Source organism: Microtus oregoni, unplaced genomic scaffold (genome assembly GCF_018167655.1).
Source record: "Microtus oregoni isolate MIOR12 unplaced genomic scaffold, Mior012 000032F_ref0000030, whole genome shotgun sequence".
In the NCBI taxonomy this organism is placed as follows: domain Eukaryota; kingdom Metazoa; phylum Chordata; class Mammalia; order Rodentia; family Cricetidae; genus Microtus; species Microtus oregoni.
In genome coordinates this window covers 9,419,440-9,563,618 of record NW_024543091.1, presented here as the reverse complement: position 1 = coordinate 9,563,618, position 144,179 = coordinate 9,419,440, and the positions used below count along the sequence as shown (strand labels likewise).

The window sequence follows — 144,179 nt, the reverse complement described above, 5'->3', positions numbered from 1 at the left end:
CAGAATGGCTACTGAGCCCATTATCTATGATTAAAAGGTTTTATTTTGATTCTAGAACAGCTTCAATACAAAATCATTAATTAAGGCTAAACCCAACAGGAATGGGATGTAAAGTCCTAGTCTTATGAAAGCTGCTAGCATATTGAAGACTGTTAGGGAGCAGAAGCTAACAGTCAGTCATCCTTAGAAATGGTCAAATTCTTTCACTGTGTTCACACTAAGTACTGATATAACTAATTACAGGGATAAGCCTCACTTAGTCCCCTGTACATGTTTTCAAAGTTAAGCTTAAAACAAGTAACTGGAAACCAAGTTTGTCTACTCAGATATACCTAATAGATAGTCCTCAAATGCTCAGAGATCTGCAGAATATGGAATTTAAAATGTTAAATTAAAAGGTTTTCTGTGGGGCTGGAGAGATGGCTCAGTGGTTAAGAGCACTGACTGCTCTTCCAAAGGTCCCGAATTCAATTCCAAGCAATCACATGGTGGCTCACAACCATCTGTAATGAGATCTGGTGCCCTCTTCTGGCCTGCACGCATACATGCAGGCTGAACATTGTATACACAATAAATAAATCTTTTATTTTTTAAAAAAAGTTTTCTGTGATAGAGAAATGCCAGTTCCTAGCAGCATCCTTGTTTCTTCCAAACAAGATGAATGGGCACAGGAACCTCAACCTGGAACTTGCTTCAAATATGGCAATGCCAGCCATTGAACCAAAACTGCCTTTCACCTCAGACCATAGACATTAGGATGCCAGGGAATCAATTGCCTCAAGTTGCCTAGACAAAGGTAGCCTGGTCCTCCCACAAGTTCCTACTCCACAGGAAACGCTATCGGATCATGCTATTGGATCTTCTGGGCCTAGAAGCAGCAGACTAATGTTGGTCTGAGACCTCTGCCCTCAATGACCAGGAAGAACCCCGAGGTAGCTAGCTGTCTAGGTAACCAGGAAGTAAGTGTTTGCCATTTTTAACAGCTGACTTGGGTAAAATGTATCCTTCTCGGAACTCTGGCGCTCTTTGACGACTGGGCTATTGATAGCTTTGTCAGTTTCACAGCAGCAACCAAGTCTTCAGCTGCCTTTTCGGTTCTCTGTGTAAAATTCAGATCCCAGGACTCACTCTCCTAGAGCTAATACTAAGTCTAGACCCAATTTACCTCCTTATCAGACTAAAAATAAGAGAAACTTTCAAAGCAGACTTCAGTGTAACTTCTACCGTTCCTTTATTTAAAGGAAGTTGCTTTGCAGTGACCGCTCTCAGTGGTTGGCCCCCTGCGGCCTCCTGGCAAATCACAGACAGCCGGTGCTTTAAGGCTGGCTTATGTGAACCTGGGAAAACGTGAGTGGGAGGAGGAGAGAGTGATCTGAGATGTATAAAAGGATGAGACATGTTCCGAATTCCTCTCTCTCGCCATGTTACTGCCCATAACTTTAACATAACCGATAGGATTCTGATAAGCTATTGATCTAGCTCTAGCAGAGTACTGAACAGAATACTCCACCATTATATTATCATAGCCGCAAGCTCAGGATTTTCAACTCCCTTGAGTTGCTTCTTAATGTGTCTAAAATTTATATCTTTTTATAGACTCAAAAACCTCTTGTGAGCGCCAGAGAATTGACTTGGAGCCTGAACAGGATATACGCTCCAGATAAGTACTGATGATCAACAGCCTAAGCCTTCCCCACCTTTCTCTGGTCTTGGAACTCCCCTCCTTCAAGTACCAGGACCTAAGAAAAAAAAAAAATCCCCGAAACTTAACTTTATCTTCTACTCTGCTGACATCTTGCCTGGTCCAAGTGGCACCGGATGGTCTCACAGAGCCTGGACAGCAAACTGAAACAGTCAGCTACTCCTGGACTTGGCTAGCACCCCAGCTTTCTCAGATCCCCCAAAGATTCTGACGCTCCAAGGTCAGCAGGAAGCAGTTTTGAGAACACAATGCCCACATTCCTACCTCACCTGCTATCTCCTTTTAACTTCTCACCTTTTTATGCTCAACGAAAGGGAGGAATGTTAGCATTCAGGCATTACGCTGGCCTGCCCCTTGAGGACCTGGTAGGATGTGTCATCCCTGTGCGAATGCGCTGGTCAGTCCTCAGACAGTTACACTGGCCTGCTCAGAGTCCCGACAATGTCATCTGCTATGTTTAAGTAGAGTCCCTGGACACATGCGCTAAGTCCCCTCATAAAAGGTCAGCCTGGCCTCCTGCCTCCCCTCTCTCTTCTCTCCTCAACTCTTGTCTCCAGAGGCCACACTCTGCGTCTCTACCTCCCTCTCCGTCTCTACCTCCCTCTCCCCCAATAAACTCTCCATGTGAGCTCTATAGCCTGGCATGGGTCTCTCTCTCTCCCGCCATTTTTAAATTATAACACCGACTGCCTTATGAATAGAGTTAAGCTATAGTAGCCAAGTTCCCGTGAAGGTGGAGACTAACACTCTGAGCGGCAGTCTGTAACCAAAGTGGAATGTGTGTGGAAGGCTGAGCTTGGAGAAGGAGGAAGTCTCCGGGATAACATCCAAGCCAGAACAACAAATTACTTTCCTGATTTGTGAATTTATTTACATGAAATAATTCGAAAGACATGAGTTTCTCCCCACTTACTTGAGATTACGGTTGTCACAGAAACACTCTTCTGTTAGATCACTATGCTGATAACATCTGAGCATTTTTCTTTTGAATGTATTTCTCTAGGAGGGGGAGGAGGTTTCAGCTTAACACATGTATTCTGCTGTAGACAGAGAAAAAAGTATTTGACATTCTGCCCCTGATTAAGCATCTTGCTTTTGTTTCAAGTCGCAAACACAGGAATAAAAAAGAACACTTAGCCAGAAACCGAGTCCTGCTGGACTAGTGGGAGTGTGAGCACACAAGCGTCAAGCGGCTGACTCTCTACCCAGTCTCCACCCTTCCCACAGCATTCCTTTGTAGGGAGACACAGGGTTCAGTGGAAACCAAAGCACAGTCTACCCTTGGTCTACTTAGGGGACAGCATTGTTGACACACACTCCCACTGTGTGAGTCAGCGGAGGGGCAGGGGAGCCTGAGGGAGCAGCAGGTCAGTGTTTGTGAGAACTCAGAATAGCTGAGCACCGCTCAATATTTTTAGATGGGTGTAGTTAATACTGAGAGTACAAATTCCTCAAAAAACAAACTAAAACACAAAGAAACAAACAAACAAAAAAAGAGTACAAATTCAGGTAAAATATAGAATTCAGACTCTGTCGAGAAGGAGACAGATGGGGACAACAGAAGGTAGAGACCTAAGTCAAAGTAGGTGACAGACTTAAAAGGAAGACATGAAATTTCTGAAGCCGCTAAATACATCTATTTTATCCAAATGACTTGTTTTGCGGCACTGCAGGTGGTAGTGTGTGTGTGTGTGTGTGTGTGTGTGTGTGTGTGTTGTGCGTGTGCCACAGCACACGTGTAGACGTCAGAGAACAACTTTTGGAAGTTGTTTCTCACCTTCCAGGTCTGCTTCTGCTGCTGTGCGTATTCCCTGCTAGCGTCCCTGGCTCCCAGCTCTCTGTAGGAGTGCTGGAACTGCAGGCATTTGCCACTGAGTTGGCTTTTGTTGCTATTATTATTTTAATGTGTGTCTGTGTATGTCTGTTTGTCTTCACCCACATGTGAATGTCAGAGACAACTTACAGAAATCAGCTTGATTCTCTCCTTCCTTCTACCACGTGGGATCCTGGGATCAAACTCAAGTTGGCATGCTTGCCTGGAAAGTGAGTCATCCTGCCAGCCCCATAAACTAGATTCGGGATCTTCAAAGCTCTACTAGGCTTTCACGTGTGTACACACACACACACACACACACACACACACACACACACAGGCTTTCACGTGCATGTGTATAGACACACACATACACACTAAATAATATTTTTTAACCCCCCCCCCAATACAGTGTTCTATAGGACAGGTAGATGGCAGGGGTCAATACATAAAATGCTTGCCCAGAGTGAGGGCTGGAGTTTGGGAGCCCAGCAGCCACACAGGAACCAGGTTGGCATGACAGCCACCAGTGATCCCAGAGTTCAGGAGGCAGAGACAGAGGGTGATCTGGGCCAGCTAGCCAAATAGGTAGCTCTTGGTTCACTAGCAAACCCTGACTCTACAAAGTAAGGTGGAGAACAATTAAGGAAGGCATCCACCTCTGGTCTTCATGCACACACCCTCACATATGAACACGCACCCGCCCGCCCCGGACCCCCCACATACCATGCACAAATGCACACACTAGGAAAGAGAGTGTTCCACAAGCAATGCTGAAGGAGTAGGGGCAGAGCACACTGGCGAAATGGGTTCCTGATCAAGTGAACTGAAACATCACATGAACTGTTGCTACTCAATGTGAAGAAAGCAACTCAATTAAAAGTGGGCAAAGGGTTAAGCAGACCCCTCAGCAACGCTTTGCTGGTGGGAAATGAGAGGATGAAAAGGGTGTTTTGAATCTTAGTTATTAGAGAACTGCACAGTAGAAGAGCGAGAAGACACCTCCCCCCCACTCTCTCTCTCAGCAGTTTAAAGCCAAAACATCGACAACAACCACCACTGGCAAGAATGGAGAGCGAGAACTCTGACTCACTGTCTTGGGAAGGCAAAAATGATACAGGCCCTTTGGAAGGCATCTCGGCTGTTTCTTACAAAGCTAAAGATAACCTGGCCATATGATTCCACAACTACATTTCTTGGTATTTATCCAAATGGATCGAAAACTTATTTCTACTCCCCCACACACGCGCGCGCACACACAAATTGTCCAAAGGTATTTACAGCAGTTTTGCTGACAAAACTTGGCAGCGAAGGAAATGTCCTTCAGCCTGTGAGGGAACAGACAATGCTACATCCAGATGCTAAAAAGAAACAAGTTATCAAGCCATGAGAAGATGAAAAGGGGACTTGGATCTGCATGTAGAAGAAGGAAATCTGACAACCTGGGCTGGCGAGGATGTGGAAAAAAAGGAAACGTATTTGGTGCTGGAGGGAGTAAGAATCAGGGCAACCACTGTGCAAATCAGTGTGAAGGTTCCTCAGAAAACTAAAAATAGAAATATCACCTGGCCCAGCCATACTGCTCTTGAACACACCGCATTAGAACATTATACAACATTACACAAACTTTTACAACTCAGGATACTTACAAAACTGTCACATGACCAGCTTTACCAGTTACTCCTTGAGTCATCATGGCACAGAAATGCTTGTTCATCCATTTTTACAGCTGCACAGCTCACAGGAGACTGAAAATGAAGCCAGCCTGGAGATCCAGCCACAGAAGACTAGAAAATGTGACCCACATACACAGTGACGCTTCCTGCAGCCACAAAAAAAACCAAAATAATGACATTTGCAGGACAAAGGGTTGCAACTGGAAATAATTTTGTTAAACGAACTAAACCAGACTCAAGAGACACAAACGCGGCATGTTTTCTGTCACACGCAGAACCTAGTTTTAAAATTGTGCCCGAGCTCATGTATGTGGGACACATAGAGGTAGAATGGGATTGTGAGGCTGAAGGGAGCGATCCTAAAGGAGGCATGACATAGAGAGCGCCATGGAACACATGTGACAAAGTAGAATGTAGACTCTGAAGGAAGGGAACTAGCCAGAGTGAAGATGGGGTTGAAGAGAGGACGGTGAAGGAGGGGAGTGAGGGAAACAAGCGGAATGTCACGTGTATATGAGGACACTGTGATAAAATGCATTGCTTCATCTTCAACCCCAAAAAGTTAATAAGAAAAAAGAGAGCGAGAAAGAAAATGGAGTGGGGGGGCAAAAATGGTAGTAAGAGTGGTGGCTGCCAAGAGTTCAAAGGAATAGGAGGGAGAAGTAGGAAGAAGCCATATATTAACGACGTTATCTGTATTTTGAAGTGTGTGTAAGTACATTGCTGTCAGAGGCCAGAAGAGGACATCAGATCCCCTGGAACTAGAGTTACTCATAGTTTTGAGCTGCCCAGTGAGTGCTGGGAGCTGACCTCTGAGCCTCCGAAAGAGCAGTAAACTCTTAACCCCAGAACGATCTCTCCAGCACATGCTCCTATTAAGACAGAAAAACTCTATAACAAGGTAGTGCTAGACATTGACACCGTGATTGTGAAAACTCACAGAGATGGGCAGTAGAAAGAAGTGAACCCTAGTATAAACAATGAACTTTTTATCAATAGTAATCAATATTGCCTCAGTGATTGTGAAATAGGTACCATGCTATTTGTAAGATGTTAATTATAGGAGGAACTGTAAAGCGGTGAGGGTGGGGGATACATATCTCTGTGTGTTTACCAACTTCTCTGTACATGTAAAACTCCTGTAGAAAAATTAAGTCAATTAAAAAGAGAGAGAGGGAATGTCAAAACGGTTATATTCAGGATGCAGGAGCACACAGCAAATGAACTGAGCTGGGCAATCTTCAAGTCAGGGAAGACTTCCAGGAGGATGTGAGCTCTAGTCTCAGTCTGGAGGATGAGGAGAAAGGGAAAGAAGGTTGGGGAGAGGCTGAGGAAAGAGAAGGGGGAGAAAGATAAAGTAGGAGGGAGGAGAAAGAGAAAGAGGAGGGGGGAGGAAGAGAACGGAGTCCTATAGGAAGATAGGATGATATGCGGTAGTAGATTGGAAAATGCTTCCCAAGAATGATGAGTCTTAATTCCCAGACCTGCAAAAGTCTTCATATAAAGAAAAGAGATCTTTGCAAATGTAATAAAGCTCAGGCTCTTGACATGAGGAGTTTATCCTGGACCATGCAGCTGAGCCCTAAACCCAGCCCCAAGTATCTCACAAAAGAGAAACAGAGGGAGTTAGGACATACTATACTGATAATTTTTTTATTACAATAATAAAACATTTGAATTAGGTTAACTTTATAAGGAAAGCACATTTTTTTGGACTTTCAGATCCAAAGGGCCTGAGGGCCTGAAATTGGAGACAGATTTCTTGCTGGAAGAATCCAAAGGCATCAGAGGATGTCACTAGGCAAGAGGTGGGATGCTCGCCAGTCTTCGTGACTGATCTCTTCTTCCCCTCTCTCCGGAAAGCTACCAGGACTCAACCTGGTTCCAGGGTTCCTCCTTGGTGACTTTCTTCCTAATCACTTCTCAAAGGCCCCACCAACAATCACCAGAGTTGGGATGTGCTGATTAGTTTTCTCTGGGAAAGGGAACCTCAGTTAAGGAAATGCCTCCATCAGATTGGCCTGTAAACAAATCTGAGGGACCCTTTTCTTAATTAATGATTGACATTGGAAGGTCCAGCCCACTATGAGTGGTGTTATCAAGGAAATGTAGTACTGGGATATCTATATCGATATCGATATAGATATATATATCAAACAGAAGCGATGCATGGTGGCACATCCCTTTAATGCTAATGCTTAGGAGACAGAGGCAGGTGAATCTCTATGAGTTCAAGGCCAGTCTGGTCTACATAAAGAGTTCCAGGTCAGACAGTCTAAGACTAAATAGTGAGACCTTGTCTCCAAAACAAACAACAACAACAAAAACCAACTGAGCAAGCCATGGAGAACAAGTCAGAAAACAGTGTATCTTCCATGGCCTCTGCTTCAGTTCTTGCTTCCAGGATCCTGCCTTAAGTTCCTGCCTTGGTTTCCCTAAATTATGGACTGTAACCTGTAAGTTAAATAAACCTGTTCCTCCCCAAGTAGCTTTTGCTCGTGTTTTTTTTCCCCCCACCAAAAGAAGACCTAACTGAGATATGGTCTAAGTTGCCCCTATCTTAGCTCTATCAGCATATGGCATAGGAATTAAATGCCTTGTGAGTCCAGGAGAACAAATCACACCGAAACCATATCACACACAGAGAAGAAGAAGGTAAAGGTGAAATGGAGACAGGTCAGCATGATGCCATTCCAAACCAAGGAGTGCTGGCTGCTTCCAGAAGCTGCTGAAGTGGTGAAGCCCTGCTGGCACATTTACTTCTTTTGGCCTAATGATACTGACATGGACACTCTAGCTTCCAGGATGATCACAGTTAAATCCCTGTTGTCTGTAAACTACCAAGTTTGTGGTAATTTGTTGTGGAAGTCCCTGGAAATGAATACAAAAAAGGACACTAATGTACTCCTTCAGGACGCCATCGTGCATGCTTATCCATGATTCACTTAACCCTTATGAATTCTTATACTGCTTACGCTCTTCCTATTGCTTCACATAGACCTTTGTATTTGTTTAGCGTCATAACAACAAATTAAGCAGAACTGACCTTCATCCTGAACAGAGGTCACAATTGCTAATTAAAAACAGAAGTGGTATCCAAGGCCTGGTAGTCTGTCCCGAGAATCTTTGTCTTTGGACAGAAGTGACTTTGGTCTCTACTGGACACACACATGTGGCTCAATGAACAGAGCTGTGAGCAGTCACACAGGACTCTGGGTAAACAGGAGGTAGACGGTGGGTCTCTAAGGTCATCTGATGTCCAGTGTGCAGCATCAGGACCACTGTCTATGCCAGTATTGTTCCCTTTTTAAAATAGAAAAATTCTGAGCATGAAATTGTGAGGACCTGACTTTGCAAACCCCATTTTAAAGAAGGGGCTTCATGTTAAGCCATATAATGAGTTGGGGGGTGGGTGATCTCTGCTCCAGAAATATGCTGTCATGGCAGAAATTTGAGCAAATACCCTAAAAATGCTCAATTAAGGTAGGGAGCAGGGCCATAAAATTTAGTGAGGTCCAGATGTTCTTGGGAGGCGTCCTGTCCTTGGAGATATCTTGTCAGTTATTAATGGCTCTTTGTTAGGTTTTCACACCCAAAAACAGATCAATGAGTTCAGAAACTACCTTATCCTATGTACTCCTTACCCAGTCCCAAGACAACAGGACAGGAACTCCTCTGATTATGGCGTTTCCCCTTTAAAAGTTCTACCCTCCCAGGGCTCCCGGCCATACTTTCCTCACCCACTGTGCTGGGGTGTTGGAAAGGTGTTGGTCCACACTTAAGTTTGAATATTATTAGAACCCTCATGTAATTTGCATTATAAATCTGGCTCTGTGAATCTATTTGGGGGACCAGAAACTTGGGCATAACAAAATAAGCTAAGTCACGACACCTCCTGTGCAGTAACCAAACACAAAGAAGACCTTTCTTATGTCCCATAATCAGGAAGGGCAGAGCAGAGCAGAGCAGGGCAGTATCCTCATCAAGGACTCTGGCATGTTCACAGGGTCCGCTTGCCTCCTTCACATTTTCTTTTGCTTTTAAACTATTTTTGCTTAAGTGAGTATCCTAGCATTGGTTAGTACAGTGAAATTTAACAATTCAACTTATTCAACACAATTTAGACCAAAAAGTTGTGAACAGTATAAATTTTGAGAAGAAAAAAGATTGAGACTTGAAATGCATATTGTTTTTGGCTTACATTAGAAGACAATATGTGTTAGAGTATAAAGATGGAATATACACAGAGAGCCTGGACTAAGTATAATATTATGTTTACTGTGTATTTTTTGACTGTGAAGGAGCTAAGTTCAGAGAGACATTTCATTATATGGGCTGCCAAGTTAAACTAACATATATATTTTGAAGGTAACTTGACTTTAAAATTTGGGTCTAAGGATTTGTTGCTTTGGAAAGGGGGTTCTTCTTTTATTTCCACAGAGGATGAGAACCTGTGAATTCCTTCCAGACTAATGTGGTTTAATGGACCAAGACCCCCTAAAAGGTTGCCATGAATACCCTAAAATTACTTTGTCCAACAAAAAGTAGAAAGCAATTTGGAGAGAACTAGACCCAAATTCCCAAATACTGTTTATAAATGTTTGTTTACATTTAAAGGAAAATATATTATAGATATGAATACTTTGCATTGGTGTGGATCTTGGTATATTTCAAAAATTTTAGGTCAATTTTGTTATATATATTTCTACTCTTGATTAAGGTATTGTGTTTGTTCGTCTCATTTAAAAATGTAATGTATAATTAAAAAATACAGGTTAATAGTCAAGCTTGTAATCATGTTAGTTAGGTTTTCTGGATATATTTCAGTTAGATAGATATTCTTCAAATCTTTCAGACCTTCAGAATATTTAAAATATTTTAAGAATTTAAAACTTATGGCAATGAGACTCATCTGCTCCTAGCAGCACCAATCTACTTCAAGAGGATGATAGGTATTAAAGAGGCTCCTATGGAGTTTGTTAGCCATTTGGGCAAGATACTGCTCTTGCCTGAACTGCTTGGTTGGACTTGTAGGACCCACAGAAAAGTGACTGCTAAAGCTGCCCATAGAAGGTGAGACAGTCCTTCAGGGTTCCTGTTTCATGAAAGAGTCTGCCAGACATTCTGAAGGACACAGAAGAAAGTAACTGATAAACTACCAATATAGGTGAAACAGCCTTTCAAATTTCCTACTTCATGGAAAAGCCTGCCAGATATTTTGGGCCTGTAGGCTGAAGATGGATGCCCCAATGATACAGAAGAACTTTGGGTGACTGTCCAGGCAGTGAGATGTCTCTGTCAATTATAGAGTTTTGGAAGTTGCTTACAATGCATTTCCTGTTAACTTAGGTAATATTATATCCTTCTGCGGTCTTTGATGGAGTTAAAGAATAGTTATAATTATAATTTTCCTTAGTTATGATAAAAGATAAAGTACATATAAATATTGTAACTGTAATTATAATAATTATTTTCTTATATGTAATTTTACTATGTTAAAGTTAAAACCTTCCTTTTTATTTAGACAGAAAAGGGTAGATGATGTGGGAAGTCCTCATGTATATGTATTGCTTTTATTGATTAATGAATAAAGCTGCTGTTTCCACCAATGACTTAGCAGAATAAGCCAAGGCAGGAATTCCAAGCAGATAGAGGAGGAGAGAGTAGGCAGAGTCAAAGGGAAACCATGGAGCCACCAGAAGAGAAAGATGTGAGTCACCAGTTAGAACCTTGCTATACTGTGGAGTAAAGAGTAGACGCATATGGCAGACAAAGGGAAAGAAAAGGAAAGAAGGAAGGAAGAACTGAAGGGAGGGAGGGAGACAGGAAGGAAGGAGAGAGGGAGAGAGAGAGGACGGAGGGAGGAATGGAGGAAAGAAAGAAAAGGAAGGGAGAGAGAGAGAGAGAGAGAGAGAGAGAGAGAGAGAAAGAAAGAAAGAAAGAAAGAAAGAAAGAAAGAAAACAAACATAACTTAGAAAACTGATCCTGGCCAGGCAATGGTGTCGCATACCTTTAATCCTAACATTTGGAAGGCAGAGGCAGGTGGATCTCTGTGAGTTCGAAGCCAGCCTAATTTACAGAGTGAGTTCCAAGACAGCCAGAGAAACCCTGTCTCACCAAAAAAAAAAAAAAAAAAAAAAAAAAAAAGTGAGAAAACCGATCGAGGCATTACCAGCAATGGCATACTAAACCGATTACAGATCCCAAAAGGAATTTATAAACAGGTCAAGGGCATTGTTCTACCAAGGACAGTCCCAGACAAACAGGAAGAGGAAATAGAGGAAGTTCATTGGATAGTTTGGGAGTAACATGAGAAAAGACATGTCAACAGTGTGGAATTCACTCTGAAGGAAGCAACCGTTCACAGGGAAGGCTATTAGTCCTCTTTTCTATTGTTTTTCAATATTTGTTGGGTTTTTGGTTTTGTTTTCCTTATTGAAGAACATTAGTACATACTCCTTGTCAATTAATTTAACAACAGAGATTGTTATAAGAAGCAAAATTATTGCTTCCTCAGTGATTCTTTGAGCACTTGGGAAAGTGGACCTTCTTGAGATCATCAGTGCCTTCTGCCTAGGGAAAGATGCCCGGTGTCTGGTTGTACCTGGGAGTGCGGCCTGGCAGGGAGGCAGTTTCTTCCCAGCTCCGAGTCTGCTGCTGTGGGCAAGTTCATAGTACAACACCTTGGTGGCTCCCGTGTCTTTGTAACAGTAGAGTTCCTTCGTGTCTTCCAGGAGCAAGAGGAGTAATTAAGGGGCCCAAATCCTTCTTCTCTTACCCCAAAGTGAAACAGTTAGGTGTTGAGCACTTAGGGATCCCAAACTGCCCTCATGTGGTGAGATCAAGTACACCTAGAGGATTGCTCATGAGCATGTGGCTCAATAGACTGAAGACCTTAGCTCAGATAAAACCAATCACCACTGTTTCCAGTAACTGTTTCCATATGGTAAGACGTGGGGTATTTTTCTTCCACCTATTAGCCACTGCATATTCACTGTTGCGCTTTCATAAGCAAGTATCATAATTATAAATATAACACTGTTGCTTGCCTTTTTTAAATTGGCATATCAAGTAATGGGTATAATTACTATACTTTCATATATACTTTGTTTTTGCTACTTCTTCCCCATCTCCACCCCCAGCCCCGTCTTCTCTTCCCAGGTGCCACCATCACCACCCATCTTCCTTTTGCTTTTAACATAATAGTTTTTAAGAGCATAAATCATTTTGCGTTGCAATATTTCTAATTTGTCAGCATTCTGTGATTTTTGTCTAGTCAGGAAATATCAATAAACAGTATGTTATTGATGCTTTGTCAACATGTAGGTCATCATTATGTGTAAAAATAAATCCATATATACTGTATATATTAATATATATGCCATTTTTGAGTGGAACTTTTATCAAATACATTAACTTTGTCTTGGGCATTGACAAACTGCTTTCCTCAGATTTCAGCTTCAGAAGCACCACGCAATAATCGCCTATTCACAAAGAACACCAGTCCTTTTCTTTAAGATAGGCTTTTGCTCGGAGCCTTGAGGGCAGAGCACTATTTATAGCTGTCCATGCAAACTGGTCATGAAAGAATGGTATTGTTGGTTAGTTTGATCAGCTCCCTGCAGAATTCAGTCATGAACTTACACCTGAACTTTGAAATATTACTTTATCACTTACGTGGAATGGTCTTTTTTCCACTTAAGGTATATCTGTGGATTCTAATGTAGACTTTGTTCAAGAGTAAAACCTAAATGAAAAATACAGAGTCGAAACAAAACACTCCGATAAAGTTTCTACCAAGTTTTGGATCCAGAGGAATTAAGAAATAGACCTCTTATAACTCATAATGGACTGATGAAGAAGTCATATGGAAAAGATCAATTACAACAATAGCTTCATTAAACTCTGAAAGGCCACTTTTGGTGGAGACAAGGAGATGCTTAGCCATTGGTATCGATAACTAAGTCAAAAGACATCATCTGTTAACACAGGTTTCCACACTCTATGTCATAACGAAGAAAAACGCAGATAGCATGTAAAGCCCAGGATGAAAAGGATAGTGGTGAGTGACGTTGTACATGTGAAGTCATGAGTGCACTTTGCCCTCAGCCTGGATCCTGAAGTTTCTTTCACATTCTTCTTGAGGACCTAAAATTCTCTGAAGCCCAAGGCACTCACCATATACATCATGCAGCCTGTTCCCTCCTGCTGCCCAATGGGGACAAGACTAAGAAAATACCCTCTATCCTCCATGCCTTCCCTCAGCCCTCACTTCTGCGGACCAGAGACAAAATTCTGGGTAACTTCCTGGGAGAGTCCTCCTCTTGTCTTCAGCACTGTCAGTGTGGTCCCGTTTAAGAATTTCTACCATCACTTTGAGAAAAGGAAGACAAACCCCACATGAGCGTTTCAACACTCCAGGCGAAACTTGATTCTGTCTTGCCTACATGCGTTTACATCTGCCCTGCCGTCCTCACCACTCTGGCGTGCTCTGTCACACGTCTCTTCGTGGACAGACCCAACATGTTCAGTAGTCATGGGATCCAGTCACTGTGCCAACTTCTTGAACGTTGAGGAGCTCTAGAAAGCAACCCCAGTAAGGTTTTCTGGAACTTCCAGCAGTAAGAGGGGGGAGATAAATTAAAAAAAGAAAAAGAAAATCACCCAGTGCTAAATTTTACATTGTGGTAAACATTGTGTCTAAAATGTTGAAAACCAAATGTATAATAAAGATACTCGTTAATCTCTGGCCAAACAGGGACTGTGTTCCAGGGAAGTCAAAGCCTATAGGCAAGAGGAAGAAAAAAGAACATTCTAGATAAAAGGAAGTGCATGCATTGGTTTCATGACAACACACTCAGTGAATGACCTAGAAGCCCGGGCACAGCAGCCCAGCACTATGCCTGACTCCCAGGTGATGCACTCAGGCCTGGAGCCAACAGCCATGACATGTTCCAGTTTTCTCTCTTCCAAGAAGCCTGGGAGCCTTTACTATGCAGAAACTCCAGGCCGCAGCCAGTCAGGATTAGGAGCACACACCATACCTTGTACTGACCCAACATGTCCTTCATACAGTTCCAGGGACTCAAGTGTGGGCTCAGCAAGGGTCCTGGATGTACACTGTGGTGCAGTATCCCAGGCAGACTGGGGGGGGGGGGTCGATTTTTACTCATAAGCAAAAGGAGAGAGAATAACAAACACTGTTTCTAGAGCTGCAATGGATTAACTCTCTGAAGATGATACAGGACAAGACCTTTGATAAAGAAGAGTATCTGACCTGTTGCGACTCCTTAGGGAACAATAGTCTTGTGTACCACACTTACATTGTCCATTCATCAGCTCATGGGCAGTGTCTGTTTCCTGGTTACTGTGAACAGGGTGGCAATGAGCATGGATGAGCGAGGAGAAAGAGAGAGCCCTTTTGATATATCCTTAAGTGTGGTTCGCTGGGTCTTAGGTTTATTTTCAGCTTTTTGAAGAACCTCCACACTGGACAGAGTGGGTAATGGGGGAGGGAGAGACTGGTTCTAGAGCTCTCTCTCTAACCAGGGTTCTCCCTTGATAGGTCTTTCTACCAGCTTAGCAACTATTGCTTCAGTAGCCAGTTACCTCTTCTCCAAACCAAAGATAAAATCATCTTTGATGCAGTTAGGATGCATTCATTAAATAATCACGTCAGAAATGTCCTTCATAGCAGCTTATGTACAATACCACAGCCTTAAAAGGAACAAGTTGGTATTATTTTAAGTTCACATATAAAATGAGGCTTAAATGGTTTAAATACCATGATAAATGTACAAGCAAATATGCTGGTAAGGAACATCAGTAGTGGCGCAGTGGCTCATTCCTCATGTTAAAACCTGGGATAAACAAATCATGTTGGCAAGAATTCTGGTCTACCTGGTCATGGAGAACCCCAGGACCCTTGCCATCTCATAGAATACTGCCCTCATTTGCAGGGTCAAAACTGTCTTTTGTGGAAGAGAAAGAGCAGAAAGAGCCTGGAGAAAGCAGGCTTACCACTGTTGGAAGGTTTTAGCACGATGGGAATATCTAACTTCTCTGATTCCACATTCCTGTTACGAAGGGATTCTGCAAAAGGGAGCACCTGTATGTGAACCCATTACTATGGAAAAGGCAGAGAAAAGACTGGACAGTCTGATACAAGTAATATTAGAATGCTGTTCCTATGGTCTAAGATACCAGCAGCTCTCATCTGAGCTATTCACCTAACCCTGTGGGTCTCCAAGCAAATCTCAGTAGAGCATCCCTAGTGTAACATTCAAAGTAAATCTGTATAATGAGAGCCCAGCTGTTTATGCTTTGGCTCAAATCCCTGCCACGGCCTCTCTCCTCATCCAGACCCAAGCTGAAATCTTGCCATTGCTGAAGAGCCCCACCTGGTCCTGTTTTAATGGCTTCCAAGATCCCATTTTTCTCTTCTCCCTGCTGCCTACCCTTCTCCAGCCACACTGAGCATTCTGCTCTTTCTTTGGGAGCCTAAGCAAGTCTCCCACCTGCAGCTTTTGTATTTGATTTGACATAAAGAAAGCAGCTAAAAGAACCTCAAAAAAGTATTGCAGGCAGAGCAACAGCTTACCTCCGGCCCACACACATTTCAGCCCAGCGTGTTTGCAGATGACAACATCAGATCCCAGTGTGAGAAGGTTGAACATTCATGGCTTAGCATAAAAGGGAGGAGAACAAGTAAATGACCAAAAGATACTGGTGGGGGCAGAATAAGTGGAGCACAGTGAGCGAGGCAGTGGGTGATGAGGATTTAGAGATAAGCAGGGACCATTCTTTTACTACAAGGCATTGTAAGACAATGCAAGGACCCTGGATTGCAGAGTTCAATGCCCAGAAGCCACTGGAACTTTGAGAGTTTTGTCTTATTTCCATTGTAAAGGTTATATAGACAGTGAACTATAGACCACTAGCCCAGAGGCAAGAAAATAAATTAAGATGTCTGGCTCTATCCCACTCAAACATCCCCACTTGCTCCAATGCCTTTCACTTGTCTTCTCGTCGTTCTCAGATGTCACCTAGTCCACGAATAAATTCTTCAGCGAATGCAATATGTTTTATCATATTTTAATATGTTCAGCAAGCATTTAGTGAACACTCGAAGTAGTATTTTCAAGGTACTAGGCTATATTTGACACAAATGTTACTGAGGCATTTTCCTTATATTGAAGAAGTGTTAGTAGTTTATTGAAGATGTTCCACCTATAAAGAAGACCCAACAAAGAAGTGCTAAGCTAAGTGAGTTACCATAAAATTCTGTGAGAAGTTCAAAGGAATGAATAACTCCCACATGTAAAAAATCAAGTATGTATATTTTGTGATGATCTGTCTTGATTGTTAACTTGATTAGGCCAGGGTTTAACTATGAGACGTGCCCCTGGATGGGTTTATGAGGACATTTCTAGGAAAAACCTCCCTAGAATGGCTGGCACCTTCTCTCAAAAGCCCAGCCATAAGGAGATCTGATAATGACTGCCAGCACTTTAGAAATGCTGAGAACCATAACCAGCCATTCCTAACACAAGACTTAATGCCTCCACAGTCTCATTCTGATATAAGGGTGCTGTCGTGATGTTTTACTCTTCTGGCTTTTTGGGGTGCCAACCACCAGCTCCCAAATAAATCACATACGGAGGCTTATTCTTAGTTATGAACGCCCAGCCTTAGCTTGGCTTGTTTTTTGCCAGGTTCTCTTAACTTAGATTATTCTTAATGACCTTTTGCCTCTGGGCTTTTTCCTCTTCTGTAAATCTTCCTTTCACTCTTGCTCTGTGATTGGCTGTGTAGCTGCATGGCTGGCCCCTGACACCCTCCTTCCCTCATTCTCTTGTTGTGCCTTCTCATCGTTGTTCCTTCTTCTATTTATCCTCTCTGCCTGCCAGCCCCTCCTATCCTTGCTCCTGCCTCACTACTGGCCATTCAGTTCTTTATTAGGACCATTAGGTGTTTTAGACAGGCAAAGAATCACAGCTTCACAGAGTTAAACAAATGCAACATAAACAAAAGTCACACACCTTAAAATAATATTCCCCAACTCAAGGACCTGGAGGATTCATGGAGATCCTTCCGTGTTCAGAAGTCTTCCCAAAAAGTCCTTTACACCCCTATTGCTTTATAACTCTCAGTAATACTAAGCACCTTCTTGCTAGGGTCTGACCTAGCTCAGCACCCTGAGATAGTGGGATGGAGCTTTAGCATCTCAAGAGTGAATTGCATATCTGAATCAGGGAGAACAGATGCCAGTACTGGGACTGAGACAGGTGGAAGAGCACTAGAGGGTTCTAGAATATATAGCAGATAAAACTTAACCAGGTAATCCAAGCTGAGATAAAAGGCAGATAGGAGAGTAACAGACAATCCACTTTTCATTCCAAGTCTCCATTGTTCTATATTTTACTTCTAGGCTGATCACAGTCTAGAGCTGTGTGCAGGATGGTGTGACTCCTCCAGTCCAGAGCTGTGTGCAGGATGGTGTGACTCCTCCAGTCTAGAGCTGTGTGCTGGGATGGTGTGACTCCTCCAGTCCAGAGCTGTGGGCCAGGATGGTGTGAATCACTCTTCAGGGATTCGGTCTTACTATGAATTTACATTTAAGATTTAGAAGCAAAGTGTGAAGTTGAAATGAAACTTGTTCAGCCATAAGAAAAGCTGTTTCATCCATGGAGATTTTGTATTAAGAGACTTCTAATAGTTTTTCTTTCTTCTCTAGCAATCTGTTTGTTTTTATCAATCTAAATTCCCTTCCTGACTATTTTTTGCATTGACATCTGTGATAGTCAGCATCCTCTGGGAACAGAATGAATAGGAAGATTATTGTAAAGGGGATTTATTAGATTGGCTTGCATGACTCAGTAAGTACGGGCATCCATCTTTCCTGATTCAGATATGCTGCAATTCACCCTTACGATAGTGGATAGAGAGAAAGATAATAAAGCCGATTCCACTTACCTCAGAAAACTGAGTCAGGTCAGTGGTGAATATATAATGTGGAACTTTGCTGTTGACGTTTGTTTGTTTTTTCAAAACAGGATTTCTCTGTGTAACTGCCCTGACTGGCCTGGAACTCACTTTGTAGACCAGGCTGGCCTCAAACTCACATAGGTCCACCTGCCTCTGCCTCCCAAGTGCTTCTGAGATGAGCTAAAGGATGAAATCATGTTCTCTAACCTTCATGGGACTGGCTCAAGATGAAGTTCTGGCTGATAACCTAGGACCTACTGTTGATGAGCTTTTATTGACTCTGCGTAAGGTTCACAGACCTTTCACAACACACAGTCTGTTATTAGCATCTTCTATCTCGCTCATCTACATTGTTTCATAATTAATAGGACTGATTTCTTTGGCTGCTCTCACAGATCTGAGCCCTCAGCAAATGAGACGTTCACCAGGACAGCCACCAGAGCCCTAGCCAAGACCTGTGCGTTGATGAGTGACCTCTAGACAGGGCCACCTAAGGGCAGGTTAAAGGGTGATCTTGGTTCGAACAAATACCACTTTCATCTGGCATCTGGGACACTAAGTCCTGAGGGGAAAGAGGAACAATGACCTGTTTCACCTCTGGCAATTGAAGCCAAGTAAGCAAGGCAAATAGAATTGTACTCCTCTCTCTGCCCCTTCTGCCAGTTTTGGGTTTGTGTCGGTTCTCTGTGTTCAATGTCCATCACACTTTTATTGCTGCTGCTGCTGTTCTTACCTTCCCTAGCTTTCTGACTTTGGTGTTGACCTCTTAACTTCTACCAGAGCACTACATACGTAGCAGCATGGGGAACAGAAATATATGCTTCACAGTTCTGGAAGCTGGAAGATCAAGATGAAGATGCAGAAACCTGCTGAGGACTACTTCCATTCCAAGAGGGTGCGTTAGACTGCATTTTTTGGAGAGAGCGCTGCAGTGGTCTCACTTGTCAGAAAGTGGAGGAGTAAGAGGACAACCCTTTCTCTGTCGGACTCTCACAAACAACGACCTTGAGCCCAGTAGCCTTACTACCTTTCCCAAGGTTCCAGCTTCCAGCTCTGTTGCACTTGGAACTTGGTCTCTGTTCATGGATTTGAACACGCTTTTTAGGTCACAGCAGACACCGACGACGTCCTACCAGTTTGACACCAAATTCTAATTCAGAGTGTAGATGTAGATAGCAGCGTAATTTTGAGAAGACAGATCTGAGTTTCAGTTTCAAGACTAAGATGAGAGGAAGTTCAGAACCTAAGTCACTGAGTTGTCATGAGACGGTAAAAGAAGGTTAGTGGCCATTATAGCGATTACTAAAGGAAGTGTGTGAAAGAGACCCCTGGGAAGGAAAGTTCCTGGAGTTCTATGTGTAGTAAAGAGGTGTGGGGTGGGTCTCTGTGAGCATGCTAAGGGAGTACAAAGATTTGGGGGAGGGCAAGCAGGTCCACAGACATGTCCCACTAGACAAGAAAGAATCTTCACGTAGTTCAGTGAGTGTCCAGTTTCCACACAGCAATTTCTGCTTTCAGCTGGTTGGAACCAGTTAACTAAAGCACGGCCTGGGCTTTCAGTGTTCCTACCCAGGTGCTAACTGAAGCAGGGAAGGATTCCTTTCAGAGGATGGAATTATTCATTCCTGACTGGCATCTAGAATATTGGTACCTGATACACCCCTAGCAAATATTAGTTTTTAATGCTTGTTAATAAATATTCCTCATCCTGTGCTCTCACACCATCTCAGAGATTTTGTTCTTAAATTCTTCTCTCTCTATCTCTCTCCCCTCCCACCTCCCTTCCCCCTAGATAGTTCTTTTCAGAATTCTAGAAGTTCCATATACAAAGGCTTGTCTTTGATTTAGTAAAGTCAAAGATGGAACATAGATGCATAATTATTATTATTTTTTTTTTAGAATTTGCAGCAGAAGACATAGCTTGCCAACTTAATTGAACTCTGGTTATACATGACAGTAACACTTCTCTGTGTATGAAGATAAGAAGCCATTCTTACATTTGCTACATTTCTTCTGAGCAATAATACACTAACAATAGTCCCATATTTAGTGCATATAGATTATGCATATAGATTATTTCTCACACAAATTCCAGAAGTTATGCTCTATTACTAATCAAGGCTATTCTTTGTTGAGTCAATACTTATCTATTGTATCAACCTTTTTTTTTTCTTTTTTTTAATTAAAAATTTCCGCCTCCTCCCCGCCTCCCTTTTCCCTCTCCCTCCCCCCTCCCCACATCCCACTCCCCTCTCTGTCCCTCTCCAGTCCAAAGAGCAGTCAGGGTTCCCTGCCCTATGGGCAGTCCAAGGTCCTCCCCCCTCCATCCAGGTCTAGTAAGGTGAGCATCCAAACAGGCTAGGCTCCCCCAAAGCCAGTACATGCAGTAGGATCAAAACCCAGTGCCATTGTCCTTGGCTTCTCAGCAGCCCTCATTGTCCACCATATTCAGAGAGTCTGGTTTTATCCCATGCTTTTTCAGTCCCAGTTCAGCTGGCCTTGGTGAGGTCCCAATAGATCAGCCCCACCGTCTCAGTGGGTGGGTGCCCCAGTCAGCTATCTAAAATATGACATTAAAGCTGTATCAACATCCCCTACCCACAAAATCTCAAGGTGATAAAAATGTCAGTAAAAATAGTGCATCTATGCTGTGGGACAATGGTCTTGAACCCTGTAAAGACTTGTCACATGTACTGGTTTAATAGAATGCTGATTAGTCAGTAGCCAGGCAGGAAATATAGGCAGGGAGACAAGAACAGGAGAATTCTGGGAAGAGGAAAGGCTCAGTCTGTAGTTGTTACCCAGACTCAGAGGACACAAGATGAGAATGCTTCATTGATAAAAGGGACCAAGCCACGTGGCTAACACAGATAAGAATTATGGGTTAATGTAAGATGTAAGACTTTGTTATCTTTGGGACTGAATGGCTATGGGACCGGGTGGTACAGAAACCTCTGTCGACACATCTACAGCCATGTTTCAATGGTTTGAGTGAGGCTTAGATATGAGGACTGGAAATGTGGTCCTCAGGGTGACCATGTGAGAGGTGGCAGAACCTTCTTAACAGGCAGGGCGGGTGTATGAGAGGTGGTCACACACTGAAGGTGTGACTGTCAGAGAACATCAATGTTGGTGTCATGTAATGAGTTCTCGTGAATGTGAGTTATCATAAAAATACCCAGACAGGTCTTCTCCTATGTACTGACTTGCATGGCTTACTGTCTTACTGTGTCACCTTTTCCTCCCATATGACCTGTACGGCATTGCTGATACCATGTAATATGGCTCATCAGCCCCACTAAAAGCCAAACAAGCATGGCTATCTGATCCAGGACTTGAAGGCTCTAAATCTGTGTACTAAAGAAAAGTCTTTTCATCATAAAGTGTAACGGCGTAAATGAATGCAGACAGATTGTAAAAATATATACAGCTTTAATGGGGAAATAGACTTACAGAACCACCATTCCACCCAAAGTCTCGTTTGCAATGTTGAGTCAACCAACTTTGACTAAGGCCTAACATAACTGACATACCATTATCAAATGCAAGGAACTTTCTTAGAATTATCCTACCCTGTCTTGGCAAGATAAGACAATCCTGTTTCATATCTTTGTCAGTAGTTGAGGTATGGGCTTTTCTTAACCCAAAGGCCAGTTCTGCCAAGAAGACAAGCTCCCAGTGGAGTGTCTTTGGTGCTCAACGATCTCTCGGGAGTAGAGTGGTGTTGCCAGGAGTAATTGTGTCTTGTTGGCACAGAATTCTAGGTTAGATTAAAGGCCATTTTCTACAGCTCTTCGAAGAGGCTGAAGATTATACTATCTATACTAAATATAATCTCTATGAATCTAAAAGACCTGATTAACCTAAAAATAAATATGACAAACATATAATTCTCAATACCTATCTACTTGGAGACTAAGAGAATAAACAACTGTGCAATATATGAAGACAATGATCTTCACCTGTAAACAATGTCATTAGATATCAAATGTAAACAATGTTATTACATAAATAGTATCAGAGGTAGAAATGTACATTGTGATATGGTAGATGTATCAATACAATATAGACAAAGTTATAAGCATACTCTTATACAAAAATAGAGGTAGGAACACTCACATTCAATATTCAATATATCAATATACAGGAAACAGTACCAATACAATTTTCTAAAAACAGTAATTCACAAATAACAATCATCCCATCAAACCAGTTAATCCCCCTTTATTTTTTTTAAATACCCCTAATTCCATAAAATATCTCCCCATCCCCTCAACCCTAAACCAACCACTAAAAGATGTCCCTAACCCTGAGGGCAAACTCTGTTGGGAGAGGGGACGTCGTCCTCTAAGATTGCTTCTAGCTGACGTGGGGGCGATGTTCCTCTTAGGGGCCCCTGTGAAAGCAAATGATGGTAAAATTTCCAAATCAACCTTTGACCTAAGAAAATTGTAACTAGTCTCTGAGCATTTTGAGAAGGTCCGGCCAGAGTGTTGTCAAAAAATGTGCACCATTCGAAATTGTCTTATGCAGTTGGTACCAAAAAACAGGTCTAATATTAGTGCTTAAAAAAATATTCATGATGTCATAAAAACCAGATTGAGCTGATGTTGTGGGGCCCCATCTTCATCCTGGAAACTTCAAAGATTACTGTAGGAAAATTTGTTGCTTGTTATGGGAAGTTTAAACATTAACAACAAAGACATATATTGACATATAAAGAAAGACACAGATATGAGGAAAGGCAAAGAAAGTTTATCAAGTATATAATTATTCTTATTCTGTCCCATTTCATGGCTCCTGACCTGAGACAGAAACTCTGAGATATCTCTTATAAACAGGCTTGGAATTGAAGAGGGACTGAGCCATAGTCCAACTCCAAAACCAGCTCTACATATTTATAAAGAAGTGTTTAATAAGACATATATAAAAAATCAATACTTACAGAATGTATAGAGTTTTATTGTTGATCCTTAGTGGGTCGTAACTAGTTTCCATCCATCAATAATTAAATATTCAGGGTCCCTTAAATTCTTTGAAGATGAGTATTTTCCTGTGGAGATAAGAAAAGAATCCTGCCCCCAACCTATCTGTATTCCTTACCATCAGTATGCTCACCATCCTTGTGAATGAATTGTTATTTATCTTTTCCAACCTTCTCTTCTTCAAACCGAACCTTTATTAATTTTGACGGTATCCACAATTTTTCCTCACCTGTGGAGATAAGAGCAAAACCCCTTCCCCAACGCAGCACATCTCCTGGCTTCCATTGTGAGGTCAGCACATCCTTGAAATAAACTGGTTGATTTAGTTCAGTAGACTTTTCCATTATCCAATGTCTTTCTGCAGCCATTGTTCCCTTCTCATTAGCGTTGAGAAAATTCAAGGCTTACAAAGCATTTTGTAACGTGGGGCTATTTTGCCCCTGCCTCAGCACGGCACCCAGGAGCATGCTGTGTTAGCTAGCCGGCTATGCACTTGAGTCCAATCGTGCTTCCTGAGCTCTGGTAGCTAATCTTGCTCGCAAAGGCTGGGAAAGATCGAGCTTGCTCCCCCCCCCCCCCCCCCCCCCCCGTGCTGAGGCAGGGGCAAAATAGCCCCACGTTGGGTGCCAAAATGTAATGGCGTAAATGAATGCAGACAGATTGTAAAAATATATACAGCTTTAATGGGGAAATAGACTTACAGAACCACCATTCCCGCGGAGACCAGGAAAGCAGAAGGGGCACGTGGGCTCCCGCTCGCCCGATTTATAAGTAAACATTCGCCCAAGGTGAACACGCCCTCTAAGGGGCTGGGCTTATTCCTACAATAAAGTACCCAGATTTGTCCAACTTGTTATAACAACAGGAAACAAACTTTTACACGCTCTGTAAGATATCATGAGAGAATTCCTTAAAAAAATACAGCTTTTCTTACAGGTACTAAATAGAGATCTGTTGACAGAGGTTTCTGTCCCACTTGATCCTGCAGTCATTCAGACCCAAGGAAACACACAGAGGCCTACATTAATTATAGCCTGATTGACCTATTAGCTCAGGCTTCTTATTAACTCTTTTTTTAAAATTGATATTTATTGAGCTCTACATTTTTCTCTGCTTCCCTCCCGCCTCTCCCCTTCAACCCTCCCCCAAGGTACCCATGCTCCCAATTAACTCAGGAGATCTTGTCTTTTTCTACTTTCTACTTCCCGTGTAAATTAGATCTATGTAAGTCTCTTTTAGTGTCCTCATTGTTGTCTAAGTTCTCTGGGATTGTGGTTTGTAGGCTGGCTTTCTTTGCTTTATGTTTAAAAACCACCTACGAGTGAATACATGTGATAATTGCCTTTATGTGTCTGGGTTACCTCACTCAAACAATGTTTTCTAGCTCCATCCATTTTCCTGCAAAATTTAAGCTGTTGTTATTTTTTTCTGCTGTGTAGTACTCCATTGTGTAAATGTACCACATTTTTCTTATCCATTCTTTGGTCGAGAGGCATTGAGGTTGTTTCCAGGTTCTGGCTATGACAAACAAAGCTGCTATGAAATAGTTGAGCACATGACTTTGTGGCACGATTGAGAATCCTTAGGAGATATACCCAAAAGTGGTATTACTGGGTCTTGAGGAAGGTTGTTTCCTAATTTTCTGAGAAATTGCCACACTGACATCCAAAGGGGTTGTACCAGCTTGCATTCCCACCAGCAATGCAAACGTGTTCCCTTTACCCCACAACCTCTCCAGCATAAGTTGTCATCAGTGTTTTTTATCTTGGCCATTGTTACAGGTGTAAGATGGAATTCAGAGTTGTTTTGATTTGCATTTCTCTGACGATTAAAGATGTTGAACATTTCCCTAAGTGTCTTTCATCCATTTTAGATTCCTCTCTTGAGAGTTTGTAGTGATGAGGTGAGCAGGCCTGCTTTTTGTCCTGCCCAGCTTCCAGCCACCTGGCTAGCTTATGCCCCGAAATAATAACATGGAAACTGTATTCTTTTAAACACTGCTTGGCCCATTAGCTCTAGCCTTTTACTAGGTAACTCTCACATCTTGATTAACCCATTTCTATTAATGTGTGTAGCACCACAAGGTGATGGCTTACCAGGAAGATTCTAACCTGTGTCCATCTTGGAGAGGAGAGCTATGGCGTCTGCCTCACTGCCTTCTACCCAGTATCCTGTTCTGTTTTCTCTGCCTACCTAATTTTCTGTCCTATCAAAAAGCCAAGGCAGTTTCTTTATTAACCAATGAAAGTAACACATAGACAGATGACCTTCTTCCATCAAGAATTCTCTGTTTAGGTCTGTACTCCATTTTTTTTTATTGGATTATGTGATCGTTTGCTGTCCAATTTCTTGAGTTCTTTGTATATTTTGGAGATCAGACTTCTGATTGATGTGGGGTTAATGAAAAATCTTTTCCCATTCTATAGGCTATCGTTTTGTCTTGTTGAATGTGTCCTTTGCTTTACAGAAGCTTTTCAGATTCAGGAGGTCCCATTTATTAATTGTTTTTCTCAGTGTCTGTGCTGCTGGGGTTATATTTAGGAAGTGGTTCCCTGTGCCAATGTGTTCAAGTGTACTTCCTACTTTCTCTTTTATAAGGTTCAGTGTGGCTGACTTTATGTTGAGGTCTTTGATCCATTTGGACTTGAGTTTTGTGCATGGTGATAGATATGGGTCTATTTTCATTTTTCTACATGTTGATATCCAGTTATGCCAGTGTCATTTGTTAAATATGCTTTCTTTTTCCATTTGATATTTTTTACTTCTTTATCAAAGATCAGGTGTTAGAAGATGTGTCAATTGATATCCAGGTCTTCTATTTGGTTCCATTGGTCCTCCACTCTGTTCTTATGCCAATACCAGGTTGTTTTCTGTACTGTAGCTCTGTAGTAGAGTTTGAAGTCAGGGATTGTGATGCCTCCAGAAGTTCTTTTATTGTACAGGATTGTTTTGGCTATCCTGGGTTTTTTGCTTTTGCAAATGAAGTTGAGTACCATTCTTTCGAGGTCTTTGAAGAATTTTCTGGGATTTTGATGGGCATTGCGCTGAATCTGTAGATTGCTTCAGTAAGATCATCATTTTTTCTATATTAATTCTGCCTACCCAAGAGCATGGGATGTCTTTCCACTTTCTGGTGTCTTTTTCAATTTCTTTCTTCAAAGATTTAAAGTTTTTGTCATACAAGTCTTCCACATGTTTGGTTAGAATTATTCCTAGATATTTTATGCTATTTGTGGCTATTGTGAAGGGTGTTGATTCTCTTATTTCTTCCCCAGCCCTTTTTATCATCTGTGTACAGGAGAGCTACTGATTTTTTTTAGTTAATCTTGTATCCTGCTATATTGCCGAAAGTGTTTATGAGTTGTAGAAGTTTCTTTGTAGAATTTTTGGGATCATTTACATAAACTATCATATCATCAGCAAACAGTGAGAGTTTGACTTCTTCTATTCCAATTTGTATCCCATTGATCTCCTTTTTGTTGTCTTATTGCTCTAGCTAGGACCTCAAGAACTATATTGAATAGATATGGAGAGAGTAGACAACCTTGTCTCGTTTCTGATTTCAGTGTAATTGCTGGGAGTTTCTCTCCATTTAGTTTGATGTTGGCTGTTGGCTTGCTGTATATTGCCTTAATTTTGTTTAGGTATGTTCTTTGTATCCCTGTTATCTCCAAGACCTTTATCATGAAGGAATGTTGTATTTTGTCAAGGCCTTTTCAGTATCTAATGAGATGATCATGTGGTTTTTATTTTTCAGCTTGTTTATATGGTGAATTACATTAAAGGATTTTCATATATTGAACCATCACTGCACCTCTGAATTAAAACCAACTTGATCATGGTGGATGATGGTTCTGATGTGTTCTTGGATTAGATTTGCCAGTATTTAATTTAATATTTTTGTATTTATGTTCATGAGTGAGATTGGTCTGTAATTCTCTTTCTTAGTATTGTCTTTCTGTGGTTTGGGTATCAGGGTAGTTGTAGCCTCATTAAAAGTGTTTGGCAATGTTTCTCTCTTTCTATTGTGTGGAATAATTTGAAGAGTATTGGTATTGGTTCTTCTTTGAAAGTCTTGTAGAATTCTGAGCTGAAACCATCTGGTCCTGGGCTTTTTTTGGTTGGAAGACTTTTGATGACTGTTTCTATTTCTTTGGCAGTTATAGGTCTGTTTAATTTGCTTATCTGGTCTTGATTTAATTTTGGTAAGTGATATTTATCCAGAAAGTTGTCCGTTTCCTTTAAGTTTTCCAATTTTGTGGAGGTTTTTGAAATATGACCTGATGATTCTCTGTATTTCCTCCATGTTTGATGTTATGTCCCCCTTTTCATTTCAGGTTTTGTTAATTTGAATATTCTCTCTCTCTCTCTCTGCCTTTTGGTTAGTTTGGATAAAGGTTTGTCTATTTTGTTGATTTTCTCGAAGAGCCAGCTTTTTGTCTCATTGATTCTTTGTATTGTTTTCTTTGTTCCTATTTTGTTGAGTTCAGCTTTCACTTTGATTATTTCCTGCTGTCTAGTTCTCTTAGGTGAGTTTGCTTCTTTTTGTTCTAAGGTTTTCAAATGTTCTGTTAATTCACTAGTGTGGGATTTCCCCAGCTTCTTTATGTAGGCATTTAGTGCTATGAACTTTCCTCTTAATACTGTTTTCATTGTGTTCCATAATTTGGGTCTGCTGTGTGGTCATTTTCATTGTATTTTAGGAAGTCTTTAATTTCTCCCGTTATTTTGTCCTTGACCCATTGATGATTCAGGTGAGCATTGTTTAATTTCCATGTGTTTGTGGGTTTTCTGGAATTAGTATTGCTGTTGACTTCTAGTTTTAAACCATGGTGATCTGATAAGATACATTGGGTTGTTGCAATTTTTTTTGTATTTGTTGAGGTTTGTTTTGTTACTGAATATGTGGTCAATTTTTGAGATGGTTCCATGAGGTGCTGGGAAGAAGGTATATTCTTTTCTATATGGGTGGAATATTCTATAGATGTCTGTTAAGTTCATTTGAGTTATAACATCTGTTAGTTCTCTTATGTCTCTGTTCATTTTTTTTTTGTCTGATTGACCTGACCAGTGGTGAGAGGGGAGTGTTGAAGTTTCACACTATTAGAGTGTGGGTTTTAATGTATGATTTAAGCTTTATAAGTGTTGCTTTTACTTATGAGGGTGCCCTTGTATTTGGGGGATAGATATTCAGTATTGATATTTCCTCTTGATGGATTTTTCCTGTGACTAATATGAAATGACCTTTTTGTATCTTTCGACTGATTTTAGCGTGAAGTCTATTGTTAGATATTAGGATAGTTACACCACTTATTTCTTAGGTCCATTTGATTGGTATATTTTTTTCCTAATCCTTTACTCTGAGATGATGTCTGTCTTTAAGGTTGAGATGTGTTTCTTGTATGCAGAAGAAAGGAGGATTCTGTTTTCATATCCTAACCTGTGCCTTTTTATAGGTGAGTTGAGTCCATTTACATTAAGGTATATTAATAACCAGTGATTGCTATCTCCTGTTATTTTAGTTTTCATTGTTGGTGATGTTAATTTGTGCATTTTTTTTCTTCTTTGGGATTTGCTGTTATGAGTTCATCAATTGTCTGTGTTTTTGTTGGTGTAGCCATCTTCCTTGGGTTGGAGTTTTCCTTCTAGTATTTTGTGTAGGGCTGGGTTTGTGGCTAGGTATTGGTGAAATCTAGATTTGTCATGGAATATCTTGTTTTGTCCTTCTATGGTGATTGACAATTTTGCTGGGTTTAGTAGTCTAGGTTGGCATCTGTGATCTCTTAATGTCTGCATAATGCTTGACCAGAACCTTCTGGCTTTCATTGTCTTCAATGAGAAGTCAAGTGTAATTCTGATAGGTCTACCTTTATATGTTACTTGGCCTTTTTCCTTTGCAGCTCTTAATATTTTTTCTTTACTCTGTATGTTTAGTGTTTTGATTATTATGTGATGAGAGGACTTTTTTATCCAGTTTATTTGGTGTTCTGTAAGCTTCTTGTATCTTTATAGGCATATCCTATATATATAATCCTTCTATGATTTTGTTTAATAAATTTTCTGTGCCTTTGAGTTAAACTTCTTATACTTCTTCGATACCTATTATTCTAAGATGTGGCCTTTTCATGGTGTCCCATATTTCCTGGATATTTGGGGTTATGCTTTTGTTAGATTTAATGATCTTTAACTGGTGAGTATATTTCCTCTATTGTATCTTCAGCACTTGAGATTCTCTCTTCCATCTCTTGTATTCTGCTGTTCATGCTTGCATTTATGGTTCCTGATCTTTTTCTCATAATTTCTGTTTCTATAATACCTTCGGCTTGTGTTTTCTTTATTGTTTCTATTTCAGTGTTCAAGTCCTGTGATGTGGGAGTGTCATATATCAATCTGTTGATTTCATTGGTTAAGCAATAAAGAAGCTGCTTGGCCCTGATAGGTTAAAACATAGGTGGGAGGAGTAAACAGAACAGAATGCTGGGAGGAAGAGGAAGTGAGCTCAGAGACGCCATGCTCCCCTCTCCTGGGCACACGCGATGCAGCTCTGACCCAGGATGGACGTAGGCTAGAATCTTTCCCGGTAAGTGCACAGATTATTAGAAATGGGCTAGTCCAGGTGCGAGAGTTAGCCGAGAAGAGGCTAGATATAATGGGCCAAACAGTGTTTAAAAGAATACAGTGTCCATGTAATTATTTCGGGGTATAAGCTAGCCAGGCGGCCGGGGTGCTGGGGACGCAGCCCCACCGCTTCTATTACAACAGTCCTGAATAGTTTTTTTATATGTTTGATTTCTTTTTCTTGGTTTTCTTTAAGTGACTTGCTGATATCTTTCAATTTTTGTTTGTCTTTTTGTCAATTTCTTTAAGGGAATTTCTTATTTCATCTTTAAGAATTTCAAACATTCTCTTGAAGTTATTTTTTAGGTCATTTTCTTCTGGTTCATCCATATTTGGTTGTTCAGGTCTTGTTGTTGTAGAGTCTTTAGGTTTTACTAGTTTTGTGTTGCTCTTTGTGGTGTAGCATGTGATCTTACCTTTTCTACTCACCTTCTCCTCTAATAGATGTGGTTGGGACTGTCTGATATTCTGTTGAATAATCTTCTAGGTAGGTGCCAGTAAATCCAAAGTTCAGATGGTTGTTCCTCTTGGTTCAGTCACTGTCACAGTTCTAGTTACCCCATTGGTTACTTGGTGTTCTTGGAGATAGCTCAGTGCTCCTGTGCTTTGCTCTGCTCCCTTGAAGTTTGCTGTCTCAGGCCTACTTTGGCTTAGGTTGCTGGCTTTGCTCTGTTTCTGTAAATCTTGGTCTGGATCCCTTCCTGCAGAAGTTCCTAGCTTGGAGTTGTTCCTGTTGTGGTGGAGATCACTGATTCTGGATCTGGTCACTGGCTCAATCTTGGTCTGCCAGTTTTCTAGGACTGGGTTGTCTTCCAGGACTCCTTATTAACTCTTATAACTTATATTAGCCCATAATTCTTATCTGTGTTAGCCACGTGGCTTGGTACCTTTTTCAGCAAGGCAGTCACACCTTGCTTGCTCTGTGTCTGGCTTCCTCTGTTTCTGGGTGATGACTGCAGACTGAATTTTTTCTCTTCCCATAATTCTCCTGTTCTCATTGCCCTTCCTCTACTTCTTGCCTGGTTGCCTTGCCTATATTTCCTACATGGCTAGTGGCCAAGCAGCATTTTGTTAAACAAGTACAATAAACAAATCTTGACAGGGTAAAACCATTGTCCCACAGCAGAGAACAGCCTCTCCAACTATATTACAAAATTCAGGACTCGGGCTGGAGAGATGGCTCAGAGGTTAAGAGCATTGCTTGCTCTTCCAAAGGTCCTAAGTTCAATTCCCAGCAACCACATGGTGGCTCACAACCATCTGTAATGGGGTCTGGTGCCCTCTTCTGGCCTTTGAGCATAGACACAGACAGAATATTGTATGCATAATAAATAAATAAATAAATAAATAAATATTTAAAAAAAATTCAGGACTCACAGATAAAAAGATTAATAAGTTTGATGATACAAAAGTCAAATATTTCCGCAAATAATAAGTCTTAGGATCCTGCATCAATGAGGTATTTCCATATTGTTAACAAGAATGTAATAGATATGGACTTGGTGGGGAGTTATTACCAACATCTTAGCTGCCCTCACCCTCTCAGCCAGCAAAAACTACTTCTAGAAATTTATCCTGAATAGTACATAAATACAACTCCAAAATGATACAGATATAAGATCATGCATTTGCTGATAAATAAAACAAACAAGAGGCATAAATATGACCTCCATCAGTAGGAGTTAAATCAATGTAGCACATCTATGATTCCTGTGGTTTTGCGGTGTCTTTTGGCCGTTCTCCAATGATCTCATGTTTTTTCATCATTACTGTACCTGTAACAGTGTTTGGAGCATTACAAACTGTCTGTATTAGATGCCAGCTCAGTTGATAAATGTGATTCTGATGTGTCCACCCACGAGCCATTCCTCTCATCTTGTGTGTGGGGGTGGGGTGAGGTGGGTGGGTGAGCCTGCCTAGCCCTTGAGACACCAAAAAGTACTAAAATTAGATGGTGCTGGTTAGTTTCTTTGCCATGTTGACATGAACTAAAGACACCAGGGAAAAAGAGAACCTCAGTGAAGGAATTGTTTTTTTCAGACTGGCCTGTGGGTGTGTCTGAGGTGCATTTTTTTTTTTTTGATTACTAGTTGATGGAGGAAGGTGTAGCTTACTGTAGGCAGTGGCACCCTTGGACAGATGGCCCTAGGTTATATAGAAAAGCAAGCTGACCATGACCCAGGAATAAGCCAATCAGCAGTGTTCCTCTGCGGTCGGCTTCAGTTTCTGATCCCAGGTACATGGCATTAGTACTTGTCCTGGCTTCCCTTGATGATGGACCATGACGTGGAAGTGGAAGTCAAATATACCCTTTTGTCCCCAGGTTGCTCTGGGTCATGATGTTTATCACAGCAACAGAAAGCCAACTAGGGCACAAGACAATCAATAAGCCTTCAGCAGCCTGTGCGGGTTCAAATGAAAGACAGAGCTATATGTATCCCTCTGTAAAAGAAAAAGCTAGACATGATCACAGTGAATGAGGCAAGGGTATCAAAAGCCAAGGGAGCCTGAAAGCGAGACACGCCCACCAGTTAGCCAAGGAGTGAATGGGCAATGAGACTATCAAAGGAAGTTAAAACTTCTCTTGCAGTGGACACATAAATGGAAAAGGACAAATAGCTCCTGTATGTGGAGGAAGTTGCAGTACTCAAACAAGCCATGAGAATCCTGAAAGCCAATGTCCAGACCAGAGTAAGCCAATAACTATTGTCGTCTCTATGAAGCCGGCAGAGCAGAGGCTGCTACAGAAGTGAGGTTACATCAGAAGGCTGAAGAATGAAGTTGTCTGTGTAACATGAAGGCTACAATGGGTGAAACAGCACCTATTTCTGTGGGAGCTGCAGTAAGCTGCCTGAGGTGACTGCATGACATCAATGGTCTTTCGTGAAGACGAAACAGTGTCATGTTGGAAGATGATGCCTTCTGGAACTTTCCTAGCTGCTGCGAAACCCATGCCTAACTTCAAAGATCGTTAAAAGGCAGGTTGGCTTCCTCATCAATGGCTGGTGCAGTCAGGGACTTTAAGTTGATACCAAGGCTCATTCAGAAAATCCTAAGGCTGTGGGAATTACTCTAAATCTACTTGGCCAATGCCCTGCTAGCAGAACAACAAAGTCTGGAGGGCAGCTCATCTGTTCACAACATGGCTCACTGGGTATTTTAAGCTAGGTATTTTAAGCCTCCTGCTGAGTCATATTCAGAGAAAAAGATTGTTACTGTCATTGATAGTACACTTGCTCGGCCATGATCTGGGGTACATGTACCATGAGGTCAGTGCTGTTTTCACGACTGCTCACCACCATCCATTCTGCAGCATGTAGAGCGGGGAATGATCTGACTATTTACTAGCTCCTTAAGACTACTCCTGCCACAGATGTTGATACACAAAGCAGCCCTGGAGAAAGAAACGGAAAAGCTATAGGAAAGGGCTCCCAATTCTGGATGCCAGCAAGAATATGAGTTAGGACAGGAGCCAACATTAATTACCATATTCATGAGAAACTGGGAGAAGATAATTTCAGCCTCTGAGTGGTTGAAGATGTCAGTGGAGGAGAAAACAGCAGAAATAGTATGAGAATGGGAATTAGAGATAAAGCATGACCACATGGCTGAACGGAGGTCACCTGTGTGGAAGTCACCTGGGCAGAGGTCACCTGAGTGGGAGGTCACTTGAATGGAGATCACCTGAACAACAGGTCACCTAAACACAGGTCACCTGAACGAAGGTCACCTGAGCAGAGGTCACCTGAGCAGAGGTCACCTGAACGGAAGTCACCTGAGCAGAGGTCATCTGAGCGGAGGTCACCTGAGTGGAGGTCACCTGAGTGGAGGTCACCTGAGTGGAGGTCACCTAAGCAGAGGTCACCTGAACGGAAGTCACCTGAGCAGAGGTCATCTGAGTGGAGGTCACCTGAGTGGAGGTCACCTGAGTGGAGGTCACCTAAGCAGAGGTCACCTGAGCAGAGGTCATCTGAATGGAGGTCACCTGAGCAGAGGTCACCTGAACAACAGGTCACCTGAGCGGAGGTCACCTGAATGGAGGTCACTTGAACAACAGATCACCTGAACAAAGGTCACCTGAGCAGAGGTCACTTGAATGGAGGTCACTTGAACAACAGATCACCTGAACAAAGGTCACCTGAGCAGAGGTCACTTGAATGGAGGTCACCTAAACACAGGTCACCTGAGCAGAGGTCATCTGAATGGAGGTCACCTGAGTAGAGGTCACCTGAACGGAGGTCATCAGATACTAAAATTTTAGGAAGGGTGATAATGCTTCATGCAGAGGAACAAATTCTAGATAGAAAGTTCCACTCATCGTGGTGATGCAGGCTTGAAACAAGGTTGAAATGGCCGTATCAACTTACAGCACCATATCATTTTAGTGGACAAAGCAATGGTGGGAAATAAGATACTGTTAAATAATATTTTAAATGAGTCTTTTACGAAGGAAGAGACCAGTTTTGGTGCCACACACTTGGCTGTTACAGAAACTTGCCACACAGCCCTTACAACCTGCAGCCACCACACTGCTCAGGCAGCTGCCACAGGTAGAGAGGCAAGACCCTTCACCAGCACAGACAGAAAAACTACCTGAGAGCGAAGATGCTCACAGACATTTTTTAGGAGTATTTTAAATAAAATATGAACTTTTAGACATATTATAGCATATTTAATAAGCAACAGTAGTCTATAAAAATGACTGAGGAACCAAAGCGTCTCCCTCACTTTATTGGGAAGTTTGCATTTATTGTTGCTATGGTCTGGAACTGAGCTTACATTATCTTTGATGTATGCTGTGCTTCTAAAATCAGGTTCCCGGCTTCTGAGCAATTGTATTGTAAGACATGGCTGAAGAGAAAAGATTACTCAGAATACCCACGAGCAAATGTTCACTTACCCAAGGTAAGATTTTTTAAATAGTCTCTATAAATGAAGACATGCAGCCTGTCCAGGATTAAACACTTAAAATATAAATAATTTCTTTCGAAAATGTCTATCTGAGGAAACAAGGCTCCCATGTTCTTTTGCACTTTGATACACTATTTAGAATGAGTAAACTCTGAGGTTGGCCAGTGAGATGGCTCACTGGGTCAAGATGCCTGTCCTGGAGCCTGAAAACTTGAATTCAGTCCATGGAGGAAAGAAATGGACTCCCATAAGACATGGCCCACAAGGTGCCCTCTGCAGGAGCACTGCGGTGTGCAATTGTGAGCACATTCACATGCAACGAAATAAATGTAAATAGTATCTTGAAAAGGAAGAGAGAACAAGACTGGAGAGATGGCCCAGTTGTTAAAAGCAATTGCTGCCCTTCCAGAGGACCTGGGTTCAATTCCTAGCAGCAACATTTGACTGCTCAAAACCTCCTGTAACTGCAGTTCCAGGGTATCCAACACCCTCTCCTGGATCCCATGGACACACACCCAAATAAATCTCCTTTTTAGAAAAGAAGTATTGATTTAGCACACTGGGAAGGACATGGTCCACAGGAGAGTCACCATGGTGACCAGATGTCGGTAAGGAAAGTGACTTCCTGTCCTGATGTTGGTTCTCCAGCTCAGCCATGATGAGATCACCTCCCTTTTTCTGGGACAGTCTCAGTTTGCTCTACTTTCTACTAAGCCAACTTGTACCTGCCAAATTATGCATGAATTTGGGATTGAAGATTATAGATCTCTTGATCCTCGGTTGTTCTCTTGATCTGCAGCAATAGTTCTCAACCTTCCTAGTGCTGCGATACATACCTTTAATACATACAGCTCCTCATGCTGTGGTGGCCCCCAACCAGGAAATTATTTAGTTTTTACTTCATAACTGTACTTTTGCTGTTTGCTATGAACCATGATAGAAATATCTGTTGTGCAGAATATCTGATATGTGACCGCCCCCCCCCCCCAGGTGTCATGGCCCACAGGTTGAGAACTACTGCTCTAGCGTTTATTTTATGTTATAAAGACACCTATACATACCATCTTAAAACTGCTCACGGAGGCCCCCTTCTAGCATCAGCATCTTGCTATGGCAGGTGCTAAGGCAAGTTCTTATAGAGCTTTTCCATGGTGGAGGAGTCTCAGGACGCGGGTGTGGCAGGAAAGATCAATGAATGACAGACTGCTGCAAGAGATGATTTTGTGGGGGAGAACACGAAGAGATCCTCGGCCACCAAAACTGTGAGATTCTGCGGAGGAAGAGAATTGAGGTGGGAGGGAGGAAGAGTCGTCTTTAGTTTTACCGGGCAGAGAGAGGAGAAAATACGTGCAAAGCCGAGGAGATTCAAGGTGTTTGCCGTAGAAAAAAAGCACAAAATGGCTTCAGCAACCAGATTGCCTTAAAAGAAAAAAAAAAAAAAGTCATGTACCCAAGCAGACACCAATGCAGGGTGAGCATAAAGCTCTGAATCCAGGGTGAGGTATCTGACAATGCCAGTTACTCAGGGACACCTGTTGTACAAGCCACACCCATTGCACAAGCACCGCACTAAGGATGTGCGCTTACACACTCTGTGAACCCTTCTGGCTGGGACCAGACTATTGGAGCTCCGTGAAGTCACCAATACCATGGGTTACCTTGAAGGTGACTTTTTACCTATAAAGTCTACGTGCAGTATTTGTTTTGCATGAAAGATTCTTACTTTTAATGACTGCACACACACAAAACCCTTCTGAAGCAACAGTAAGTTGCATAAACTTAGGACATCCTTTCCTGAAGGTGCTTCTCCTACCACCTACTAAATGTGCGTTTGCAAACGCGGTTTGGTAGATTGCTTTAGAACATGGCGTCATTAGCGGTTGCTTCATGCCTGCTACCGAGCCTCCAAGAAAATCCTAAGTGCAGCTTTGAAGGCAGAAAGTCACAGAGACGGGTGAGTGATCAGAAACTGGGACAAGGCCTGTTTTTATTGTCCCCAGTCTTAGTTCCAAGGCATACTTGGTAGGACTCTAAACACTTCTGTGTAAAGAAAATATTTCTCACTCTCCTCAGATACTTCAACATTCTTCTGATCCATGGAAAACAAAATATTTCCATTGTTTATATACTATATTTTGATTGGCTAGGCATATTTTCATACTAGGGTATTGATGGTTTTGCTTCGTTTTTCCCTCATTGGCTTACTGAACTCAGCTTCACATAATCTTCCGCACAAGGGCCTCCAAATTGCGGTGCTGGGTTTGACCTATGTGTACAATACAAGTCTTCCTCCCAACTCTGAGTGAACATCTCTTTTTGCTGTTCTCATTCACTGTGTTTATTTCTGGGGAACATGAAGCAAGATAACATCAAAGCCTTTCCACAGATCACTGTCTAGCTTTTCTTTTGTTTTGTTTGTGAGACAGGATTTCTCTGTGCAACACTGGCTGTCCCGGAACTTGCTCTGTAGACCCAGATGGCCGTGAATTCACAGAGATCCGCCAGCCTCTGCCTCCCAAGTGCTGGGATTAAAGGTGTGCGCCACCACTACCTGGCTTCATCCTACAGTTTCTAAGACTCAGGAAAGGACCCTGAGTTTTTACTCTTTTCCTCAACTGAGCTCTTATTACATTATTGTATTAGAGGAACTGGGCGCTTAGAGAAATGTTGAAGAGACGATTAACTCAGACACTGAAGGGTTAATGAGCTTACCCTGTTTGCCTGCTAACAAATGAGCCTGCCTTGCACACCGACAGACTAAGAGCCTGGGTGCAGAGACAAAGTCTTTGTTAATGAGAAGATAAATAGAGACATCAGTCTGAGCAATGACTGGCGACACAATGAACCAGAGGTTATCTGGGCAGACACCATAGAGAAGATTCCAAGATTAGCAAAGACTGGCTCACATAGGGGCTGCTGGGGCTTTCCCATCCTTCCCTCCAAGGGGAGATTCCTCCAGAGAGAGAAGAGGGTCATATCCTGGGGAGGGAGCTCTTTCTAAGCGCCATTATCTCTGGCTTTCATAGCCATTAGCTCTCCAAATATCCTTGACCAGAGCATCTGAAAACTGTAGAAAGGCTGCGGAGAGCTGCTTCTACCAGCCATTACTAGGGACATAAAGCAGCTGCCTTCTGAAGCAATTGCCAGGAATAAACCCCAGGAACCAAAGTCCTCCCTCCTAGCCCTAGCTATTTCTAGATACGCTGAATACCTGTGAGGCCTCTTTCGTCCCACTGTCTTAGGGAGCCATTAAGCTCCCAAGCCTGGTGGGCCAGACATGGCCTGGTAAAGAGGAAGAAACCTGTGGAAAGACAGAATCAAGAGGTCAGAGTTAGATATACACGTCAAGCAGTGATTGAGAGTGGTTTAGAACCCCTGAGACTGGCACAAGTGACTCCATGTTTTCTTAGAGAATATACATAGTGTTGGGCACAAGCAGAGAGGAATCCTATCAAGGTGCATCTCAGCTCCTTTCCCCAGAGTCTGGAAATTGCTCAGAGTCCTTAGATTCAGTCACGGGAATGGGTTTACTGTGTACTGATCCTGAATTATTCAGGCTATCCAACTGATCCTGAATCAATGCAAATTTTCACAGATCACACAGTCTCGTTCTGGATTCTGCAGGCAGACTGCTCCCAAAGAAGTGCAAGTTCCCATGACGGTTCCCAGGTAAGACATTTTGCTGGTGGATTTCCCCTTTCCGGTGGGAAAGGACGGGTTTGACACGAGAAAGGCTTTAATTCACAACCGGGGTGCAGACCAGAGGCTGGAAAGCACTGATGGGGTTAGAGCCTTGAAACTGGCGATCGGCAACAAATCACCAAATGTTCCGAAAACTCTAAACCATCTTGTCTGGAAAGGGAGCATTACCTCTCTCTGCAGCTCAGGGTCTCCCCTCATGTCCACAGCTAGGCAGACAAACAGCCAAGACGGTCTCCTCAGACTTCCATTTGCAGAGGAAAAGGACTCTTCCAACTCTTTGTAGTATTTTGGGAACATTAAGCTGAGTGAACTGGAGGTCGTCTAAGAGGTTAATATCCAAATTCTTAAGCGAACTGCACTAATCTATTCTACAAGAGCAGTGACTGTCATCTAATGTCTGAAAATGAGGACAGTCGGAAAGAGCTGTTGGGATGAGAACCCCTCACTTGGAAGCCGAGGCTCTGGCTGCTTAAGGGGAAGAAAGTGGAGAAGGGTCTTTACACATCAGGCACTCAAGTTCGTGACACATGTACACACATGGTAGGATCGTTCCCCTACTTTTAGAATGCAGTATTCTGTAGATTAAGTTTTAAGTTCTAGGCTATCATCTACCTTTCTCTCAGCTAAAGTGGGCTCTCTGCATTCGCTAACTTGCCTCTGCAGACTGTGTTAATGGCTACAGTTGGGCCCATCTGCTTCCTGAAAGTCCATTCATAATCCTGGCAAGTTCATACTTAACTCTTTAAGACTCATTCCTAAGACATGACATCATTCACGTTCAGAGTTTCCCATGGGTGGGAATCTTTCACTGAGCAAACAATCTCCAAGACAGGCTTTGGTGATCATCTCAGGCAGAGCTCCCATAGACAGCTCAATCTGAAGCAATTTAAAAAAAAAAAAACCCACAAATGAGACGTCATTGCATTCCGGAAAATAAGTTTCCACCAATAGAAGCTGTATTCAGGCATCACTGAGTATCATAAATGAAGGAAACCCTGTCTTATAAACACGGTAGATTCAGGCCTCCTGAGGTTGTGCAGAGACCTGAATGTCGAGAGAAATGTCCCTGAAAAAAACAGCTTATTTTAGCCCTGCTGTGTGGGAGGCAGAATACTGAAATGGCATTCTAGTGGCCATCGCTCTTGAGCAATCCTTTGACCTTGGAGTGCATATAAAACCCAAGAACTTTGTAAGATACTAATAATTCAATTAGGTTACCTTATTGACACAGCTGAGTATGTTTTGTAACTGTGGTTGAAAATAATATGAAATTATCTGAACCATGTTATAGCCCAGTATTGTCGGGTACCTAAAGATTATTGTGCAATGCAGTGTTGCAACTTGGGTACCTATCGATTGTTGTGCAATACAGTGCTGCAACTTGGGTACCTATAGATAGTTGTGCAATGCAGCATTGCAACTTGGGTACCTATAGATGCTCGCGCAATGCAGTGTTATGACTTGGGTATCTATAGATTGATGTGAAATTCAGTGTTGCAACTTGGGTACCCATAGATGCTCACACAATGCAGTGTTATGACTTGAGTATCTATAGATTGGTGTGAAATTCAGTGTTGTGACTTGGATACCTATAGATGCTCGCGCAATGCAGTGTTATGACTTGAGTATCTATAGATTGATGTGAAATTCAGTGTTGTGACTTGGGTACCTATAGATGACTGTGCAATGCAGTGTTACAACTCTTTCATCTTGCAGCTCCAGTCTAACTGGAGCTTCCCCCTCTGCAGCAGGTTGCAACCGTCATTCTGCTTTTCATCTTTACGGATCTGAGAGTTCTGGATAACCTGTGAAAGAGGAAGCAGTAACCGTGACTTATTGGTGTTAATTTAACCTGGTAAGTTTGCAATACTTGTTACACACAGACAGGGAAGTAACACACCCATTATGCTGTGTTTGGGCCAGGTCATAGGTCATCCTAATTGTTAGCGCTAGTCTACTGGGTTCCATGGCTCCTTTGTTCTCACCACACTCAAGACTAACTGTAACATTTTCTTTCTTTTACTTACTTATTTTTGGAGGGCAAACTCTCACTTTATATTTATAAGTAGGTAATATGAATACACAAGTCACAATTGTAGGCCCATATTTCTATATGATATGGCAGCCAGGTTATCCAGCCATAGGACCCACCTGAGGTAGTCACATAACCTTTCAGACAGGCTGTCACTACCTAACAAAAGGTCAGGATGTTGTTTTGCTCCTTTCTTTGAAATTTGGAGGATGCCTGATAGAGATGTTAATTCAAGCCTATGTGACAGCTAGCATACAGAGCAGACAGGTAGGTGACTAAAAGCCATTCACCGGTTACCTAGGAAACGGAATGCTAATGTATTTCCCCTCAGTTAAGTTTTAATATAAAGGCCGCTTGGGGGATAAATAAGAGGAATTTTTCAGGATGTGAACTCAGGACTTCATGAAGGATCACTGAGAATCTCTCTCCTGATAAAGTCATGTGAGGTATGTCTTTATTCCCATGCATCCATGCCAATCCAGAGAGAGAGAGTTTATTTTGGGTTCTGGTAGAGAGAAATAATTTATGATCCGGGCTAGTACCAGACCCCAACACACAATAAAATATACAGCAAGATATATAGTCAAAGTCCTCCTACTTGTGGTGTTTTCCTCTATCCTTGTTCTTGTCTCTCTTCCCTGCCACCGCTCAACCTCTGCTGTCAACATCTCCACACTCTTCCTAGAGCCTTTAAAATGCATGAAGAAGACAGCTAATGACTCTCACTACCCATTATGCTCTTCCTAAATCGTTTCAAAATGCTTAGTTGGGGGAATTGGATACTAGGAATTAAAACTATATTCCCCTGGCTCCTTTAGGCTGTGTGCAAGTAGGTACAATATACATAGGTGTGTGTGTGTGTGTGTGTGTGTGTGTGTGTGTGTGATGCTGGAGTCAAATCTGGGAACCACCGAATCACACCCCAAGCTCATCATATGGGCTATAAATAAGGGTTATGCGGTAACTCCCAGAAACTTCCTTTGATACTTGCCCTTTGACCCTTCTTCTCATTCTGCACCATACTGACTAGGCTGTAGATGCTTCATCATATTCTCAAGGACAGTGCTGTGCTCAAACTGGACGGCCAATGACCTAAAGGACAGGGAGGAGAATGCACACCAGAAACGGGAATGTTTATAAAGATTTGGGCAGGATTTGGAGAAACTGATGGAAGATTGTAATGAGCTCCAGCAACTAAGAGAGCCACCCACAGCCTCTGAACCAATCACATAAACAGATGGACTGACCACCAGCACCCAGGGGTGCACAGAGCAGCAGGAACACTGTACAATAAAACACAGAGCCGCTTCTTCCTTCCTACTCTCTGGTCTTCTGATGATGCCCCATCCTGGCTGACTCTAGTCAGGAGCCAGACAGTGAAGGATCTTGTGTGCTGAGATCCACAAAGTTGATCTCTAGGGGCTCAGAGCAGGATGGAGGAAAGTGAAGAATATTTCTGAAGTGAAAAACAGACACCATCTTCTACACCAACACCACTGTTGCCCTTAGTCAGAATGAGAACTCATGTCCCCAGTATAGAGAGTGTACAAAGTCTCACAGGCTACCTCTGTACCATGATGACATTCCATCTTATTCCAAACATTCATTATAGCACTGTTCATTTAACATAAAAGGGAGACCCAAGAATGTGATGAACTCATATCAAAATTCAAACTGCCTTTTTTGGGGGAGGTTAATGAGCAATTGAATTCTTAAATTCATATATAAATACAAAAGACTCCAAGTAGCACCCCTCTGAAAATCAAAAGTTCTGAGAAAAAGAGCAAAAAATGAGCACTCAGATTTCCCAGTATTAAAATGTTCTGCAAAACAATAGTAATCAAGACCCCTGTGGTCCTGGTATAGAGTAAGTATGTAATACAATAGAAGGAAGAGGGCAGAAATCAACTTCAGTCATGTTCATTTGATTTTTGATAAGGGTTCATTTGATTTTGATAAGACCACTGAATGAGAGAATTGTTCTTCAGCATATGGTTTTCTGAATAAAAAAAAAGAAAGAAAGAAAAGAATCAATATCTTTACTCGCGCCATATGCAAAAATTAATTCAGAAAGGATCAAAAGCCCGAATAAAGAACAAAAGCTATGAAATCCATAGAAGGGAACAGAGTTGTGAGGCTTTGTGTGTGTGTTTCTGTCAAGCAAAAGTTTTTTACCTATAACACAAAAATGCACAATGACCAAACGACAGTCCTGTCCACACCAGAGAGCAATCCTGGCAAATCCTATCTCTAATAAGGATGTAGCCTCAGAATATATAAAGAGTTTTCACAACACAACAATAAAAAGACCAACTACAAGGTGGAAAAAGGATTTGAGCAGCCATGTCTCCAAAGAAGATAAACAAATGGTCAGAAGCAAATGAAAAGATGGCTCTATAGCCATCAGGCAATGCAAAGCAGGGCACCAGAGACCTGATGTTTAGTGACGTCTAGAACAGCTCTAATAAACCTAACAGTCAGTGCTGGTGAGGAGGTGAGGAAACCAGAGCCATCCTACGATTGCCCATCCTGTAGCTGCTAGAAATGCAAACTCTATCCTCCTGTGGGAGAGGCTAGGAGCATCCTCAAGACCCCGAACACGGAATACTATATTAAGCCAGCGGCGTTATCTCTAGTTTTTAAAAGAAAGAAAGCAAATATTCACTCAAAAACATGTACATGGGTATTCATAGTCAAATTATTCATAGCGGTCAGAAGGAAAAATAATCCCAGTGAAAAACTTTAATCAATTGACCAACAAAACATGTTTTATTTGAAACAGGATATTAGTTAACAAAAAAAAAAAAAACCACGATGGATATGGACACCTGCTTGCATCGTGGATGAACCTTGAAAACATTATTCTACATAAGATGTATATGACAACTCTTTGCATGATGGGATCTATATTAAATGTCTAGAAAGAGAAAATAGTGACGGCAAGTGAAAGGAAGAGGAACTGGAAACAGTTGCTAACAGAAACTTCTTTGTGAGGTGATGAACAATGCACCGAGTTGCGCAACGTCAAATACTGAGTTTTGTATTGCGTGAGGGTGGTGCTTTAGATGAGGATATGAACCTCCAAAGGCTCTTATTTTTGAATACTCAGTGACAAAAGAGTAAGATTATTTGAAGATTAGAGGGATCAGGAAGTGTGCCCTTGTTGGAGGAAGTGTGTCCTTGGGGGTGGACAGCCCGTGCCCCGTTCTCCACAGATTCAAATGAAAAAGCTGTCAGCTCCTTCTTCAGCACCATGCCTGCCTGCCTGCCTGCCTGCCAGCACACTTCCCACCATGATAATGGGCTAGCCTTCTGAAACTGCAAGTAAGGCCCCAATTTATTTTAGGAGTTACCTTGGTCAAGGTCTCTTTTCACAGCAGTAGAACAGTAGTTAAGACGGTGAGTTATATTTTATCAAAATCTTTTGAAAAATGATCAGAGAAGGAAATGGGGAGACACTCAAATTAACTGCTGCGTCTCTCAGTTCCACCGTCTCCGTGTCTCTCAGTTCTAACCTGTCTCTGTGTCTCTCAGTTCCACTGTCTCTGTGTCTCTCAGTTCCACCGTCTCCGTGTCTCTCAGTTCCACTGTCTCTGTGTCTCTCAGTTCCACTGTCTCTGTGTCTCTCAGTTCCACCGTCTCTGTGTCTCTCAGTTCCACTGTCTCTGTGTCTCTCAGTTCCACCCTGTCTCTGCCCTCTGGGTTCCACCCTGTCTCTGTGTCTCTCAGTTCCACCGTCTCTGTGTCTCTCAGTTCCACTGTCTCTGTGTCTCTCAGTTCCACCCTGTCTCTGCCCTCTGGGTTCCACCCTGTCTCTGTGTCTCTCAGTTCCACTGTCTCTGTGTCTCTCAGTTCCACCCTGTCTCTGCCCTCTGGGTTCCACCCTGTCTCCGTGTCTCTCAGTTCCACCGTCTCTGTGTCTCTCAGTTCCACCGTATCTGTGTCTCTCAGTTCCACCCTGTCTCTGCCCTCTGGGTTCCACCCTGTCTCTGTGTCTCTCAGTTCCACCGTCTCTGTGTCTCTCAGTTCCACTGTCTCTGTGTCTCTCAGTTCCACCGTATCTGTGTCTCTCAGTTCCACCCTGTCTCTGCCCTCTGGGTTCCACCCTGTCTCTGTGTCTCTCAGTTCCACTGTCTCTGTGTCTCTCAGTTCCACCGTGTCTCTGCCCTCTGGGTTCCACCCTGTCTCCGTGTCTCTCAGTTCTAACCTGTCTCTGTGTCTCTCAGTTCCACCGTCTCTGTGTCTCTCAGTTCCACTGTCTCTGTGTCTCTCAGTTCTAACCTGTCTCTGTGTCTCTCAGTTCCACTGTCTCTGTGTCTCTCAGTTCCACCGTCTCTGTGTCTCTCAGTTCCACTGTCTCTGTGTCTCTCAGTTCCACCCTGTCTCTGCCCTCTGGGTTCCACCCTGTCTCTGTGTCTCTCAGTTCCACTGTCTCTGTGTCTCTCAGTTCCACCGTCTCTGTGTCTCTCAGTTCCACTGTCTCTGTGTCTCTCAGTTCCACCCTGTCTCTGCCCTCTGGGTTCCACCCTGTCTCTGTGTCTCTCAGTTCCACTGTCTCTGTGTCTCTCAGTTCCACCCTGTCTCTGCCCTCTGGGTTCCACCCTGTCTCCGTGTCTCTCAGTTCTAACCTGTCTCTGCATCTCTCCTTTCTCTAAACCTAACTTTAGATCACTCTTCTCTCTGCCACTGCCCGTTCCACATTCCCCTGACCTGATGGCTACCTTCTTCCCCTGAGAAGGTGGCTCAAACTTTACTCGAGTGGTAGATCAGCCCTTGAGTGTATTGATTGGTCATCATAGTGGATCACCCAGGCCTTACAAGTCATCTGTGTTGTACAGTAGAACTGACTTTCTCAATACTAATAAATACAAATTCCGATCATGGAATCACTTTCCATTCTTGGTGCTTTGTCTGTCAGGACCGACTTTCTCGACACTGGCATCCGTTGCTCCTCTGCAGTCACTCCTTAACCCTCCTCCAGTTTCAGTAGGCATGAGAAGTAAAATTGATCAGGGAAGAGGTTTAACTTTCATATTAACAAGATGGTCAGACTATACTAAATGGAAAATCATTCCTCTCTCGTGCCCCTGAGCCTCCAAACCCAAAGGCATAAATCTATGGGTATGGGGGTAGAAAGGGAAAATTCTGGAAATGAATATAAGGAATAACAATGATGAGAGGTGAAATCCCAACTTCTGTCTTCGGTTCTTGGACCCTCAGGTGGCATAAAAACAGACACTGCTGATGGGTGTCCCTGTCACCGTGCGCACACTGTATGTAGGGGAGTGTGAGTGTTACTTCTCTGGCGATGCAAAGATAACCTGACTTATCGGCAAGTCAGGCTGTACTTAGAGCTGCAATAGGACAGCTCTGGAGGCTGGAGCCACAATAGGAAAACTCAACCCTGGAGGAAAAGGTTTCCTGAATTGTCAGGAAGCCAGGCTACCTAGAATTGCAATAGGACAGACCTGGAGGCTGGAGCCACAAGAGAACAGCTCAGCCCTGAAGGAAAGATGTCCTGACTGATCAGGAAGCTAGGTTACCTAGAGCTGCAATAGGACAGCTCTGGAGGTTGGAGCCACAATAGGACAACTCAGCCCTGGAGAAAAAGGTGTCCTGAATTGACAGGAAATCAGGCTTCCTGAAGCTGGAGTGGAGTGGGGGAAAGGTCTCCCCACAGGATATAGCAATCCTTCTCCTCTCCTGGAGAGCAGCTACTGCTGAGCTCTGCCCTGTTCCCCTAAGTGAATGTCCCAGCAAAGCAATCAGCTTCTCCAGCCCAAGATGTTACTTGTTTTGCTAACACTAGGCTAAAGGAGAGAAGCTGGCTGCAGAAATATAGCAGTTTCTTCAGGCTCGTTGAAAAGCTTTTACTTTTTCTGTTCAGCCTGTGAATGAAGATCATCACTCAAGACCCTTGAGAAACAGATTTATTTTGAAGGAGGGGTGGAGTCCAGGAGAGTGGCAGAGGCAGCCTCCAACTGTACAGGCAGAGAGGCTTATATAAGACTTCTTAGGGGAGGAGCTTTCCCAGGGAGAAGAGGGATTGGTCAGTTTTCCTTGCTCAGGCATTGGTTAGTTTAGTTGGTCAGGGGTAGAGATGGCTCTGATTTCAGGGTCAAACTGTGTTTCTCTCACTGGTCCTTTTTAGCCTTTTGTCTCTAATCTTAGGACCAGCGCATATTTCTTTCACTGGCTGATTCTAGGGACAGGGTGTGTTTCTTTGACACTGGTTTCAGAGTCAGGATATGTTTCTTTAGTCCTGGGTTCAGGGATAAAGATGTTTCTTTCCCTGCCTCTGGGTTCAGAGTCAGAGTGCTCAGTGATTGGCTGGTTTCCTGCTCCAGTTGGCCCTTTAACCTACCTTGTGTCCTCTGGAGCAGTACCCTCTCTTGCTGCAGGTCTTCACATGTCTTTTCATGTGGCTTCTGGGTGATGGGGGCACCTGCCAAGACATGAAAATTATCCTGGTACAAGCCACTGTTACATATCTTTGCTGCCAAATGCACTCAAAAAAGCTCACCATCCAGGAAAGGCCTGCTCTGCACTGAGACAAAGGGAAGGGGCCCTCTGCAAGACATCATCCAGCTTCCAATCTGTGAAAGGAAATAGCCTCAAGAGTTTTCCTCCTAGAAAACAACAAACAAAAACCGCTACTAAAGAGGTTCAGGGAGGCTGACTCCATCCCAAGCTGGCAGCCAGCGTTGGCAGTGACAGCCACATGGTGCTTCAGAGCAATAGTGACCGCTTTGGGATTGAATGACCCTTTCAGAGTGGTCGCCTAAGATCTTGGGAAAACCCATTACTATTCGTAACAGTAGTAAATTTCCAGTTACAAAGTAGCAATGACAATAATTTTATGGCTGGGGTCACCACAACATGAGTAGGTATATTAAAGGGTCACAGCCTAGGAACATTGAGAACCACTGCTCATGAGGCATGAAGGATGTATGAGGGAAAGGACTGTGAAAAGCTCCTCTGCAGTTTTAGGGAACCACTGAAGCTAGGCTTCATGTGTGCCACGGAGTCCCCACAAGAAGACCCTAAGAGGACAAGAAGTTAGGAAAGACTGTTTTATGAAACTATGAAGGTAGGGCCTGAGTTGCAGGGGAGACCCCATTATTTGAAGATGTCAGACCCCTAAGACATCTGCCAAGGAGAGTTACATACAAGGAATGGAACTAGCCTAAAAAAGACATGTATGTTATAGACAGCAAGGCTGGCGGGACAGAGCCATTTAAGCCTTTTGTTATTGGAATCGGAGCTATGGGATTTGATGTGTTTGCTTTGCCGGGTTTTGGTGTTATTTTGGCCACGTATTTCCTCACCCTGGCCCCATTCCTTCCTTCCGAATGGTAATGCATATTCTGTGCCATGTGTGTCTGATGTATGTAATTTGCCTTTTGATTTAACAGAGGATTATTACATCTAAGAGATTATTTTTTAAGACTCAAAAGGAACTTGGGACTTGGGATCTCTAAATAATGTTGAGAGACTCAGAAAGACTAGAGACTTTTGAGGTTGTTGTAAATTCATTTTATATTGTGATACAACCATGAACCTCTAGGAGTCAAGAGAGTGGAATGTGGTTTGAATGAGGAATGCCCCTCAGAAGCTCACTTGGTCCCAGTTGGTGGCACTATTGAAGAGGTTTAGTGAGGACGTATGTCATTGGTGTAGGACAAGGAAGCTTTGAGAATATATATCAGTCCCTACTTTTAGTTTGCTTCATCAGTTTTATGCTTGCGTTTGAAGATGTGAGCCCTCAACTTTCTGCTCCTTCCTCCACACCTTCCCGCCATGACAGACTTTTGCTCCTCCAAAACTGTGAGCCCAAATAAACTCTTCCTTGGCTAAGTTGTCTTGGTGATGGTGTTTTATCACAGCAACACAACAATAACTATCACACCCTCTCCCTCTCTCTTCCGCTGAGCCCACCATGAGATAGTCTTCTTTGCTCTACCACAATCCCCCTGCCCTAATAGTCTGCCTCTTACTGGCTCAGAAATAATGGATCCAAGGAATCATGGACTGAAAAGATTAGTCAAAATAATTCTAGCACACTTTGTAAAGATGTGAGCTCCAGAGCCTGGTTGTAATATAACCCGTTACAGAGGGATTCTGGCTTTGTTTTCTTATTGTTTGTTGCCTTTGGATCCAGGATAAATTTGAATTCACGATGGAGGCAGTTCTAAAGGTCTTTCTTGAGTCCCTGACTTTCTTCTTGAAATCTTGTCAACAACAGGCCAGTGATCGCTCAGGAGCTACCTCTGGGATCCGACTTTCAAAAGGCCAACGTCTCTAGAGACTTTCTGTTTATCTTTTGCTACTGCCATAAACCTCGATTGCAGTTTCTCACTCAAGGAACACAAGGCCTAGGTACTTGATATTGACATTGGCATAGGCCTTCAGGAGAGGAAAGAGAGAACTGGCAGCAGCGTTTGTCACCCACTGGCTTTATGGTTGGCACTGCTAATCTGGTTGGAGGGTGTTATCATCTTTCCTCTCCCAGCTTGGTGCCCTTTTCAGAGTTGTGATTTATGTGCTTTGCGAGAAAGGGTGTTGGCTAGGATGCAGCAACAGGGTAACTACATCTTTACAGCAGATAATATGAGTGGAGCCGCACTTTCTTATCTCCTGCTGCCGAGCCTGCTTGATAAAAGGAATCCCTTGTGGGGTTTCCCAGACTCTGGTTTGCTGCCCTGCTGCTGCAGCGAGTCACAAAAAGTGCATGACTTGCTTTGTATGTTTACTTGGTGAGTGCAGAGCCAGGGCTCTGTGCCTCCCAAACTCTTGCTTACACCACTAAGGAACAATGTGCGTTTGAGCAAACTGCTAAGAAAGGATAACTGCCATCTGCAAAGGGATTCGCAATGTAAAGGACAGTTTCACAGGCAGTTCTCATTCTTATAGCACGTCTCCCACTTTACAGAGGCTCAGAAAAGTAAAGTGGTTTGCCCACGACAGTGTCTACATGTCACCTATGAGTGACAGGCAGTTCCATCTATCCTTTTAAATCCTTGATTAATTTGTTCATCTACTTACCATTGAGCAGTCACTTGTACGGTAGTTAGAATGAAAATGACCCCCACGGGCTCATAAAAGAATTAGGACATGTGGCCTTATTGGAGTAGGTGTGGCCTTGTTGGAAAAAGTGTGTGTGTCACAGGGAATGGGGGGCAGCTTTAAGGTTTCAGAAGCTCAAACCAGGCCCCGTGGCTCACTCTTTCTTCCTGCTGCCTGTGGATCCAGATGTAGAATCCTCAGCTACTCTCCAGCACCGTGTCTGTCTGGATGTTGTCATGCTTCCTGCCATGATGATAGTGGACTAAACCTCTGAATCTTAAGCAATTCCAAGTAAATGCTTTCCTTTAGAAAAGTTGCTATGGTCATGTTGTCTCTTCAGGGAACAGAAAATCTAAGACAACTGTCTGAAAAGTAAATTGTATACAGAGGCCTCCTTGAGCCATATTAGCAGGAAGCTTTGTTTGCCATTGCTTTCTAGGAGAAACTTTCTGGGCCATTTCCTTTCACTGTCTGGAAGCTTAACTGAGTGGGGTATCCCTGAGGGTACCCTTCCCTTTGTTGTCATGCAGATCAGACCTCTTCTTGATGGTTACTAACCCTCCTAACAATTACAACTTCTCAGAGCTGAAGAGATGGTTCAACAGTTAAGAGCACTGACTGTTCTTCTAGAGGACCCATGTTCAATTCCTAGCACCCACATGGCAGGCCACAACTATCTATAACTCAAGTTCCAGGGGATCTGACACCCTCGAACATAGACATACATGCAGACATACATGCAGGCAAAACATCAATCAATATGCATTAAATAAAAATAAATGTTAACATACACACAGACAGAATATTGTATACATAATAAATAAATAAATATTTTTCAAAAAAAATAAATAAATAAATGTTAAGTTGGGAGCATAGACTCCAGCACCATGCATCTATCCCAGCCTCCAGGCCTGAGAGTTTGTATTGGTCTGGACTCCATATCCCAGCAGGCCAGGTTCTGACCCCTTTCTGGTGGAGAGGTCAGGACCACTCCCAAGAATATTTAAGTGAACTCCTAAAAGAGGAACACATGGTCTCCTTTTCTTCCTTCCGGTGGTCGGCAGTTGCTTTCGCAGCGTACAGGTTTCCCCTGGGGTCACCCAAGAGTGCAGAACTCCCATTAAACCTGGATATCTCTTGATTTGACTTGTTTTGTTTTGGCTTGATTGGGATTTTGCGTTGGTGGAGAGCTCACGTTAGGAAAATATTCCTAACAATAAACAAATCATTAAAAAAAATTACAACTTCTTAGCCGGGCAGTAGTGGCACACACCTTTATTCTCAACCCTCAGGAGGCAGAGACATATGGATCTCTATGAGTTCAAGGTCAACCTGGTCTACAGAGTGAGTTCCAGGACAGGCTCCAAAGGTACAGAAAAACCCTATCTCAAAAAACAAAACAAAAAATACAACTTTTCTTTCTGCATGTGACTTTACTATAACATTAAGTTTTTAGAGTTCTTTTTTTCTCCCTAACCCAGACACTTTATATTTCTTTCTGTCCTACTTGCTATTTTTCACTGTAGACATGCATAAATCTTATCAGTAACAACCAGCCTCAATGTTATGCTGTCTTGAGATTTCCTCTGCCAAAAAAATTAATATACTACTTTTTGATTCAGCCTCAGGAACGTTCTCAGGACATGGACACAAAGCAGCTACAGTCTTTGCTAAAATACGTCAATAATTTTGTCATTAATGCCCAATAGTCCAGTTGCTAAACTTGGTTCCCCCTGAAGCCTCTTCAGCTGGGTCTCCATCACCTGCATTACTCTCCCACTGCTGTCTTCCAGCCTCCTACTTAATGGCCCACTAAGCTTTGTTATAGCATCCACCTACTTCTCTAGTCAAAAGTTTAATAGTCTTCTACATTCCTCCAAAATCAATAGTTAAGTTAACACCCCACTCCTGGTACCAACTTCTGAATGTGTTGCTTTCTGTTGCTGTAATGAAACACACCATCACCAGGACAACTTACAGAAAAGTTTGTTTGGGCTTACGGTTCCAGAGGAATGAGAGGCAGTCACGGCGAGGAAGCCTAACAGCAAGCAACACGCATAAGGTCCAGAGCATGAAGCTGAGAGCTCACGTCTTCCAAAGGAGACACAAAGAAGAGCTAACTACAAGTGGCACAAGATTTTTAATGTAAAAGTACAACCCAAGTGATAAACTTCTTCTCACAGGTCTATACCACCTAAATGTCCCCAAAGAGTGCCACCAACTAGGAATCAAGCACGCCGATTAGTTTTATTGTCACCTTGATATAAGCTCTAGTTATCTGGGAAGAAAAAGACCTCAACTGAGGGATTGCTTCTTGCGTATTTTCCTGTAGAGAAACCTGCGGGATATTTTCCTGGTTAATGTTTGATAAAGGAGAGCGCAGCCCAGTAGGAGCAGCACCACCCCAGGCAGGTGGTCCTGGGTGAAAGTCATGGGAGTAAAGTCAGTCAGCGTTTCCCATTGGTCTCTGCTTTAGTTCTTCCAGGTTCCTGTCCATCTTGGATGTCTGCCTTGGCTTCCTTCAGTGATTGACTGTTTCAAGACATATAAACCAAATCATTCCTTTTCTTTTCAAGTTGCTCTCGGCTGTGGTCCTTAGCAGCACAATAGAAAGTAAACTATGACACCAAGTGTTTAAATGCTGGAGCCTCTTGGATACATTTCTCATTTAAACCATCACAATGGAAATCCTTAACGGGAAATAATGTATTGCTATTCATTACTGCACTGTTCCCAGCAGCATAAACCCACCACCATCCTAGATATCCTGGGATGGAAGAATAATTTTCCCAATACTGACATCCTCCAGGCTATTCCTCCAGAGAAGGAGTGGGCCCTCTGTGTGGCTGCCTAGGAAATAATATAGCCTTGTGCTTAACACAGCATTAAGAGAAGTTAGAGTACAACGTTCCCGGTGCTGAGCGCTGACACAGGAAACTCTGCCACTACATGCCACCTCCCAGCTCTAAACTCCAGGCTTGGATCTCAGCCCACTAATCACACAATGAGAGGGGCTGGCCATACTCCCAACCTGGGAACTGATCTGACAAGAGAGTGTGGGAGATTAGGAGATACCACACATCAACACTGGGCTATCCAGCCCCCTCCAATTAAAAGGACAGGCTGCTACCTCCTCCATTTAGCTTAAATGTTCTTGCCACTTGTGGAGGAGGGAGTAGGATATTTAGTGTCACCTCGGATGAACAATGACAGGCTAATCCTAACTTGTGGGTTTTCTAATAAATTTCACGCCAGCAGGCTGGATTCCCCCACTCTCCCTCGTTTACACCTGACTAGTGCAACTGGGTGTGCATCTGGACAGATAGGCATCATATCTCTCCAGAAGGTAATCGGCACATCAAAGGTTACCGTTAAAAATAGGACAAATGGCATCTGTCAGGACAGCTCATTACTAATTGTTCCTGGGAACCACAAGACAGCATTAGCGAGCTCAGCAAGCACTCTACCACTGAGCTACAGCCCTGGCCCTAGGGTAGCACTTTTGGACTTTATAGGGGTCCTGAAGATTAAGAAAATGTGACCTCCAAATGAAGACTGATTTGAACAAAGACTACGCAGCTCGCCTGGGAGTCTCCTGCACAGACTTCCTTAAACTCCTCTGTTCCAAGGGAAAGTTCTTGTCCTAGATCCACTCCATTCCTCTTCCAAGCAGGCTGGAGAAATGGCAATCACCAAATCTGCAGGCGAGAGTCAGCATCAGAAACAGGTTGGTCATGTAAAATGAGATCTTAAAATTATCAGCCCATGGTCGACTTAAAAAAACGAAAAAGAACTCTTTCAAAAGATTGACTTACTCATAGCCAGGCATAGTGGCACCTGCTGGTAATCCCAACACTTAGGTGACAGAGACAGGTGGATCTCTGGGAATTTGAAGCCAGGCTGGTCTACATAGTGAGTTCTAGGACATTTACAGCTACATAGTGAGACATTGTTTCCAAAATGACAAACAAACAAAAAGATTTTATTTATTTTTATTTCATGTGTGTGGGTGTCTTAGGGTTTCTATTGCTGTGGAGAGACACCATGACCATGGCAACTCTTATGAAAGTGGTCGAAAGCATGGTAGCATGCAGGCCACTCTAGACAAGGGCTCCATCACTGCTAGTTTTCCTTCATTTCTCCATTTAAAATTGTTTTATTTCCAAGTAAATTGTGTGTGCATGTACGGTGTGTATTGTTTGGTATGTGTGCATATATGTGTGTATTATTTGGTATGTGTGCATATATGGTGTGTATTGTTTAGTATGTGTGCATATGTGGTGTGTATTGTTTGGTATGTGTGCATATATGGTGTGTATTGTTTGGTATATGTGCATATATGGTGTGTATTGTTTAGTATGTGTTCATATATGTGTGTATTGTTTGGTATGTGTGCATATATGTGTGTATTGTTTGGTATGTGTACATATATGTGTGTATTGTTTGGTATGTGTGCATATATGGTGTGTATTGTTTGATATGTGTGCATATATGGTGTGTGTGTTGTTTGGTATGTGTGCATATATGGTCTGTATTGTTTGGTATGTGTGTATACGGTGTATATTGTTTGGTATGTGTTCATATATGGTGTGTGTTGTTTGGTATGTGTGCATATATGGTGTGTATTGTTTGGTATGTGTGCATATATGGTGTGTGTTGTTTGGTATGTGTGCATATATGGTGTGTATTGTTTGGTATGTGTGCATATATGGTGTGTGTTGTTTGGTATGTGTGTATACTGTGTATATTGTTTGGTATGTGTGCATATATGGTGTGTGTTGTTTGGTATGTGTGTATACTGTGTATATTGTTTGGTATGTGTTCATATATGGTGTGTGTTGTTTGGTATGTGTGTATACTGTGTATATTGTTTGGTATGTGTTCATATATGGTGTGTGTTGTTTGGTATGTGTGCATATATGGTGTGTATTGTTTGGTATATGTGCATATATGGTGTGTATTGTTTGGTATGTGTGTATATGGTGTGTATTGTTTGGTATGGTTATGTGTACATGTGGGGTAAATGAATGTTCATGGGTGAATACTTTCCTGTAGAGACCACAGGTTGACACTGGGTGGCTTTCTTCAATTATTCTCCATCTTTTTTTTTTTTTTAACTTTTTGAGACAGGGTCTCTCTCTGAACCTGAGGTTCTTCTCTTCAGCAGAACTGGAGAGCCCAAGATCTTCAGGGTTGCACCCCTCTCCACTGCTCACCCCCAGCGCTGTAGTCACAGGTAGGTGTCACCCCCACACCCACTGCTTTTGATGTGCGTTCTAGGGTTGAGAGCGCAGGTCTTCATACTTGCGCAGCAAGCACCTCACCAGCTAAGCCGTCTCCCCAAGTGAGCATAACTCAGAGCTACGTGGGCATCAGTGTTTATCCCAGCACCAATCACAGTGGCTGGGACCAACCTAAGTGTCCAAGAACAGAGGGCTGGATAAAGAAAATGGGCTGGATTCACAGTGGAGGATTGTTCCGTCACAAAGAATAAAGTTATGTCATGAATGCAACCAGGGATTACTCATAGGAAGCAAACTGAGCCAGTCAGTCTTAGAAGCCCAAATGTCTTTCTTTCACATGGAGTTTTCAATGAAATTTTATGTAAATACATAAAACCATGAAAGCACCAGTGAAATGAAAGTAGAATAAAAACTGTCTAAGGGACCAAAAGAGACTAAGGGCAGCGATAACAAAGGGAAGGCAGGGGTGGGCGTGGACAGAATATGTCCAATTTATAGGCTTGTATCAATGCGTCCTTATGCAAAACAGTACCATGAACCATGGTACACAGTGAAAAAGATTTTAAAGAAGTAATTGTTCCTCTCTCTGTTTTGCTCTTCTTTTAAAAGTACGTCTTTAATTATTTATATGCATAATCTTGAACAATTTTCCATTCCTTACTCACTATCATAAAACAAGAAAAACATGTAATCACTTTTATGAAGGGCTGTGCGAGACGCTAAAGTACTAGGTTTGAATAGAATAGTCTCTGTCCCCAACCTGGCCCAGACACAATAAAAACTTATGAGGTGTGATTTAAATTCCAAGAGATAATGTAGGGAAGAAATAGAGGTTTGTCTCTGTTTACTCGGAACCTATTGCTTGTCCAGCCCTTGCCACATACTGGTCATACAGCCATGGCTAGCTCCATCACAAATGCATAGTCAAGTGGGGGGGGGGGCAATGTGGTATGGAGGACAGAAACTGCAGGAATGAGAAGCCAAGCAGTAGAAGGAACACAATTAATGGTGGCAGACTTTGTAGCTCTAGGTCTTAGAATTTCTGTCCCCAGAAGAGGAGTGGAGAGCAAGGAAGAACCACAGTGCGGCTGGAAGCTAGAAAGTAACCGTGGTATCAACAGCAGTAGGACAGGCCTGCAGACTCTCGAACTTCAAGTGGACTTCTGGATGTTCATGTGTCCACTGTGGAGGACGTAGGGAGCCTAAACTAATTAAAGAGGTTTAGACAAGACATTTGCATTCCACAAAGATCTGTTTATCTAGAAATAACTTTTTCTCTTTTCTGTTTTTTTTTTCTTGTTCTTTCCCAATCCATGTTTCAAAGATTACTCTTGTTTCAAGGTTCACCTTTACAGTTTAGTTTTAAAATATTTATCTACCTATATTTTGTAGACTATCTGCAGAGACTGAACATACAATTACATTATCCATATTCAACTGTAACAAAATCTTTGCTAGAGGCAGAGGAGAGATAGCTCAGCAGTCAAGAGCACTGGTTGCTCTCCCAGAAGTCCTGAGTCAAGTTCCCTGCACCTCCATAGTGGCACACAGCTGTCTGGAACTCCAATCCCAGGGTGTCCGACGCCATCTTCTGAACTCTATGGGTACTCCATGCATGGGGCACACAGATGTGCACGGTCAAAACACTCACACACATAAAAACTTTAATTAAATTAAAATAAAATAATAAAAGAACAAAATTTCTGCTGAATCCTCAAGGAACTTAAGCAGATCAACATGGCCTAGATCTTAATCATTTTAACATGAAATATTCAATGTGTTAAGAAAAATGTGTGAAGCAGGTGATTCACAAAATGGCCAATGGTGCTTCCGTTTTAACAAATAAAATTGTGATCGTAAGTATGAAAAATTATTGTTAAAGAGAATCCTTGAGATAAGAGAAACAATCGTCCTAAATGAATATTATCCTGGTGTGACCAAGGAGTATTCTGGAGGTATACAATTTGTGTTAAGGGAGCAATAGCAAATTGAGAGGGAGAAAGAGAGAGAGATTATTGGCCTCTTTTTCTTTGATTATTATTGTTCCATATATACAACACATAAATATATGAACACAACCTGCTGAGACCATTTGGTGTTGCTTGCAGGTGTATGTTTTTAGGGATGACCACACAACCGATCAGGGGGCTCATCCCTGGGGCAGACTTTTTCCCTTCTCAGCAGTCATGAGTTACCTATATCTCTTGAGCTAGGTGTGGGGATCAATGAGGTATCTGTCTTCCATGCTAACATGTCTGTTGGTATTATCACTGTTCCAGTATTGTTTAGGCAGGATTATTGTTTAGATTTCATGGGTGTAGCTTCCATGCCATTTCTAGAAAACACAATCTCAACAGACTTTGTAGCTCTAGGTCTTAGAATTTCTGTCCCCATCTGACGCAATGCCCCTAGACCAGGGTTGTGTTGTAGATAGAGCAAGTGAGGCTGGGCAACCCATGGCCAGTTGTTTTCTGCATTTTGATCACTTGTAGTAGCTCTCTGTAATGGTTTCTGTCTGCTTCAAAGAGACACTTCTTTGAAGAGGGGAGAGAACTACACTTATCTGTGGGTATAATGATACGTATTTAGAATGCCGTTGGAAAGTGTACTGGTTTAGCAAAGTAGCAGTTATCAGCTTCTCCTCTAACATCCATGACCTCACTAGCCATGTGTAGCCATGTGTAGTTGGCTATGTTTTCAGTACCAGGAATGATTTTCCTCCAGCTGAGTGGACCGAAATCCAATCTGTTGGTTACTGCCGAGCTGTAAATGCCTCTATTACACTTAGGCGTATCTTTCCATGCTGGTCATTGTTGTGATTCATGGGTATCACCTCTCAGTAGGATGCTGGTTGCTTTCCTCCCTTGACAGCTCACACAGCATCTTCCACACTGTGAAAGCCAATCCTCAGGGAAGAGACTCTCTCAGGTCAGATCCAGCTCAGTCCTTCCAATTCCTATGTCCACTGTACGTGGTGTCTTCAACAGCAAGGATTTAAATTCAACATCTGGGAGGCAACCAAGAGCAGTAGCAATAGCTCATATTGTTCTAAGAGCAACAGTGATAACCTATACTGTTTTGGGAGTCTCTTGGACTCATCTAAACAACAACTAGAAGGAGGTTTCTTATGCTTGGTACTGAGGTTTTTGTTGGATGATTTATTTATCTTGGAGGAAGTATTATCACCCCAACTGGCATAGCTTCACTTAAACTACATATGTATGGATACACATACATTTACATATATATTATATATAATTTTAGGTAAATATAAAATGATTCCGCGTGGATTTTTCAAACATCCGTAGTGTCATTTATTCTCTTCCCTCACCCTCTCCTCTGCATTGACCGCACTTGCCCATTCTCAGTTAGAAACTCTCCTTTGGTTTTCCCCATTTCACCCTTCATATCTCCTCTACCCTTCTGTTCCCTCCCTAGTGCCCCTTCAATGACAACCTTCTATGTTCCTGGTTTCTTTGGTTACTTTAAGCTGTACGCTCACATCCGAAGATCTGGAGCTAGGAATCACGAACAGAGAGAACATGCATTTGTCTTTCTGGGTCTGGATTATCTCCCTCAGTATAGTATTTTCGCGTTCCACCCATTTATCAGCAAATTTTACGGTTTTGCTTTTCATAGCTGAATAGTATCCCACTGTGCATATTCCTGTTAATCTGCTGAAGGACACTTAGCTAGCTAGATATTGTGAATATAGGAACAACACACATCACTAAGACCTATTTTTGATGTAGGATGTCAAGTCCTTTGGAGATGGCGTAGCTGGATCATATGGTAGGTTTATTTTTGACACTTTGAGAGTTTTCCTCACTGATTTCCAGAACAGCTGCTCCAGCACTCCCCACCCCCACCCCCAGCAGTGAGTGAGGGTTCTCTTTCCCCACATCCTTGCCACTGTTTGTTATCATGGTTGCTTTGACCGACACCTCCTGAGTTGCTAGGGATGAATGTTTTTGAGCTATTTCTTAGTCATTTTTATTTATTTATTTATTTATTTTTTTGGAGAACTCCCTGTTCAGATCCATAGCCCATTTTTTAAAATTAGATCATGTTTTTGATTCTTTGTTTTTTGAGTTCTCTATATATTGTGGCTGTTAATCTTCTGTCAAATGTATAGCTGGCAAAGATTCTCTACCACCCTGTGGCTGTCCTCTTTACTCAATTGATTGTTTTCTTAATTGTACAGAAGCTCTTTAGTTTTATGAGGCCCCATTTATCAATTTTTAAAAATAGGATGTGAACAGAAACTTCAGAAAAAGTACATTAATGTCCAAGAAAAAAAAAAGCCCAAGATCTCTGGCTGGTAGAGAAATGCAAATTAAAACTAAAATAATATACTACTGGAAACTCATTCATATGGGTAGAGTTTAAATAACTGATACTCACCCAACGTTAGCAAGAATATAAAGGAGACACAACTTAGATCCGTGCTGGTAAGAATGGAAAATTTGGCAACCTAGCAGTTTCTTAAAGAGTTAAGCACACATCTGTCGTATGACTCAGTAATACCAATTCTAGTGTTTATACAAAATAAAGGAAAACATTCGCCCACCACAAAGCCTTGTGTAAGGAAGCTTATAGCAGCTTTATTCATAATAGCCCCAAACTGGAAACAACCCAGGTGCCCATCCATAGAGCAGAAAAATAAACTGTGATGTCCTCAGACAGTGGAATGCAATGAAATAATAAAGAGAAGCAAACCGCTTGTGCAAGCAGAAACATGAATGAATCCCCAAAGTCTACACTCAGGGAAGAAAGTCAGTTGCAATAGTGTGGGACTCTGGTTCTGTGGATGTGAAGTTCTGCAGGGAAGAAAAAAATGTGATAAAATCAGAACAGTGATTGCTTCTAGAAGAGACCAAGGCTGAGGAACTTTTCTGGTTGATGAAAAATATTTAAAATATAGAGTTTAATACATGTTAATAGTGGTCTTACTGGCACAGTAGGGAAAACAGACACCAAAGTCATGTTCTTGCATGCTCGGCCACTCTGAACAGCTTAGTGAGCACGTGGGATCTACCGTGTGGTTAAAAAAAGATGCTACAAATACCATTCTGTTGCCCTCAGTTAAAAATTTAGTTTTAAAGAAAAGTCCAAATGCTGTCATTGCCTGGAAATGTGTAATGGTTCTGCTTATCATGTACAGTTGCAGAGCTGATGGAGAATGCTCACAGACACTGACTTGGGTGAGCATTTACATCCTTAAAGTCACACACAAGCCAAAATGGAAACGTGGCCGATATTCGCTTCTGTCTCTCTTTTCTCCTAGCAATCACATACTTAAGCACCTTTGGTCCTGTGGAAGGAAATGTTATCCAGTGTTCACAAACGCTACCAACTGGAACGGTTTTTAGAACAAACTGTTTTCCTGCCATGGTGATTCTCCGGCGTGCCCTCCATGAACTAGGATTTCTGGAAAGATGTCTTGTCCTAATCATTTCACATTTGGCATGAGTAGTGCAAAGTTAATGCCTTCAGAGAGGCCAGCCGACCAGTTCACCCAAGGAAACGCTGACCGAAAACCCCAGACTCAAATAGTATGTAAGAACAGAGAGGGTTTATTATACCACTTGTGTGTGGGGTCGCTCACCTGTACAAAACGGCAAAAACCCCGAGAGGAGCGTGCAGATTCCTTTTAAGCATGGCCAAGGGGAGCTTTAGGGACAGTGAGGTCATCTCAAACATAACTGGTTAAACAAGCAGCAGCTACATTAGCGTATTTTCAATTGGTTGAGGTTTAGTCTTCTCGTGTTTGGACACATCGGCACAAGCTTGTGCAGAAGGGAGCTGCTGGGTTTGTCCTTGAGATGTTGTTAATTCTTTTGCATTAAATGTTAATGTGATTTTTTAGTGTTTTAAGGAAACTGTATACTATTTTCAATGACTGTGATATAATTTTATGCTCCCAAAAAATACTATTGTGTTTCATAACTGTCCCCATTTCTCCACAATTTTGCTAGTGTTTCTTGTCTTTCGTTTGTGATAACAGCCACCACCAGAGGTTTGAGGCACCCGCTTGGAGAGGCATCTACATTTTCCCATGATCAGTGACGCCGTCTGTTCACGCTGCCCTCAGCCACTTTCTGTCTTTTTTTGGAGAATGTCACACAGCATTAGTGCCTGTGGTCTCTGGTCAGAGAGTCATTGGTGAAACTTCTCTTCCTCACAGTTTTTTGAAAAAAAAGAGAGAATTTGCTATAGGATATGGAGTAAAGTGTTTCAGCGTGACGCTTCATACACCTCTGTCATACACCCTGGTCTCGCTGGTTCCCCCCTTTCACTGTCCCCTTTCCTCATCTAATCACTTTCCTTTCTTCCACCCAGTTACCCCCTTTCTGTTTTTCCCTTATATATTTCCCATTGTTTTTCCTTACTTCTCATGATCTTCCTTCTACTCATGACCTACACCCTCCCACACACACACACACTTTTAAATTTAGGTCCCACCTACATGAGAATACATGAGTGAGTACGTGTATTTCGGAGCCTGGCTTATCTCACGGACTATAATGACTTCTAGTCGTGGGCATTCTCCTATACATGCCATGATTTCACTTTTCTTTACGGCTGCATAAAATTCCATGCAGCATAGGTGTTGCCTCTTTTTGATCGTTCACTGCAGCTGGGCGTATAGACTGGCTCTATGTCCCGATCATGGCCGAAGCAAACACACTAAAGTAGGCTCTGCAAGATGCAGTGCTGGGTGTGTCTCATTGATTTATCAACTGAAGTTATTGCTGGTGAACAGTTTTCTACTGCGACTCTCTCTAAGAATCTAAAGTTAAGATATAGAAAAGTCACAGTTAGAGGATACGGCTGCTAACCATGCATGGCTTGGTTGGGTATTCCCATGTCAGAAGTGAAGCTTTTCTTTTGGTTTTGGTTTTGGCTTTAGCCAACCACTCATGATTTAAACAAGCTACTAAAAAGGTTTAAAGCAGTTGGTCTCAACCTGTGGGTCCCAAACCTCTCCTCTATCTCCAAAAATATTCACAATCCATAACAGTAGCAAATTACAGTTATGAAGTAACAACGAAAAGAATGTTATGGTTGGAGGTCTCCACAACATGAGGAACTGTATTAAAGGGTCGCAGCTTTACAAAAGCCAGAACCACCAATTCAAACCCTTCCTACTTAAAATAACACTTAAACACCTCATACCTACAACTGGCAGCCCACTGGATAGGAGACGTGTATGACACCAATGGAGAGCTGCTGTAAGAAACCCTCTCCACCAGTCAGCCTGCTCTTTAAGGGCTGAGACAAAATGGGATCCTCTGAGTTCTTGGGTCATTTGCCTTCATGATTGGCATACCTGAGTAAACCCTGCCTTCGTCAGTGTAGCTCGGGTGTTACATCTGTCTCTCTCTGGCTGACTCTGACAAACATCTATCTAGTGCTTCCTTAATAACTCTAGAAACAAAGATGACAAAATTGATATGGCCAGAGCCAGGAATCTATATTACTTTCATAAGATTAAGAAACAAGACAGTTCTTAGAACAAATAAAAACTGTCAATGGAAATAGGTTATCTTAGGATTTCTATTGCTGTGAAGAGACACCATGATCATGGCAACTCGTATAAAGAAAACAAATTTTACTGGGGTAGCTTATGTTTTCGGAGGCTTAGTCCATTATCATCATGGCATGACATGGTGGTGTGCAGGCAGACGTGATGCTGGAGAAGTAGCCAAGTAGTCCTATATCTTGACTTGCAGGCAATAGGAAGTGAACTGTCTCCGTGGATGTGATTTGAGCATATGAGATCTCAAAGCCCGCCTCTGCAGTGACACACTTCCTTCAACAAGACCACATGTACTCCAACAAGGCCACACCTCCTAATAGAGTCACTCCCTTTGGGACAATTTTCTTTCAAACCACATCATAAGTCATCACTCACTCCTTGCTGATGGAAGTGTGATTGTATTTGTCACACTTGTCTCCTGGCAGCCTATCTGGGGCAGAGGTGGGGGGAGTTCCCCTCTAAAATAAGCTGGAAACAATCAGCTTCAACTGGTGGTTCCAGCAACCCTAAGTCCTTTTTTTAAATGTAATATTTATTGATTCTTTGGGAATTTCACATCATACACCCCATTTCCACTCACCTCCCATTCCCCCCACATTTCCCTCACTTCTGCAGTGTCTCCCCAAAAGAAAATTAGAAAAAAAATCAAAACAAAGCAAACAAACAAAAACAAGAGCAAAACAAACAACTTTTAGCTTTTCCTCTACCATCTTTCCAACACCTCTCTTTGTTCTGGTGGCACTGGGGGCAGTGTGTGACCTGTTATGCCCAAATCTGCGAAGTCCCCACAAAAGTCAACAAGGAGATTGAGTATGTAAAAGCAAAAGAGCCTTTATTTTATGCTAGTTCACAAACTCGGCCTCTCCGCATGTCCAACGTATTGGAGGAGAGTCCTGAGCTCAACTAGAGTTGGGTTTTTATAGTAGTAAAGGTCGGGGTGAGGGGCTTCTGAGGTTCAGGACCCCTGATTGGCTGACATTTGTCTAGGTGTGTCCTGGTGAGTGTGTGCTGGCAGATGGTCCCATCTACAGCGGCTGGAATGTTAGGCATTTCCTTTAGATGGTCTGCTTTTGGGTGGTGCTCAGACACTCTCAGCTTGCAGTTCTTCCTGCTGTCGGGTATTGCTTCAGGGTAAACTACTGAGAATCAGGCCTCCATTTAAATTTATCAATGGCTGAGTCCTACTCGGGCAAGTGATGATGGTTGGAAGTAAAGAACTTCCTTTGGGTGATCTGTCCACATTTAGCTTATCGTGGCTGGCTCCTTCATCACCTAGGTTACCTTTTATCCAATCAGCTCTACCAGCAAATGTACATTACAATGAGTCAATGGTCTGGTTGAAGGCCTCTGGTTTCTGGTCTCATCATCCCTGGATCCTCATCAGAACTCCTCTGGGATATCCCACGGCCTCCTAAGTCATGGAGATCCTGTGGGTACTGGTCTACTGGACCAGTCTCTTCTCAGGCCTCAGCTGGTCCTAGGTGGGGTAGATGTTAGGGTGGGACAAGACCCGGCTGTGGACTGGGTAGGAGCTGAGCTAGTTAGTCCAGGCCACTGGCCTGCCCACCTCAGGAGAGGGGGCGGAGCCAGCTCCCCTACACCCACACCAGCAGGGTCAGTTCTCCCTCACCTGAGGTGAGGAATAAATGTTTTCTTTCTCTTTTGTTTTGTTCTGTTTCTTGGAGGCCCTGGCTATCGGGGGGACTTACATTATTCCAGGCTGGCCACCAACACAGAGATCCTCCTACCTGTCTCCTGAGCACTAGGATTAAAGGTATGCACCATCACTGCCCAGCACAACCTAAGTTCCTAAGTAAAAGTTCTTTGATGGTCAAACGACATTCAGATAAGAAGTAATTACTTACTTGTCGGAGAGATGGCTCAGAGGTTAAGGGAGCTTTTTCTTGAAGAAGACCCCATGATGATGGCTCATAACCATTGGTAACTCCAGTTCTTGGGGATCTCAATCCTTCTGACCTCTGAAGACACCAGGACCATAGGCAGTGCATATACATACATGAAGGCAGAACCCTCATTCTCATAAAAATATTTAAACCTTAATTTAAAAAAACAAAAAGAGAGAACCAGACAGCACCTTTGTCCACCATTTATAGCAGCTCATGAGCTATAAGGTATTGGAAGCCTCCTGATGTTAAAGTAGCACAGAATATTCTATAATAAAGAAGAGTCAGGTCATGGGAAATATATTTCCAAGTTAGGGCAGCAGAGAAGTGAATAAAAGGTTGCCCAGCTAGAAGACAGCAACCAACTTGACATTTGGAAAGATAAAAAGCAGGGACAAGCAGACAAAAATAAATAAAATAGATATATAGATAGATGATGGATGGATAGATAGATAGATAGATAGATGACAGATAGATAAGATGGAGGGGAACGGGATGAGAAGGCTGCTTGGTGGAAACCCGCCTTCAGGAAGAATGGAAGCAGGTTGTGACAACATTTAGGCTGGAGTGTTTTCCTTTTCGAGTCAATGGTTGATGTTTTCAACACAAAATTAAAATTACACTGTGTTGAACTGATCCAGGCACAAAGTACCAGAGACGCCTATGCCAGTTTGAGGCCACAACCTGGCTGTCACATGTCACATACTGGAAGAACTTACTAATGATGGTTTTTAAAAAAATCTTTATATGTTCTTATGAAGTAAACTCAGGAAAGTAGAAGAGAAAAACCAAATGAGGTTTGTTGGAGTGTAAGCCTGCTCCAGCGTTCAGAGAAGCCCCTTTCATTGGCCATGTTTTCCAGCGCTAACCCGTCCATTCATTCGGTCTAAGCTGTGGGAGTTCAAAGTATCCAGGAATAGAATCAAGAGACTGCCAGTGTGTGATCAGCTCGCGTCTGTAATTAGAGTCTACAATCCGTTCTGACAGACCACATCTTTGCCGGTCTCTAACTTCACTGTTTATGGGTGTGAACTTTTACCTACACACCTTGTGTCATCCACTTTCTTTGTAGAATTCCCTGAGATTTTCACAGCACTGCTGCATGGTGGGGCGGGGGCACATCGGGTCAACTTCCGGCAGATGTGTCTAAATTTGATTATTAAAATGGATAGAAGTCTAAAGAGGCAAAAAAAAAATCATGGTTTTCCAGCTTGATAGTTTTGTTTCCTATCACACGTGTGTCCAGTTTCTGCAGCTTCTACCCACAACCTGCCTCTAAAGCACTAGAAAGCTCTCCTCCTCCAGATCCGGCTGGCTCCTGTTCTGCTCTCAAGCAAGGCTGCAGTTTGATTTCTGTTGTTGTTTCTGCTTGCACCGACTTCCTTCATCATGCTGAGATGCAGGGCTGGTCTGACTCATCTTTGTACTATCTCGTGGCAATGTGGGAATAATAAAAGTCTGTATTCGGCTGAACACAATTGTTTAATTAGCAAGAATTATGATCTTGCTGATAGCTGGGACACTGGGACACAGCCTGCTGATGAGCGCTCCGTGTCATTGCCCTCATCAATCTAAAGTGTCTTTGTTGCCTGCACTTTAAATGAGTCACGGCACCAGCAAGCTCCCACGCACTTCTTTATCCCCAACAGGAATCTGCTGATCTGTCCTTACCAAGGTCTGTGTGTTCTCCTCCACACCCGTCCTTCCTTCTTCTCACTGCTGGCTCGCTCTACAGTCTCGTTTCGTCACAGACCATGTGTAAGATGACTCTAAACGACCTTGCCCCATCTATTGAACCCTTCTTCTCATATCTTCCAAAGCATAAATGATTTAAAAAAAAAAACCTGAAAACTCTCTCAGTTATCAAAGCCTTAAACGACTTCTCCCAGGCCCTCTGCTCTGTTTCGAGTCCCTTCCAATACCATTTCAGCTGAAGGGTCTACAAGCACCGCACTCAGTCAAGGGAACCCTCCAACACCTGCCCTTTGCACACTCCCGTCATTCTAGGCCTGTGCTAGCATTAACAGAAGAAGGAAGGGGAGAGAGCTGACGTTTCATTGGTTACTGGAAGTCAGACCATCCCTGTGAAATATGCCACACAGCTACCAAGCTTCTGGAAAGCCAAATGGTGACTTTACGTTTTGACTCTGGAATTGTCAAGGGTTTTGTCTCTTTTGTCCCTTCATCTGAGTGGGTGTCACACACCCTGTTGTGTGATGAAAACTGCCAAGGCATTTTTCCCTTGAAAGAAGTTGAGCTCAAAATGCCTTTAACATGGTATCTTTTATGTGACATCACTCCATCATTGTCCGTGCGTGAACACCGAGGACAGCTATAGGCACAGAGAAGCCATGTTTGGCCCCTGAGGAACTACAAGCTGGGAGAAGCACCACAATGCTCACAGTAACTTGACTGAGGAATTCTCCACACCAGACTGAGCTTCCTCCCTGAAAGAAAGAAAAGCTAAAATTGTTCCACAGCCCTGGTTCTGATCCTGTTGTTGAAAACAACCTGTTTACTCTTCCCAAATAAATGCTCCTGGGGGGGGGGGTGTCCGCAGGCGTGCCCTGGACGCCTAGTGCAACTAGTTCCTGCAGTCGTGAGCTCAGAGAGGTACAAGTATAATTCCATCAAAGATGCCATTCAAGGGCTAGGGAGGGAGCTCGGGTGGCAAAGTGCCTGTCTGGCAAATGTGAGGACCTGAGTTCCACCCCCAGAATGCACATGTTAAAAACCAGCCATTGTGGAGTGAAATTGTCATCCTAGCACTGTGGAGTGAAGACAGGAGGAACCCTGGGTCTCCCTAGCTAGCTAACCCAGACAACCTGGAGTGTTCCAGGCCAGTGAGAGACGCTAAAGTTTCAAGGAAAAGGGCAGAATTTCTGAAGAGCAATACTCAAAGGTTTTCTTCTGGCTTCCACAGGCTTGTGCATACACATGCAAATGAACCAGTCTGCACATACGTGCACACATCTAAAAGTACCATCCAAGCATCCAAGGATAAGACGCAGGAATTTAGATGCTATTTACCCAGGCTGGTGGTAGTGCCGTAGCTAGATTGGTGCAGGAAATGTATTTTGATAACTATCAAAGCTGTCAGACTAAGACATGGTTTAAAGCCATATAGGGATCAGTAAAAAGAATGATATTATATGTAACTGATCTAAAGATGAAAGCAAACATGATCTATAGATAGGCAGACAGATATATGAAAAATTTGAAAAACCTCATTTGGTGCAAACTTTTCAAATGTTGCTATTTCTCAAATTTTGTTCAGACTGGAAAAAAAACAGTAGTGTGTGTGTGTGTGTGTGTGTGTGTGTGTGTGTGATATAAAGAGAGATATATTAAATTCATATACTGAGTCAGAGACTTTTCTCTATCAAAGTATAATTTTGGTTCCTGTATTCCCAGGGTCAGAGCAACTTTTCACCTAACGTAAGTGAAATTTTAATTCTGGAACATAAGTAATTTTGACCACGGTAGAAATGATATCAGAGCCTCGGTCAGTGGCTGTTCTTCATGGGGTAGCCTGGGTTGCTTGCTAAGCCATCCAGAGGCTGGTTAGTATGTATTATAACAGTTCTGCATTCCCAGGGAGTCTGAAGCTGATGAGAACCCTGCCACATCCCGGATCGCATACTCACCAGACTCAGGTGAGCAGCTGAGTCTGTCTGTAGCTTTTCCGCTCGAGCCTTGTCTTTGTGTTTTTTGTCCTCTGACACAAGGGCACTCCTGAATCCTCACCAGTGCTTTCTTGGCTTCTGGCTGTTGGCAACTCAAACCATGCTGACCGCTGGAAGGTCATCATTCCCTGACAACAACGCCCTGAAAGTGGTTGATGGTGCAATTTTGGAGGAATGGGTTTTCATACTGAGATACTGGCCAGCCAGAATAATCAATTCTTCAAGTATAATCACATAAAGGAAAAAAATATGCGTCACTGATAAAAATAAACCAGAAGTTACGGTTTCTCAGCCGAAAACAGCAGGCTCACACTGTGAACGTCCTGGAGAGATCCAATGTCGCGATTAACCTCACTGACACCCTATCTGGGCTGCGTGGCTTCGATTAGAAGGCCCTTTCACACATAGCAATTCATCCGATCTCACAACAAATGAGGGACATCGCATTGGATGTTCTGCCAAGTCCCATTACGCAAACTATATACCTAGCAGGTTCCCAGTTATGCCCCACGGACTCCATCCCATGCTGCTCCCCACCTCCAGGGTTTTCCATATACTGTTTTATACCTGCCGTATTTTACCAAATCCTAAATCCATGGGTTCATGATTATCTCGTTATTATCTCATCTCTCCCCCTTTCCTTTCCTACGCAACCTTCCTGGCACTCCCATACTTGACAAATCTCATCACTGCAGGAATTTACGTAAAATCTCCCAGAGTAATCAGTGGTCTGACCTAGATCTGCCAAAGAGAAATATGAGAAAGGGGCATTGTTTTAATTTACTTTAATTTTGTGAGTTTATAAATTATTAAAATCATGGCTACTTCTCATCCCTATTGACGGTAGTGTTTGTTTGTTTTTCGGTGTCAAGAAGTACCCAGGTAGCCAATGTAAGGGAAACAGAGATTTATTTGCCCCAGAGGGACAGAGGGCAGGGAATAAGAGAGTAAGACTGGAGATAGAGGAAGAGGGGGGAACGAAAGGGAACAGGGGAGATGGGGAAGCAGTATCTGTCTGGAGGGGGACAGTGGACTGCCTCTTCATAGAGATGGCCGATGTGGCCCCTAGGCAAATGGTAGTTTCCAAAGGTAAAGGGGCACCTGTGTTAGGAAGGAGGTGTTTAGTCTGATTGACAGGTTAATTAGGGCAGCCACAAGGGAGCTTTTGATTGCTGCAGCTCTGTACTTTGGTAGATAGACCTTGGTGGTCAGCCTCAAGAGGAGGAAGTGGTCAGATAAGGGATTAAACCTTGGTGGCCAACTTTAGGAATGGAATCTGGTTTTAGCAAGGTAAAAGCAATGTTTAGCAAGGTAAAATGGCCTTGTTTGCCATGCTCAGGCCAACTGGAATCTCTTTAGCCAACTGATAGAGTCTGGCAAGTTATCTTCTTGGTTCCTTAACAACTATATATGGCCTGATATGCATCCCTTATTCCTATGACCCAGAGGTTTATTAGCTTCTTATTAATGCATGCTTCTAGAGTCTTGATTACATTCCCAACAGATTTCCAGGTCTCTCTGGGTGCCAGAGAGGCAGGTTTTTCTGAAGCCTACTCCAAGTACACATCTTCCTGATGATGTGGTCTCTGGCCACCACTTCAGTGATGACAAAATTGCATTTCTAGCAAGAGCTCTCCCAGCCCTGGTAGGAAGCCATGCCTATAATTTAAATTTTTCTAGTAGAAAAGTAAGTCGAGATACATGAATCAAGTTTCAAAATGTCTTACTGTAAAACGTACGCAACGTAAAACTTGCTACTTACGCCGCATTTTATTTACCTGTTTGCTGACGGACATTGAGTGCTACATTTAGAGCTATGTTTAAGAATGCTGCTAGGAGGACTGGTGAAATGGGTTCACTGGGTAATAGAGCTTGCCATGCAAGCCTGATGATCTGGGTTCGATCCCTGGAGTCCACAGTGGAAGGAGGAAAACGGCTCTGACCCCCAAACATGCACAGTAGCACGCGTGTATCTTCTCTCTCTCTCTCTCTCTCTCTCTCTCTCTCTCTCTCTCTCTCTCACACACACACACACACACACAGTAATAAGTTTAAAAGTCATTTTAAACCTCAAAAAGGAAAAGAATAGACTGTTGGCGCCTGAGGATCTGCACCCTTGCTTTCAATTCTACTACCGTGAAATGAACTCTAACAATGTATTTTACTTAACAGACCTAAGCATTTCCATTCCAACATGTGAACAATTGAAAGATTAATTCGGCGGAGGGGGCTTTGTATCAAGCCTCAAAATCTGGTACACTCACAGTACCACTCAATTTAGGTGTGAAATTTTATTCTATATTTACATTTCGTAAACTTTATAGTTAGAAAAGGAGATTCACATTCACAAATTGTCCCAAACATATTTTACGGCATGAAAGCTGATTTAAATTAAAGATGCTGGGTAAGACAAGACTGGAAAACATTATACTGAGTGAGGTAACCCAGACTCATAAAGACAAAAGGAGTTCTCACTCCTAAGTGTGTCTTAGTGTTAAATCTTTCGATTTGTGTGTTTAGCTTGGAGTACCTGTAGTGCTTGTACCTGTTCCAGGAAAATAGAGAGGGGCCGCTGGTGGGGAGGGGGGACAGAGATCTTAAGGGAGGAAAGATAGCAGAACATAGGTGAAATGAAGGGGAAATGGGGCCTAAAGGGGGGGGGGGTAGGTGGGGAGAGGGCTAGGAGGGCAGGGCAGAGTGAAACTAACACTAAGAATGTTTGGGAAAGCTATCTAGAAACTTAAGCTGCTATTTATAAGCTCCCTGTTTCGTTGGAGTTACCCTACACAGGAGATAATGCTCCTTGAGGAAGCCATAGGTTACCAAATAAAAATCCCAGTGCTGGGTATAGGTTCCTTCCTTGAGTTGTTGGTTAGGGATGTCTCAGAGATGCTTGAAATAATACAAGCTATTGCCAAGCTATTGCCCTTGTTTTTGCTTGTCCCCTTGAACACGACCGTAAGAGTCTATCGCTGAAGAAACCACACACTTTGGTCATAGGACATGGAGAGATAGAGTTGGTATTGGGAAGTTTCCTCCAACCAGGGAGCCTTTGGAGTACCAGTGAGCGCTATGTAGGCAGCTGGGGTGGGACTGCGGGTGTCACCAACAGTCTTATCCAACTGTGAATACTGTGAGTGGCAATAATGACTGGTGTGGCAGGGTGTGCCCACGAGTGCGAGAGTGGCACAAGTGTGGAGTGTCCCTCCACACTCTGGTGGGATTCAAGGCCACTCCACACAGGGAAACTCACACCTCATAATGTAAGCCTGGCTAAGAACCCATGGCTGGGGAACCCAAGAACTTGGTGTGGGGGGGTGAACCTACTTCTATTGTTTTGCTAAATGGATGTAAAACTGCTATCTAAATCCATATCTTTTTATGACTCGATTAGTACATCTCTCTGATGTGGGAGTATCATATATCAATCTGTTGATTTCATTGGTTAAGTAATAAACAAACTGCTTGGGCTCACAGCTTAGAACATAGGTGGGTGGAGTAAACAGAACAGAATGCTGGGAGGAAGAGGAAGTGAGGTAAGATGCCTCAGACAGAGATGCCATGCTCCGCTCTCCTGGGCAGACACGATTCAGCTCCGACCCAGGATGGGCATAGGCTAGAATCTTTCCGGTAAGCGCACCTTGGGGTGCAACACAGATGATTAGAAATGGGCTAAATTAATAGGTGAGAATTAGCCTAGAAGAGGCTAGATAGAAATGGGCCAAGCAGTGTTTAAATGAATACAGTTTGTGTGTTGTTATTTCGGGCATAAGCTAGCAGGCGGCCGGGGTGCTGGGGATGCAGCCCCGCCGCTCTTATCACTACATCTCTCAGATCTCATCAGAGAAGTTTCTATGTGTAGTAGAAACGCACACATGGTTAAAGTGTAGAGAAGACATGTTTATGAACTGCTTAACCACAAATGTGACATCTGTATCCCAACTCTCCTCCCAAGGCCCAGAGACCATCTTGGAAGAAGAAGCAGAAAGACCTTATGAGCCAGAGGTTGGGGGGCGGGTGGCGTCTGGAACAGACAATATCTCCTGAACATCACGGGACCACTGCTCTCATGAACTTAACAGCAGCTGTGGTTGTCTGTCTGCAGACAGTCAAGAAAGACAGCCAGCATTCTAGCCCCCACCTAGAACGGAGTAGCTATTGACTTTTCATGGATTACAGGGGAAAAAGAGTCAGATTTCTTTAAGGGTGTGTCCCCCCTCCCTGTAGATCAACCATGCGCCCACATTCAAAAATACATGGGCAGCATAAACTGAACTCAGTGGACTATTTAAAAAGTTGAAAACAAAAAACAAGGATGTGAAGTTGGGCGGGATTGTAAGTGGGTATGGGGATGGTATGAGTTCCGGAGAAGTTAGGGGGATGAGTGGGAGGTGAATATGGTCAAAATACATAAAGAATTAATATAAATATTATATATTATATTTTAAAGACTTGGGGTTAATGCTTTATTTATTTTTACTTTCTTTCTATTTCTTTACTAAAACAGGGTCTCACTTTATCCCTGTGGATAGCCTGAAACTCACTGTGTAGCCCAGGTTGGCTTGGGGACTTACTGTGATCCTTCTATCTCCTATGTGGCATTTCCTTTAAAAGACTGGTCTGTCTTTTAAAGCTTGAATCTGGCAAGGGCCTTTCTTCCCCTGAATTTTAACCTCTGCCCCTCTGTCAAGGTTTCCTGTGTCCCCCTACTTCCTGCTTTGTACTTACAATGGTTACGTCATGGCTGTCTTCCTTTACTAATTATACACATACTTGACCCACGGACAGACCTTACTCCAGTGGCAAGCTTTTCCCGTCTAGGAGAGGCTTCCTTTACAGGCGGCACATACCTGCATCATCCGCTAAAACAGACTATTTAGAATCTGACTACAGCTTCTCCCCTACAAAAGTGGGGAGAAGTAATCCTGCCACAGAGATTTAAGTCCACAGACAAGAATTGCCCCCTATTCTCTCCCCAGCATCCAGCCTACCAAAACCGGACATCATTTTACGCCAGGTTGGTGTGACGTGCTGGCTAGTTTGTGTCAGAGCGACACAAGCTAGATTCATGGCAGAGAAGCAAACCTCAGTTAAGGAAATGCCTCCAGTGTAGGGCATTTTCTTAATTAGTGACTGATGTGGGGGGGCCCAGCGCATTGTGGGTGAGGTCACCCCTGGGCTGTAAGAACTGCAGGCTGAGCAAGCCCAGTGAAGCAAGCACTCCTCCTTGACCAAGGCATCTGGTCCCATCCTTCAGGTTCCTGCCCTGCTGGAGTTCCTGCCCTTGCTGCTTTTGATGATGAATTGTTGTATGGAACGGTGAGTGAAACCAACACTACCCTCTCAGAGTTGCTTCTGGTCACGGTGTTCCATCACAGCAACAGTGACGCTCACTAAGACAGGTTACAAATTGCATCATCAACCCCCGTGTGGCCCCGTGATTAAACGACTTGAACTTTCCTGGCCCCTTCAAAGTTCTGGCTTGGGAACTAACTGTGTACTTGAAAGAATTCTTAAACACAATCTTCCATTCAAGGAAGAAGTGCTTGCTTGCATTTGGCCAGATGCACCCTGTTGACTTATACACCAAAAGCTTTCCTGAATGGCCTCCCCCGTGGATTTGCAAAACCTGACATGAAAGGGGTCCCACACTCAATTACTCAATTCCAGCTGCAGCATTGGCAAGGATAAAATGCTCAGCCTGTTTCTACATCTAAAACTGGCGATGATTAACTGAGTGAAAACATTTAGCAGTAGTTCATGACCAAACTGTTTTCTGTGCCTTTAAGGTTTCCCCCGCGGAGAGAGGGGAGGAAGGGAGTGACCCTTAGTTGACAAAAGAAAATGTCACTGTTTCCTCTTCCTGTCCAGAACGGTTAGATCTCATAGCAGATAATCTCAGAAGGTCTTTAAAATATGCCGAGGGCGCTTTTCGCTGTCCCGTTTTTGTTTTTTGTTTTTGTTTTTTTTTTCTTGAGTTCACAAAAGCCAAATGAAATTCAGCTTCAGGGAGACCCGCTTTTTACTGGTTCCTACCCAGGCCCACAGCCTGTCCTGGCTTTAAAAGGCCTGGATTCTTCGGAGCTCGCGGATTCACCCGGCGGGCGCGGAGCTGCGGTCCGAGGTGCGTGATCCTGTAGCCTCGTCTCCCAGGCTCCCGCGTCCCGCGCTTCCCCAAGGCTCGCGCCTTCCGTGCCCCGCCTGGTCGCCTGTCCCGCCAGATCCGCAGGGTTAGCGCGCGGCCGCGGAGGCCAGTGCCCGGGAGTAACCCTGCGGGCACGCCCCTCTGCATAGGCTGCCCCGAACCGCGCCGTGATTGGCGGACGCCGTCGCGGGTGAATGGGGTGACCCCGCTCCTCCCTCCCGTCAGTCCGCGTTCCGCCTCCCCGTTGCGGGCCGGAAGTGAGGCCGTGGGGTGGTCCGGGGTGCTGGTGGGTGGGGGTGATGCATCTCTCGGATGGAGACCCTTTGGCCCCGAGGGTCCTTCCTGGACCGACGCCGATCGCCCACCCGCACGAGCACCTTTGGAGCCTGGACCAGGCCTCGCTGAGTCTCGCTCCTGAGCCTGGGCTGGCCCAGCCTGGAGCTTGCTGTGTGGACCCTGTTGAACACGGTAGATTGGGTTCAGCCGGTTGAGTATACCAGATGCGCACTATTTTCGCCATGCAGACCTCAGTAAAGGAAGCCACTGCCGCGGGAAAGTGTAGAGGGTGAAAATCAATAAGCAGCATCATTACAGAGTGTGAGAAGTGCTGGAAAGGAAGCGAACTAGAGAAGAGATTGGTTTTTTTTTGGGGGGGGGGGGGGTTTAATGCCGGCCTGGTTGGGCATTCGATAGGGGTATGATGGGGTAGGAAAATAGAAGAAGACAAGAGTACACACATGCTTTTAAAAAAGCTGGGCTTTTGCGGTGTTCCTTCCTCGTTCTCTCAACATCTCAATTCTCAAGGCACTTTTTTATTTGCTGAAAGTGCATCACGTTTCATAAGGTATTGTTTATTATCTTAGTTCCTAGAGTATAGCACTTTCCCCAAAGACAGTAAATGTGTACGTGATGTTTACTGCTGTCTAGGTTTCTGGCTGGATGCAGAGGGTAGTTCTTAAAACGCACATTTGTGAATGTTCGATGAAAATCAATTCTTTTTATGCTTATTCCACACATCTTATGCACGCCTCATCTCGCTCTTTGGAAGGCTTTCTTGAATATTTAGCCACAACACAGCTTTCTGGGTGTTCAGGCCCGTAGTGCTTACTGGCGAACTGGCTGACCGATAAACTGTCTTAGTGAAATGAAAACACAGCACCCCATAGGATGTTTGTGTTCGATTTTTGTGTTACCATAGTTACCCGCAATGCCTCCATCCACAGTAATAAATGAAGAAAGCAACAAGCAAATAAACATTCATAACATGAATTTGAGACTCCCAAAGCCTTACTGTATCTTGAAATGGTCGACTGAATCTAATTTGCTATCATGATCATAAAGAAAGTAAATGGTCTTGGGATGCTGTTGTTGTGTATGTGTTTAAAATAAACAGTCTTCCACCAGTCTACTTCAGGAAACATCCATTTCTTTTTTGCTTTTTATGTATCTGGCACCATACCCTACTAGAAGTTTCTGCCCTTGCCTTGAGGAAAAGAGATATTAGAAAAAGTGATACAGATCAGGACAGAGTGTACTAGTCACGGGAAAAGGTGAAAAAGAAACGTTTTGTTCTGATTTACATTCTGTGAAGCAAAGCCGAGGGAGAGAGGAAAATAAAAATGAAAATATTGAATATATGCACATTAAAACTCTATGGAAGTCTGTCTTATATATCACTAAGAGGCATGGTAATAACATTGTATTCTGTATTTCGTAGTTTTAAACAGTTTAAGAATGCCCCAAATTTAGGCTCAGACTGAATCTGTTTAACAGCTTCTATATTTGTTGAAATAACGTGGCGAAGGGCAGCATGCTATGGAATCATTTAGATTAGAAGACAACACCGCACCGTGACATAAGAGAACAATTGGCTATGCAATGCAATGGCAAGCAGTCGTTTTCACAAAAACGATCAAGCTGGTGCTGAAGAGATGGCTCAGCGGTTAATAGCACTTGTTGCCCTTGGAGGGTGTTGGTCCCCAGTACCTCATGGTGGTGGCTCAAAACCGTCTCACACTCCAGGGGGATCTCATGCCCTTTTCCGAACTCCAAGGGCAGCAGGTATGCACACGGTACACATATATACGTAAGTAAAACACCTATACATATAAAACTTAAAAAAAAACTCATTAAAAAAAAATCAAGCTGCTGCACAAACTTGCAGAGTTTCACTTGAGTCTTGAGTGGTAAAAAGTGAACTTGAGACTGTGGGAAGAAATGGCGCTACCATATTCCGACATGAAGGGAACGCCTAATCGTACAGATGCACAAAAGCACGGCTCTTAATGAAACCCTTTGTCAGATAACTAAAATAGCCCACGACCTAGAATGACTACATCTGATAAGGCTAAATTTTAGAGGATTGTCTTTATAAATGTTAGACCGAGGGCAAAGAATATTGAGTATATGTCGCCAGCTCTGGCTGACTAGAAACCACTTTGAGAACATGCCACTTAGCCAGGGTGTGTTCCCTGACAGCAGAAGCCACAGCACTAGGCTCTGCCAGTTGACACAGCTAATGTTTGGCTAACAGTGAGCTTATCATCTGCTTTTATCTAACCTTAGCTCTCTGATATGTTACTGAATTAAGTAAATTAGTTGTAAAATTTATCTTGATATCCAGCAAAGCAAAAGACACAATAATAATTTTTCCTGGTTGAAAGCTTTATTTTCATTTCGGTCACAACTTTATTAACGTTTGCTTTATAAACCACAAAATTCAGCCAAGTATACAACTTAAGCATGTGAAGAAGTTGAAAGCTGAGTGTGGCCAACCCAAGGCTTAATTTTTGCCAACTGGCTTTGCAGCCATGTGGTATGCCACTTGAGTCTTGTATGGCTTGATTTTTCTCACCATTATGTTGACGACAGAATAGAATTGGGGCTGGAGAGATGGCTAGGCGGCTAAGATTAAATATTTGTTCTTGCCATGTGCTGACACTCAATTCCAAGCACCTACATGATGGCTCTGAACTGTCCACAGGGTATCCAATGCCCTCTTTTGACCTCTTGGGGCACCAGGCACGCATGTGGTGCACAGACATATATGTGAACAAACACACTCATAAAACAGAATAATTTTTAAAAAATGAATGCAATCAAACTACTGGGAAAGGGTCTTAGAAATATCTCAGTAATAAAAGAAAAAAATGGTACCAGTTTTTATTTATTTTTACCAGTTTTTAATTTATTTTTATTTTAATGTAAAAATATGTGTATGGGTGTTTTGTCTGTATGTATGTATATGTACCGTGTGCATGCCTGGTGTCTGCAGAGGCCAGAAGAAAGGTTCAGTCTCCTGGAACTGGACTTACAGATAGGTGTGAACTACCATGTGGGTCCTTTAAGTTCTGTCTTAGGGTTTCTATTGCCATGAAGAGACACCATGACCACAGCAACTCTTAAGAAGGAAAACCATTTCACTGGGGTGGCTTACAGTTTCAGAGGGTTAGTCTGTTATCATCACGGTGGGACATGGTGGTATACCTGCAGACATGGTGCTGGAGAAGTAACCAAGTGTTCTACATCTTGACTTGCAGACAACAGGAAGTGGTCTGTTTCACTGGGCATGGCTTGAGCATATATGAGACCTCAAAGCGTGCCTCCACAGAGACATACTTCCCTCTAACAAGACCACACCTATTCCAACAAGGCCATGTCTCCTAATAGTGCCACTCTCTTTGGGGGCCATTTTCTTTCAGATCACCACAACTGCAGAACTAATTCTCCAGCCCCCAAAATTTGACTAATTGTTGCAATAAATATAATAGTTTCTTTTTTTTTCTTTCTTTTTTTTTTTGGTTTTTTCGAGACAGGGTTTCTCTGTGGTTTTGGAGCCTGTCCTGGAACTAGCTCTTGTAGACCAGGCTGGTCTCGAACTCACAGAGATCCACCTGCCTCTGCCTCCCGAGTGCTGAAATATAATAGTTTCTATCTCACGGAAAAGGGTTTGATACTCAAATTAAGACAAAACATTTTTAAAAGATATTTTTACTTATATGTGTATATATGGTGATATTTTGTTTGTGCTATAACAAATAAAGCTTGCATGAGGATCAGAGTGTGGAGCGAGCCACTAGTTGGCCATAGAGGCCAGACAGTGGTGGCACACACCTTTACTCCCAGCACTTGGGAAGCAGAGGCAGACTGATCTCTAGGAGTTCAAGGTCACTCTGGGCTACCTTAGATTGATCCACTCTGAAAGAGAACAGAGCCAGGAGGTGGCTCACATCTTTTATCCCAGTACTTGGGAGTCACATGCCTTTAATCCAACAAAGGAAGTGATATGGCTGCGTGGAGAGATGAATATAAGGCAGGAAGAGACAGGATCTCAAAGCATTCAGTCTGAGAACTTGTAGAGAAAGGATACCCCATTCAGCCTGAGGATTTTGTAGAGGTAAGAACTTGTGGTTGGCTGCTCTGCTTCTCTGATCTTTCAGCTTTGACCCCCTAATATCTGACTTCACATTTTCACTATTAAGACCAATTAGAATCATTATATATATGTATGTATATATATGTACGTATATGTGTGTGTGGTATATATGTGTGTGTGTGCTCACGTGAGTTTACATGTGCTTCATGTGTGCGTGTGTATTGAGGAGAGTATCAGATCCCTTGAGACTGGAAATACAGGTGTTTGTGAGCTGCCTGATGTGATTGCTGCCATTTACACTCAGGTCCTCTGCAAGGGCAGCAAGTGTTAAGTGCTGAGCCATCTCTCTATTAATCTTGCCATCACCCTAATTGTATTATTCTGAGTCCTGGGATACAGTTAGAAAAAGAGCAGCATCTGTGCTTTCAATAAGCTTATTAGAGGACAGCATAATAAATGTTAAAAAGCAAACGTGGTGTGTCAAATAGTGATGAGTGCTAAGGAGAAAAACTGAGGAGAGACAAAAGGTTCCAGAAAACAGGAGGCAAAGAAGAAGGCAGTGTGGAGTGACAGATAAAAAATGTCTCTTCCTTCCTGAGGAGGTGGTGTTGATGCAAAGATCAAAATGAAACAAAGTTGAAAGCCTTGGAGATTTCTAGGTTAAATCCTGGCAGGCTTAGAGAAACAACAAGAGCAAGAATCTTGCGGAGGTCTAGAGCTTGCTAAATTCAAAGAATAAGAAGGAGGTTATCCTCTGGGAAAGGCCACAGTGTCCATCATGGCTTGGTCCTGGAAACCTGACTGGTGTGATGAGGGAATGAAGAATGGGCAGACACACGTACAGAAAAGTTGGCATCAGGTGGAACACGTCACTTTGATGGACCCGCACCGGCTATTAATAACCTGGAACAGAAAGAGAGGCTAGCTGGTCTGAGGGAAGGTCTCTGAAGGCCCTGCAGTCACCTGGGAGGAGGAAGCTGCAGTTGCTAATTTTTGCGTACACCCAGTCGATCATTCATACGCACGCACACTTGGACCAGAGAAAGGCTTTTGTTATGCCTCTGACCTTCACCCAGATGAAGGCTTTGCCAGTTCCCTTGGGTTTGAGGCATCGGTCCTTGTCAAAAGTGCGCGTTTACTCGGGACGTCATCCAGTCCTTACACATACACTCAAGGCTTTCTCGGCTCCCCACAGAAGACAGATAATTTTAGAAGGACGGAGAAATAGCAACATGCTAAATAATTAAGGCCCAAAGGCTGTTGTTAGGATGCGGGTTTTAATTCTCTGTTGAGATGAAGTTGGTAGATAGTGCTAAGCAGAACTGGAAAACAGAGAGAAGACAGGAGAAGAAGAGAGAAGGAGCAGAGAAGGAAAGGGAAGGGGTGCAAGAGCAAGCTAGATAGACGGACCGGTGTTGTTCTTAGTTTAAACAACAGCCGTCCTAGATTCTAGTTAACTCTGAAACGTCCAGAGACTAACATTTTAAAGATAGATTTCATTATGTCATGCAAATATCTCCTAATGAAACAGTAGCAGTTTCAGTAATCTCAAGTGGTGGTCTTTAACGTGATCCCGAGAGACTGAGATTGTACAGCTGTGAAATACAATGGACATGGGCTAACTGCGTGTGCAGAGACAGCCTTTAAATGAGGGAAAGAAAACATAACTTCACTTTTATTTTTTTTTAATTTTATTTTCCTTTTTTAAAAGACAGGATTTTTTTTAAATTCATTTATTTATTATGTATACAGTGTTCTACCTGCATGTATTCCTGCAGGCCAGAGGAAAGCACTAGATGTTATTACAGATGGCTGTGAGCCACCATGTGGTTGCTGGGAATTGAACTCAGGACCTCTGGAAGAGCAGCCAGTGCTCTTAACCTCTGAGCCATCTCTCCAGCCCCCCTTCATTTTTATTTTAAAGTAAGAAAACATTATTCAGTGTTTGATGTGGTGGTTTGAAAAAAAAAATGGCCTCCGCAAAGGGAGTGGCACTATTAGGAGGTGTGGCTTTGTTGGAGGAAGTGTGTCCCTGTGGGGGCCCACTTTGAGGTCTCCTGTTCAAACTTCACTCGGTGTCACAGACCATTTCCTATTGCCTGCAAGAAGCAGGACTCAGCCACTTCTCCAGCACCACATGTGCCTGCAGGCCACCATGTCCCGCCGTAATGATGATGGACTGAACCTCTGAAACTGTAAGCAACTCACCCCAATTCAATAAGAGTTGCATGGCCGTGGTGTCTCTTCACAGCGATAGACACTCTAAGACAGAAGCATTTCTTTCTTGTTTGTTAGTAATTATTTGGCTATGTGCGCTTACAACATTTTATTGGTGGAGACGATTCAAACATTTGAGCATGGTATAAAATTTGAGATGGAATTTTAATTTCAATTTGAAAACTTAAAACCCCAAAGGGACAGAAGACGTAGGGACAGAGAAGTTAGCCAGCTCTCCGGCTAGTCAAGGAGATTTACTCCTGTGCCATCAAAGTATGTCTTCACATGCCACTTGCACAGCAAAGCTTCGTGTATGTAGACACCCACTTTATGGATAGGTTAACACTCTGTACAGCTGCAGGGAAGGCAGTCCCTAGTCTCTGTAGAAGCGAATGGCAACTAACTGTTACCACAATTTGTGTATGCTTAAATTATCTAATGTATATACAGTTTGGTTATCTGTATGCCTATCACAAAGATTTGGGTCCTGGAACGTTGTTGGTACATGATAAACATTACCCTCTAAAAGAAAGTGCCTACGTTGAACCGCTGGATGTGTTATGCCAATGGGTGTGGGGCCCTGAACTAAAACACACACACACACACACACACACAATTAAATTTCTAGTACTTGAAATGGGAGAAGCTGTATGATACTTGGACGAAGGCCCTGCATTATCAAACAGCAGCGAAAACCAGAAAGACTTCTGCTTTTGTGCCTGAAAAACATTTTAAGTGTTTAAACTGCCCAGCTGAAAGACATTACCAACTTTTCCATTACAAGACTAACATAATTTCCTAATAATGTGTGATCAATCTATTCAAGAATTACCGTTACAAAGCTCCGAGAGGTTTATTTTTTTTTTCTTCTTTTTCATCTTGTTTAACCGCAACCCCAAATCGTGAACTGGGTCCCTTTCAGAATCGTGGCCCGTTAGGTAGTCCGTTAGGTAGGTGGGCACCTGCCAAAAAACACCGCGCCAGCCTTGCCCTCGGATGCTGGAAAGAGCCCTGGGCATCTAGAACTTCACTATGACTATTGCGCAGACTCTGCGTCCCACGCAGGCTTATTAGGAAGAAGCCAGAAAACTGCCCTGAGACACGTGAACCACGGGGGACCAACCCTGGCCTCCGCTGCTCACCGCACCAGAGTCTGGAATTTACAATCACGAAAGTTCTACCGCTTCAGGATTGGCTCCAAGGACGCATGACATCATAGCGCTTGATCCAGCCTCCGGGCCCGGATTGGCTGGCCGCGCCATTGTGACGTCATGGTCAGCCCACGCCGGGGTTGAAGCTGCCGGGCGCCTTCCTCTTGCTCGCGGCTGCAGCTCGCTGCTCTTCCCGCGTCCGCTTGCACATCCTCCTGCTCGCGCGGTCCTGCTATCGCCTGGTGCTGCCAGCCGCCGCTCAGACCGAGAAGTGAGCCACCTCCAGGAACTTGGTGGGTGCCGTGGCACCGGGGCGCGGCCGGGTTGCTGGCGCCGTGAGGTCCGAGCTGGGCAGGCAGGCGGGGTGGGGTGGTGGTGGTGGGGACGGTAGGCACCGGGGCCGAGTGGGGTTCTGCCGGGATGCACTCGCACCTGTTCGTGGGTGGCAGCCACTTTGGCGCGCTGACAGGCGCGGAGATCACAGGGAGGGATGGCGGCGCGCTAGGATCTTCCGCAGAGCTTTCTCCAGGCAGCAGCACAGGAGCCCGCGCGGGTCCGGGCGGCACCGGGCGTCGGGGCCGCGCGCTGGCCTTTCCCTGCTCCCCCCACCCCCTTTGCCGCTGCCAGGGACGCTCACTAGCCCGAGACCACTCTGCCTGGTATTAGCAGTCCTGCTTGCCCCACGAGGGTGGGGATCCAGGCGCTACAGCTGCAGGCCTGGAGTCTGCAGATCCATAGAGAGCACTTCTCGGAGTTTTAGGGAAAGTGTCCTTAATTGTTCCTTGCCAGCAAGGCTTCCCCTTCCCCTATCTTTGGGGTGAAGATAGTAACACCCAGATGGAGAGTTGTTCCTTTTTAATGATCTTGAAGCCCTTCAGCGCCTTTGAACTTGGTAGCGTCCCTGCTCAAGATTATGAGTTATGCTCATCTCTAGGCTCCTTGATTGCAAATTTGAAGGATGCATTGGCCGAATTTTCATAAGGGGAGGGGGCGAATGAAAGAACGCAATGCGTGACTCATTAGCTGGACACCCGAGAGGTGTCTGATAAGAAATTGTGGGGAATAGGCAGCCTCTCCCCAGCTCCAACTCTTTTTTTCTGTTTTTTAATGTCAGGGCCGGTGGCAGGAAGTGCTTCATACTGTTGTACGGGAGGGCCAGTGCTGCCTGTTGGTTTTGTAATTGGTTCCTCTAACCGCTTGGCAGTTCCAACCTGTTGGTTTGTACTTTTGTTGCATGCAAGACTCAGGCCACAGCATTTGGGTCAGAATCTTTAGCTGCAGCTGGCTTTGCATCAGGCGAACGCAGACCTGAGATTTCCGTCTACAGTTGGGCACTGGTGGATCGTTATCTAGTCAGCCCAGGTGCTTGCCTGCGACCTTGAAAGAAATGCTGCTTTTTTCCCTTTGTAGGTTTTCTCCCGAAGATAACATCCCTGCCGGGAACTTTTTCTACACACCGTCTCATTTTGCATTTTCTCTTCATCTTTAACTTTCAAACTGAAGACAAAAGGTGGAATGTTAGACACATTCACAGGATGTAGGATAAACTTGAAAGAAAAACGAAGGAAGCATGGTTGTCAGATTTTTTTTTTTTCAAAATAGGTATCTAGTAAGTTCAAACACTGTACTTGCTGGACTTAGTTTTCTTGTCAGTAAACCGGGTTCCATGTTGCTAATTTATTAGGTGGTTTCTAGAGACTATAAATGAAAGAACCAAACTTGGGGTCTGCTAGTGGTTTGATAAATGTTTCCTTTTACTTTCCTGGGATTAACAGTGTTTCTCTTGGCGTGGACCTTAGCCCTTGGATGTCTGTTGTTTGCAGAAACCTTTCCCCCCAGTACTTCCTCCTCTGCTTTAGCCATAATTACTGCTTGTGCTGCTTTTAGAGGTTGAGAATGCACCCTTGTGTTTTATTTCTAACGTGAAGTTTATACACAAATCAAGGCAAAATTGCTTCCCTTGTCTTCCAGGAACTGTAGAGCACATGTCTTGCCTTTCTCTCTGCCATTCACTAGCCTTCCCCATACATGTGTGATTCTGCTTTTGGCTGCCAACACATGATAACCATAGACCACTTCCCTGTGGTTGTCTGTCTTTCCCACTGCATGCATCCCCTTGCAGGGACAGTTCACTCGTCTGCCCTTCCCCCTTGCCTCTTTCCCTGCCTTTCTTGATGCTGGGAATTGAACCCAGAATTTCACACATGCTCAATGAACCTTGCCTCTGAGCTACTCCATCAACCCTGTCTTATGGACTAATGGTAAGAGAATGGATTTGCCAAGTATTTCTTTCCACATACCTGGGTCCCCTGGGGGAGTCTTATCACCCATCTTTTTGTTCGTTTGACTAAAAATCTGAAGTTAAAGCCTAGCGATGCTGACTTTTCTAAATTCATACAGCTCTGTCTATCTCAAGCGGCATTCCCCCTCCTTGCTATGTCCTTGTGCTTTTGGGTTGTTTGTCTAGTCAGCTATAGGCCATTTATGTAATTGTGCTATTTGTTAACTTTAAAAACTCTTAAACCATCCCGGATTAACAATGTGCTGTTTCTCAAACCCACCTAAAATATGTTCCTTTATTTTTCCTATACTTAGTTCATTTGTTCTAAGACAGGGTCTCATGTAGTCCAGGCTGGCCTCAGCTTATAGGTTTCTGAGGGTAGCCTTCAACTTCTGGTCTTCCTGCCTCTGTTTCTTGAGTACTGGGGTAGTAGGCATAGGCTAACACATCTGTTTGGTTCTGTGCACAGCATGGAACCCAGGGCTTCAGCATGCTAGGCAAGCATTCTACCAACCGAGCTATCTCCCCAGTCCATGTTTTATTATCACCTTGCTGACTTTCATTAGCTGGTTTGTATTAAATGTGTGCATGGATGATGTGTTTGGATCCAAAGATGAGTCAGGCAGTTCCTGTTTCCAAAGCGCTCCTTGACTTGGCTTACATTTTGAGCCTTTTTGTACACACTTATTTTATACACTGCACCAAGAGGGAGTCAGAGGTGGATTTCTGGGGCATGCGTCTGTGGGCTTCACGGCACAACTGTCTGTCAGTTACTGCAGTTTCTAGCGATGCTGAATTGGTCAGGATGCTTTTGGTGCAGGAAGCAAAACCCAGTTCAGATAAGCGCAACCTCACATGCCTGTGAAGGCCTTGAAAGCAAGACCTTTGTCCCACTTCACTAGTCCTCTGAGACAGGTTTTGTCCCTGGGCTCATTTTGCAAGATGACTACCAGCAACGGTCATGATTCCCCCTTGAGGTGCTTACTTAAGCCTTGGCCAGTTTAAGCAATAACTGAGAAGAATCTGATAACCTGGTGTCCGTGCCAACTCTCGCCTCACCTAACTGGCTACCTTTCGGGAGTGCTCGCATTCACACCGGTGTGTCGAAAATAAGTTCGAGGAAGTTTGGAGTATGAACAAGTGTGAGGTCATCGGGCAAGAAGGAAGCGCAGGTGATCGAAGCTGCTAGAGACGCAGCAGTATAACGTTAGTCTTGCTTTAATAATAAATAAATTAGTTATTGAGTTGTGTCAGACTGTTAGATCACTTCTTGAGAGCAGTCCTCAGGCCTTATTACTTGATACCAGAGCATTCTCACTTAGTAATAAGATGCTTGGGACTAGTGAGATGGCTCAGTGGTTAAGAGCACTGACTGTTCTTTCAGAGGACCTGGGTTCAATTCCCAGTACCCACTTGCAGCTCACAATTGTCTGTAACTCCAGTTTCAGGGTACTGGACACCCTCATGCAAACAAAACACCAGTGCACATAAACTTTTTTTTTTAAAAAAAGAAAGATGCTCAGTTCTTGTTCAAGGTCACAACTCATGCAGCCTAGATGTTTCTTCTGCTGGATCCTGCTTTTTCTCCTGTGATAGTCAGTAACAGAATGCTACAAGGTTTTTTTGTTTTGTTTTTTTGTTTTTAACTAGAAGGAGTACATTGAGTGCTGTGCTTAAGAAATAGGAGTCTTATCAACATGTTAGGACGGGTGGGCAGGCATGGGCAGGGATGGAGGGTCGGGATGAATGTGGAGAGGTAACAGTCTGCCTTACCCCACATTATAGCACATGTGACAGACTATAAAGACACAGACTCAGCATGCAGGGTTGAGTAAAGCACACACGTGCATGGTAACTAGTGTTAAAGTGTGAAAAGGCACGCGTGTTAGGGCATTGGTGTGCTGAACTGACTGCATGGTCCCTCATCTTCACATACCACCAAACATAAGAGATTAGCTCTGAGCATTGATCTCTCTCTCTTCCTTTAAAAATGAAAGGAAAAAGTGAACACTTCTTAGTTTCATTTTTTTTGCCAAGAATAAACCCTTTCTTTGACCGCGGAGAATGAAAATTGAGCTATTTTAAGTCTTAGGAAGGCATTGCAACTGGTGGTCAAATTGCAGTAGTGGAAGCAGATTGCTGTTGGCTGGTTTTGACTTCTGGAGCTTGAATCCTTACTCTCGCAGAGAGTTCAGCCTAGTGAAGCAAACTGTTAAGGAAACACATCTGACCAAATGTTGAGTTTCTGTGATAGGACCCTCTCTCCCAGTCCCTGATTGCAACCATAAATGTTACTGTCACCAAGCTTGTGGTTCCCATTGGCATGTTTTCCCCACGGGGACCTTTTCAGTTGACTTATAACCATTTATTTTAAGCATTGTGTGGGCCCTGGCTTTAAAACAGTCCTATTTGGTGACTTTTTAGAGATTTAAGTTCCTGGTTAGGGAGATGGCTTCCCCTTGCAAGCCTGAGGAACTGAGTTAAATACTCAGTATCCATGACTCGGGGTGCAAGTGGAGAAGGGAGTGATGGCACCCATTTTTACTCATAGCACTGGGGAGACATTGGTTGGCAGGTCCCTGGAGCTCCTGACCATTCAGCCTTGACACCTTGGAAAGTTACAGACCAATGAGAGACCCTGTTGTGCCCCCCACACCCAAAGGAGGGCACCTGAGGAATAATGGTATCTCTGGCTTCCACAAGCCCACGCATGCACCATTAACACAAAAGACACAATTCACGTCCTTCCTGCCCCTTTCTTCTCCACCTATTGTGTTTGGTATTGAGTTGTGATTGTAGTCAGGAAATAAAGGAAACCCTAGTGCTCCTTGTTGGGAGTTAGACATTAATGCTTTGGACTTACCGTCTCACATTGTTTGAGGTTCAGGACATAGCTTGTTATTTTTGTTGTAAGATTTTCAATGCTGGTTCTGTCTTGCCTTTTCTAACTAGAATAACCATTTTTTTTTTTTTGGAAAAATACTCGTGATTTTTAAGTATATTCTTAGTTACTATAGGAGACTAGATGTCCCCACACATGCTAGGTATGTTTTTTTATGGTTGATTGCCGCCGTCGCCCTTTCTTTTCCCCTGGCTAACACTTACTTTTTGGTCCTAACTTTAGGAAACCATTTGGAGCAGCCTTCATTGGACCCATGCTGGGGAACACCGGGGATGTGCTTCGAGTGTCTGGAGCCAAGAGTGCTCTTCCCCCCCTTGTCTTGGCACAGTAACAGCCGTGACAAAGTGATTGTGATGAATTCTCCTTCCTTAAAGGATATTCTCAGGGTACCAAATTCAGTAATTGCTCATTTGTTTCTCTGGGATTTCAGCAGTACGGTGTGTCCCCAGGGCTAGTGTTCAAGGCACACCTGCTCCTTTGGAGAAGAAGCAAATTAATATTAACAGAGGTTGCTGACACCTCATTCGGCTCCTGGTTAGGCGATTAGCCCACTCGAAAAAGGGCATTTGCCTCTGACTTTGATGTTAGGAATATTGGCGTTATGATCTGAGGTGCATATCGTCTGCATCTAAGTAAGGAAGGCTGTCGGGATTATTTGAGAGTCAGCAACTTCTGAGTGAGCAGCCACACACCTATGTAGGGTCCCACACTTACCGAAGTGTGGCTTGTGGCAGTTAAGTTACGCCACCTTCCCAAGATCCCAGCTTGCATAGAGAGCTTGGATCATAGCTGCACCCACTTTGAATGGCATTGGAACCATCAGTATTATATGTGAAAGTTAAGTAGGGTATTGACTGGTAAGGGCAGGAAGAATTCCCTCTGTACAGGATACTACCCAACACACTGTTTATAATAGCACCAGGTTAGGAGAGCCAGTGTGGCAGACGTCCTGCGGCAGAATCAGTTGTGCCATAGCTTGGCAAGGGAATACCCTGATTGGTGTGTGCTAAATGGTACTGTTTTTATTTATCTATTTATTTTACCATGAGCCACTGAACTCCTTTCCAGCTCATTGAACCTTATAAGGTAAGAACCTGAGCCCGACAGACGAGAAGTCAGGTTCAGCAATGTTCCTTCGCTCTTTACAGCTTTATAGCTCCAGAGCTCATCGAGCGAGGTCTCAAGTCCAGAAGGGTGCTGCAGAGTCCCCAAGGCCTTTGCAGGGCTCTGGCCTCTGAGACCCAGTCACTTGGATGGGCAGCTCTGCTTCAGAAGGCAAGTGGAGGTCATACTCACCACATTCCGGGAGGTTGGTGACAGCATAGAGCTTTTGTTGACAGTTGCTAAGCAGAGCTTTAGAAGACAGGGAATACCAACACTTGCGGTCAGGGCTTAAAGAGGGTGGTGGCCTTTTCATGTGTCCCCTTCCTTCTTTTTTAGATTTTCCAATCTGAGGGCTCCTCCTTGTGAAATCAGAGGGCAGCGCTGGAGAAGTGGCCGAGCGCTTGCTTAAGTGTGCCCGAGGCCCTGGTCTTGTTACTAAGGGGAAAAGAGAAAAAGAGAACAAGGAGCGCAGACCCAGGGCTCTAGTGGTGTAAGGAACCTGTGTGGAGACGCCTAGTCTCCTGCCGTCTGGCCTAGGGAACCCAGCCTCGATGTCCTGATGTGGCCTTGGCCCCATTAGGTTTCCTTTACAAGGTGTAAGACCTGAGAGGTGTGTGCCACACTAGGTAGGAAAGGCACCCAGCATCCCCAGGGAGCGTCCTCTCGGTGCTCTGTGGGCAGCTGTGGAAGTCATGAGCGTTTTGAGAACATTTTGAGGTCATTCTGCTACCGGCACCATGAGGACCGCTGTGCTGAGCCCTTGTTGCAGCGGTAAGCACCTTTCTCCTTCAGGTCTCTTGGGATCCCTCCGGCTTCTCAACACTGAGTCCTTTATCTAGGTGAGCGTTGAGTCACTGAGTTTGTCTGACAGAACTGTGATGACTTGGAAGTGCCATCGTTCCTAAAATAAAATCACAGGTCATATGATGGCTTATATATTAGCAAGGAATCGGATAATAAAACCATCGTGACCTTGGCCGCATCTGCAGAAGAGACAAAGACATGAATACTATTTTTTTTTTTAAATATCACATCATAGCAGGCTTTGAAAAATACCCTGCAGTTTTCGTTTGTGGCCATACTGCATTACCTCCACATCAAATAATAGTTATGAGATAGAGGTTTAGTTGAATTTTAACAAAGAGATGTGTTTTCATATCTCATGCCTTGAGATGCACAGGCCTGAACCGAACCTCTTTAGTCATTCTCGGGGGCGGGGGGCTAGAGAGCTCTGTTACAGCCCTCCTCTCTTAATTTTAACTTGGGCGCTAATGCAGCCTTTGTGCGCTCTGTACGAATTAGCCTGGAGAACATTAGAATTTATTTTGAATATTCAAGTAATCACATCAACCGTGAGACGGCAATCAGATAGGAATTTGAAGTAGCTACCCGGAGAAGGAAATATTGCTTAAAAGCCTCTTGGAAATTGGTCTCCCAGCTCTTTGCTGCTGCAGCCTGTTCATGTAGCGGTTTCCAGTGTCATTGGCTCTGCTGAGGTGGAGCCCAGTCCGAGCCCAGCTTGTAAGGCAGCTATCGAGAGAAGGCAAGTGGCATTATCTTGCTGTCAGTGGACTGTCTTGGCTGTTGTACAAGTGCTCTTCATACAAGAAGGTAGTTGCTCTGAATGGGTGGGATCACCTCCAAGGAGGCTCTTCAGATGTACCAGGACCTCCATGTCTCTAGAAATGTAACCAGTACTGTGGTGGGTTCATTTTCAAAACAAGAAATAGTGGAGTTTGGAATGAGTTTAGTGACCCCAGAGGAGAGATTGGCTGTGACTGGAGAACACCGACGCCTTCCCTTGCCCATCCGCCCTCTCCCCCCTTCTCTTCCCTTTTACTGAAACTAGAATTGAATCCAGGACCTAGATCATGTGTGTAAGCACTCTGCCGCTGAGCTACACCCTCTGTCTAGGGTAGGGGCTGTTGTGTTTGTTTTTGAGACAGAGCCCAAGCTGGTCTGGAACTCATTGTGTAACTCCAGTTGGTGACAAGTGTAGTAATAGGGGTGCAGGGCTGCGTTCCCAGCACCCCGGCCGCCTGCTCGGCTAGATATGCCCGAAATAACAACACACAAACTGTATTCATTTAATCACTGCTTGGCCCATTTCTATCTAGCCTCTTCTAGGCTAATTCTCACATATTAATTTAGCCCATTTCTAATCATCTGTGTAGCGCCCCTAGGTGCACTTACCGGGAAGATTCTAGCCTAGTCCATCCTGGGTCGGAGCTTCATAGCGTGTGTCTGCCTGGGAGCTGGGAGCATGGCCTCTCTCTGAGGTGTCTGCTCCCAAGAGGAGAGCTGTGGAGTCTGAGCTCACTTCCTCTTCCTCCCAGCGTTCTGTTCTGTTTACTCCTCCCACCTATCTTCTAACCAATGAGGGCCAAGCAGTTTCTTTTTATTTAACCAATGACCTTCCTCCATCATTTCCCCTTTTTCGGTTTAAATAAAAAAAAAAAAGGCTTTAACTTTAACATAGCAAAATTACATATAACGAAACAGTTATCAAGTAAAAGTTACAATAATCTTTATCATAACTAAGGAAAACTGTAACTATAACTAACTATTCTTAACTCCATCAAAGACTCCAGAAAGATACAATACTACCTAAGCAAACAAGAAAAAAGCAACTTTTAAAACTCTAGAAATGACAGAGACATCTCGCTGCCTGGACAGTCACCCAAAGTTCCTCTGTACCGTTGGGGCATCCATCTTCAGCCTTCAGGCCCATGGTATCCAGCAGACATTTCCATAAAGCAGGAAAATTCAAAGTCAGTTCAGTCACTATCTGTTGTGTCCTGCAGAATGTCTTGCAGACTCTTTCATGAATCAGAAACCCCGAAAGATCATCTCACTTTAGGCAAGTTCATTAGTCCTCTCTCTGTGGGTTCTCTGTGTCCAGTTTATGTAATAGTCCAGGCAAGAGCAGTTTCTTGCCCAAATGGCTATCAAGCTCCATAACGAGCCTCTTCGATGCCCATCTTCCTCTTGAAGTAGATTGGTGCTGCCAGGAGCAGAGTGTCTCATTGTCATGAAAAGTCCTAAGTTATTAAAACATTTAAAATGCCATATTCTATAGTCTTTGAAAAATATGAAGAATGCCTATCTAAAATTTATCTACGCACATCTAAAAAATATTAACTAACATGATTACAAGCTTGACTATTATTTATGATTATCCATCAACAACCTATATTTCCTAATTATACATTACATTTTAATAATGAACTACACAATCACAATACCTTAATCAATATCAGAAATACATATACATATAACAAAATTGACCGTAAATCTCTATCAATAAAGCAAAATCTATACTAATGCAAATTATTCATACCTATATCATATCCCCCTTTAAATGTAAAAGAACATTTATAAACATTTTTTGGGAATATGGGCGCAGTTATTTCTCTCCAAACTGCTTCCCGCTGAATGGGGGCGTCGTTAATTAGGTCTTTCACGGTATAACCTGTGTGCTAGTTTCATCTCAGTTGGCAGTTGAGCGAAGCAGTTTTCTGAAGGTGTTCACACCAACCCTTCAGAAGGGCGTGGTCCATCATACCAAATCGGAATAGAAGAAATGAACAGGGTCTCATCCTCTGTGAAAACAAAATAAGAAACTCCTTTCCAAAGCATCATGTCCTTAGATCCAAATTTCAAAGTCAAGGCATCAAAATATCTATGTTGGATTAGTTCAGCAGCATTTATAAACATAAACAAGTATCTTTTAGTAGCTTTTGCTCTTTCCTCAGCATTCAAACAATTCAAAGAGAGCATAGTATCAAAAGTCTCTGTATTTTCCATCATCGTGAGGCTTTATTTTAATCTCTATTTAATTTCTTTTTACTTCTATTTTATATTTTCTGTATATCTTTGACCTGGAATAACTCTGTAGACCAGTCTGTCCTTAAACTCTCAAGAGATCCGCCTGTCTCTGCCTCCCAGGCATTGGGATTAAAGGTGTAAGCTACTACACCTTGAACTCACAGAGATCTGTTTGCCTCTGCCTTCTAGGCATTGGGATTAAAGGCCTGTGCTACCACACTTTGAAGTCACAGAGGTCAATCTCCCTCTGCCTCCCAAGTGTTGGGATTAAAGGTGTGTACTACCACACACAACTCTCTTCCTTTTTTTTTTTGTTTTTTACTTTAAGAACTTCAACTTTTAGTCTGCATATATTTTTAACACACTTCAAACCATTTAGAAATTTTGTCTTTGAATCTCTCTTTACTGTATTTCTCTCTTTTTCTGACCACATGAGTCTTTAATTTACCAAGCAATATCAGTAGGACTAAAGCTGTGGCTTTGCCAGCTAGATCCAGTCCATTCCTTAGCTTTCCAGCCTCATGGCGGATATACAGGCTGCAGCCATGTTTATAGCCACAACTCTATGGCGTTTCAAGGTCCCTGCCAGCAAGTAAGTTGCAGCATTATGTCCACAGACAACACACAATTCCTCTCTCTGTAGTCGGCCCTCCTGCCTCAAACAGTCAGAGTTTGCCCTGGCAGGATGGCCCAGAAAGCCGGCATTTTTAAACGGTGCAGCTTTTTTCCTGCTACGGCTGAAAACCGAAAAGCCGTGGAACAGAAATTGACCTTTACATGGTTTTGAGAAATGGGTCTGATGCAGTTTACAGGGGCTCCAGAATCTAAGCTTGAGATAATAGACATTTGTAGCCATTCCCATAGCTCACGGCTGATCCGTTGGTGGGGTTCAATGCTCTGCTTACTGATGGTCCCTTTCAGCTATGTATTCCGCGTCCAGCTCTTTCTCCTGCACTCCCGTCCCCTAACTTGGCTTATCTAAGTCTCTGTGTCTGTCCCTACAAATTCTGCTATTGTACAGTGCAAGGGGGGGGGGCATCAGCCTATACCCATACAGTGTCTGAGGGGGCATCAGCCTATACCCGGTTGCCTAAGCCATTAAGCTAGAAGCCACCCTCCCGTCAGCCACCCTCACCCCACCTAACGCTATCAGTCACCGGGTTGGTCTGCTCAAGCCTGTCCTGTTTCTGTCAGCTGCCTGGGCTTTCTCAGCACATTTTGTTCTGAGATGATTGCAGTTCCTCTCTGCCTCCTTTCTGTCCCCCTTGTGTTCTGATGCCAAAGCGGCTTTCTGACACATCGTTTCAGTCTGTCAGGAGGCCTCCTCAGGTCCGTTCTTTGACCATGGCCTGCATGTATCTCGCAATCTGGTTCCTTACGGCTTTCTGTTCACTTGCTCCTGTCTCTGTTTCACGTTTTATGTGGGTGACTTTCTCGTTTCTATCGGTATCTATTCCCGCTATTTGTAAAGCAAAGGAAAATGATAACAGAAAAGCCTTGTTTTTATAGGGCATGACCTCTTTGATCTTTCTGGCTTAATTGTGTATTCTGACCTTTTCTTGGCTGTTTGGCCCAACATTTCACTCTCTGTGTCTCAGTCTTCTCTTAAAATGAGAATGCCCGGTATTTTTTTTCTTCTCACAGTTGCTCAGAATCTGCCTGGCGAGACTTCCTCTGGGTTTTCAGTACCAGTGGGCTTTCTGGGCGTCTTGCAGGTAGCTGGACAATCTTGGCATAAATGCTTCTCCAAAGTGTCCTTCAGGTGTGTGCTTGACCCTGCCCAAGGCCGTGTGAAGCTGATGGAATCCCTGAGAACAATGGGCTGCAGGATGCTTCACAGTTGAGAAGCCCTCCTGATGGGGGGGGGGGGGGGGGGGACTGGGGCACGTCTCCAGGCCGAGAGGATGGACTAGCAACAGCTCTCAGAGCGAACGCACCAAACCGCCAGACATTCATCCCACCTGCCTAGGACCAGGAGCTATTTTAAAGGTGCTGTTGATTTGCATACTCCATTGTCTGCTTCAAGGCTGAATGGGCCTGCCATAGAACGGACTGGTGGCACTGTTCCCAAAGAAGGAATAAAGTCAACTCTGGTATCTAAGTACTGAAGATACCCATTGTTAAAATAATAGTGGGCTTGCCAATCTTTTTAACCTTATTTCGGTTGGCACTGTGCCCAGGGTAAGGGTGGACCGAAGAGGTTAAGTGGTGATAAGGCTAACGGATTCATTGATTGGGCACAGCCATGCATCACAGCGTGGCTCTACCATCGGAGGGTCATGGGTCCGAGCAGGGTGTGACGGTGTATATTTCTACACCCCGCACTGGGAGGCCGAGGCTGGTGGATCGCTTGAGTTTGAGGCCAGCCTGGTCTGTGTAGTGGATGCTAGGCCAGGTCTCATGGAGGACAGTGACAGAATGCACAGATAGCCGTGAGGCCCGAGGTAGGAGGCTGTAGAGTGCCAGGGGACCGTCAGGGATGCTTTTCATCAGATTGGAAAGCCAGGATGACACCAGAGTCAGTGGAAATAGGCAGCTGTTTGGAGATGGAGAGGCGTGTGAGGAATGAGAGTCAGGAAAGCCAGCCACGGAGCAGGAAACCGTCACGGTGGGCCCGAGGGCTACCCTGAGGAGTCTGAACATTTTTCTACCGAGATTTCCACTGGTTTTGAGAAGAGAATGATAATGCCAGACTTGAGGGTAGAACAGCTGCATTTGAGGGGGGTTGCGTGAGTCCTGGGGAGATAATTTCAGGTAGCCAGTGGCTTTGGTGGAAGTAGATAAAGTCTTAACAATCTATAGAATTTAGGGGCCGGGGAAGAATTTAGAAACAATCTGGTCTGTTATAGTTCGCCAGGCTTCCTGGAGTTTTCACAGAAATTAAAATAGAGCAGTACGGGAAACTTTCTCCAAAGCCTTTTCATGTCTCCTGTCTGATGTGCTGATTTGGGAGAATAGGGCATTGTGGACACTGGTATTTTCATCTTATTTTTAATCTTCGAAAATTTCACCCGTATGTACAGTATGTTTTATTCGTACCTCCACCTCTTCTCAGGTCACCCTCACGACACCCCCGAGTCCACTTAGTGCTCACAGTATACACATGCGTGTAGGGTCATCTCCTGGAGCCTGGGCCCCTGCCAGGGCTTCATCTCTGAGAAAGAACCGTCTTTCCCTTCCCAGCCATCAGCTACAGGATCTCTCAGCTAGGGGTGGGGTTTCGTGGTCCCCCCATCACACACACACTCATGCTGGGATGTTGGATGACTGGATCACCTTCAGGCCGCCACAGCTGTGTGATTTCGCGAGCACAAAGTCCTTATGTCCAGAAGGCCCTGCTTTATGGCCATCCAACCTCTGACCTGTGCCGTTCCTGGAGCCTCTGAGGGAGAGGTGATTTAGAGGTCCTGTTCAGGGCTGAGCACAGCATTGTCAGCTACTCTTTGTACTTTGATCAGTGTGGCTCTGTATTTAACCTCCATCCATTATACAAAGAGAGACTTCCCCAATGAGGGGTGAGGGCCGCTTTAATCCTGGTCAGACAGAAGTGATCCCAGCTGCTATAGCAGGGTCCTAGGCTTTACATTTGGAGAAAGGGAGGGAGAGGAGGAGGGAATGAGGGGGCAGGGAGAGAGGGGGGCGTTCCAGAGGTCTTTCTCAGGTTGTCGCTTTACTCATTGAGCTATACTCTGACCCTCAGTTGATAGTTTTGAAATTGGGTCTCTGTGTAGCCCTGACTGGCCTGGAACTATGTCTTCCTGCCTCTGCCTAGGATCTGCAGGAGGAATCTACCACTTGCAGCTTCTGTGGGATTTTGAAGAAGCAGATTTCGTTTCTGGTATGGAGAGTTAGACTTAGGAGGTGGGTAGCTTTTCAACCGAATCTTCAGAGTGGTGAGGGCCTACTGTGGGGGGGGGGGCTTCCTGTGTGGATGGCCTACTGTGGGGGGGGGGGGCTTCCTTATAGATGGTCTACTCTACTGTGGAGAGCAGCGTGGGAGACTGTGCCCTCAGTTCTGTGCTGTTGTAGTGATACTGGGTACTACCAGGAAGTGTGGGTGCCCTTGGAAACCAGGACGCGCCCTAACAGCACCAGCTGTAGAGCAACTGCAGTGTTCTTCGGAGTTGATTGATTTCATTGCGTCATCATCAGTACTGAGAATTCTGCTTTGCATAAATATGCCATACAACACGGCAGAAGTTAATTTAGGACCCCTTTGGAAATTGTTGGAAATCTGTCCTAATCCCAAGCCAAAATTCATTCAGCAATTTTTGGTTTTAGTGAAATCCGCGTCAGCGGCTTCAGCAGCAGTTTTTACAGTCGAGCGTACGAAAGCCATAGACTCCAAAGACATACCAGGATTTCCAGGCTGAGGGGTAAACCTGGAGACATATTACACGTCTTTGTTTTCCCCGAGTAAACTGTTACGTTTCCCGAAAAGCGGAAGACTGTACCGCAGAATTACAGTTTGTCATGGGCCGTAGTCTTGCTCCGAGGGCTTTCAGGCGGCGTCGGATGCGGTTGTCAGGCACACAGTGGTGTGGGCCGTGCAGCCTTCACGTGTGCGTTCGGAACCAAAGCTGCAGGCAAGGGTCCTGGAGCAAGGGGGCAGGGTCTCAGGCAGAAGCACCTTGGACTCATTACACATTTGATATGGAATTGGTTTTTGGTCCTTGTATATTCGGAAGCCTTTTACTGTTACTGACTTTCTCATGACTCCAGTACTCAGCGTGTGGCCTCTTGTGTAAGTCGGTCACCCATCGTGGCCCGAGTACAGTAAAGAGATGTGGTTAGCCTGAGATGTGTGTGGCTGTTACCGTTGTTTTGGAATGCACAGTTCCACCCTAAACGTTATTTATAGAAGGAGCAATTGCTTGCTGTGATGGATGATTGTAGATGTGCTAACCACCTCTCCCCTTCTTCCTAGTGCTTAGTCTCATTTATTTTTGTTATAATTTACATTATAGTCCCCCCTTTTTTTATAAATTTGAACATTTTATTTATTCTCTATTAAAATCAAAGCTCAAAATTTGGGCCAGACTTAAACTAAAAGTGAGAGTAGTATAGAGCCGTAGTGCTGAAATCTTTATTCGATCTCGACGGTCATTGCTTTCAGATACATTTGAAGACTTTCTCAAGCAGTGCCCTCCTGACTGAATAGAAAACTGTGTTGTCTGTGTCCTATAGCTGCTCCAGCCATTGTCCACACTAGGGAGTAGAAGCAGGAGGATCGGGCTTGGGTTTCGCTGAGTGTCTAGTAGCTTGACTCTGTCCTGAGACAACTTTACCCCTGTGTCAGTCTGTCTGCTTCTTCATTGCCCATGAATCTTGAAGGTCTGTGAGCTCCAGTTTTTGTTAGGTTCTGCCACACTGGGTCCTCGCCCGTTTTTCAAGACTTGATCCCAGTCTGTCATCTCTAGGAGAATGTGTGCACTGGTTCATCTATCTCAAGGACGCTGGGTGGGGGAAGTCTGCCTCCCTTTTTCCCTCTCCTCCCCTCATTCCTCCTTTCCTCTCCCTCTTCCCCTCTCTCCATACTAGATCTCACTATATAGCTCCGGTGACTTTCCTAGAACTCTAGACCAGACTGGACTTGAACTCACAGAGATCTCCTTGCCTGTGCCTCCCAACTGCTGGGGTCAGAGGTCTGCGTTCATTCCTGACCTGATTCTCACTCATTACACTTGCTCCTCTTAGATTTTGGGTCAGCCTGGACTCTCACTTCCTGTCTTCTCTGTTGGTTGTCTTTAGCCTAATGCTTGAAACAGCCTGATCCCCCTTTCTGCTGTCTAGCCTACCTAAGTTCTTAGCTTAGGCTGCCACTTTCTCCAGGAAGCGCCCCCCCAGTCTCCTTAGTGTCTCCAAAGTGTTGTTTTGCATGACAAGGCACCTTCAATCAATTCAGCATCCTGTAATCCTGAGTTAGTTAAACAGGTACAGAACTCCAGTCCCTCCAGAGCAGGGCTTCCCCCACGCCATACAGCAGACCTCTGGGAAATACTTCCTCTTCTACCTCACCAGCCAGATGCATCTTCACCACCATCTACATCAGTGGTTCTCAGCCTTCCTAGTGCTGCGACCCTTCAGTGCTACTTTGTAATTCTGCTGCTGTTGTGAATCATAATATAAATATCTGATAGGCAGAATATCTGATACGCAGCCCCCAAAGGGGCCTCTCTGTTCACAGGTTGAGAAGCTCCCATCTAGATCCAGCCCTGTCTCTGACCAGGGAGAAATCGCCTGTCCCTTCATTGTGACCAGAAATCACTTGAACAAATAAGATTACAGCTTACCGATTGTGCTGAGCATACTGTCTGTAGACAGGCTAAATAACGGATGTTCTGAGCCTTTTAGTCAGTCAGTGACTTTGCAGGCTGCATGAATTTGACTGCAGCCTGTGAAATCTAATGCCTAGGTTTAATGCCTGGCCTGACAACCCCACCCCCACCCCCAGCCCGACTCAGGTCAGTGAAGCTTCTTGCTCATCCCTCTCAAATGATGTAAAAACCCCCGTCCTTGCTAGTGGAAGGAGCTGACAACATTCTGTTTCAGTTGCTTTCCTTGTCTCTCTGCTTACATCCTCACCTTACCCAAAGGCTCCTGGGTCACCTCCAAGTTCTCACCTGCGATTCCTGGACATGCGCTTGCCCTTCTCAGTTCCCTAAAGGCCTAAGCCTGTGTTCTGGCCCTGGAAACTGGTCTGCCTGCCTTTGTGCTTATCCCGGCTTAGGAAGACCCTGGTCCTTCTCCTGGAGCCATCTTGAGCCTGAAAATGCAGCTGCGGCAGCCTTGGGCCAGCCAAGGCCACCCGGGGTCAGAGACAAAAGCCTGTGTTGCTTAGATACCAGGCCACATCTGCGCCTCAGCCTCACTTCTGATGACATTACCCCATTTTTTTTTTTAAGTAAGAAAGTAAGTAAATGCAACTTAATTAATAAGTTAAAATAAAAAACGGCAGTTCTGTGGCTCTTTGCTGCTTCTGTTTAGTGCTCCTTATGCTTGCCCAATTTTCCCAGAAGCCACCCCAGGCTTTGGTTGTTCCCTCTCTTAGTAGCTCAAGGTCACAGGCTCTGCCCTCTGGGCTCAATATTTTTGAACCTTACCAGAGGAGTCCCGTCCTGGCTTGAGGACTTGTGCTCAGAAGGAGGTGAATGCTACTTGTTACCACATTTCGTCTTCTGTTTTTAAATTCTTGGTTTCTAGATCCCTTTCTTTTTCATAATTAAGTTGATGTAGCGATTAAAACTACAGTGTTGCCCAAGAAATGGGGGACGAAGCCGCTCCAGAGCGACTGTAGCGTGTTTTGGCATGGGAGCGTATTTTCTCTGGCACCACCTTGCCTTTCCACCTATCTGGAGACGTTATTAATAAAGTAGTTGCATATGCCACACGTGAAAATCACTTTAATTGCAATCATCGTTACTTCTGTTTTATTCTCCGGGAAGGGAAACGGGATTGAAATGAGAGCCAGTTTATTTTTAGGTGACGAGCCAAACTTTCTGCTCTCTATTTCTTCTGCCTTTTTGCTTGCTTAAATAGATTTATATGTTGTAGACAGTGGGCTGTCATTTACAGTAATCAGTATCCCCATGAGACAGTCTCCCTCCCCCCAGCCATGCTACAAGCACAGGCTGAGCACAGCCAGGCTGAGCTGGGATGCAGGGAGGCCCTGCTCTTCACTGCCAGTGCGTCTGCTGTATTGTTCTCTGTGAACAGTCAAGCTTTTTCTTCTATCTTCAGATCATTGTTTTTCTTTAATTAGATAGTGTACCTGGCTAATAGGCATCGCTCTGTACTATTTGGCAAACTAAGAAAGCCAAGAGAAGACACCTTGTGTTGAGAAGCTCGCAGATGTCGGTTTTGTGGCTGTGCCCTGGTGGTAAACGTTCCGAGCTCTTGTTCACAACACAAGGGATATATGCTGTGCCCAGCACAGCGGGGAGTGTGTGCTCTTGGATGCACAGAGTTTTGCTCTCATGACACTGCAGTCTTGCAAAGGGATACATTCCCAAGTCAGGAGAGCATGCCCGGGAGGTGGAATAGCACTTGCAAAGTCTTAGTTTAGAAGAGTGTCAAGTCTTTCTTCTCCACTCCCAGTTTTTCCTTCCCCCTTTCTCTCTTTTCCCTCCTCTCCCTCCCTCTCCCTTCCTTGTCCTCTTCTTTCCTCCTTTTCCCCCTCTCCCCTACATTGTTGGGTATGTGTGGGAAAATCTGAGAAGAAAGGAGCAAATAAGATTAAGGTCGTGGTGATAGGTGTGTGTTGGGGTGCACTTTTTAGTCCCAGCACTCGGGATGCAGAGGTAGGTAGATCTCTGTGAGTGTGAGGTCAGCCAGGGATACATAGAAAAACCCTGTCTAAAAGCTAAAGAGAGAATAATATCATTGTAGTAGTAGTAGGTTGTTTTTTTAAATTCATTTTATTTTTATGTTTTAATTTATCCCTTCCCATGGGATATCTTTGTTTTACAATCTTTGGATTTTGAAGTTGGCTAGAAATCGCTTAAAAATACACAATTTCTCTTTGATTCGGGCTTTTACTGTTGACATTGGAGAATACCTTTGCTTTACTACAAAGACTTGCGTGGCTTTTTAACCCTTGTTTTCTACAATGTGTAGTCTCTAGATCCTAATCATTCTTGCAAGTCTGTCTGCTTCTGCGCTGAACCAGCGCAGTGAATTATAGTTTCTAGTTGCTGGCTTTTCTGTTTGTTACATTTGCACAGTCTCCTGCACTGTGTTGTCACTGAGACTTGAAAGGCAACTGATGTGACTGAGGAACTGAAGGAATTTTTTACTTTTATTTTTAATGATTTTTGTTTTATTTTTGAGACAGATCTGCCTGCCTCTGTGTGGTGTGTCAGACTTCCTGGGGAGATGCTATGAAGTGCATGGTCATGAATGAGCATGTACACACGTGTGTGCGCACACACACACACACACACACTTAGGATGTAGCCTAGGCAGAGTCTGAATGCTCCTTGACAGGCAAATTCCTAGCCCTTTGGCCTTATTATCTCATTGCCTTTGGAGACATTGGAGATATGCCCAGGAATGGGTTGGCTGGCTCATATGGCAGTTCTGAGTTTAGCTTTTTGAGGTACTTCTTCCTTGCTGTTTTCTATTAGTGACAGCCTTTTCTACATTCCTACCAAGAGTGTTAGTGTTCCCTTTCCGCTCTCCCCACTCGTGTTTCTTTCGTCTTTTTAATCATAGCCGTTCTAGTTGGCAGGCAGTGGTTTCTCAGTGTCCCTGTTGATACCAGGTGCTTTTTCGTATGTTTCTTTGCCATTTTCTTTGGAGAAATGTCTAGTCAGATTGCTCGCCCATTTTTTGAAGAGAGGATTAATGAAAATAAGGAATGTTTCACAAATATGTGTTGTCCTTGCAGAAAGGGCCAAGCTGGGTATCTCATGTGCTAAAAGTGTACATTTCTGCCTTTTCTGGCTTTCGTTGTTGAGTTCTCCGTAGTTGGGACAGCCCCTCATGAAGTGTTTCTTCAGTTTGCCTGGTTCTCTAACAGCATCTCTTTATGATGTTTCCTTATCTCACCGCTGACCTGAGGCTTGTTCTGTCCACTCACCTGCCAACCTCAGATGTACCGTAGCAGGTATGTTTTACTGTCTAGTCTGCCGTATTGAGGAGCATGGAATTGCAGGGACAGGAAATTAAAAGCGAGTCAGATTACAGACTCTGAAGAATGAGCGTTGGTGGGCAAACGGTTTAGGGGGTGACTGTTAAGGTTGGGCAGGGTCAACCTCGCTTTTGGAGAAGTGATGTGGGAAATGGGATATGAAATAAATTCTTCTTGAAAGGGAAAGAATCCAGACAAAAGTAGAGGGATGAAAAGACCATGAAACAGGTTCACTGTTGCGCACTGATGGTCCCAGAGCAAGGAGATCAGTCTGCTGAAGAGAACCTGTACTTGCGGGTTTATCGCTACACCATCCATAAAAGCCAGGAAGTAGAAATAATCAAACTGACCATCAGCCAAGTAATGGATAAAGAAGAGGATGCATATGGGCAGTGCAATACTGCTTCGCCTTTTTGTAACATGGATAGAACTGGAGGGCATGATGCTAAGAGGAGTAAGTCAAGCCCAGAAAGGCAGTTGCCGTATGTTCTCAGATACAGACAAGGAAGTTAAAACTGTTAATCCCATAGGAGAGATTGTTAGTGGGGTTAAAGGCTAGGAAGGGGAGGGGGACGTAGGGAGAAGAATGTTCACAGGTGCCGGTGGGTAGCACGGAATAGCCGCGGTTGACAACAGTGATATACATAAAAGTCACTACTGAGATTTGGGCTGTTCTAGTGTGGAGACGTGGATCCTGGATGATGCATGCAGTTACCATGACTGCCATCACATGTTGCTTATGTGTACAGAATGTCACACTGCATCTTGTAAGTGTGTAGTGACTATGTCTGTTAAAAAATAAAAAGGTCATCTTAATCACTGAGTGGGGAATAGTGAGTTTTTAAATACGTGAATTTCTACTGAGATTTACATAATAAACAATTACAGGCTCTGAAGTTTTAGTAGAGGGGTTTGGTGTACCCTCAGTGTTCTGCAGACACGGCTGTCTTGTTGCAAAACATTCCCTCTTCCGGAAGGAGAGCCTGTACCACAGCTCTTCCCCTCTCTGCGCACCACCCTGACCACCTCACTTGCCTCCATTCGCGTATCTGCAGACTTGCCTACTGATGCATTCATACAATGAACGGTGTTTCTGCTGCTCCTCTCCTCTGTCGTGTGGAGCGATATTTGAAGACAGAGTGCTATTCACATGAACCCTGAATTTGGCAGAAGTATGGTTCTGCTAGTTATTTCTCCTGGGAGTCAGGCCCCATGGGTGTGTTGCCAAGAGTCTTCCAGGAATGGCTAGCTAGGATCCAGCCTGACTAGAAAAACAAAGCTGGAATGGGTGGGACCGAAGGTGTGGGTTTTGTGGAGACATTCCCCAAAGCAGCCTGAATCCCCCGGAGAGCTGGGAGGGGACGGGCTGGCTAGGAATTAGTGTTTAAAGAGAGAGGGGTATCCAGTTTCAGGATGAAGAGTGGGATCCCGAGTTAGAATGCCTGTGGAACCATAAGCTCAACTAAACTGGGGTGTTCTCTTCTGCTGTGGGGATCACCCCAACTGTCTGCTGCAGTACACAGATGAGCACCCCGAGGTTTAAAGGCAGCACCATGGGAAGGTTGGGTGACAACGCAGTGTCCCTGCTTGGAGGGCTTCTCAATCAGTTGGAAGCAGTTCAGTGGCCAGCAGACCTGAGTTATTTTCTGCCTACTCTGATGAAGGCAAGGAAAATTGAGTCAGCAGCCATAGCTGCTGGTGCCTTTGGCCAACTGATCAACCCTGTTGTGTTCCTAGTCTGGTTTCTGGTGTTTCTCTGCAGCTTATCGTTCCTATGCTTATCGTGCATAGGAATGTAGTGGGCTTCCTTTGTGTGCGCATGGTAGGTCAGATGATAGCCACAGCCTTTGCCTTCGTGCCCAGTAGTTGGTGGCTAATGTATGATTAGACAGTGGGACCTAACCTAAGCTGGGGCCTTTGGGAGGAGTCCCCAGGGGTGTATACTGTGTGGTATACAATCTTTGCCCAGAAGTATAGATGGAAGTAAAGGAGGGTATCTGGAAGACTTGTCAGGGCTCTTGGGATCTGCCTAAGGAAAGGGTGCACAGCGGGTGAAAAGGAGACGGTGCTGCTGCTGGACAGAAACTGGACTGGGAAGTGGCGTTAGCCAGATCTCAGAGGAGCCTCTATGCCCAAAGAGGATTACAAACTCACTCACTGTCCACAGATCAGGAGAACAAAAGGCTCTAGGCAGGAGCAGTCCTATCAGTGTGGGTGGATAATGTAAAAAGAACACACTGGAACAATATGTTGATGGGTAGGAGAGCGCAAGAACAGACATCTAGAGTGGGTATGGTATGATAACATTTTATAATCCCAGCACACAGGATGAAGGGGCACAATGATTGTGAACTCAGTGCCAGTCTAGGCACGTAGCAAGCCATTCTCAAAGAGGAATAATAACAATAATAGTAATACTAACAATAAAAGGATGTCTGGAGCCACCTTAGAGTTCATGTGACAGTGGTTGATGTGCCCGTCACACAAGCCTTTAATCCCAGCACTCGGGAGGCAAAGACCAGCCTGTTGTACATAGAAAATTCCAGGGCAGCAAGGGCAGCTTAGTAGAAAAAACAAAGAAAAGAAAGTAGCCTTGTTTGGTGATGGTGACACTGTGGGCAGACTTGGGTTCTACAAAGTTCTGGGGAGGTAACATCACTGGGCCCCGACGTGGTTGAATTACCAATGCCCCAACACTGCTGTTTCCTCTCATACCTCGGTGGCTTTTCCCATGCTGTGCCCTCTGCTTTAGATACCCACCAAGCACTCTGTCTTAAGGCTCTTCTGTCCTGTAAAGTTCCTACTGACTTGGCCAAGTGCCACATAAGGTCTTCTTGGGTGCACTGCCTGGAATGAATTCACTGAACAAATATTTAAGCATGTCCTCATGTTTTAATGTTCGAGACCAGCCTGGTCTACAAGAGCTAGTTCCAGGACAGGCTCCAAAACCACAGAGAAACCCTGTCTCGAAAAACCAAAAAAAATAAAATAAAATAAAAAATAAAAAATAATGTACCGCTTTAATCATTGCCGACCTGGCTTTCTGGTGAAGCAGATTCAACACGTGGCAGTTACAAGGTTGAGGCAGAATCAGCAATGTCGCAGGCCCCACCGCTGTGTACTTACAACACAGCAGCCTGCATTCCATGGGAACTCCTTCTGCCTGTTCTCACCTGCCGGCATCTCAAGTGGCAGGAGAAGCTCTGATGAATGCCCACAATGTCCCAGGCCTGGCTGCCTGTCTCCACACAGCAGCCTTTACCCTGTTCTTGGTCTTGCTGGGTGCCTGTGTGCTTCTTACTGCTCACCTTCTGATGTGTGTTCCCTGCTGTGCTGGGCAGTTGAAAGCTTGCCTAGGTCTCTCTATCAAGAACAGCACTGTTGAATAGTCGGTATTTGAAAAACAACCCAGATGGCACCCCAGCTTCATCATCCTCTGAGATAGATATGGGTACCTCTTCCCTGCCCCCCCCCCCCCCCAAGACAGGGTCTCAACTGTGTATCTCTTATTGGCCTGGAACTCACTATGTGACTGACAAGAACTTTTCGAGATCCACCTGCCTCTGTCTGCAAGCCCTGAGATAAAAGGTATAAGCCACTATGTCCAACTGAACAGACACGTGTAGACTTGGACACTTGAAGTTACTGAGTAGTATGTGATTGGCAGGTGGCATTTTGGAGGACACGCTTATACATTGACCCCCTTGGGAAAATTTAACGGTGGGATAGGTCGTCCTCGTTAGTTGGAAAGTAGGCTTGAGCGTGGGGCCAGTGCTGCCGAAGCCGGTGACAATTAGTGTTGTGCGTGTCTACCTCGCTTTAGTCTGCAGGGGCCAGGGTATTGGTGTCTCCAGTCGTCTTTGGCCTCAAGATAACCTGTTTTACCAACTCAGGAGACACTGTCTCCGTTGGCCTGTCTGTTGGTTGCACATTCTACTGAAAGTTCTTTAAGCTGTCTCATTATTTGCAGCTGGCTTGGGAGATGAAGACACATGAAAAACAACCTTAGTGTGCTGGAGATGATTCAATGGGTGGAGGTGCCTGCCTCACACCGGGCGCCCACCGTTCCATCCCCTTCTGGATCCCCTTCAGTAACCAATCGATGTGTGCCAATAAATACAGAAATGTATTCTGAAAATGTTGTTTAAAAACCTAACTGTCACCTGATCCTCTACTTTTTGTCTTAACCTAGAGCAAGATAATTATCTCGGACTCCTTCTCATAGGCCTTTTTATTGCCATTAAGCACTTAATACACATTTTAGATGTGTATTTTAATTACATAGATTAGTATAATTAGTTCCGGTAGATAGTTTTATAATTGAGTCTATGTTCTTCATACCACACTTAATTTTTATTTTGTGTGTATGGGTGTTCTGCCTGCATTTATATGTGTGCACCATGTGTATATAGTGCTCACAAAAGCCAGAAGAGGGTGTAGGTTCCGCTGGACCTACAGCTCCGGAGGCTTGTGAGCCACCATGTGGGTACTGGGAATGGGACCCAGGTCCTCTCCAAGAGCAGCCGGTGCTCTCCACCGCTGAGCCAGCTCTCCAGCCCCTGTGTGAAGTATATTAAAGAAACATAGGAGAGGCTTTTGACTCATCCTGGTTCTCAGTCCTGCATGCTGAGCACAGTGGACATCCTTATGTCCTACAGTCCTTCAAGACAAATGAGAACTTCCTCACGACCCGTAGGCAAAGCCTCGCTAGAATCACGGCATTACTGCACAACACCCACCGTTGCAAAGCAGGCCTGCTGCCCAGCTACCAAACTCCTGCTGCCTCCAAGGTACCAAAGTCAATCTGACGCTTTAAGAATGGAAACTTGAAGTGAAGGTGGAAGAGTATGTGCCACCGAGCTTGTCTCCAAAGGCCGGTTCTCTGACATCTTACAGAATCATTGTCTTGGGATCAGGTTGCCCTGTATAGAAAACGCTCTTCCCAAACTTTACCCTACGCCTTAGAGCCGGTAGTTGGTCGCAGGTGTCTGCAGGTTGCTAGTTTGATGGCTCTCTCCTGCTTTTCTGGCAGACCAGATTAAACCCGCTCTAATTTTAGTGGCAGTTAAAAGCTCAGCAGCCAGACTTGGATCTGTTTTCCACCTGGTATGGGCTCTGTGGTTTCTGTGTGTGAGTCTCCACGTCTGTAAATAAGAAAATAACCCTTTAGGGACTATTGGGAAGATTACACTGAACAGTTTGCGTGGTATGGTTCTTAGTCCTAAGTACACAGTGGTGGCTCCTTCTGGGGTGGTCATTGGTGTGATTCTGTTACTAATGGTCCCTTTCTGAAGCCGGAGTCGTCCAAGGGAGAGCATTCAGGCTTCATACGGGAATTTTCTTAACTCACTAGTGAAGCATTGCAGTCTGTAATAATGCAGGATTTGTTTGATGGTTCATGCCCCTTCATCCTGTTAAACTCAGAGCCACTTCTCCTGACTTGCCAGACAGTTTCCTCCAGTGACACAGATCTCAGACAGTAGGCCGCTTGTCACCATGAGGCCGTGATGACCCAGGTAGGAGTTGGGTGATTCTAAATTGAAGCTGTTGTGTCCCAAACCTTAGTCTGTGTGTGGCAGGTTGAGGACTCTTCAGGGTGTGCCCGCTGACGGGGGTATACAATTTCTCAGTGATCAAATCAAAATATTTCCCTAACTGTTCATCAGCACCTGCGCAAGGCCTGGAAGAATCAAGCTGTTTTATACTGCTTTAGTTCGTGTGATAACTAGGAGTGTAAACAGAAGTCTGCTGACTCGGCTGTCAATCACCAGGGCCTCTCTTCTGCAGAGAGCTGTGCACACAGTTAGGAAATCATCCAGGGCAGTGGTGTCCTCTCAAATACACAGAACATTTGACTTCCCCCCCGCCTTAGGATTGAGTGTTCCAAAACATTTGACTTTTAAAAAATGGATTTATGACCCTCTCTCACAGACCAAACTTATTCTTGCTTTACAGGACCCCTCTCTTTGAAGATTTTTTTTCAACAGTCCACATTGTCTTTTTGTTTGTTTTTTGTTTTCCGAGACAGGGTTTCCCTGTAGCTTTGGAGCCTCTACTGGAATTCGCTCTGTAGGGCAGGCTGGCCTCAAACTAGATCCGCCTGCTTCTGCCTCCCGAGTGCTGCGATCAAAGGCGTGCGTCACCACCCTGCTCAGTCCGCATTTTCAAAAGCCAGAAGACAAATGAATATCTGTAATACACCTTTACATAAAGGGGAGATTGTGTGTATTTTTTAAAAAAACAATAATTTTGGGGGACAGCTCAGCTGTTAAAAGCCCTTGTTGCTTTTATAGGAGACCCAAGTTCAGTTCTTAGAGCCCACACCAGGTGTTACACAATTCTCTGTAACTCCAGCCCCCGGGGATCTGAAGCCTCTGACCTCAGTGGGCATTGTACTCATGTGTATTTACCCGCACATAAGCATATAATACAATTATATAAGCATATAATTAAAAATAAGTCTTCAAAAATAGGAAAAAACATTGTGTGTGGTGGCGCATACCTTTAATTGCCGTCCTCAGAAGGCAGAGGCCGGCAGATCTTGGTGAATTCAAGGCCATCTTGGTCTACATAGTTCCTGGGCAGCCAGGGTTACATAATGAGACCCTGTTTCAACAAACCAAAACAGCAACAAAAAAGAAGTACAAAAAGGTCTGGACAGTGTAGCCTCCAGAAGTATGAGAAAGAAAAAGTTTAACGAGCCTTTTAGTCTTGAGTATTTATTATAATGGCCCGCGATGGCTGTAGACTTTTGCAGCCTGCTGAACCTCATTAGATTGCTCGTGTGTATGGCAGAAAGCACTGGAGGGAATGACAAGCTATTTTAGACGCAGTTTAACAGTTTTGATTTTTCAGCTTTTTGTGCACAAGGGAAAATGTGATAGATCAGCTAAGATATTTATGCACCGTTTTATTTCTGTAACCTGCCAGGTAGTCAGTGTATGTCTGTCTGTCCATTTGTCTGTCTTGTACTTTGTGAATTTGTGCTGAGTAAGGATGTTTTTGATAAAGATAATAAGGACAACCGTTAGCTCTCTGAGTTTCCAGGAGAGAAGCCGACTTCTGATCACCACCTTGTGCTGTGCTCCTGAAGAAATCTGATGCCCAGGAAAGGCATGTGTTCGAGCATTTGCAGTATCTTGTATTAAAATTTACCCAGTTGCTTTCTCTAGGAAAGGCTGTTGACAACTTCTGTACACAGGTGGGGTCCCCTCCCCTCGAGTCTCTTTAATTTTCCTGTGGGGACCCGTTGGTTACGCCTTAATGGGCTTCAGGTTAATGCCATCACTGACGTTCCTTGGTTTCGTTGATGGCTGAGGTGAACGTTGCTGCTTGGGGGGAGTCGGGCTGACGGAACCCATCTCAGAACACTGGCTTTTGTTGGTGTTACTTCACCAAGCTTCGGAAGTTCCCCTCAGATGCGGCCATGTGGTGTGACGTCAGCTTTCCGCCTTTACCCTCCTCAGGGTGGGCACACCATGCTCACCTGTGGAGAAAGGAAAGCCTTGCCTGAGAGATACTGGGTGTAGGTGGAGCTTCCAGAGGCCCCTCAGTCTGCATGGGAGTCTGCACCAATTGAGTAGCTCCTCCGTGCAGAGCCAGGTGGCCGCTGGCAGTTAGGTCACGTGGAGACAGGAGTCCCTCCTCATGTAAAATTGCTTTTTTTTTTTTTTTCCCCTTGTAGCGTGTGTTTGGCCTGGAACTCATTACGTAGATCAGGCTTACCTGGAACTCAGCACCTGCCTCCACTTCCCCTGAGTGCTGGGATTAGAGGTGTGTGGTACTGTGCAAGATAAAATACTTTATTCTTGTCATTTTCAGTGGCATTGATAAGAAATTAACCAGACAATAGAAAAAAGTTGTTTTTTTTTTATAAGGCAGTGAACTTTTACATTTGATTATCAGAAAAACCTAGGCTGTGACAATATAAAACCGCAGTGCGAGGGTTTTTGTTTAAAAAATAAAAAGGTGGGAGCATACTGAGACTAACTCAGCAGTAGGACACTTTTTACTGTGTGAGAGACCCTGTGTTCAATCTGCCGTAGAGGGAGGGGCTGAGGTGAGGGAAGGGTGTCCCACTTAGGGAGGAAGGGACAGACTTCTGGCTTGCACTCACTGTCCTCCAAAGCCCTGGAGCTGGTCTGGGTTTCTCCCAGGTCGCCCATCTGTAGTAGTCCTGTGGCATGAGCTCCTGCATTTGACGTGATGACTGCAGTCGTCGGGGTCACAGTGTCTCTGACTCAGGAGTCTTTACTTATTCCCCGACTTTCTTCCTCTTTGGGAAGTAGCCCATGAGCAGTTCAGGGTTCCCCGAAGTGAAGCAGAACCAAGGCTGATGGAAGCTAGCTCCCCATCCCCATGGTCTGGATAGAGTGTCGAATGAAGCTAGATCCGATTGCCGTGGAGCGGTAGAAATGCCAGTGTGTGGGTGATGGTGTAAGCTCTGGGCAAAGCTTCGAGGACCCCTCTTCCTTTTCCAACACACAGCCTTTTTAATTTTGGTTACACCCTAAAGTCACCACCATGTAGATCAGGTAGAGGATGTGTGTGTTTTGTCTTGTTTTTAACAGATGCTTAGCCTTGCTTGTTTGTTAGTTTTCCCTCCCTCCCTCCCTGCCTCCCTTTTTTCCTCTGCATAACAGCATTGGCTGCCCTGGAACTCGAACTCACTTTGTAGACCAGGCTGACCTCGAACTCAGTAGAGATCCACCTGCCTCTGCCTCCCAAGTGCTGGAATTAAAGGCATGTGCTACCACTGCCCGACCTGGTTAGTTTCTCTTATAACAGTTATGGATTTTTAAAAATTGAGCTTTTTGAGAGAGTTGTAAATTCATATGCCGCTGAAAGAGCACACGCGTATACACACAAGCACACACGAAGGGAACTAGGGGCAGGGGCACATGGGAGAGGGTGAAGAGAAGAGGTAAATGATCTAATTATACTTTAATTTAAAATAAAAGAGAGAGCACAGCCATCCTAGATACCCTTCACCTGGTTACTCGGGGAAAATGCCTTGCAGACTTTGACCTTGGTACAGTCTGGCAGGGGATGGTACCATCAGTGCAAGTTTGCTCTGGTTGCCTCCTCTTTTCCCTCCGCCTCTAACCCTTGGCAACCCCTAGGCTCTTCTCCAGCTCTGTAATTTGGTCTTTACAGAATGTTATGTAAGTGGATCGACTTCTTCGACTCGGTTTAAGTCTCTGGAGGTTCACCTAGGTTGTTGGTGTATCAGTCAGCATTTTTAAAAAACTGTCTTTTATTCTTTGACAGTTTTAGACATGATTGCAATATATCTTGATTCTTTTTACCCGCAACTCTCCTCTCCCCCTACCCCTGGGTGTCTCCCAACATGTCCCCTTTCCCCTTCTTATCCTCTCATATTTTCTTTGTCCCCCCCCCCCCCCCCCCCCCCGCCGCTTTCTTTTTTGCAACCCAGCAAGTCCAGTTAATGCTGCCTGCTGGGACATTGACTGCTGGTGTCAACTTGACCCTTTGCAGGTGGTCTTGAGCTGGTAACTCTAGCTACCTAGGTGAACTCCTGAGTCACCATGTCCAGAAGACAGCATTGTTCAGCACCCTTTTCCATCCTCCGGCTTTTCCATTCTTTTCTTTCCCTCTTCCGTGGTGTCTTCTGAGCAGTAGAGGGTGACCGTGTCCTACCTCGGGCCGAGCACTCACGGTCCTTTATTCTCAGCACTTACCCACCTGCTACATTGACTTCTCTGGCCAAGGTTGAAAGCACTTATCAGTGGATATAAGCATAATTGACACTTATCAGTGGGGATAAGCATAATCCACACTTATCAGTGGATATGAGTATAATTAATTGAGGAGGCAGTTTGAAAACATGTCCGTCTAGCAGAACAACAGTACCAGATTCCCGCCCCGCCCCCCCCCATCAGTCCCTAGGCCTTAATTACCCACCCCGATCCATGGGCTTTTGACCAGATTTCCACACATTCAATCAAAAAGTGGTTGGTTGCCTCCATAACCTTTTCTCCACTGTTTTTCCAATAGACATACCGTGTTTGCCAGGTTGGTTAGTACTCTCAGTTCAAGGTTCACTGCTGGATAAAGCCATTGATGTTTCTCCTCCAGTGGCTCAAAACACCTTCTGTTATGATGAAAGCTAGCCGGCAGGTGGGAAATTTTGGATCATTTCCATCTTGACTTCTCTGTTGTCTTGCAAACAAAGTGTGTCGTGTCTTCAGCAATATCTTACAGTCTAGCTGTTGGGCAACCAAGAGCCACACTAATAATTAATGACTTGCTTGCATTATTTGGGCACCCCACTAACAACTCATGGGGAATATCCCAGGCCTTTTCTTTTTTAAAACTAATTCCCGAGTAATGTTCTATAGTATGGACATATTGCTGTTTAACTGTCCACCCGTTAAAGAACATCATAGTTATTTGAGTTTGCCTTACCGTGATAAAGCTGCTATACAGACATTTGTGTGAAGATAAGTTTTCATTTCTCCCAATGTTTAATTAATTTGATTTGGCAGTAGAGTAGTATGTAACTGTGGGTCTCTGCTACAGTTTCTGTAGTTCCTAATTTCCAGGTAGGATTTTAATAGTCGACTCTTATCTCAATATTTCTGCAGTTCTAAATATTACCTTGATGGTGATCTTTAGGGAAACTGTAATACACAACTGTTTGTAGTTCTTTGGTATTGATTTCTAGAAGTTTATATAAATACCCAAAAAGTTTAAGTATTTAAGTACCTCCTTTAAAACTTTTTAAAAAATTTATTTGAATATAATTTTGGAGCATGTAATGTCCTGGAAAAAAAAATTACACACACACAGTCACACAGTAGGCATTCCCCCACCCCTCTGCCATGTTGGTACTTCGTGTCTGTCTAATCATGTGTCTGTTTGGGACATTGAATGTAATGGAACCAAGTGACGGGTAGCTGCTTGTGTGTTGTGCTGAGGAACATCTTCTTGTCTTTCTGCCCCGTCTGTCATTTTGTTGATTCCTTGGTTAGTTGGTGGACTCTGGAGCTGCTTTAATTTTGGGGCTGTTAGAAATAATATATCCAATAGATTTTCATTCTCTTGCGTGACTATCTAAAATTGCCGGGCAGCATGAAATTCTTTCTTGTTTTGAGAACTTGCTGGACTGTTTCCCATGACACCTAAGCCATAATAGTATCACTGTCATTTAACATGAGTATCTGAGCCTGGCAGAGGCAGGTGGGTCTCTGGAAGTTTGACCCTGTCTCAAGCAAAGCAGCCACAAACTGAACAACAACAAGCCCCCCACAAATACGCCAGTTTCCCCGTATCTTTGCCAGCACCTGTTTTTGACTGCCTTTTGTATAGCTTATCATAGTGTCTGTTCTATGGATCTTTTTCTGCAGTCCCCTTCATGTGACAACCACAGTGACTCTGCTTATGTAGAATGCCCCCTGGGAACCCAGCTGACTGCCTCTGGGCCTCTGTGAATAAAGGGGAAGAACAACTTACATTTTTTTCCCTCTTAAAACGAAAAGAATTGTTCTTGTTCAGATGCAGAATGGCATGGAAAACTTTTTCATTTAAGATACAAAGTTTTCAAGATCATCCAGACCCTTTTTTGTGGCTTAAAGAGCTAACAGCGGGGTGGGGGGGCTTCTCGTGGACATCACCTCAGTTTGGGGACTTTGCAGGATAGATAGTGGCTCTGTATAATGCATGCTGGGTATACATCAAGTGTGAGGCAGGGCAGTATTAGCACACATGAGAAATAATTTCTATATTGGGAGGGTTTTGTTTCACTTGGAGAGATGGTTTGAATAAAAGAGGTCCTCCTTCCTCTTAGCTGGTAAAATTACAGCAGATGAGGAATTGCGCCAGAATCCGTTACAGTGAAAAGCAGCTTGTCCTTGAGATGGCTCTGTCGGTGTAACACAATATACAGATGCAGCGTGAGTGACTGAGCATCAGCAGCTGTGACTGTAGGGGGTTTTGTCGGAGTGCAGAAGCCCATTCATTCCTGAACCAGTGGCCCAAGCAGACTGCTCCTCAGAGAACTGTGGAGCTGCTCAGAGAGGTTTCTTGGCCTCTTGAAGGATGGCCCTGAACTTCTAGACATCTGTGTGTTAAAGCTTCTGGGTGTCTGTGAGGTGCAGCCACATTGAAAAAGCTGTGACTAGGAAACTGGAATGTCACGAGGGCGTATTCATTTCCGTACTAGTCCAGGCTTACACGGGCTGTCACGTGCCCATCCAGGTTCTCTATGAAGATACAGATGTGAATGTCTTACTGAGGGATTTATTACTGTGAAGAGACCCCTGACCATAGCAACTCTTATAAAGAAGAACATTTAGTTCAGGTTTAGTCCATCACTGTCAGGGCGGGAATCATGGTAGCTTGCAGGCAGACATGTGCACGGCTTTGCACACAGCAGCTCAAGAAATCTGTTAGCCTGAGTTGACTCCATTTTAAAAGCCCGGTAGCATGAAAGGCAGCCGTGAAGCGCAGAAGCAAATCCAGTCACGGGGCGGCCAGAGTCCCACGCTGATAACATGGGTTTCACCGCTGCACCATAGCGTCGTGCGAATAAGTTCTAAGTCAACCTGCAGCAGTCTGATGTTCACTGGCCAGCAGGGAGGATGCTGTGCGTCAGATATTGTCTGATTCCAAGCGACAGAGTGTGTTTTGATGAAGCCAGAAGTCATCACCAGTTCTGAGGTTTAAAGTGGAAATGAAATTGGTACTGTTAAGAGGCAATTCTATAGCAGTGAACCCATCTCTGAGTGTTGGCTAAGTAATTTGGTATGTGGAGTCCATGTTAGAGGACTTAAAGGCTAAAATCCCTGTTAGGAGAGAGGGGAAGAAGTTTGGGCTTAAAGGCACACGCTATTAAGAATTCACTTAGAATTGAATTCTAGGACCATTAATACTTCCCTTTCAGACGGCTGTTTTTCTTACACCTGAGTTTCTTAGGTTATTTATATAACACTTTTTTGTGTGTGTTTTACATTTTTTTTATTGCTTTTTATTGAGTTCTACATTTTTCTCTGCTCCCTTCCCTGCTTCTCCCCTTCCCCCTTCAACCCTTCCCCAAGGTCCCCATGCTCCCAATTTACTCAGGAGATCTTGTCTTTTTCTACTTTCTACTTCCCATGTAGATTAGATCTATGTAAGTCTCTCTTAGTGTCTGCATTGTTGAAAGTTCTCTGGGACTGTGGTTTGTAGGCTGGCTTTCTTTGCTTTGTGTTTAAAAACCACCTTTGAGTGAGTACATGTGAAAATTGTCTTTCTGTGTCTGGGTTTCATATAATGCTTTTAACGACCAGAAAAGCACATCTCTTTGTCCTGAGTGGGAAGAAGTTCCTTTTGATTTTGAAAGAGGGATACGTGCATAAGTTTGTATTTTTAAACTTCTTTCATACCTTCCAGAACGTCTTTGCTGAGCACATTGAGGAAGGACTCCTTGGGAAAATGCCTCTGTAACTAGGATTCTAGGAAGCCGTTGTTGTGGGTGCGTCTTCCTCTTTCCTTTGTAATACCAAGTCTGTCTTGCCCTCTCTGGTGTCATGTCTGTGGACTATCTTACTCAGAAATTGGAAGAACTAATTAACCTAAGGTGGTACAGTGCTAGGTTTCATAAGACCTAATGGGAAATAACCAGGTTCTGCCACGTAGGCATTGCTGCATGCTAAATGTGAGGTTCAGATAGCAGAGCTGCAGGGAGCTATGCGGAGGGTGCCTGATGTGGGGTCAGAGGAAAGAGGAAGGGTTGGAAATGAGAAGAAAGCAGAGCAGGGAGGCTTGCAGATGGCTTCCTCTAAGAACAGAACAGCTGAGCCTGTGGGTAAAGCCTGCGGTCCCAGTGCCTTGGAGGCAGAGGCAGGGGGATTATGGGGTCAGTTTGGGCTACATAGTGAGACCTTGTCTCTGGGGGAAAAAAACAAAAAACACGAAGAGCATTCCACGTCTGCTGACCCTAAGTTGACCATTAAAAGGGATGGACGAGCCCGAGTGCAGGCTGTTAGATCTGCCGCCTCTCGGGTCAGAGGTTTGTTAGCTCAGCTTAGCTGGCTGTTTCTAGGTGAGCTTTGACCATTCGGGAGAAAAAAACCAAAAACCCAGTGTGCTGGGGTTACATAGCAGACAACTACACTTCCATGATGTATTTTAAGCCAAAGGAATTTGACTGGACTGATTGCTCAGACAAGGAGACCGGCACTTGACAGGGTCACCTTTGCAGCCAGATTTCCAGAATGGCCCTGGCTTGGGTTTAGGGCACCAGCTGTCCGCTGTGGTTTGTGGTCTAGCTCTACCATGTAGTTTTATTACGTCTTACCTGTCCAGACAGATTGCCTTAGGTCCCAGCCATGCTTGGTACCATGCTTGCTCTCTCCGTCACATAGACTGCCCTGGAGAGCTCACACACTTCAGATCTGGCTATTACTCAGCAGCCTTTGCCGTTCTTACCATCCCAGGCCCCCAGCCCCCCTTCTTCGCCCTCCTTGGGAACCCTGTGGGAAACAGACGGGACAGGTTCGCTGTAACACTGTTGGAGCGTGATTTTTCATTGTGAACCTGCTCCTAGTAGCTCTGCTGTGTCATTTACCTGGGCTTACACTCCATTCAAAGGGAGCCAATGAGGAGAGAGATGGAGGGTGGGTTTTCCGCACCAGCAAAGCTGGGGTTCTCTTTGGGGATGTGGCTTTGCCTTCTTGGGTTCAGAGGGTACAGTATTTCATGCTGTGGTGCTTCTGTTCGATCTTTGAATTCGGGCCTAAGGATTCTAAATTCTAAGCACCTGCTGGGAGTGATGTAGACGGTGCGCTGGCCTCTTTTCTCCCGTCATGCCCTCTCAGCTGTCCCTTCAAGTGTAGGGAGTGCCAGCCTCAGTCAGTGTCCCATGGTGTGATATTTAAAATGTGACACAGTATAGTGGCATAAGTTACCGAAAGTGGTCCAGGATTTTATAGTGAGAAATGACTCAGCTGAGATTGTCTTTTGGGAAATGTGTGCATCAAAAAGGAATTCTTAGCCATGCCTGGTGGGTCACGCCTGTTTTCCTAGCACTCAGGAGGCCGAGGCGAGAGCTCCAGTTTGAAGTCTACCTAGACTTTTTTGTCTCAGGAGGTTTCCAGAGATCTCTTCTAACTTATCATTTTTCACTCGCTTCCTTTTTTTCTTTGTCCCCGTGTTTTCTGTGCGCTCTTGCACCCCTTGGTAGTTCTGGGGTACTGTTATGGTTGGAATTTTAAAAATGGATACTGGTATACCTAGCTACGGCCTGCAGTCTCCGCGAGGCCCTCCGGGTTGAGTGGAGGTCTGAGACTCTGTGTTGAAGAGGCTGTGGCTTTGGTTTGGTGTCAGCAGGGTCCGGTGTCTGGGGAGAGCAATCCTTTCTTGTCATGTCCCTCTTGTTAATTTGTGGGGGGCCAGGCAGATCAAAGAAAGGCCTACTGTTTGGTACACAGAGGATCAAAGCCCCTCCTGTTAGGAAGTCACCAGAGCCTGGATTGGTCCCTGCTAGCACAGTGGGACAGAGCAGCTGTGTTCCCACTTGGCCCAGCACCCTGGAGAAGTCACATCACTGGGCCACCCAGCTCGGAAGCTGGAAACTGCAGCAGATAGGCAGGCTGCAGACCTGGCGACATGATGGGACATCGTTGCAAATCGGGTCATGGCAGCCACTAGGTAAAGTGTCAAGGGTCCTTCACGGATCCGTGCCTATGCAGTCTAACCCGCAGACCACTCAGCAGTGGGCCAGTCCAGCCAGGCAGTGAAGATGTTTGTACTGGTCCTCTGACACAACAGATGAGGCGCAGTGAGGGAGATGAAGCTGGAAAGGGCACAGTGGCAGCAGGTCGTCTGCAGCCAGGAGCATGAGGACAGAGGTGGTGTGAGCATCGTAGAGCTGTCACCTCTCTACTGCTCCAAGTCATTCGGCACATGTGCTCTGCATGACTGCCCACTGCTGAGCCGGGCCAGGTGCACACTCTGAGCCATTGTGCCCCTGTGTAGTGAGTACAGTCCTTTTTCTTGATGGACACAGGGCTGGCTCTACCTCCCCCCCCCCCCCGCCCCATTGCTGCCAGCTTTTCAGGCAGCCCTTTCTTACTCTGTTTTTGAAAATATATCCCACTCTGAGACCCATTCCATCCGTTCTCCCTGCTTTGAGTCTTCCTGTGAGAGTATTTGTCAGTAAAACAATTGTCCCCTTAGCCTTCTGCATCTACTGCAAGACCCCCACTGAATGCCAGAAGCCAAAGGCTCTATGAAACCCTATACATACTGGGTTCCCTCCCTCCCCTCCCTCTTCCTCTACCCTCCCTTCTCCCCTCTCCTCTCTTCCCATACACTCACATTATAACAGACTTTGGCCTTTTCTTAACAAAACACACTTTAAAGGGAGTATTTTGACATCTCCAAATTGCCAGCGTTAGTTAGTATTCTTTAGGTCCATGAATAAACAAACGCCATGTGAGCAGCTGGTCTGATAAGTAGATGTGGAAGGGGTTGTCCCGGTGGAAGCGTGTCATTGGTGGGGTTGCCCTGCACAAGGCAATGTGTGCTCCCTCTGGGATGGTGTGAGTCGATCCTCTCTCCTTGTTCACTTTAATATTTTTGGACCTCAGTTAACTGCAAGTCGTTAAAACCATGTAGGTTACTGTTTGTGTTTATAGTATCTCTTTCTCCCCAGCCTTGAGTTCTGTTTTCTAAACTACTGTATCTCGTAAGGTTTTAAGGCCCCAGTGCCTAGCAGCTGGTGTAGACAGTATAGATGTAAATGAAAAAAAAAAAATGAATGGTGTTGATTGGTGAGCAGAAGTGTGGCATTCAGGGCCTTTGGTGACACCTGCCTTTGTCCCCCTAAGAGCAAACAGCCTCAGTTGGGAAGAGCATAAGGACCCAGCTGGGTGTGTGGGGGGAGAGTTGGGGAAGATACCTGATATGTCAATCAGGCTGGTGAGTCATGGGTCTGCCCCCTCCCCCGCAATCGGGGCCTGTGTCACAGATAGTTTCCCCGCTTCCCTTTCATCGTAGGCCCAGCAAGCCGTCCTGTGAAGTGTATCCCTCTTGACTGCTTTTCATGTCTGGTCTTTCAAAGACTGGCTGCTTTTTCACTATGTCCTGAGTTTGACTGGGGAGAGTTCTACAGAGAAGAAAAGCATCCTCAGAACAGATGTGGCAAAGCGCTGGCAAAGCCTCCCTCCCCATGTGCTTTTGAAGGGAGCCCCTGTGCACGGCCACTCCTGCAGGCCTCACAGCAGAACAGTTTAAACAAAGGATCCAGGACTGACGCTGTCTTCAGTGTCTCCAAGTACTAAAAACACCAGTCTTTTTGGTAGTCCGCTGCTGGATTCAGTACTCGTGGACTGAAATTTGACCTTACATTTTAATCAAGCCGCTTTTCTCTGGCCACGTTAGCCTAGATTCTCAAACTGGACTCTGTCCTAGGCTGTTGTCCTTGAAATAATGGGTCATTCAGAGCAGTTCCCGGAACTTATTTTTTTTCCCAATCCACTAATGGCTCTCCTGCCCTGCCCCCCCAAACCAGTTAGTGTTGTATCATTTAAAGCCTTTCTTCACTCCTGTTTCCAGCTTTCCTTTGGCCTCTGCTTAGAACACCAAATCTTCCAGCCTTCTGTAAAGTCCCTTAGCTAAAACAAGCAGAGTGAACACAATGATTCTTGTACTATTCTCTTGTGTGTGTCTCTCTGGGAACTATTCCTGATGTTAGAATTGGTTACTTGAATTTTATTCCTACAGCATAGGAATAAAATGGGTTTGGTTTGGGGCTCCTTACACCCTCCAGGCACATCACTTGATCTCGAACCTTCATCCCTGTTTACACTCAGTTGGACACAGGAAACGATGTTTACTGTTTTCATTTAAGTCCTGACTAATTTCTTGTTCTTACAAATTCCTCTCCTGTTGTCTCAGTGTGTGGGTGCACTCCTCGTGGTCCTGAGTTCCTTGCTCGTGCTCCGTCTCCTTCTGCTCCTGATTTGGACCTTGAGATTTCTGTCCTGATTGCTCTTCGAGCAGATGAGGGAGGGGGACTTGATGGGGGGGGGGGAATGGGAAGCAGTTGCGGGGAGGAGGCAGAAATCCTTAATAAATAAATAAATTAAAAAAAAAACAAATTCCTCTCCTGAATTATTATCCATCCCATGCCTCACCTCTCCCCCCAGAGGTTTGGCAATTCTTAGAAATGGTTTTGAAGGTTATCAGAGCCGGAGGCTCAGTGATACTGTTTGGTGGACAGGGACCAGGGATGGGTCCGTGATCCACAGCACACTGGACAAGGATAGTTTCCCTCAGAATGTCGGTGGTACCCAGAGCAGTACAGACTGCTGTAGCTGACTGGTAGCAGACAATCGGAGGGCTTACTGCCTGTCCCCAACACTACCTTAAAAGACTTACATATAGTAACTAAATCCTGTCAGTAATCATCCAGTCTTCGATGATTACTTTACAGATAGGAAGTTAAACAACCTGCCTGCCACATTTTGAGTGGGAAATGGGTTTCAAGGCTTAGTTGCCTTTAAAGCACCCAGTCCTGATCCACTCATTGATCAGTTTAAACTGTGCCTTTATCCCTCCAGTGTGAGTAAGAATGCCCATGGGGTATTAAGATCTAGAGGTAAAATGTCTCGGGGGGAAGGAGACTGTTGGTAGTCACAGTCTTTGTTTCAGAACTGGGGAGTCCTTCACTGGGATGGGGGTTGGTGCTCTCAGTGTCTACCACAGGCTGAGGGAGTCGGTGTCTTCCCAGAGCAGGAGAGATGCTCAGACACAGCCCCTGATCTGCTGCAATCCAGCATGAGTGTTTCTCTTAGTTCCCCTTCATATTCCAGCCGTATTGACTTAATCATAATCGTTAGAGCTATCAGACATTTCCATGCATAAAGTTATTTACCTGGAAATCAGCCAGAGAGCACAAATACTTGGGTGGCAAGCCAAGCGCAGGGAGGACCATTGAATGATTAGCAGTTACTGAAACAGGCTTCGCTTTTGCCCTTGGAAGTTGCAATGTTGGTGATGTTTTCTTTTTTACACCGTATTTGTTCTTTGAAAATATCATGCGTTGATAGAGTATATTTTGATTATACCTGTAAGCAGTTTTCCTGTCCCGTCTGCCTGCTCCCAAATAACCGACACAGAGGATTAATACTACTTACAAATGCTTGGCCAGTAGCTCAGACTTGTTCCTGGCTAACTCTTACACGTATGTGTGAAAATGCTATAGTAACAACATTGGGGGAAGGATAGGGTTAGCAGGATGGCTCAGCAGGTAAAGGTACTTGCTTCCAAATGTGGCAGCCTGAGTTCGAGCCCCATGAACCCACATGATAGAAGGAGAGAACCAGTTCTGGAACTGGTCCTCTGACTTCCATGTCCCCCTACGCTCTCTTTAAATAAATACAATATGAATATTTTAAATTATATTGCATATATTATATTATATACAATATTGTGTACATATAGTGATAAGCAAGGATACTCCTCCTCTCCTCCTATCCTTGAGCGTCATTTCCCTGTGGGGATGGATGTCTGCCTCCTTTCAGCCCCTCCCATCCTTTCACACCAAGGTTCAGCATCGCAGGGACGGTTTTTATGGAACTGAGAAAAGAAGTTGCGGAAACTGGGACTTGGTTTTCAAGGTGAATTCGCAGGGTGCGTCACCGTTCTGATTTTCAGATTAGACTTAGCACATGGGTTGCATGGAGGAGTTAACAGGTTTGTTTTTGGCGGAGGGAATTCAACCTTTCCCTCTGCACCTTGGAGACTGGCTTGTTCTTGTTCTTTTAGGAAAATGCGTAGAAGAAGTATTTTGAGTCGACACTGATCAATGTCTCCTTTTCTCTCTAATAGGTTTTAAAATGGAACATTTCGATGCATCACACAGTACCTATTTCAGGACATTACTGGGCCCCCGAGGTAAGGTGGTTTTAGGTTTTGCTCACCATCTTTGGCTTCCCTCCCATCCCTTTATGGCCTCTTGTAAATATTGCATGAGGAGATCTTAGAAAATGTTTTCTGTGATGAGATCCAAGCTTTATCCCCAGTAACAAGGAGGCCTGCGAAGTTGAATGCTGTCCACCGGCTCTTGGGACAGACACTCAGCTGCTGTGGCCATCACTCTGCTGGCATTGGCTGTCATGCCTGCAGCCTGGGATTAACGGGGGTACACTTTTCTTAAATCTTGACTCCCTAGAAGAAACCAGGCCAGTGCATTCCAAGCTTGCGCTCAGCCTGACAATAAGATGCTACCTCCCTTGCAGAGTCCTGAGGGCTGCTTTCCTCTAGAACATGGGTCTTGCTGTATCACCCAGACTGGCCTTGAACCCCTGGGGATCCTCTTGCCTTTGCTACCCAAGCGCTGGGCTGTGTGTGTGGCACCATATCCCAATAGAAGTACATGCTTACGGTGCTGGGAATGAAACCCGTGGTTTCATGTGTGCTGGGCAAGTGCTCTGTTGTTGAGCTATATACGATGTAAATATGCCCATAAGGATTTTTTTCTCTCATTTTTAAAATTTAATTTTCATGTGTATTTTAGAATATGTTAATTTTGCAAAGTAGCGGGCTTCATTTCGACATTTCCATGTCTACAGACTGTCCTTGGTTTGTGTACATTCCCTCTCTTGTCCCCTCCCCATCACCTGTCCTCTTCCACGTCTCCAATAGTGCTTTAAGGATTGGTTTCTTTGTTTCTAACTCATTTTACTTCAGGTCATATGCTTGAAATCCCTTGTTATTGGTCTTCATTCTCCATTGTTTTTATGTAAACTAGCTCTGCACAGCCTTTTAGTGTTGTTTGTGATGTCTTTAGAAAAGAACCCCTTGAGAGGCTCACAGAGATGCATTAGATGTCACAGAAAACACTGTGACAGAATAACTGAGAAGATCAGCATAGAGGAGCAAAGGTCATTTTGGCTTCTGGTTCTAGAGGTTCCAGTCTGTCTTGGACCTCTCATTCTAGGCCTGTGACCAAGCTGACTGTCACTGTTGGAAGAGCGTGGCAGACGGTGTAAGTGCAGACCCAAGGATAGGATTCCCTTCAAAGGGAAGCCTTGTTGACCTAGACTGTCGGTCAGGTCTCACTGCCTACAGTATTCAGCACTTCTCAGTAATCTAGTCAACAATGAACCCAGCAATGGATTCATCCATTAGTGATGTCAGGGGCCTCATAATCCAGTCGTTTCCCCCGAAGCCCTAACTAGGAAGCTGTTCGTGAACATCTTATCAGACCAAAAGATTCTCAGTTTCACTCGTAATTTTTAAAGCGCAGAAGGAAACAACAAAGGGCTTCACCTCTCGGTATGTCAGAGGTGAAATGTGTCCCTTGCCGTCTGTAATAAGAATAAGGGTGGGGGCAGCCTAACTTGGTGCAACCTCTTCTCTGGCAGGTAAAATGCACCTGACTAGTGACCCTAAGCTGTTATCCTGCAGTGATTCTTGATCAGTTATGCAAAGATACATGAAGGATGCTCATTGCGGAATTGTCAAGACCGGGCATCAGCTCGTCTCCCATTCATTAGGAACAGGTTAAGCAAGAGGGTGGTCAAACAAACAAACAAGAAAGTTATGTTGGCAGTGGTGGCACAAGCCTGCACTCCTGCACGCAGGAAGCTGAAACAGGAGACTCAGGTGTTTGAGGGGAGCACAAGCGAGTAACAAGTTCCAAGACATACCAAGCTGTACAGTGGGAAACAAAGAAAAAGGAGAGTTAATTGTGTCTGCACCAGCCTGTGTCGAGACATTGGTGCCTTGGCTATGAGAGACAAAAAAAAAAAAAAAAATATTCAATTTGTTTTGTTTTATTTTTTGAGACAGGGTTTCTCTGTGTAGCTTTGAAACCTATCCTGGAACTTGCTCTGTACACCAAGCTGACCTCGAACTCACAGAGATCCTCCTGCCTCTGCTCTGCTGGGATTAAATGCTGGGATAAAGCACCACCACTGCCCGGCAAAAAACAAACGAACATAAATAGATAAAATCTATTTTCTGAAATAACAATAAAAATGATGATCCTACTTTGCAAGGAAGAGTAACTGCTGTGCGATTTCAAGGGTTCTAGGATAGTAACCAAGAACCCTGTTCTCTGTGTTTGTCCATTTTGCCACCCGCGTCTGGGCAGCTCAGTCCTCAGGGTGGCTACCTGTATGGTTGCAGCAGCTCCAGGCTGTACATCCAACACTAGAAGACATTTGTCCATTGCATGAGCTGAAGAAGAAAGGGGGTTTCACCTCAAAGCTTAGTGGTCACAACTGTCCCACATCCCATTTCCCAACTGGCCACCACACAGAGCAGTGAGCTACCATGATCAGCTGGGTCCTGGGGAACTCTTCACCTAGGGCCGGGGGTTGGACCAGCTGCTATGGGTACCCTGGGAGATGGGGATGGATACTTGCTAAAAATATACTATACAAAAGAGCAAGGCACTAGACTGGACTTTGAAGTAAGTGGACATGGCAAATTTGTAGGTAAATATGTATATTCATTATGTTTATAATATAGATGTACACACAAAAGATGTTAGCTGGGAAGTGGTAACTTACTCTTTCCGAACAGACTGTTAAGGGGCAGAGCTGAGAACAGAAGGCGTTGGGATTGCCTTTGTTGCAGCTACTTCCCTGCAGGACTTCTGAGAACTTGCCAGTACCATCCACCACCACTCAAGCATAACTGGTGGGCAAGATGTGGAGGCAGCATCTCTAGCTGGAGCCAAAGAAAGAAAGACAACACTGGGAAGGCTCAGAGTATCTGCCAGAAGGAAGACTGGCACTTAGTTCCCCAAAGGGAGCGTGTGTTTTATTGAGCATTTTCCTCCTCCCTGTGAGATCAAGGCAAAAAATAGTGCAGGAGACAAGCATTACAGTCCAGTCAGAGGACAGGGCCGTAGGCAGTACTAGCAGGTCCGTGGGCCTAGGGGAGAGGGTTAGAGTGGAGTGTCCTCTTTTACACAGGAAGCCCCCGTGAGTCAGCATGGTCTCAAGTTCCTAGGGTGCTCTAAGTATCTTACATCATCCCTGTCTGCTCATGGCTGAGCCAATAGCATTTCATTATTTTTATCCATTGACCCTCTACTGCTGGCCTTGTCGTTTGGCATAGTGTCCCTAACCTGGCTACGGGGCAGAGAGCTCGGGCCTGCACATGCTGGGCACTCACTGGGCTGAAGGGCTTTTTAGTGCAGGCTGCCCACCTGACTCCATGTTAATTCAATAAACATAATAAACATGATTTAGCTTTAAGTTTCTTTCAGGTGCTTTGAAAGCATGTTATTTTACTATTTTACCTAGCAAAAACACAAGTAATAAATCATGCTAAACCCGTATCAAAAAGCTTTTGCCTTGCTTGATGTGTGTCTCTATGATTCTGCATTGTGCAGACTAAATGCGACGTTAGTGTCATGAGACTTTGAGGGTGGGTTTTCTTATTTGTACCTTACTAATCACCAAATGGTTTTCTTCCGGTGTTTTTCAGATACAAGGGTGAAAGGATGGTTTCTTCTGGACAATTACATTCCTACGTTTGTCTGCTCTGTCATTTATTTACTCATTGTGTGGCTGGGACCAAAATACATGAAGAATAAGCAGCCATTCTCTTGCCGGAGAATTCTCGTGGTGTATAACATTGGACTCACCTTGCTGTCTCTCTATATGTTCTATGAGGTAGGTCAGTCACTGACGAGGGCTTCCGTCCTCTGTGCTGTCCTGGTGCTGCTCTTCTCAGTTGTCCCTAAGTGAGGAGAGGCACCTGCTTCGCTCAGCGAGACAACTGGGCAGCTAGTCTATAAATGCATTTGGAGGAGGTTATAAAATTGATCTTTAACGGGCTGGAGAGATGGCTCAGTGGTTAAGAGCACTGCCTGCTCTTCCAAAGGTCCTGAGTTCAATTCCCAGCAACCACATGGTGGCTCACAACTATCTGTAATGAGGTCTGGTGCCCTCTTCTGGCCTGCAGACATACACACAGACAGAATATTGTATAAATAAATAAATATTTAAAAAAAAAAAAAAAAATTGATCTTTAACACACACACACAGAAAAAGTTGTTGGTACAGAATACCTAAAGTAGAAGCCTTTGCTATTGATTCTTTGGTCCCTCATGTTTCATGGGGCATTCAGAACTAAACTAAATATCCTCCAAAAACATTTGTATGCGTGCAGAATACCGTCTGGAAAGTGAACAAAATGTGAAAAGCAGAGCTGTGGGCATCTTATTATTAAGTGCTTACTAAATGCTTGTTTCTCATGTGGAGGTGCAGGAGGAAGGAAGTGGGTGGTGCTCTGGTAAGTTCTGTGGCAGCTCAGCCTTTGTTCTGACCTGGTAACTTGTCGGATCTCACAAGTGTTGTTGTTGAAGTTTTGCTGTGTATATTCATTGTACATGGCACAGCGTTAACACGAGGATACTTTTACATGACTATACACCATCAGTATAGCTGATTTTAAAAGCCTTTAAAAGACACGTGAATGGTAAGATCCTCATTTAGAATTCTAATGGTCCATGTGACCGAGTTCAGGCCCAATAATTTCTTTTACATGACTAGAGTGTTCAAATGAAGTGCTTTGCCTTCAAAGGCAAATAATCAGATGCAACATTTTATTTCTCCCTATTTTGCAAGAGATAATAATACAGCCTGAAGGAAGGGAGAAGTTTTTCTCTATTGGTAAGCCCAGGCTGTGCAGCCAGGAAGGAAGGGTGAGGAAAATGTCCTTTATTGGTAAGCCCAGGCTGTGCAGCCAGGAAGGAAGGGGGAAACTGTCCTCTATTGGTAAGCAGAGTTTGCGTCTTTGGGCAGGACTCTGTTCTCCAGGCCCACATTAACCTGTTCCTAAATCCCCTTGGACAGAGAATTCCTGTCTATACACAAAATGGACATCTTTGGATTCTCTTATTATGGCTTTTATTCTTCAGGGGTTTGTAGAGAAGAGGATGAGGCAGATGGTGAACTGCGGTGGTGACCTCATGGCTCACACTGAGCGGGGATGTGAGTTAGTAGACACTCCCATGACCTCCGGAAGAGACACAGCTGGAAGAGCTGACCCCTCGTGTGTGCCTCGCTCTCCCACGGTGTAGATAGTGTGATGGGATGAGAACAGCGCTAGCACCGCTTCATGTTTGTTTAACACTCAGAGAAACGGTTTTTCTTTTCTCTGAACCATTCCAGAACCAAGGCAACTTAGCCTCCGGGATGGAGATTAGAGACCTGGAGGCAGGGACCGTGCATGGGCGTGACTCCTGGCCCCAGTCCTGGGCAGATTGCAGGTTCCAGAGCAAACATGTCTCACATAATTAAAGACAATAGAGTCATTTCTGTAAGGAACCCTCTATAGACTTTAATGTTGGACGTAATATGTTCTAGAAAAATAATTTAATAATATAAGGTGATTGAGTTTTAGAGAACCTGAGTGTTTGCCTTAGGGGCTGTTTCATGTTTCACAAGCCCCAGCGACTTAGCCATTATGCACCTTAGCTGTGTGTACAAACATCTCTGGAGTAAAGAAGAGAAGAAAATTGCTGGATAAGCTGACAGTCTGTGCATCTGATGAGGGGCTCCTGGACAGCCCCGGTGATCAAAAGCCCAGCTCTTCCTCTGGCAGTGTGGTGAGGATGAGGGAGTTTGTTGAGCACTGTCTCAGCCCATGTATAGGGAAGAGATGTGAGAAACACACAGAGGGAAAGCCCGCCCTTAGTTCCTAAGCTGGCAGGACGTGAGGGGCAGCACACAACAGGCAGCTGTTATGTATTAAATCAGGTTGTGAATGTATATTCTGATCACTTATGCGTGACGGATAAGCCTGTGCTTGCATCGCTCCAGCGTGATCATTGTGTGTGATTGCTGTTGTTCAGTTCTTCATCAGTGATAGGACTGTAGTGTGTCCCTTGTCAAGCTTGGGATTTCAGTTCAGTTCCAGGTTTTTGGTTTTTGTTTTCTGGAACTAGCATTTGTATTCCATTGACTAAGAAGACACAGTAGGGCAGCTGTGAAACCTTAGCCACTAAGCTGAGGGCGTCATGAAGCCCGTGGGGTGCAGCGTGGCGCATATCCATCTCTAGTTACCTTCCTGCTTATTGACATATTTGCGGCTGTAAAGAATTTTTAGAGCAAATAGGTTTCTGCCTTGACAAGTTCCACATCAGCGCAAGAAGGAATGGCTGGGTAAAGGAAAGCGAAGTCTGAACAGAAGGGGTGATGGGGGCACAGAGGAGGAGCCGCAGAAACGGTGAAAGGGGTGAAGTAAAGGCCGAATCAGTTTGAAAAGCGAAACTGGCTCAGAATGTAGAAGGCATATAGGTATATTTATAGTCTGTGCATTTGGTGGGGGCGGAGGTAAAAGGAGAAAAGGGGTTGTACTTTCAGTTATCTCATTGACCTAATGCTGGTAGCCTGGAAAAACGTCAGATTTTCCTGGTTTTTGAGTGTATTTGAGATGTAGAATGTATTAGTTTGAAAGTATTGGGTGTTTTAGGTTTGAGGAAGGCACTGCACTAGCTGACATCCCAGACAGTGGTGAAGATCTGAATAACGCTCCAAACTGTAGAAGAGAAACCATTTGCCTTGTTCCTCGGTGTTATGAACGGGCTCTTACAAACTATCCATGTCAGGGTTCCCGGTGAGAACCCCATGGTGGTAAATTCTAAATGTCAGCTTTTGGATTGGATTAGGGACCACCTAGGGCATTAATGAAGCCTGCTTTTCCACATGTTTATGGAGAGGTTTACGTGGGGGCAGGGGAGACCCATCCTGACAGTGGATGGCAACATCCCTGACCTGAATTGGGGCGGTGGGGAGGGAGGGACGTAGATGAGTGATGACCTTCCCTTCCCTGCTTCCAGAGTGGAGCAAGCTGCTCCGACTGACCAAGGAGGGAATGCCAGGATAAACACTTTCTCCTTCAAGTTGCTTTTTGTGAGGTGAAAGGAACCAATAAAAAAACAAAACAAACAAAAACAAACCCTGCCTTCCTGATATCAAGTGGCTTTCCCTTATTCTCTGTTTCTGCGCCAACTGGAGCTGCATTTCCCTGTCAGCGCAGCAGCAAGCTATCAAAGCGACTTCTGCCCCTTTGTTACAGTGTTGCAGGAGGTGTCTCTCACAGGCAGCCACTCTGTTCTAAGGTGAAGCTGTTTTGATGTGTCTGCTCTTTTCCCATTATGCCTCCGACCTCTGCTGCCCTGCACAGAGAGGATCTAATTGTGTAGTTTGATGGAGTCTCAAAGGGCATGTTCATCTTGCTCAGGCTGTTCTTCACACACTGATCCTGGACTCAGCAGCCGCTGTCAGGGAGGCAGGGTCACAGCCGTACAGTGCCTTCGCCGTCTTTGGTCACCCCAGGGTTGCTTCTCTTCGGGAAGATACACTCTGGACTCAGGCTGTCCTGTTCAGCTCTGCCTAAACCCCAGCCCCAGCCCCAGCCCCTTGATTCTTCCTCCCTGCCCCTTAACCTCTTCAGTATCTGTCCCCAATTGGAGGGCTTTCGTAGTACCCCCCATCAACATCTCATCCCACCCCAGCCCAGACTCACAGACACCTGTAATGAACAGGTTCCCTCTACTTTGTTCCCTTGCTCATTTTGCTTGTTTGTGCCACAGAAGCTGTCCTTGTATAGCAACACAGAAAAGCCACATTCCAGCACCACATTGTTACCCTATTTAATAATCAGATATAAATTACAGGTTACAAACGATTACTTTTTGAGTATGTCTTTTTCTCTAGCAGTTGTGTGTAGAACTGTATGTTGGTGAAAAGTGTGCTCAAATGATCTTTCCAACATCAGAACATTTAAAATATCATGTAAAAAAAAATTATTCCTGAGAAGACAGGTCTGGTTTAACACAACACCCAAGCTTATTCTTTATTTCCCCGCCAGTGCTGGGCTTCCATACATCTGGGTCTGAGGCAAGCCTGAGGCGCATGGAACCCCGTCTCAAAACAAAACGAAGTCTCCTCTGGCTGAGGTCATGCTTCTGAAGTTACGATTTAACCTATGTATTCTTTTTAAACTTTGAAACAAAAGTGTTGGTTGAATGTCCCAGATAAGCATCCCATATTAGCATTGCTGGGGTTGTAGGAGATGAGTGTCTTCCTCCAAGTGTCCTAAAGATTATGGAAGAACTCGAATACAAACTACAGCTCGGGGGTAGGGGGGGGGGGGGGGAAGCTTAACTTTCCTGGTTGGTGACATTGGTAGAATCGTGTAGCTGTGTATCCAAGCTGGGTGGCTTCTGTCTTGGACCAGGTGGCCAGGAGTTCGTACTGCCTTTTGTTTGAACTGTGCTTTGAAAATCGTGGTCTCGGTTGGAAAAGTGGAGGATGCAGTGTGTCAGGGCTCTGCAGCCTTCTGTCCTCTGTAATTGGGAGCCGTTAAGCACCTCCCTCGGCACCTCTGAGTTCTGCCTTGACTGGGGCGCTGATGTGGCCAGAGAGCAGTAGCTTTAGAAGTATATTCCAGCCGGGCGGTGGTGGCGCACGCCTTTAATCCCAGCACTTGGGAGGCAGAGACAGGTGGATCTCTGTGAGTTCAAGGCCAGCCTGGTCTACAGAGCTAGTTCCAGGATAGGCTCCAAAGCCACAGAGAAACCCTGTCTCGAAAAAACCAAAAAAAAAAAAAAAAAAAAAAGTTTAAAAAAAAAAAAAAGAAGTATATTCCAAACTGTCTTCTTGTTCTTTTAGTTCAGGCTTTCCTAAAATAGATAAACGTTATTGTGGGAAACAGGATTGGAGAAAGTTATTTTGTTTCCCAGAATACTTTGAAAAGGGTTTTTGCTCTCTGCCTTCTTAAGGAGGGTGTAGAGAAGTTGGCTCAACTGGAGAGACCAGTATTTGTAAGAAAGCTCTGCTAGGTGTGCCCAGCCTTTTGACATTGTGACAAGACTTTGCCATCTACAAAGTTCACACCATGAAATCATTAACACCCCCCCCCCCAGTACAAAACAACCTAATGTTGTCACTACATTTGTGGTTTTAGGTTGGGGTGCACAATTGTAGGTTGGACAATGCTGGCTTGCTGTCCAAAATTGGTGACATTTTGTTCCCTTACAACTGGAGTTCCTTGTTCGGAACACTCTACTTAGGGATTATAAGGGGCTAGTACGTCCTTCAATGAAGCTAAAGCTCTCCTGGGAGGATTGCACATAGAGGAGGGGGATCGCAGTCCAAACTCCTTCTCTTTCCTCACCCAGGAGGGAGGGAAGGAATGCCTTTGCCAGAGAGGAGGCCTGAGAACTGATTCTGCAGACTCCTCAGAGCTAACCCTCCCTCCTTTCTTCCTTCCTTTCTTTATTTCTTGATAGGGTCTCTTTTTGTAGACTTGGCTGGCCTATAACAGAGATCCTCCTGCCTCTGCCTCCCAAGTGCTGGGATTAAAGGTGTGCCATCACGTCCTGCCTTACAAGTCCTTGATTAAAGCCAGGCTTTGCAAAGCAAGACTGAAGTAGGTTGGCTGGAGAGTTTTAACCTAGGCAGAGGACACTGGCAGGGGCTCCTGTTTCCACCTTAGTTGTAGATTCTCAAGTTCCAGAAGCAGACAAAGCACACGTTTGGCTAGAGTCCTATCAGACTTACGTGGTACCTACCCAAAGGCTCTGCACCCGGCTTCCTCATGTAATGTTCTGTCTCCTTATTCCTGTCCCTTTTTACTGTATGAACTGTTTAAAAAAAAAAAAAGGACCTCCAGTATAAGAGGGCGGGGGCTGGCACTCAGGAGATGCCAGGCATACCCGCTTTGGGTTAGCCTGTTTGCTCTGTGCTAACGATTTGTCAAGTATGCCCAAATGGTCCTTATGCATAAACAGGGGAGTGCCTTCAGCTGTGTCCATGATCATAAGAAGGAAAAACACTTCTGAAGGGCGTGGGTGTGAAAGTTTCTTCACAGGCTTCCTCATGCTCTGGACCCGAGATTTCTGATTGAAAGCCACCTACCAATGTGCCTCCATTCATAATACCACCCTAAGTGACCTGCTGTGCTGTAGAGGAAATGGGTACCTTTGGATTCAGAATGGCTTCTGGTTGGTTATAAATCAGATTTCTGCTAAGGAGGGCTGGATATAGGTAAAGGTCTAATTTCCCCCAGCATCCTCCATGGAGAGACTAGTCAGGAACCCAGAGACAGGCCAAAAGACAGAGGGGCCTAGAACTGCCGAGGGAGGTCCCCATGTCATTTCTGAGTCTGTTTCCTCACTTAAAACGCTCACTTTTGCCAGGTGCAGAAGCACACACGTCCCAGCAAACAAATGTGTGAACCATCTTAATGGCTCTTAGGAATAGTCCTCAGGCTTTGTATCTTGAGTCTTTGAAGTTCTAAAAGGTCTGTGAATGACGGACTTAACTGTCCTTGAAAGATGAGGTGAGATCAAAAATACATCCACGCCTAGGATGCTACCTCATGGTGCCGGTCTAGAGAAAATAGTATTGGGTTGTGGTCTGCTATGAAGACTAGCATAGAAATTATTAAAAACTTGGACAGAAAACCTCTAGAGAGAATTTCGTCCACCCTCACTCGGGCAGTGAAAACCACAGTTCTCCCTGTCCGACCTTCCCAGCCCATAGCGCTCAGTCGCTGTGTGACGCTATTCAGAATCCTGTGCTGTTCTTTGACCTATAAACTCTGAATGTTTTCATGTGGAGAAGGTTACAAACGGAAAACAGCAGAAGGGAAGTTAAAAGAAACATCAGACATTAAACTCAGCACCCGTGCGAGCGTACCACGCTTGGCATTTATTTCTCACATCCAATTGGATGGAAATACGACCGTGTGTCTTCCTAGCCTTATCCAAGCGTGCTGCTCACTGTAGGCATCTGTATGTTCACCAGGCTGAGCAGTTGTCTCAAGGGCAATGGGCCTTGAGCCCCCTAGATCCTGGTTCTCAGTTACCCCATCCCTCCAGCACTCTCTCACTGAGATCAGTATCCCGAGACCACCAGCTTACAGTCTCAACCACACACTGAATTCTCTTGAGAACTTTACGAGAGGCCCCTTGAGGTTCTGTTTCATAGTCAGGGTGAGGCCAGGGATTAATAATTCTTTAAAAGCTCCCAGGGTGATCATGCTATGCAGCCTCATTGGCACCCACAGTTGTTCCAGATTTCATGTCGTGAGAATCACCTATTCAAATACTGGTAAAATCATAGCACTCAAGGTGGAGGCAGGAGGATCATTACTTCAACCTATGACCCCTCCTCTCTTCCTACACACATACCCCACATCGGGCTTTCTGTCCATACATTTCAGAGTCAGGAGATCTAGGATAGGGCCCAAGACTGTTAAAGGTTCCTGGGTGGCGTCAGTTCTGCTGCTGGGGGACAATACTTTGAAGCAACATCATTAGAGTCCGAAGAATTTGTGACCCCATGATCTAGGTTTTAAATTCTGAAGAGGTGGGGTAGTTCAAGAGTGCATTCCTCAAGGGTCCTGGATGCTGCTGGTGGCGCTGGACGGGGGTACACACTTAGCAGGTGACTGGGTCCTTGTGTGTCTCAAGCTTGCTTGAGATGAGACCTAAAGCATGCCGCCTCAGCACCTGGCATTCTGTGATCATCAGGAACACTCAAGGTTGTTCTAGACTGTAGAAGAAAGTAAACACACTTGGAGCTGTGGTTTTCATAGACAAATGGCATCCCATGGGTGTTAGGAACATAGCAGGTGGGCACCGTGGAAAGAGAGTAATTAAAATAAACTTCTTATCCCGACCACTAGAGCAGATCTTAAGGTCTCATCATAGGTCACTCGTCTCACTGGTGAGGAAACGGGTTCTATAAGGGAGCCAGTGAAAACTGCAGGACCAGCAGAAGCTTGCACCCCAGTTCTGGGGTCCTTCTGTGCTGCCACAGCTGTCTGCAGATGGCTAATCTGTGAGTACAGAGGATGACCCAGCAACAGAACAGAAAGTGGCAAGGAATAAGAAGAATGTACTACATTGCTCTTAGTGTTTAAAGTGTAGTTCCAGTCCAGTGGTCTTGGTACTGGCAATTTATGGACTTGTTTGAACTCCAAATTGCTGTGCCCCCATTCCCTGAATAGCCGGTGACTGGCACACTCCCATGAGAGTGCCCTCAGGTTTGGAGAGTCCAGGTTTAGGGAACGTGCATAAAGAGACAGGATGACATCTTGGACTGGCCTGTGCTGGCTGAGCCACCAGGTGGAGGGAGTTTGTGAAGGCAGCAGCCTGGGAGTGACTTCACGCTCCTCTTCAACCTTCCTGAGTGAATGAAGGGGAAGCAGCAAGGGTTAGAATGACTGTTTTACTTTGAGCAAACTCGCCAGTGTAGCCACAAGTAACTTTTCGCAAACTGATGAAGTTGAACAGGGCCCTGATACAGTAACGACTTGTTCTTCTCTGTTTTAGCTGGTGACAGGTGTGTGGGAAGGCAGATACAACTTCTTCTGTCAGGGAACACACTCCGCAGGAGAGGCAGACATGAAGGTACTGTTTAAGAGGTGGGGGTGGGTGGGTGTGTCTGGGTGTTTTTGGTTTTTCAATAAAGAACTTATACAAAAGATGAAGAAGACCATACCCTCTCCATCGTAATCGTTTCTGTTGACATTTTGAAGAGGAAAAGAAGGAAGTGCTGGATGTGTGGTATGAAGATTTGAACAGAAAAGGCATAAACAGAATGAAGAACTTAGGCCTCTCCCTCTCTGAAGAAGCTCTTGTGAGCAGTTGACGAGAGAAGATTGTATTTACTGGGTTTCAGACATACACAAAAGAGATCGTTCAGATTTAAAGTCACTCTTGTAAGTGACTTTATAATAACATAGAATAAGCCCTCTGGGTTGTGACAGTAACAATAAAATCCAGCTTCCACTCTGAGAACCGGAGTTTTCAGCTGACAGTCAAAGTTCAGCATGGCCTACATTACCTCTGGACATACCGGTTGGTGTTTTCGTTTGGATTTAGCTTCACTTTGAGATAGGGTCTTTTATATCTTCAAATTCTGCTTGGCTAAGATGATCCTGACCTCTCAATTCTCTGGCTTCTGCCTCCTAGTCCTGGGATTGCAGGTGTGCACTTTCCTGTTCTTGTTAAGAGTGTGCGAGAGTTCCAGAGCTCTTTGAAGGCATTCCCTGCTGCTGTTTTCAGGGTTCCCAGGATAGCATGTTCATCCATTAAAGGCGCCCAACAGTGGCTGGAGCCCAGGCTCTGGAAGGCATCAGGAACCAGTGGACTCGCTAGCTTTATTTTTGTGTACGACATGTCACAGGTGACATTCCAGAAAAGCGCTGGAGATTTTATAAACCATAAACCCTTTGCTTTTAGGTCATCCGTGTCCTGTGGTGGTACTACTTCTCCAAACTCATAGAATTCATGGACACCTTTTTCTTCATCCTCCGCAAGAACAACCACCAGATAACAGTCCTTCATGTCTACCACCACGCCACCATGTTCAACATCTGGTGGTTTGTGATGAACTGGGTTCCCTGTGGCCATTGTAAGTACTAGGGTGTTGGGGGACATGTGACAGAGGCAGACCAGAAGCTTAGATACTCAGGGAAGATGTTGTCTCTGTGAATTTCCAGATTAAGCGTTTGAATTTGTGTTCAGGCTTTTTTCTTTTTCTATTTATTATTATTATTGTTGTTGTTGTTGTTTACACTGTAAAGGGTTTCATTGTGACATTTTCAAATCATTATATTTTTTCTCATTTGTCCCTCCTCCCACTACCCTCTCATGTTCCTTTTAACCCTTTTTGGTCCCCTCCTTTCTACTTTCTTGTAACATATAGTAGACTTAGTAATCCTAAGCAGAAAGAGCAGTGTTAAAGATATCGCAAGGTCCAGTCCCAAATTATCCCACAGAGCCATAGTAACAAGAGCAGTTTGGTACTGGCACCAAAGGGGACATATAGACTAAAGCGTAGACTACAAGACCAGAAAACACACAGCTACCACATAAGCTTTGACAAAGGTGTCAGCAGAAACCGTCATTGTTTTTTGAAAAGACAAACCCCAAACCCCACAAATCATTCATTAGTAAATGGACCATTGAATTCAACACACAGTTCATTAAAGGAAACGCAAATGCCCGATAAATACTTTTTAAAAGCGCTCAGTGTCCTTTAGCTATCAGGAAAATGCAAATTGAAACTGCTTTGAGAGCCTGTCTTGCTCTGGTCAGAATAATTATCAAGAGAAGGAATCTAAAACTGCCCTACGATCCTGCTGTACTGCTCTTGGGTAACTAGCCAAGGACTCCGAGTCTGTGTACCACAGAGATACACACACATCCAGGGTTACTGCTGCTCTCTTCACCAGAGCCAACAAATGGAACCAGCCTGGGTGGCCAACACAGATGAAAATATATGGTGCACAGTGGAATTTTATACAGATAAAAATCATGGCATTTGTAGGAAAATAGAGGCGACTGGATGTAGCCGGGCTTTTTTTTAGACCGCCAGCTCCCAAATAGTATCACAGAGACTTGCTGTTAAATAGGAATGACTTGCCTTAGCTTAGACTTCTTCCCAACTAGCTCTTAAAAACTTAACCCATTTCTGTTCATCTGTGTTCTGCCACGTAGATCGTTGCCTCTGTTCATTATGGTGCATGGTGCGTCTCGCTCACTCAGTGTCTGCCTGGCAAGTCTCTGCCTTGCTGATTCCTTCCCAGAGTTCCTGTCTCTGCCTGGGGGTCCCGCCTAGCCTCTCCAACCTAGCTGCTTGCGATTCAAAGCTGTATTAGACCCCTCAGAAGGCGCCTTGGCAGAGACACATTTTCAGCATGTGGAAAAAGATTACCTCACATCAAAATGAAATGAAATACCGCATGTTGTATATCATACGTGAACCTAAATATAAAATTGTATCTGTATGTGTTCATATGTAGATCACAAAAGTAGAAAAAGGATCACGAGAGAGGAGGAAGAGAGCTTAAGGGAGGGGGAAGGGAACAGACGAGAACAAAGCACATTGACAGAAATGTATGAAGATTCCACGATGAAACCCGCTACTCTGTATGCTAATTTAAAATTGAAATAATAATTAAAAGACAAGCCTCTTCAATAGATGGTTCTGGAAAACCCAGAAATCCAAGAGTAAATCACTGAAACAGGACACACAGATCTCTTGCTCCACTCAAAAATCAATCCTAAATGGGTCAAAGGCTTTAAAGTAAGACCAGAAGTTCTGAACCTGTCTGAGGAAACCAGTGGCTTCAAGACACAGAAATGGGCAAGGACTTTGCAAAGAGGACCTGGGTTGCTTTCAATGAGTTTATGTAGCCGAAGGGCACAGAACCTTTTTCTTGCAGCCAGTGTCTTGATCTGTTCAAGTAAGAAGTCGGGGAATGGTGGGCAGATAAGTTAATTCAGCCGGTAAAGGTGTTTGCTGCCAGGCCTGATGGCCTGAGACCACCCATGTGGTGGAAGGAGAGAACCAACTCCCACAGCCTCCTTCTGTCTAGTGTAGAAGGCATGTGCCTGCTATGTGATGGAATCTGTCTCCTACAGTTGGTGTGCGTCAGTGAGCGAGACATTCGTGGCTCCACCACACGTCATGAAGCCCCCATACACTCTTACTGAGTGGGGCTAGCAGGGCGGTTTCCATAGCATCCACTCAAGCTTACTCGTTCTTTAAGGTTGGGTTTGGTGCTGTCAAGTGCATCTTCAGGTTTCGCTTAGGATTCCAGCAGATATCTCAGTCACGTGATTTTTTTTTTTTTTTTTTTATCCTGCCATGGAGGAATTTGAGAATCTTTGGATCTGGGCTCCTGGGTCACACCCTGCCCCCCAACATGGTTGCTGATGAACTCTGCCCACCGAGACTGACGGCTCCCTTTGGTTTATAATGAGAAAAGATTTCCTAAATGCAGTGCCTTTGGACTTGGGAGAGGAGTGAGACCTAGAAGGGAGGGTTGAGCTCACACACTCTTGAGCTAGTGTTTCTCCCTCATCACCTGCGGATAAGCATCCCGAAGTCTGCTAGGGACAGCTCTCCATTGATTACATTTGAAGAATATTTTACATTTCAAGGTATCTCAGGACAGCTAGCCCCACCTGGCCCGTTGAAAACTAGAGAGTATACACGACCTATGCAAGGCTATAGGACCAGTTTCTGTCATAGCCAGGAGAAACGCCTACTGATATAACCCCGTGTGTCTGAAAGGAGCAGGGAGCTTTGGTTCATTATTTACTGTTATGCTGAAAGTATTTAAAAAAATGATATTGTACTAAAAATTGGAAATTGTGATAAAATAGATCTTTCATCTTGAAGGAACTGGCTGTAGATTCTCTGTTAATAAAACCCTAACTGTAGTCCTGGGGAGTAATCATAACTTCAGAGTCTCCAGACCTCAGCAAAAGAATGGAAACAGCCTTCTTAGAACATTCTGTCCATTGCTTATCCTTGCCCGGTCTTGAGAATGGTACATCGTAGGCCTCTGGGAGGAGAAGTCTGCCTCCTGGTCTGCCAGCCACGCATGCAGGTGCCAGGTCTGGGGCACAAGTAGTCATGGGCCCTCCCAAGTGGAAAGTGACTTTTCATTACACGTCCGACTAGTTCGTATAGCTATGGTGTTTGTTGCCCTCTGTCGAGAGGAAGTTCTCTACCTCCAAAAGTGTCTTGGATTTCCCCCACCTCTTCCTTACAGACCTCTAATGCACCCTCCCCCTTGCTCTTGCAGCTTATTTCGGTGCGACACTCAACACCTTCATCCATGTCCTCATGTACTCGTATTATGGTTTGTCCTCTGTCCCTTCCATACGTCCCTACCTCTGGTGGAAAAAATACATCACTCAGGGGCAGCTGGTGAGTAACTTCGTCCCTGTGCCCAGAACTGGCTCCCTGCTGGACACAGTCCTCTTCCAGGCCATACTGTTGTTTAATTGAATCCAGTTGATGCAGTTCAGGTTGTCATAGGCAGGTTCGGGAATGCTCTTGTTTCTAGAGGACGGGGAGACTGCTCTGGACTAGGGATGCCTCGAGTCTTGAGCTCCCGCCTTCAGGTCAGTCTTAGTTTTTACTCGTGTGTGTATAAGCACACATAGTGTGCACACGTGTACCTGTGTATGCTCTCTCATTTCCAAAACGAAGATGAGAGCTGCTTATCTGTGTTGCCAAGAATTTCAGGGAGCCCTTCCAAGGTGCTGAGATCAGAGCCCTTGCAGCTTCCTAGACAGTGAGCCTATTGGCTGAGGTTCAAGGTGATGACTCTGGCCCCCTGGAGCAGGAGCACCCTGCATGGTGGGCCCTGGCAGAAGCAGGCCAGTAACGGTCTGGTCTATGATCCTTCACACCATTCTTTCTTAAGCTGTGGCCAGTTGTCGGTATATCACAGGTACACCGTCCTTCCCCTCATGAAAGCTTCCTGAGCTAATTAGTAATGCTACTGTGTCTCCACACGGGCGTGTTTTGTTCTGGATGTCAAGCACTCATGCTAAGTAAATGGTCTCTCCCTTTTGTAGGTGAACACATTGAGGCAGGAGGCTAAGGCTGGCTGCAGGGACAGGAACTGAGCCCTCCAGCCCAGGCTTGCCACATCCCTTTGTTCCAAATGAATCTAATTTAGATTCCCCCTGAATCAATCTTGATTTTTCAAAATTTAAAAATAACAATCCTGAGAAGCTTGAGCTCCTTCTGCGTTTGGTGTTTCATTATCACCTCTGCCAGCTGCTAGGAGGTCCTTGTTAATCTTTTTCTCACCTGTGAGAAAGGGTAATTGTTCTCTGGCCTCCTCTGGTAGCAGAGAAGGAAGGATGCAGAGATGGAGCTATGCCTAGTCACAGCACTGGCAGACAGAATGTGGAAGAACACCTTGGGCCTTGACGCCCTGCTGGGCTCTGTGTCGTCTGCGTAGCTCCGTTTTTTTCCTCCGGGGACTAGCCTGAAGAAATAGAGGGAAACAGAGCTGGTGGGATTTCTGAGATATCCCTGGGCTGGCCTCCTTCCTGTTGTTCCTCCTGGGGGTGCTTTAGTCGTCACGTGCCTTTAACACGTTTGCAGTGTGTCTCTGTGCAGGCCCACCTGTTTTTCAAGGTTGCCCATCAGAAGTCTGCTACAGAACTAGCATTGTGGCCAAGAAGAGTTTTCATGAAACTTTCACCACTTCAGAGTGAACACATCCGGAGTAGGAAGTGTGTCAGTCAGATCACGTGTGACACATGCAATCAGTGACCCTTAAAACACACTGCTCACTCCTCTCTCTGGTATCTCTTTGTGCTGAGTCACAGAATTTTGGAGAAAGGTGTTTTAATAGCTTTGAGGAGAGAGGGGAGACAGACGTACAGGGGTTAGGATCAAAGGTGTTATCGAAGGCCAGCAAATGCTGGCTCCAAAACTTGGCTGGGTGCTCTGATCCCAGTCCCCCGGCCGGAACCCCGTGTGTTCTTTGCTACTGCTCAGCACTGGCCTTGCTCCTCCAGGTCCAGTTTTTGCTGACAATCATTCAGACGAGCTGCGGACTCATCTGGCCGTGTAACTTCCCCATCGGGTGGTTGTATTTCCAGATCGGATACATGATCTCCCTGATCACGCTCTTCACAAACTTCTATATTCAGGTAAATCTCACCCTGAGCTGACCCCTGACCTTCAGCCTTTCTCTCAGTAGGGCTGTGTGAAGCCACCGCTGGGTGCTGGCCCTGTGCTCTGCAGGAACCTTTGTAGGGATGGAGGAACTGCCCACTTTGCTCTCGATACTGAGACTTGGGCATCTTGGGACTCAGGTGGGAAATGCCACGTTTAGCAGGGTGCTTTTTTTCCTGCCCTCTGGCCTAGTGCAGAGACATAAAGAGGTGATTTTTCAGTCATAAGTCTCAGCCCCACTGCCCTGCTTATTAGAGAGCTAAGTGACATTTCCATCAAAGTCCTCTGATGGAATTGAAACCTGCCATTTTGTCCCACTCTTCCTACATGCCCACTGCTCAAGTTCGGGGCTTGAGTTTGGTCACAGGATGTGGTAGAGGTGTGTGTTCACAGACTGTCTCTTGGGCGTCTGACCACCTGGCACATACTGATGATTCTCCTGCTTCTGTGGCCAGTGCCAAGTGGCTTCAGTCCCCACTGACCTGGGCAGGAGGTCAGGAGGAAGGCCAAAGGAAATGGGTCCTGAGGAGAGGCCAGTAGTGTGGAACAGCCTCGTGGAGGCTCAGCCACTGTTTCTCTTCTGTGCCTGTGACTTGGTGACTCCTGGTGTGCTGGGCCCTGACTATAGGACCTTTTTTTAGTTGTTTCTAGCAGCATAGTACTCAGTACTAGAGAGCTGAGGTAGGAGCTGGGGCAATAAGAAAAAAGAATTAATGGCAAGCAATGTCTTGTGTGTTAGAGGAGCTACTATCCAGTGGGAGAAGCCAATTTAGTCACAGCCCATTGCTCCACCATCTAGATCCTGTGAGGCGAAGCAGAATGGACATTAATTCTGTATTGTTATAAATGTTTATATATGAATGTTTTTATAAATGTATATATAAATGTATTCTATATAAATGTTTCTCTTGTGGCCTAGGAGTCAGAGAATTTATAAGCTAACCCTAAAAAAACAAAACACGGAAGTGTGATTGCAGTAGAAAATGGTTATTTGAGCATACAAATTACTTGATAAGATTTATCAGATAAGGAAAGCAGGCCTCGTTAGGTGCAGCCTGGTACAGTTCTCCTGGTTAGCCGGCACTCACCTGCCTTGTCCATTTCAGACTTACAGCAAGAAAGGGGCCTCTCGGGCGAAGGAGCACCTGAAGGGCCACCAGAATGGGTCCATGGCTGCCGTCAATGGACACAGCAACAGCTTCGCTTCCCTGGAAGGCAGCGCGAAGCAGAGGAAGCAGAGGAAGGATTGACACGGCAGAGCCGAACCCTGCAGACCACGGCGTGTGATTGTAAGCACAGTATGAGTTGTGCCATGACGCTCGTAACAGCTGCTGTCACTAGTCTGGCCTACTGTAGTGTGATTTACGTAGGACCTTTCTCATCAGTTCAAAGTCCCTAGAATATGTATACAGATTATACAAGTAGGCAAACAACCTCTCACATTTCTGGGCTCTCCTCGACCCCTGCGCTAGACTGTGGAAAGGGAGTGTTATTGTAGTATACGACACTGCTGTTGCCTTATTAGTTCTAACACGATAGGTGCTGAATTGTGGTTCACAATTTAAAACACTGTAACCCAAACTTTTTTTTTTTAAGTGTAGACCATGCATGTGATTGTGAATGTAAATTTGTACAATGTTGTTAACAGTAGAAAAACACACATGCCTTAAGACTTAAAAAAAAAAAAAGCAGGGCCCAAAGCTTAGTAGTTTAATTAGGGTATGTTTCAACTTTGTATTCATTTGTAATAGCTCTGTTTAGAAAAAAAAAAAATGCAAATCTGTGATTTCTGAAGCTAGAGTACGCTGTGTGACTCAAGTGTCCTGGAGATGCAGAATCTGACGGCACCTTCGGTTTTATAATGGTGGCTTTTCATCAACAGGCCCAAGCCTAGTGGGACAGTCAATTTAACTTTTTAACAGATCTTATTTTTTTATTTTGAGTGCCACTATTAGTGTGTTTAAAGAAGTGGGGAAAGGGTCCAAAGATGTCTTGAGACACTTACATATCTCTTGTTGGTTCCCCCCATCCCCCCTCCTGAGTCAGGGTGACTATAGGAGGGTGAGCAGGCCACTTTACACTTCTGAAGTGCTGAGTGTTTATATGCAGGAGACAGAAGTCCACTCTACTTCCCGCTGTTTGGAAAGAGGAGAAATGTCTTTCAGGAAGGGTGACCAGATAGATGTTCATTATGTGACGGTCACATGGACTGACGATGGGGAACTGGTTACCTGGGTCCAAATTTTGTATTGTTTTTCTGTAGTGCTATTTTGACATATACTTCCTTTTTAAATGTGCCTAATTCACCACGAGACCAGGAAGCACCTTAAGTATTTTGAGGTAAAATTAAAGACATAGCTAGAGCCTGAAGGAACGGGCATCTGGGGAGTGATTGCTTATTCAGTGTAAAGCTTGGCAGCGTCTGTAATTTTTTTTTTTCTGCTTAGCATCTAAAGATTGGTTTAAAGCGCTTGTTTAAAAGTAACAGACTGCTTATCTTAAAATCGTGTCTCGTGCACCTGAGGCGGTGGTCATACAGATGGGGACTCTTGGGTGTGTCATTTCTTTTGAAGTGTTGAAAGTTTAGCCTTTGAATATCTTCTGCATTGAAAAAAGAAATTCATGGAACCACTCACGACACATCTTAGCAGATGATCGACAATGTATAAACTAATTGTGGGTTTGATATTTATGTAAATATCAGTTTACCATGCTTTAATTTTGCACATTCATATTATAAAGAGCCAATTGGTCCTAATTAGTCTTGTGGGTTTTCTGTTTGGAAGGAGTTGCAGCATCTGTTTACATTTATCAAATTTAGAATGTGTATATTTGTGTGCGTCTTCATCCTAGGTACCAGTTTGCAGGTGTCTTTACGTATTTCAGTACAAAGACTATAACATTCAATAGTGTGCTGTCAAAGTGTGCATAGCTCATCTGGATATACCCACACTGTTAATAATGTCTAAACATTAATCATTAAAACATTTTTGATTACCAGTTCCGTGTTTTCATTGTTCCATGGGCAGCCCGTTCCGAAAGACGGGAGGTTGGTCGACTCTATCCCTGTATAGGAACTTAGGGAGTGGGTGTGAGTAACGCCGTGTGACAGTGGCTGTATTAGTCAGGGCTCTCCAGAGGGACAGAACTTACAGAAGGATGCATACATACATCTGTATTTTAGATTGATTAGACTGGCTTACAAGCTGAGGTCCATCTAGCCCAACAATGGCTGTCTACAAATGGAAGACCCAGAAGCCAGTAGTTGTTGAGCCCATGAAGCTGGATATCCCAGCTGCTCTTCAGTGTGTACTGGAACCCCAAAGCGGTAGGATCTAATGTCAGTGAAGAAATGGATTTGCTAACCAGAGTGAGAGCAAGCAGGCAAAGAGAAGAGAGCTGCCTTTTTCTGTGTCCTTTTTATAGGGTGCCAGCAAAAAGTGTGGCCCAGATTAAAAATGATCTTTCCACCCCAAAGATCCATATTAGAAGTAGGTCTTCCCACTTCAAATTATTTAATTCAAGTTTTTAAAAAAAGTTTAGATTTATTTTATGTGTATGTGTGTTTTGCCTATACACACACACACACACACACACACACACATATATGTAGCATGTGTCCAATCAAGTCACAAGTGTTGGCGCTTCTGGAACTAGAGTTGCAGATGGTTGTGAGACACCATGGGGTGCTGGGATTTAAACTCAGAACTTCTGCAAGAACAGCCAGTGCTCTTAACCACTGGGTCATCTCTCCAGTCCCCGAATGATTTAAGAAAGAAAATCCCTCACTGGTGTGTCCAGCCAGTTGGGTTTTAGTTAAGTCCAGATGTAGTCAAGTGGACAACCAAGGATTGCCATCCCACTTCCCACGAGGAAGGACCCCATGAGATAAAGCAGTGTCCCCCAACCCAGCTTCCCCTGCCCCCCCCCCCCACTAGAGATTCCAGCTCTGAACACACTCCTTGATCCTTTCTTCCTGGCCTCCCGTCCTCTCCCTTCATCTGGCTGGGTTACTTTTCTCATTGTAGACGGGACGTGAGCATTTTTATGTGAGGAGCAGGTTAGACACCATTTCAGTCCACATGGAAGCCACTTGACTGAGTCATTGTGGGGTACAGAACAGCCACAGCCATGTAAGCAAGTGGGTGTGGCTGTTGTAACGCTCCGTGTACAAAACAGAAGGCGTG

At 44.4% G+C, this 144,179-nt stretch overlaps 1 protein-coding gene across 3 annotated transcripts; it reads left to right on the top strand.

The window, feature by feature from the left end:
- The first annotated feature begins 73,974 nt into the window (after window positions 1-73,974).
- On the top strand, window positions 73,975-142,992 carry Elovl5 (ELOVL fatty acid elongase 5). Of its 3 annotated transcripts, none has more exons than XM_041679800.1 (8): window positions 73,975-73,993; window positions 121,340-121,405; window positions 124,955-125,142; window positions 133,824-133,901; window positions 134,736-134,907; window positions 138,095-138,219; window positions 139,833-139,967; window positions 141,099-142,992. In XM_041679800.1, exons 2-8 carry the CDS (start codon window positions 121,348-121,350, stop codon window positions 141,240-141,242), a joined length of 900 nt encoding a protein of 299 aa, XP_041535734.1. In that variant the 5' UTR covers window positions 73,975-73,993; window positions 121,340-121,347; the 3' UTR covers window positions 141,243-142,992. The 3 variants fall into 3 exon arrangements, with proteins under 3 accessions (XP_041535734.1, XP_041535735.1, XP_041535736.1); XM_041679801.1 differs by lacking the exon at window positions 73,975-73,993 and adding an exon at window positions 81,888-82,050; XM_041679802.1 differs by lacking the exon at window positions 73,975-73,993 and adding an exon at window positions 82,079-82,097.
- The last annotated feature ends 1,187 nt before the right edge of the window (window positions 142,993-144,179 follow it).

What these genes read in the sequence shown, in the direction of transcription:
- Elovl5 (XM_041679800.1), top strand. Translation starts at nt 121,348, where the DNA reads ATGGAACATTTCGATGCATCACACAGTACCTATTTCAGGACATTACTG. An exon ending in CTGGGTTCCCTGTGGCCATT is followed by an intron (nt 134,908 to 138,094) that starts GTAAGTACTAGG and finishes TTGCTCTTGCAG; the next exon opens with CTTATTTCGGTGCGACACTC. An exon ending in ACATCACTCAGGGGCAGCTG is followed by an intron (nt 138,220 to 139,832) that starts GTGAGTAACTTC and finishes TTGCTCCTCCAG; the next exon opens with GTCCAGTTTTTGCTGACAAT.